Genomic DNA, 141,395 nt, shown 5'->3' on the forward strand with positions numbered 1-141,395 from the left:
TTTTTTTTTTTAAATCAAACACAAAATACATTTATCTTTTTGAACCATAATACATAGATTTCTTAAACACAAAATACATTTAAGCCATACGTTCTAAAATAAACAAACAATGCATTTGTCTTTTAAATAACACAATGCATTCACCTGTGCTTAAACAAACACATTTATTTATTTAAGATTTTGTGACTGGCTACACAAAAGTTATTCCGGTAATATGAAGCCAGCGTAGGGGTGGGGTCTGGGTAAAATAGTTTTCAGGTTTGTGACTCTGAAGTGAAACACATTTTTGCCAGCGGACAATCAGGTTCCCCAACAGTGGGTTGTTCTATACTATATGTAACGCCTGTTGTAAAATGATAACCAGAAAGTGTAGATTAATCAAACCAGAATGACAACATGGATTGTACATTGCAAAAATAAAAATAGTAAATTATTTGCTTGCAGAACTGTGATATTAAATGGCATAAACACGCTGACGAATCAAATGTTAACAACTGTTTTGTTATTACTGACTATGAATGTATCAAATATAATAATAATAATAATAATAATAATAATAATAATAATAATAATAATAATAATAATAATAATAATTCTGGATACTTTGAATTCAGTGCTTAACATGTACATATTTTAAGTGTGTTTTATAATTCAAAATTATCATTATCCACATTCCTCTAGACGCTAAGAAAGCACATCCCCTAACCTTTGTTTTGCTTCAAGAGCATCCAACTATCATGCAACTGACTAAGGATTAAGTATAGGTAATTAAACTCATTTTGCCTTAAATGAACAAAACAAGAGGTCCCACTAATGCATCCTCCGAGATTAAGGGCTTTTACAAATTTATGCCCCAAAGAGATGTTTAATATCACATTTAATTTGTTTTTCCGGTATGTCATTTTTACAAAGTAAATGGTATTTTTCAGTATTTGAAGCATGTGTTTTAATTGTTGATGAGGTGATTGGTTGCTTCTTGATTGTGAAGTATATGGTGTTGTAAATGGGTGAGTGGCCAAATTCAAGGTATTAACAATGTTAGCTGCGTGGGTTTCTATCTTTTTGAGTATCAGTATGGAGGAATGCAACATGTATTTTTTCAGTGGCACTGAAGCTGGAATATATTTAGATTTCCAGAAAGCTTTTGACAAAGTTCCGCGTAAAAGATTAGTTCTCAAACTGAACGCAGTAGGGATTCAAGGAAATGCATGCACATGGATTAGGGAGTGGTTAACATGTATAAAACAGAAAGTACTGATTAGAGGAGAAACCTCAAAATGGAGCGACGTAACCAGTAGTGTACCACAGGGATCAGTATTAGGTCCTCTGCTCTACATAATCTACATTAATGATTTAGATTCTGGTATAGTAAGCAAACTTGTTAAATTTGCAGACGACACAAAAATAGGAGGAGTGGCAAACACTGTTGCAGCAGCAAAGGTCATTCAAACTGATGACATTTAATAGAGAAAAGTGTCAGGTACTGCATGCAGGCAATAAAAATGTGCATCATAAATATCACATGGGATATACTGAAATTGAAGAAGGAATCTATGAATAAGACCTAGGGGTTTATGTTGACTCAGAAATGTCTTCATCTGGACAATGTGGGGAAGCTATAAAAAAGGCAAACAAGATGCTCGGAAATATTGTGAGAAGTGTTGAATTTAAATCAAGGGAAGTAATGTTAAAACTTTACAATGCATTAGTAAGACCTCACCTAGAATATTGTGTTCAGTTCTGGTCACCTCATTACAAAAAGGATATTGCTGCTCTAGAAAGAGTGCAAAGAAGAGCAACCAGAATTATGCCGGGTTTAAAAGGCATGTCGTATGCAGACAGGCTAAAGGAATTGAATCTATTCAGTCTTGAAAAAAGAAGACTACGCGGTGATCTGATTCAAACATTCAAACTCCTAAAAAGTATAGACAATGTCGACCCAGGGGACTTTTTTGACCTGAAAAAAGAAACAAGGACCAGCGGTCACAAATGGAGATTAGATAAAGGGGCATTCAGAACAGAAAATAGGAGGCACTTTTTCACACAGAGAATTGTGAGCGTCTGGAACCAACTCCCCAGTAATGTTGTTGAAGCTGACACCCTGGGATCCTTCAAGAAGCTGCTTGATGAGATTCTGGGATCAATAAGCTACTAAAAACCAAACGAGCAAGATGGGCTGAATGGCCTCCTCTCGTTTGTAAACTTTCTTATGTTCTTATGATCTTATACGTTAATGGTTTGTCGGACATTCACTCCAATTGTTGGCCACGGTAGGACACTAATATAGAACGGCATCAGATCCGTTTCAGTAACCCTGGAACAGCAAATTCACTTTATCGGTTGCAACAAAGTAGCAGACCTGCCATCAGCCCACTCCCAAAAAAACCATACGCAAAGTTCTTGTTTAGTTTGCTGGTTTATTGTAGCCCGTTACTGCAATACATAGGAATCTATGGATAAGATCCTTACACTTGAATTTGATCAATGTACCGACAAGCAGCAACAAGTAACAAAGAACTACAGTACATGCATAGTAAATTAAACTACCTTGCTTAATAACAAACAAACTGATGTGCTCACAGAAGCATCTAGTAATTTAAAGCCGCTTCCAGATATTTCCACTCGGCTCTATGCAACACACCCCTTTGAATCCAGGTGCTTATTTTTCTAATTATGGACCCGGGTATTAAGCACGGTCTTCCTCAAATTACTATCAAGTTGCTCCATGCCTGCAGCCTCCCTTTCACTTGTTTTGCAGCTTCATCCACTTCACTGCTTTTTCCAGTTTCACTCTTGTTCAGGACCTCAACTGACACTTAATTGTCTTTCAATACTTTTGCATTTGGCTGTTTTGGTCAGTTTAGCATTGTGACAGGGTAGCCGAAGGTTGACGATCCCAGACCAGAAAGTTGACAGAGACAACACAGGCAGGTACTCGGGTGAAAAGCGCACTGCGGCACCGTTTTTATTAGACAAAAATAAAATAAATATTAAAAAAAACACTGCTCACAGAGCAAAATAAAAGTTTGAACACAAAACACAGAACACAAAACACCAAACAAATACTGAGCTGGTCTGCTCAGCACGAGTAGCAATTTCTTTCTTTCTTTCTTTCTTTCTTTCTTTCTTTCTTCTGTACCTCTGTCCATCTCTGAATTAACACTAAATTAATTAATTTCAGAGATGGTCATATTCTACACAGGGTTTTAGTTTGCATGGCCCACAGTCAATAATCACAGACTGCCGACCATGCATTCGCACGAGCTGTCTGTCAGAGACGAGCTGCTAACACTGCCTCTGCCAGACCACATTCAAACCAAAGAATAACAAACAAGCGGCGTTTTTTTTTTTTTTTTTAAATCAAACACAAAATACATTTATCTTTTTGAACCATAATACATAGATTTCTTAAACACAAAATACATTTAAGCCATGCGTTCTAAAATAAACAAACAATGCATTTGTCTTTTAAATAACACAATGCATTCAACTGTGCTTAAACAAACACATTTATTTATTTAAGATTTTGTGACTGGCTACACAAAAGTTACTCCGGTAATATGAAGCCAGCGTAGGGGTGGGGTCTGGGTAAAATAGTTTTCAGGTTTGTGACTCTGAAGTGAAACACATTTTTGCCAGCGGACAATCAGGTTCCCCAACAGTGGGATGTTCTATACTATATGTAACGCCTGTTGTAAAATGATAACCAGGAAGTGTAGATTAATCAAACCAGAATGACAACATAGATTGTACATTGCAAAAATAAAAATAGTAAATTATTTGCTTGCAGAACTGTGATATTAAATGGCATAAACACGCTGACGAATCAAATGTTAACAACTGTTTTGTTATTACTGACTATGAATGTATCAAATATAATAATAATAATAATAATAATAATAATAATAATAATAATAATAATAATAATAATAATTCTGGATACTTTGAATTCAGTGCTTAACATGTACATATTTTAAGTGTGTTTTATAATTCAAAATTATCATTATCCACATTCCTCTAGCCGCTAAGAAAGCACATCCCCTAACCTTTGTTTTGCTTCAAGAGCATCCAACTATCATGCAACTGACTAAGGATTAAGTATAGGTAATTAAACTCATTTTGCCTTAAATGAACAAAACAAGAGGTCCCACTAATGCATCCTCCGAGATTAAGGGCTTTTACAAATTTATGCCCCAAAGAGATGTTTAATATCACATTTAATTTGTTTTTCCGGTATGTCATTTTTACAAAGTAAATGGTATTTTTCAGTATTTGAAGCATGTGTTTTAATTGTTGATGAGGTGATTGGTTGCTTCTTGATTGTGAAGTATATGGTGTTGTAAATGGGTGAGTGGCCAAATTCAAGGTATTAACAATGTTAGCTGCGTGGGTTTCTATCTTTTTGAGTATCAGTAAGGAGGAATGCAACATGTATTTTTTCAGTGGCACTGAAGTTGGAATATATTTAGATTTCCAGAAAGCTTTTGACAAAGTTCCGCGTAAAAGATTAGTTCTCAAACTGAACGCAGTAGGGATTCAAGGAAATGCATGCACATGGATTAGGGAGTGGTTAACATGTATAAAACAGAAAGTACTGATTAGAGGAGAAACCTCAAAATGGAGCGACGTAACCAGTAGTGTACCACAGGGATCAGTATTAGGTCCTCTGCTCTACATAATCTACATTAATGATTTAGATTCTGGTATAGTAAGCAAACTTGTTAAATTTGCAGACGACACAAAAATAGGAGGAGTGGCAAACACTGTTGCAGCAGCAAAGGTCATTCAAACTGATGACATTTAATAGAGAAAAGTGTCAGGTACTGCATGCAGGCAATAAAAATGTGCATCATAAATATCACATGGGATATACTGAAATTGAAGAAGGAATCTATGAATAAGACCTAGGGGTTTATGTTGACTCAGAAATGTCTTCATCTGGACAATGTGGGGAAGCTATAAAAAAGGCAAACAAGATGCTCGGAAATATTGTGAGAAGTGTTGAATTTAAATCAAGGGAAGTAATGTTAAAACTTTACAATGCATTAGTAAGACCTCACCTAGAATATTGTGTTCAGTTCTGGTCACCTCATTACAAAAAGGATATTGCTGCTCTAGAAAGAGTGCAAAGAAGAGCAACCAGAATTATGCCGGGTTTAAAAGGCATGTCGTATGCAGACAGGCTAAAGGAATTGAATCTATTCAGTCTTGAAAAAAGAAGACTACGCGGTGATCTGATTCAAACATTCAAACTCCTAAAAAGTATAGACAATGTCGACCCAGGGGACTTTTTTGACCTGAAAAAAGAAACAAGGACCAGGGGTCACAAATGGAGATTAGATAAAGGGGCATTCAGAACAGAAAATAGGAGGCACTTTTTCACACAGAGAATTGTGAGCGTCTGGAACCAACTCCCCAGTAATGTTGTTGAAGCTGACACCCTGGGATCCTTCAAGAAGCTGCTTGATGAGATTCTGGGATCAATAAGCTACTAAAAACCAAACGAGCAAGATGGGCTGAATGGCCTCCTCTCGTTTGTAAACTTTCTTATGTTCTTATGATCTTATACGTTAATGGTTTGTCGGACATTCACTCCAATTGTTGGCCACGGTAGGACACTAATATAGAACGGCATCAGATCCGTTTCAGTAACCCTGGAACAGCAAATTCACTTTATCGGTTGCAACAAAGTAGCAGACCTGCCATCAGCCCACTCCCAAAAAAACCATACGCAAAGTTCTTGTTTAGTTTTCTGGTTTATTGTAGCCCGTTACTGCAATACATAGGAATCTATGGATAAGATCCTTACACTTGAATTTGATCAATGTACCGACAAGCAGCAACAAGTAACAAAGAACTACAGTACATGCATAGTAAATTAAACTACCTTGCTTGATAACAAACAAACTGATGTGCTCACAGAAGCATCTAGTAATTTAAAGCCGCTTCCAGATATTTCCACTCGGCTCTATGCAACACACCCCTTTGAATCCAGGTGCTTATTTTTCTAATTATGGACCCGGGTATTAAGCACGGTCTTCCTCAAATTACTATCAAGTTGCTCCATGCCTGCAGCCTCCCTTTCACTTGTTTTGCAGCTTCATCCACTTCACTGCTTTTTCCAGTTTCACTCTTGTTCAGGACCTCAACTGACACTTAATTGTCTTTCAATACTTTTGCATTTGGCTGTTTTGGTCAGTTTAGCATTGTGACAGGGTAGCCGAAGGTTGACGATCCCAGACCAGAAAGTTGACAGAGACAACACAGGCAGGTACTCGGGTGAAAAGCGCACTGCGGCACCGTTTTTATTAGACAAAAATAAAATAAATATTAAAAAAAACACTGCTCACAGAGCAAAATAAAAGTTTGAACACAAAACACAGAACACAAAACACCAAACAAATACTGAGCTGGTCTGCCCAGCACGAGTAGCAATTTCTTTCTTTCTTTCTTTCTTTCTTTCTTTCTTTCTTTCTTTCTTTCTTTCTTCTGTACCTCTGTCCATCTCTGAATTAACACTAAATTAATTAATTTCAGAGATGGTCATATTCTACACAGGGTTTTAGTTTGCATGGCCCACAGTCAATAATCACAGACTGCCGACCATGCATTCGCACGAGCTGTCTGTCAGAGACGAGCTGCTAACACTGCCTCTGCCAGACCACATTCAAACCAAAGAATAACAAACAAGCGGCGTTTTTTTTTTTTTTTTTAAATCAAACACAAAATACATTTATCTTTTTGAACCATAATACATAGATTTCTTAAACACAAAATACATTTAAGCCATACGTTCTAAAATAAACAAACAATGCATTTGTCTTTTAAATAACACAATGCATTCACCTGTGCTTAAACAAACACATTTATTTATTTAAGATTTTGTGACTGGCTACACAAAAGTTATTCCGGTAATATGAAGCCAGCGTAGGGGTGGGGTCTGGGTAAAATAGTTTTCAGGTTAGTGACTCTGAAGTGAAACACATTTTTGCCAGCGGACAATCGGGTTCCCCAACAGTGGGTTGTTCTATACTATATGTAACGCCTGTTGTAAAATGATAACCAGGAAGTGTAGATTTATCAAACCAGAATGACAACATGGATTGTACATTGCAAAAATAAAAATAGTAATTTATTTGCTTGCAGAACTGTGATATTAAATGGCATAAACACGCTGACGAATTAAATGTTAACAACTGTTTTGTTATTACTGACTATGAATGTATCAAATATAATAATAATAATAATAATAATAATAATAATAATAATAATAATAATAATAATAATAATAATAATAATTCTGGATACTTTGAATTCAGTGCTTAACATGTACATATTTTAAGTGTGTTTTATAATTCAAAATTATCATTATCCACATTCCTCTAGACGCTAAGAAAGCACATCCCCTAACCTTTGTTTTGCTTCAAGAGCATCCAACTATCATGCAACTGACTAAGGATTAAGTATAGGTAATTAAACTCATTTTGCCTTAAATGAACAAAACAAGAGGTCCCACTAATGCATCCTCCGAGATTAAGGGCTTTTACAAATTTATGCCCCAAAGAGATGTTTAATATCACATTTAATTTGTTTTTCCGGTATGTCATTTTTACAAAGTAAATGGTATTTTTCAGTATTTGAAGCATGTGTTTTAATTGTTGATGAGGTGATTGGTTGCTTCTTGATTGTGAAGTATATGGTGTTGTAAATGGGTGAGTGGCCAAATTCAAGGTATTAACAATGTTAGCTGCGTGGGTTTCTATCTTTTTGAGTATCAGTATGGAGGAATGCAACATGTATTTTTTCAGTGGCACTGAAGCTGGAATATATTTAGATTTCCAGAAAGCTTTTGACAAAGTTCCGCGTAAAAGATTAGTTCTCAAACTGAACGCAGTAGGGATTCAAGGAAATGCATGCACATGGATTAGGGAGTGGTTAACATGTATAAAACAGAAAGTACTGATTAGAGGAGAAACCTCAAAATGGAGCGACGTAACCAGTAGTGTACCACAGGGATCAGTATTTGGTCCTCTGCTCTACATAATCTACATTAATGATTTAGATTCTGGTATAGTAAGCAAACTTGTTAAATTTGCAGACGACACAAAAATAGGAGGAGTGGCAAACACTGTTGCAGCAGCAAAGGTCATTCAAACTGATGACATTTAATAGAGAAAAGTGTCAGGTACTGCATGCAGGCAATAAAAATGTGCATCATAAATATCACATGGGATATACTGAAATTGAAGAAGGAATCTATGAATAAGACCTAGGGGTTTATGTTGACTCAGAAATGTCTTCATCTGGACAATGTGGGGAAGCTATAAAAAAGGCAAACAAGATGCTCGGAAATATTGTGAGAAGTGTTGAATTTAAATCAAGGGAAGTAATGTTAAAACTTTACAATGCATTAGTAAGACCTCACCTAGAATATTGTGTTCAGTTCTGGTCACCTCATTACAAAAAGGATATTGCTGCTCTAGAAAGAGTGCAAAGAAGAGCAACCAGAATTATGCCGGGTTTAAAAGGCATGTCGTATGCAGACAGGCTAAAGGAATTGAATCTATTCAGTCTTGAAAAAAGAAGACTACGCGGTGATCTGATTCAAACATTCAAACTCCTAAAAAGTATAGACAATGTCGACCCAGGGGACTTTTTTGACCTGAAAAAAGAAACAAGGACCAGGGGTCACAAATGGAGATTAGATAAAGGGGCATTCAGAACAGAAAATAGGAGGCACTTTTTCACACAGAGAATTGTGAGCGTCTGGAACCAACTCCCCAGTAATGTTGTTGAAGCTGACACCCTGGGATCCTTCAAGAAGCTGCTTGATGAGATTCTGGGATCAATAAGCTACTAAAAACCAAACGAGCAAGATGGGCTGAATGGCCTCCTCTCGTTTGTAAACTTTCTTATGTTCTTATGATCTTATACGTTAATGGTTTGTCGGACATTCACTCCAATTGTTGGCCACGGTAGGACACTAATATAGAACGGCATCAGATCCGTTTCAGTAACCCTGGAACAGCAAATTCACTTTATCGGTTGCAACAAAGTAGCAGACCTGCCATCAGCCCACTCCCAAAAAAACCATACGCAAAGTTCTTGTTTAGTTTGCTGGTTTATTGTAGCCCGTTACTGCAATACATAGGAATCTATGGATAAGATCCTTACACTTGAATTTGATCAATGTACCGACAAGCAGCAACAAGTAACAAAGAACTACAGTACATGCATAGTAAATTAAACTACCTTGCTTAATAACAAACAAACTGATGTGCTCACAGAAGCATCTAGTAATTTAAAGCCGCTTCCAGATATTTCCACTCGGCTCTATGCAACACACCCCTTTGAATCCAGGTGCTTATTTTTCTAATTATGGACCCGGGTATTAAGCACGGTCTTCCTCAAATTACTATCAAGTTGCTCCATGCCTGCAGCCTCCCTTTCACTTGTTTTGCAGCTTCATCCACTTCACTGCTTTTTCCAGTTTCACTCTTGTTCAGGACCTCAACTGACACTTAATTGTCTTTCAATACTTTTGCATTTGGCTGTTTTGGTCAGTTTAGCATTGTGACAGGGTAGCCGAAGGTTGACGATCCCAGACCAGAAAGTTGACAGAGACAACACAGGCAGGTACTCGGGTGAAAAGCGCACTGCGGCACCGTTTTTATTAGACAAAAATAAAATAAATATTAAAAAAAACACTGCTCACAGAGCAAAATAAAAGTTTGAACACAAAACACAGAACACAAAACACCAAACAAATACTGAGCTGGTCTGCTCAGCACGAGTAGCAATTTCTTTCTTTCTTTCTTTCTTTCTTTCTTTCTTTCTTTCTTTCTTTCTTTCTTCTGTACCTCTGTCCATCTCTGAATTAACACTAAATTAATTAATTTCAGAGATGGTCATATTCTACACAGGGTTTTAGTTTGCATGGCCCACAGTCAATAATCACAGACTGCCGACCATGCATTCGCACGAGCTGTCTGTCAGAGACGAGCTGCTAAAACTGCCTCTGCCAGACCACATTCAAACCAAAGAATAACAAACAAGCGGCGTTTTTTTTTTTTTTTTTTAAATCAAACACAAAATACATTTATCTTTTTGAACCATAATACATAGATTTCTTAAACACAAAATACATTTAAGCCATGCGTTCTAAAATAAACAAACAATGCATTTGTCTTTTAAATAACACAATGCATTCACCTGTGCTTAAACAAACACATTTATTTATTTAAGATTTTGTGACTGGCTACACAAAAGTTATTCCGGTAATATGAAGCCAGCGTAGGGGTGGGGTCTGGGTAAAATAGTTTTCAGGTTTGTGACTCTGAAGTGAAACACATTTTTGCCAGCGGACAATCAGGTTCCCCAACAGTGGGTTGTTCTATACTATATGTAACGCCTGTTGTAAAATGATAACCAGGAAGTGTAGATTAATCAAACCAGAATGACAACATAGATTGTACATTGCAAAAATAAAAATAGTAAATTATTTGCTTGCAGAACTGTGATATTAAATGGCATAAACACGCTGACGAATCAAATGTTAACAACTGTTTTGTTATTACTGACTATGAATGTATCAAATATAATAATAATAATAATAATAATAATAATAATAATAATAATAATAATAATAATAATAATTCTGGATACTTTGAATTCAGTGCTTAACATGTACATATTTTAAGTGTGTTTTATAATTCAAAATTATCATTATCCACATTCCTCTAGACGCTAAGAAAGCACATCCCCTAACCTTTGTTTTGCTTCAAGAGCATCCAACTATCATGCAACTGACTAAGGATTAAGTATAGGTAATTAAACTCATTTTGCCTTAAATGAACAAAACAAGAGGTCCCACTAATGCATCCTCCGAGATTAAGGGCTTTTACAAATTTATGCCCCAAAGAGATGTTTAATATCACATTTAATTTGTTTTTCCGGTATGTCATTTTTACAAAGTAAATGGTATTTTTCAGTATTTGAAGCATGTGTTTTAATTGTTGATGAGGTGATTGGTTGCTTCTTGATTGTGAAGTATATGGTGTTGTAAATGGGTGAGTGGCCAAATTCAAGGTATTAACAATGTTAGCTGCGTGGGTTTCTATCTTTTTGAGTATCAGTAAGGAGGAATGCAACATGTATTTTTTCAGTGGCACTGAAGCTGGAATATATTTAGATTTCCAGAAAGCTTTTGACAAAGTTCCGCGTAAAAGATTAGTTCTCAAACTGAACGCAGTAGGGATTCAAGGAAATGCATGCACATGGATTAGGGAGTGGTTAACATGTATAAAACAGAAAGTACTGATTAGAGGAGAAACCTCAAAATGGAGCGACGTAACCAGTAGTGTACCACAGGGATCAGTATTAGGTCCTCTGCTCTACATAATCTACATTAATGATTTAGATTCTGGTATAGTAAGCAAACTTGTTAAATTTGCAGACGACACAAAAATAGGAGGAGTGGCAAACACTGTTGCAGCAGCAAAGGTCATTCAAACTGATGACATTTAATAGAGAAAAGTGTCAGGTACTGCATGCAGGCAATAAAAATGTGCATCATAAATATCACATGGGATATACTGAAATTGAAGAAGGAATCTATGAATAAGACCTAGGGGTTTATGTTGACTCAGAAATGTCTTCATCTGGACAATGTGGGGAAGCTATAAAAAAGGCAAACAAGATGCTCGGAAATATTGTGAGAAGTGTTGAATTTAAATCAAGGGAAGTAATGTTAAAACTTTACAATGCATTAGTAAGACCTCACCTAGAATATTGTGTTCAGTTCTGGTCACCTCATTACAAAAAGGATATTGCTGCTCTAGAAAGAGTGCAAAGAAGAGCAACCAGAATTATGCCGGGTTTAAAAGGCATGTCGTATGCAGACAGGCTAAAGGAATTGAATCTATTCAGTCTTGAAAAAAGAAGACTACGCGGTGATCTGATTCAAACATTCAAACTCCTAAAAAGTATAGACAATGTCGACCCAGGGGACTTTTTTGACCTGAAAAAAGAAACAAGGACCAGGGGTCACAAATGGAGATTAGATAAAGGGGCATTCAGAACAGAAAATAGGAGGCACTTTTTCACACAGAGAATTGTGAGCGTCTGGAACCAACTCCCCAGTAATGTTGTTGAAGCTGACACCCTGGGATCCTTCAAGAAGCTGCTTGATGAGATTCTGGGATCAATAAGCTACTAAAAACCAAACGAGCAAGATGGGCTGAATGGCCTCCTCTCGTTTGTAAACTTTCTTATGTTCTTATGATCTTATACGTTAATGGTTTGTCGGACATTCACTCCAATTGTTGGCCACGGTAGGACACTAATATAGAACGGCATCAGATCCGTTTCAGTAACCCTGGAACAGCAAATTCACTTTATCGGTTGCAACAAAGTAGCAGACCTGCCATCAGCCCACTCCCAAAAAAACCATACGCAAAGTTCTTGTTTAGTTTGCTGGTTTATTGTAGCCCGTTACTGCAATACATAGGAATCTATGGATAAGATCCTTACACTTGAATTTGATCAATGTACCGACAAGCAGCAACAAGTAACAAAGAACTACAGTACATGCATAGTAAATTAAACTACCTTGCTTAATAACAAACAAACTGATGTGCTCACAGAAGCATCTAGTAATTTAAAGCCGCTTCCAGATATTTCCACTCGGCTCTATGCAACACACCCCTTTGAATCCAGGTGCTTATTTTTCTAATTATGGACCCGGGTATTAAGCACGGTCTTCCTCAAATTACTATCAAGTTGCTCCATGCCTGCAGCCTCCCTTTCACTTGTTTTGCAGCTTCATCCACTTCACTGCTTTTTCCTGTTTCACTCTTGTTCAGGACCTCAACTGACACTTAATTGTCTTTCAATACTTTTGCATTTGGCTGTTTTGGTCAGTTTAGCATTGTGACAGGGTAGCCGAAGGTTGACGATCCCAGACCAGAAAGTTGACAGAGACAACACAGGCAGGTACTCGGGTGAAAAGCGCACTGCGGCACCGTTTTTATTAGACAAAAATAAAATAAATATTAAAAAAAACACTGCTCACAGAGCAAAATAAAAGTTTGAACACAAAACACAGAACACAAAACACCAAACAAATACTGAGCTGGTCTGCTCAGCACGAGTAGCAATTTCTTTCTTTCTTTCTTTCTTTCTTTCTTTCTTTCTTTCTTTCTTTCTTCTGTACCTCTGTCCATCTCTGAATTAACACTAAATTAATTAATTTCAGAGATGGTCATATTCTACACAGGGTTTTAGTTTGCATGGCCCACAGTCAATAATCACAGACTGCCGACCATGCATTCGCACGAGCTGTCTGTCAGAGACGAGCTGCTAAAACTGCCTCTGCCAGACCACATTCAAACCAAAGAATAACAAACAAGCGGCGTTTTTTTTTTTTTTTTTTAAATCAAACACAAAATACATTTATCTTTTTGAACCATAATACATAGATTTCTTAAACACAAAATACATTTAAGCCATGCGTTCTAAAATAAACAAACAATGCATTTGTCTTTTAAATAACACAATGCATTCACCTGTGCTTAAACAAACACATTTATTTATTTAAGATTTTGTGACTGGCTACACAAAAGTTATTCCGGTAATATGAAGCCAGCGTAGGGGTGGGGTCTGGGTAAAATAGTTTTCAGGTTTGTGACTCTGAAGTGAAACACATTTTTGCCAGCGGACAATCAGGTTCCCCAACAGTGGGTTGTTCTATACTATATGTAACGCCTGTTGTAAAATGATAACCAGGAAGTGTAGATTAATCAAACCAGAATGACAACATAGATTGTACATTGCAAAAATAAAAATAGTAAATTATTTGCTTGCAGAACTGTGATATTAAATGGCATAAACACGCTGACAAATCAAATGTTAACAACTGTTTTGTTATTACTGACTATGAATGTATCAAATATAATAATAATAATAATAATAATAATAATAATAATAATAATAATAATAATAATAATAATTCTGGATACTTTGAATTCAGTGCTTAACATGTACATATTTTAAGTGTGTTTTATAATTCAAAATTATCATTATCCACATTCCTCTAGACGCTAAGAAAGCACATCCCCTAACCTTTGTTTTGCTTCAAGAGCATCCAACTATCATGCAACTGACTAAGGATTAAGTATAGGTAATTAAACTCATTTTGCCTTAAATGAACAAAACAAGAGGTCCCACTAATGCATCCTCCGAGATTAAGGGCTTTTACAAATTTATGCCCCAAAGAGATGTTTAATATCACATTTAATTTGTTTTTCCGGTATGTCATTTTTACAAAGTAAATGGTATTTTTCAGTATTTGAAGCATGTGTTTTAATTGTTGATGAGGTGATTGGTTGCTTCTTGATTGTGAAGTATATGGTGTTGTAAATGGGTGAGTGGCCAAATTCAAGGTATTAACAATGTTAGCTGCGTGGGTTTCTATCTTTTTGAGTATCAGTAAGGAGGAATGCAACATGTATTTTTTCAGTGGCACTGAAGCTGGAATATATTTAGATTTCCAGAAAGCTTTTGACAAAGTTCCGCGTAAAAGATTAGTTCTCAAACTGAACGCAGTAGGGATTCAAGGAAATGCATGCACATGGATTAGGGAGTGGTTAACATGTATAAAACAGAAAGTACTGATTAGAGGAGAAACCTCAAAATGGAGCGACGTAACCAGTAGTGTACCACAGGGATCAGTATTAGGTCCTCTGCTCTACATAATCTACATTAATGATTTAGATTCTGGTATAGTAAGCAAACTTGTTAAATTTGCAGACGACACAAAAATAGGAGGAGTGGCAAACACTGTTGCAGCAGCAAAGGTCATTCAAACTGATGACATTTAATAGAGAAAAGTGTCAGGTACTGCATGCAGGCAATAAAAATGTGCATCATAAATATCACATGGGATATACTGAAATTGAAGAAGGAATCTATGAATAAGACCTAGGGGTTTATGTTGACTCAGAAATGTCTTCATCTGGACAATGTGGGGAAGCTATAAAAAAGGCAAACAAGATGCTCGGAAATATTGTGAGAAGTGTTGAATTTAAATCAAGGGAAGTAATGTTAAAACTTTACAATGCATTAGTAAGACCTCACCTAGAATATTGTGTTCAGTTCTGGTCACCTCATTACAAAAAGGATATTGCTGCTCTAGAAAGAGTGCAAAGAAGAGCAACCAGAATTATGCCGGGTTTAAAAGGCATGTCGTATGCAGACAGGCTAAAGGAATTGAATCTATTCAGTCTTGAAAAAAGAAGACTACGCGGTGATCTGATTCAAACATTCAAACTCCTAAAAAGTATAGACAATGTCGACCCAGGGGACTTTTTTGACCTGAAAAAAGAAACAAGGACCAGGGGTCACAAATGGAGATTAGATAAAGGGGCATTCAGAACAGAAAATAGGAGGCACTTTTTCACACAGAGAATTGTGAGCGTCTGGAACCAACTCCCCAGTAATGTTGTTGAAGCTGACACCCTGGGATCCTTCAAGAAGCTGCTTGATGAGATTCTGGGATCAATAAGCTACTAAAAACCAAACGAGCAAGATGGGCTGAATGGCCTCCTCTCGTTTGTAAACTTTCTTATGTTCTTATGATCTTATACGTTAATGGTTTGTCGGACATTCACTCCAATTGTTGGCCACGGTAGGACACTAATATAGAACGGCATCAGATCCGTTTCAGTAACCCTGGAACAGCAAATTCACTTTATCGGTTGCAACAAAGTAGCAGACCTGCCATCAGCCCACTCCCAAAAAAACCATACGCAAAGTTCTTGTTTAGTTTGCTGGTTTATTGTAGCCCGTTACTGCAATACATAGGAATCTATGGATAAGATCCTTACACTTGAATTTGATCAATGTACCGACAAGCAGCAACAAGTAACAAAGAACTACAGTACATGCATAGTAAATTAAACTACCTTGCTTAATAACAAACAAACTGATGTGCTCACAGAAGCATCTAGTAATTTAAAGCCGCTTCCAGATATTTGCACTCGGCTCTATGCAACACACCCCTTTGAATCCAGGTGCTTATTTTTCTAATTATGGACCCGGGTATTAAGCACGGTCTTCCTCAAATTACTATCAAGTTGCTCCATGCCTGCAGCCTCCCTTTCACTTGTTTTGCAGCTTCACCCACTTCACTGCTTTTTCCAGTTTCACTCTTGTTCAGGACCTCAACTGACACTTAATTGTCTTTCAATACTTTTGCATTTGGCTGTTTTGGTCAGTTTAGCATTGTGACAGGGTAGCCGAAGGTTGACGATCCCAGACCAGAAAGTTGACAGAGACAACACAGGCAGGTACTCGGGTGAAAAGCGCACTGCGGCACCGTTTTTATTAGACAAAAATAAAATAAATATTAAAAAAAACACTGCTCACAGAGCAAAATAAAAGTTTGAACACAAAACACAGAACACAAAACACCAAACAAATACTGAGCTGGTCTGCCCAGCACGAGTAGCAATTTCTTTCTTTCTTTCTTTCTTTCTTTCTTTCTTTCTTTCTTTCTTTCTTCTGTACCTCTGTCCATCTCTGAATTAACACTAAATTAATTAATTTCAGAGATGGTCATATTCTACACAGGGTTTTAGTTTGCATGGCCCACAGTCAATAATCACAGACTGCCGACCATGCATTCGCACGAGCTGTCTGTCAGAGATGAGCTGCTAAAACTGCCTCTGCCAGACCACATTCAAACCAAAGAATAACAAACAAGCGGCGTTTTTTTTTTTTTTTTTTAAATCAAACACAAAATACATTTATCTTTTTGAACCATAATACATAGATTTCTTAAACACAAAATACATTTAAGCCATACGTTCTAAAATAAACAAACAATGCATTTGTCTTTTAAATAACACAATGCATTCACCTGTGCTTAAACAAACACATTTATTTATTTAAGATTTTGTGACTGGATACACAAAAGTTACTCCGGTAATATGAAGCCAGCGTAGGGGTGGGGTCTGGGTAAAATAGTTTTCAGGTTTGTGACTCTGAAGTGAAACACATTTTTGCCAGCGGACAATCAGGTTCCCCAACAGTGGGTTGTTCTATACTATATGTAACGCCTGTTGTAAAATGATAACCAGGAAGTGTAGATTTATCAAACCAGAATGACAACATAGATTGTACATTGCAAAAATAAAAATAGTAATTTATTTGCTTGCAGAACTGTGATATTAAATGGCATAAACACGCTGACGAATTAAATGTTAACAACTGTTTTGTTATTACTGACTATGAATGTATCAAATATAATAATAATAATAATAATAATAATAATAATAATAATAATAATAATAATAATAATTCTGGATACTTTGAATTCAGTGCTTAACATGTACATATTTTAAGTGTGTTTTATAATTCAAAATTATCATTATCCACATTCCTCTAGACGCTAAGAAAGCACATCCCCTAACCTTTGTTTTGCTTCAAGAGCATCCAACTATCATGCAACTGACTAAGGATTAATTATAGGTAATTAAACTCATTTTGCCTTAAATGAACAAAACAAGAGGTCCCACTAATGCATCCTCCGAGATTAAGGGCTTTTACAAATTTATGCCCCAAAGAGATGTTTAATATCACATTTAATTTGTTTTTCCGGTATGTCATTTTTACAAAGTAAATGGTATTTTTCAGTATTTGAAGCATGTGTTTTAATTGTTGATGAGGTGATTGGTTGCTTCTTGATTGTGAAGTATTTGGTGTTGTAAATGGGTGAGTGGCCAAATTCAAGGTATTAACAATGTTAGCTGCGTGGGTTTCTATCTTTTTGAGTATCAGTAAGGAGGAATGCAACATGTATTTTTTCAGTGGCACTGAAGCTGGAATATATTTAGATTTCCAGAAAGCTTTTGACAAAGTCCCGCATAAAAGATTAATTCTCAAACTGAACGCAGTAGGGATTCAAGGAAATGCATGCACATGGATTAGGGAGTGGTTAACATGTATAAAACAGAAAGTACTGATTAGAGGAGAAACCTCAAAATGGAGCGACGTAACCAGTAGTGTACCACAGGGATCAGTATTAGGTCCTCTGCTCTACATAATCTACATTAATGATTTAGATTCTGGTATAGTAAGCAAACTTGTTAAATTTGCAGACGACACAAAAATAGGAGGAGTGGCAAACACTGTTGCAGCAGCAAAGGTCATTCAAACTGATGACATTTAATAGAGAAAAGTGTCAGGTACTGCATGCAGGCAATAAAAATGTGCATCATAAATATCACATGGGATATACTGAAATTGAAAAAGGAATCTATGAAAAAGATCTAGGGGTTTATGTTGACTCAGAAATGTCTTCATCTAGACAATGTGGGGAAGCTATAAAAAAGGCAAACAAGATGCTCGGAAATATTGTGAGAAGTGTTGAATTTAAATCAAGGGAAGTAATGTTAAAACTTTACAATGCATTAGTAAGACCTCACCTAGAATATTGTGTTCAGTTCTGGTCACCTCATTACAAAAAGGATATTGCTGCTCTAGAAAGAGTGCAAAGAAGAGCAACCAGAATTATGCCGGGTTTAAAAGGCATGTCGTATGCAGACAGGCTAAAGGAATTGAATCTATTCAGTCTTGAAAAAAGAAGACTACGCGGTGATCTGATTCAAACATTCAAACTCCTAAAAAGTATAGACAATGTCGACCCAGGGGACTTTTTTGACCTGAAAAAAGAAACAAGGACCAGGGGTCACAAATGGAGATTAGATAAAGGGGCATTCAGAACAGAAAATAGGAGGCACTTTTTCACACAGAGAATTGTGAGCGTCTGGAACCAACTCCCCAGTAATGTTGTTGAAGCTGACACCCTGGGATCCTTCAAGAAGCTGCTTGATGAGATTCTGGGATCAATAAGCTACTAAAAACCAAACGAGCAAGATGGGCTGAATGGCCTCCTCTCGTTTGTAAACTTTCTTATGTTCTTATGATCTTATACGTTAATGGTTTGTCGGACATTCACTCCAATTGTTGGCCACGGTAGGACACTAATATAGAACGGCATCAGATCCGTTTCAGTAACCCTGGAACAGCAAATTCACTTTATCGGTTGCAACAAAGTAGCAGACCTGCCATCAGCCCACTCCCAAAAAAACCATACGCAAAGTTCTTGTTTAGTTTGCTGGTTTATTGTAGCCCGTTACTGCAATACATAGGAATCTATGGATAAGATCCTTACACTTGAATTTGATCAATGTACCGACAAGCAGCAACAAGTAACAAAGAACTACAGTACATGCATAGTAAATTAAACTACCTTGCTTAATAACAAACAAACTGATGTGCTCACAGAAGCATCTAGTAATTTAAAGCCGCTTCCAGATATTTGCACTCGGCTCTATGCAACACACCCCTTTGAATCCAGGTGCTTATTTTTCTAATTATGGACCCGGGTATTAAGCACGGTCTTCCTCAAATTACTATCAAGTTGCTCCATGCCTGCAGCCTCCCTTTCACTTGTTTTGCAGCTTCACCCACTTCACTGCTTTTTCCAGTTTCACTCTTGTTCAGGACCTCAACTGACACTTAATTGTCTTTCAATACTTTTGCATTTGGCTGTTTTGGTCAGTTTAGCATTGTGACAGGGTAGCCGAAGGTTGACGATCCCAGACCAGAAAGTTGACAGAGACAACACAGGCAGGTACTCGGGTGAAAAGCGCACTGCGGCACCGTTTTTATTAGACAAAAATAAAATAAATATTAAAAAAAACACTGCTCACAGAGCAAAATAAAAGTTTGAACACAAAACACAGAACACAAAACACCAAACAAATACTGAGCTGGTCTGCCCAGCACGAGTAGCAATTTCTTTCTTTCTTTCTTTCTTTCTTTCTTTCTTTCTTTCTTTCTTTCTTCTGTACCTCTGTCCATCTCTGAATTAACACTAAATTAATTAATTTCAGAGATGGTCATATTCTACACAGGGTTTTAGTTTGCATGGCCCACAGTCAATAATCACAGACTGCCGACCATGCATTCGCACGAGCTGTCTGTCAGAGATGAGCTGCTAAAACTGCCTCTGCCAGACCACATTCAAACCAAAGAATAACAAACAAGCGGCGTTTTTTTTTTTTTTTTTTAAATCAAACACAAAATACATTTATCTTTTTGAACCATAATACATAGATTTCTTAAACACAAAATACATTTAAGCCATACGTTCTAAAATAAACAAACAATGCATTTGTCTTTTAAATAACACAATGCATTCACCTGTGCTTAAACAAACACATTTATTTATTTAAGATTTTGTGACTGGATACACAAAAGTTACTCCGGTAATATGAAGCCAGCGTAGGGGTGGGGTCTGGGTAAAATAGTTTTCAGGTTTGTGACTCTGAAGTGAAACACATTTTTGCCAGCGGACAATCAGGTTCCCCAACAGTGGGTTGTTCTATACTATATGTAACGCCTGTTGTAAAATGATAACCAGGAAGTGTAGATTTATCAAACCAGAATGACAACATAGATTGTACATTGCAAAAATAAAAATAGTAATTTATTTGCTTGCAGAACTGTGATATTAAATGGCATAAACACGCTGACGAATTAAATGTTAACAACTGTTTTGTTATTACTGACTATGAATGTATCAAATATAATAATAATAATAATAATAATAATAATAATAATAATAATAATAATAATAATAATTCTGGATACTTTGAATTCAGTGCTTAACATGTACATATTTTAAGTGTGTTTTATAATTCAAAATTATCATTATCCACATTCCTCTAGACGCTAAGAAAGCACATCCCCTAACCTTTGTTTTGCTTCAAGAGCATCCAACTATCATGCAACTGACTAAGGATTAATTATAGGTAATTAAACTCATTTTGCCTTAAATGAACAAAACAAGAGGTCCCACTAATGCATCCTCCGAGATTAAGGGCTTTTACAAATTTATGCCCCAAAGAGATGTTTAATATCACATTTAATTTGTTTTTCCGGTATGTCATTTTTACAAAGTAAATGGTATTTTTCAGTATTTGAAGCATGTGTTTTAATTGTTGATGAGGTGATTGGTTGCTTCTTGATTGTGAAGTATTTGGTGTTGTAAATGGGTGAGTGGCCAAATTCAAGGTATTAACAATGTTAGCTGCGTGGGTTTCTATCTTTTTGAGTATCAGTAAGGAGGAATGCAACATGTATTTTTTCAGTGGCACTGAAGCTGGAATATATTTAGATTTCCAGAAAGCTTTTGACAAAGTCCCGCATAAAAGATTAATTCTCAAACTGAACGCAGTAGGGATTCAAGGAAATGCATGCACATGGATTAGGGAGTGGTTAACATGTATAAAACAGAAAGTACTGATTAGAGGAGAAACCTCAAAATGGAGCGACGTAACCAGTAGTGTACCACAGGGATCAGTATTAGGTCCTCTGCTCTACATAATCTACATTAATGATTTAGATTCTGGTATAGTAAGCAAACTTGTTAAATTTGCAGACGACACAAAAATAGGAGGAGTGGCAAACACTGTTGCAGCAGCAAAGGTCATTCAAACTGATGACATTTAATAGAGAAAAGTGTCAGGTACTGCATGCAGGCAATAAAAATGTGCATCATAAATATCACATGGGATATACTGAAATTGAAAAAGGAATCTATGAAAAAGATCTAGGGGTTTATGTTGACTCAGAAATGTCTTCATCTAGACAATGTGGGGAAGCTATAAAAAAGGCAAACAAGATGCTCGGAAATATTGTGAGAAGTGTTGAATTTAAATCAAGGGAAGTAATGTTAAAACTTTACAATGCATTAGTAAGACCTCACCTAGAATATTGTGTTCAGTTCTGGTCACCTCATTACAAAAAGGATATTGCTGCTCTAGAAAGAGTGCAAAGAAGAGCAACCAGAATTATGCCGGGTTTAAAAGGCATGTCGTATGCAGACAGGCTAAAGGAATTGAATCTATTCAGTCTTGAAAAAAGAAGACTACGCGGTGATCTGATTCAAACATTCAAACTCCTAAAAAGTATAGACAATGTCGACCCAGGGGACTTTTTTGACCTGAAAAAAGAAACAAGGACCAGGGGTCACAAATGGAGATTAGATAAAGGGGCATTCAGAACAGAAAATAGGAGGCACTTTTTCACACAGAGAATTGTGAGCGTCTGGAACCAACTCCCCAGTAATGTTGTTGAAGCTGACACCCTGGGATCCTTCAAGAAGCTGCTTGATGAGATTCTGGGATCAATAAGCTACTAAAAACCAAACGAGCAAGATGGGCTGAATGGCCTCCTCTCGTTTGTAAACTTTCTTATGTTCTTATGATCTTATACGTTAATGGTTTGTCGGACATTCACTCCGATTGTTGGCCACGGTAGGACACTAATATAGAACGGCATCAGATCCGTTTCAGTAACCCTGGAACAGCAAATTCACTTTATCGGTTGCAACAAAGTAGCAGACCTGCCATCAGCCCACTCCCAAAAAAACCATACGCAAAGTTCTTGTTTAGTTTTCTGGTTTATTGTAGCCCGTTACTGCAATACATAGGAATCTATGGATAAGATCCTTACACTTGAATTTGATCAATGTACCGACAAGCAGCAACAAGTAACAAAGAACTACAGTACATGCATAGTAAATTAAACTACCTTGCTTAATAACAAACAAACTGATGTGCTCACAGAAGCATCTAGTAATTTAAAGCCGCTTCCAGATATTTGCACTCGGCTCTATGCAACACACCCCTTTGAATCCAGGTGCTTATTTTTCTAATTATGGACCCGGGTATTAAGCACGGTCTTCCTCAAATTACTATCAAGTTGCTCCATGCCTGCAGCCTCCCTTTCACTTGTTTTGCAGCTTCACCCACTTCACTGCTTTTTCCAGTTTCACTCTTGTTCAGGACCTCAACTGACACTTAATTGTCTTTCAATACTTTTGCATTTGGCTGTTTTGGTCAGTTTAGCATTGTGACAGGGTAGCCGAAGGTTGACGATCCCAGACCAGAAAGTTGACAGAGACAACACAGGCAGGTACTCGGGTGAAAAGCGCACTGCGGCACCGTTTTTATTAGACAAAAATAAAATAAATATTAAAAAAAACACTGCTCACAGAGCAAAATAAAAGTTTGAACACAAAACACAGAACACAAAACACCAAACAAATACTGAGCTGGTCTGCTCAGCACGAGTAGCAATTTCTTTCTTTCTTTCTTTCTTTCTTTCTTTCTTTCTTTCTTTCTTTCTTTCTTCTGTACCTCTGTCCATCTCTGAATTAACACTAAATTAATTAATTTCAGAGATGGTCATATTCTACACAGGGTTTTAGTTTGCATGGCCCACAGTCAATAATCACAGACTGCCGACCATGCATTCGCACGAGCTGTCTGTCAGAGACGAGCTGCTAAAACTGCCTCTGCCAGACCACATTCAAACCAAAGAATAACAAACAAGCGGCGTTTTTTTTTTTTTTTTTTTTAAATCAAACACAAAATACATTTATATTTTTGAACCATAATACATAGATTTCTTAAACACAAAATACATTTAAGCCATACGTTCTAAAATAAACAAACAATGCATTTGTCTTTTAAATAACACAATGCATTCACCTGTGCTTAAACAAACACATTTATTTATTTAAGATTTTGTGACTGGCTACACAAAAGTTACTCCGGTAATATGAAGACAGCGTAGGGGTGGGGTCTGGGTAAAATAGTTTTCAGGTTTGTGACTCTGAAGTGAAACACATTTTTGCCAGCGGACAATCAGGTTCCCCAACAGTGGGTTGTTCTATACTATATGTAACGCCTGTTGTAAAATGATAACCAGGAAGTGTAGATTTATCAAACCAGAATGACAACATAGATTGTACATTGCAAAAATAAAAATAGTAATTTATTTGCTTGCAGAACTGTGATATTAAATGGCATAAACACGCTGACGAATTAAATGTTAACAACTGTTTTGTTATTACTGACTATGAATGTATCAAATATAATAATAATAATAATAATAATAATAATAATAATAATAATAATAATAATAATAATAATTCTGGATACTTTGAATTCAGTGCTTAACATGTACATATTTTAAGTGTGTTTTATAATTCAAAATTATCATTATCCACATTCCTCTAGACGCTAAGAAAGCACATCCCCTAACCTTTGTTTTGCTTCAAGAGCATCCAACTATCATGCAACTGACTAAGGATTAATTATAGGTAATTAAACTCATTTTGCCTTAAATGAACAAAACAAGAGGTCCCACTAATGCATCCTCCGAGATTAAGGGCTTTTACAAATTTATGCCCCAAAGAGATGTTTAATATCACATTTAATTTGTTTTTCCGGTATGTCATTTTTACAAAGTAAATGGTATTTTTCAGTATTTGAAGCATGTGTTTTAATTGTTGATGAGGTGATTGGTTGCTTCTTGATTGTGAAGTATTTGGTGTTGTAAATGGGTGTATGGCCAAATTCAAGGTATTAACAATGTTAGCTGCGTGGGTTTCTATCTTTTTGAGTATCAGTAAGGAGGAATGCAACATGTATTTTTTCAGTGGCACTGAAGCTGGAATATATTTAGATTTCCAGAAAGCTTTTGACAAAGTCCCGCATAAAAGATTAATTCTCAAACTGAACGCAGTAGGGATTCAAGGAAATGCATGCACATGGATTAGGGAGTGGTTAACATGTATAAAACAGAAAGTACTGATTAGAGGAGAAACCTCAAAATGGAGCGACGTAACCAGTAGTGTACCACAGGGATCAGTATTAGGTCCTCTGCTCTACATAATCTACATTAATGATTTAGATTCTGGTATAGTAAGCAAACTTGTTAAATTTGCAGACAACACAAAAATAGGAGGAGTGGCAAACACTGTTGCAGCAGCAAAGGTCATTCAAACTGATGACATTTAATAGAGAAAAGTGTCAGGTACTGCATGCAGGCAATAAAAATGTGCATCATAAATATCACATGGGATATACTGAAATTGAAGAAGGAATCTATGAAAAAGACCTAGGGGTTTATGTTGACTCAGAAATGTCTTCATCTAGACAATGTGGGGAAGCTATAAAAAAGGCAAACAAGATGCTCGGAAATATTGTGAGAAGTGTTGAATTTAAATCAAGGGAAGTAATGTTAAAACTTTACAATGCATTAGTAAGACCTCACCTAGAATATTGTGTTCAGTTCTGGTCACCTCATTACAAAAAGGATATTGCTGCTCTAGAAAGAGTGCAAAGAAGAGCAACCAGAATTATGCCGGGTTTAAAAGGCATGTCGTATGCAGACAGGCTAAAGGAATTGAATCTATTCAGTCTTGAAAAAAGAAGACTACGCGGTGATCTGATTCAAACATTCAAACTCCTAAAAAGTATAGACAATGTCGACCCAGGGGACTTTTTTGACCTGAAAAAAGAAACAAGGACCAGGGGTCACAAATGGAGATTAGATAAAGGGGCATTCAGAACAGAAAATAGGAGGCACTTTTTTACACAGAGAATTGTGAGCGTCTGGAACCAACTCCCCAGTAATGTTGTTGAAGCTGACACCCTGGGATCCTTCAAGAAGCTGCTTGATGAGATTCTGGGATCAATAAGCTACTAAAAACCAAATGAGCAAGATGGGCTGAATGGCCTCCTCTCGTTTGTAAACTTTCTTATGTTCTTATACGTTAATGGTTTGTAGGACATTCACTCCAATTGTTGGCCACGGTAGGACAGTAATATAGAACGGCATCAGATCCGTTTCAGTAACCCTGGAACAGCAAATTCACTTTATCGGTTGCAACAAAGTAGCAGACCTGCCATCAGCCCACTCCCAAAAAAACCATACGCAAAGTTCTTGTTTAGTTTGCTGGTTTATTGTAGCCCGTTACTGCAATACATAGGAATCTATGGATAAGATCCTTACACTTGAATTTGATCAATGTACCGACAAGCAGCAACAAGTAACAAAGAACTACAGTACATGCATAGTAAATTAAACTACCTTGCTTAATAACAAACAAACTGATGTGCTCACAGAAGCATCTAGTAACTTAAAGCCGCTTCCAGATATTTGCACTCGGCTCTATGCAACACACCCCTTTGAATCCAGGTGCTTATTTGCAACACACCCCTTTGAATCCAGGTGCTTATTTTTCTAATTATGGACCCGGGTATTAAGCACGGTCTTCCTCAGATTACTATCAAGTTGCTCCATGCCTGCAGCCTCCCTTTCACTTGTTTTGCAGCTTCACCCACTTCACTGCTTTTTCCAGTTTCACTCTTGTTCAGGACCTCAACTGACACTTAATTGTCTTTCAGTACTTTTGCATTTGGCTGTTTTGGTCAGTTTAGCATTGTGACAGTGTAGCCGAAGGTTGACGATCCCAGACCAAAAAGTTGACAGAGACAACACAGGCAGGTACTCGGGTGAAAAGCGCACTGCAGCACCGTTTTTATTAGACAAAAATAAAATAAATATAAAAAAAAAACACTGCTCACAGAGCAAAATAAAAGTTTGAACACAAAACACAGAACACAAAACACCAAACAAATACTGAGCTGGTCTGCTCAGCACGTGTAGCAATTTCCTTCTTTCTTTCTTTCTTTCTTTCTTTCTTTCTTTCTTTCTTTCTTTCTTCTGTACCTCTGTCCATCTCTAAATTAACACTAAATTAATTAATTTCAGACATGGTCATATTCTACACAGGGTTTTAGTTTGCATGGCCCACAGTCAATAATCACAGACTGCCGACCATGCATTCGCACGAGCTGTCTGTCAGAGACGAGCTGCTAACACTGCCTCTGCCAGACCACATTCAAACCAAAGAATAACAAACAAGCGGCGTTTTTTTTTTTTTTTTTTTAATCAAACACAAAATACATTTATCTTTTTGAACCATAATACATAGATTTCTTAAACACAAAATACATTTAAGCCATACGTTCTAAAATAAACAAACAATGCATTTGTCTTTTAAATAACACAATGCATTCACCTGTGCTTAAACAAACACATTTATTTATTTAAGATTTTGTGACTGGCTACACAAAAGTTATTCCGGTAATATGAAGCCAGCGTAGGGGTGGGGTCTGGGTAAAATAGTTTTCAGGTTTGTGACTCTGAAGTGAAACACATTTTTGCCAGCGGACAATCAGGTTCCCCAACAGTGGGTTGTTCTATACTATATGTAACGCCTGTTGTAAAATGATAACCAGGAAGTGTAGATTTATCAAACCAGAATGACAACATGGATTGTACATTGCAAAAATAAAAATAGTAATTTATTTGCTTGCAGAACTGTGATATTAAATGGCATAAACACACTGACGAATTAAATGTTAACAACTGTTTTGTTATTACTGACTATGAATGTATCAAATATAATAATAATAATAATAATAATAATAATAATAATAATAATAATAATAATAATTCTGGATACTTTGAATTCAGTGCTTAACATGTACATATTTTAAGTGTGTTTTATAATTCAAAATTATCATTATCCACATTCCTCTAGCCGCTAAGAAAGCACATCCCCTAACCTTTGTTTTGCTTCAAGAGCATCCAACTATCATGCAACTGACTAAGGATTAAGTATAGGTAATTAAACTCATTTTGCCTTAAATGAACAAAACAAGAGGTCCCACTAATGCATCCTCCGAGATTAAGGGCTTTTACAAATTTATGCCCCAAAGAGATGTTTAATATCACATTTAATTTGTTTTTCCGGTATGTCATTTTTACAAAGTAAATGGTATTTTTCAGTATTTGAAGCATGTGTTTTAATTGTTGATGAGGTGATTGGTTGCTTCTTGATTGTGAAGTATATGGTGTTGTAAATGGGTGAGTGGCCAAATTCAAGGTATTAACAATGTTAGCTGCGTGGGTTTCTATCTTTTTGAGTATCAGTAAGGAGGAATGCAACATGTATTTTTTCAGTGGCACTGAAGCTGGAATATATTTAGATTTCCAGAAAGCTTTTGACAAAGTTCCGCGTAAAAGATTAATTCTCAAACTGAACGCAGTAGGGATTCAAGGAAATGCATGCACATGGATTAGGGAGTGGTTAACATGTATAAAACAGAAAGTACTGATTAGAGGAGAAACCTCAAAATGGAGCGACGTAACCAGTAGTGTACCACAGGGATCAGTATTTGGTCCTCTGCTCTACATAATCTACATTAATGATTTAGATTCTGGTATAGTAAGCAAACTTGTTAAATTTGCAGACAACACAAAAATAGGAGGAGTGGCAAACACTGTTGCAGCAGCAAAGGTCATTCAAACTGATGACATTTAATAGAGAAAAGTGTCAGGTACTGCATGCAGGCAATAAAAATGTGCATCATAAATATCACATGGGATATACTGAAATTGAAGAAGGAATCTATGAAAAAGACCTAGGGGTTTATGTTGACTCAGAAATGTCTTCATCTAGACAATGTGGGGAAGCTATAAAAAAGGCAAACAAGATGCTCGGAAATATTGTGAGAAGTGTTGAATTTAAATCAAGGGAAGTAATGTTAAAACTTTACAATGCATTAGTAAGACCTCACCTAGAATATTGTGTTCAGTTCTGGTCACCTCATTACAAAAAGGATATTGCTGCTCTAGAAAGAGTGCAGAGAAGAGCAACCAGAATTATGCCGGGTTTAAAAGGCATGTCGTATGCAGACAGGCTAAAGGAATTGAATCTATTCAGTCTTGAAAAAAGAAGACTACGCGGTGATCTGATTCAAACATTCAAACTCCTAAAAAGTATAGACAATGTCGACCCAGGGGACTTTTTTGACCTGAAAAAAGAAACAAGGACCAGCGGTCACAAATGGAGATTAGATAAAGGGGCATTCAGAACAGAAAATAGGAGGCACTTTTTCACACAGAGAATTGTGAGCGTCTGGAACCAACTCCCCAGTAATGTTGTTGAAGCTGACACCCTGGGATCCTTCAAGAAGCTGCTTGATGAGATTCTGGGATCAATAAGCTACTAAAAACCAAATGAGCAAGATGGGCTGAATGGCCTCCTCTCGTTTGTAAACTTTCTTATGTTCTTATGATCTTATACGTTAATGGTTTGTCGGACATTCACTCCAATTGTTGGCCACGGTAGGACAGTAATATAGAACGGCATCAGATCCGTTTCAGTAACCCTGGAACAGCAAATTCACTGCCATCAGCCCACTCCCAAAAAAACCATACGCAAAGTTCTTGTTTAGTTTTCTGGTTTATTGTAGCTCGTTACTGCAGTACATAGGAATCTATGGATAAGATCCTTACACTTGAATTTGATCAATGTACCGACAAGCAGCAACAAGTAACAAAGAACTACAGTACATGCATAGTAAATTAAACTACCTTGCTTAATAACAAACAAACTGATGTGCTCACAGAAGCATCTAGTAATTTAAAGCCGCTTCCAGATATTTGCACTCGGCTCTATGCAACACACCCCTTTGAATCCAGGTGCTTATTTTTCTAATTATGGACCCGGGTATTAAGCACGGTCTTCCTCAAATTGCTATCAAGTTGCTCCATGCCTGCAGCTTCCCTTTCACTTGTTTTGCAGCTTCACCCACTTCACTGCTTTTTCCAGTTTCACTCTTGTTCAGGACCTCAACTGACACTTAATTGTCTTTCAGTACTTTTGCATTTGGCTGTTTTGGTCAGTTTAGCATTGTGACAGGGTAGCCGAAGGTTGACGATCCCAGACCAGAAAGTTGACAGAGACAACACAGGCAGGTACTCGGGTGAAAAGCGCACTGCGGCACCGTTTTTATTAGACAAAAATAAAATAAATATTTTAAAAAAACACTGCTCACAGAGCAAAATAAAAGTTTGAACACAAAACACAGAACACAAAACACCAAACAAATACTGAGCTGGTCTGCTCAGCACGAGTAGCAATTTTCTTCTTTCTTTCTTTCTTTCTTTCTTTCTTTCTTTCTTTCTTTCTTCTGTACCTCTGTCCATCTCTGAATTAACACTAAATTAATTTATTTCAGAGATGGTCATATTCTACACAGGGTTTTAGTTTGCATGGCCCACAGTCAATAATCACAGACTGCCGACCATGCATTCGCACGAGCTGTCTGTCAGAGACGAGCTGCTAACACTGCCTCTGCCAGACCACATTCAAACCAAACAATAACAAACAAAGAGGCGTTTTTTTTTTTGTTTTTTTTTAAATCAAACACAAAATACATTTATCTTTTTGAACCATAATACATAGATTTCTTAAACACAAAATACATTTAAGCCATACGTTCTAAAATAAACAAACAATGCATTTGTCTTTTAAATAACACAATGCATTCACCTGTGCTTAAACAAACACATTTATTTATTTAAGATTTTGTGACTGGCTACACAAAAGTTATTCCGGTAATATGAAGCCAGCGTAGGGGTGGGGTCTGGGTAAAATAGTTTTCAGGTTTGTGACTCTGAAGTGAAACACATTTTTGCCAGCGGACAATCAGGTTCCCCAACAGTGGGTTGTTCTATACTATATGTAACGCCTGTTGTAAAATGATAACCAGGAAGTGTAGATTTATCAAACCAGAATGACAACATGGATTGTACATTGCAAAAATAAAAATAGTAATTTATTTGCTTGCAGAACTGTGATATTAAATGGCATAAACACGCTGACGAATTAAATGTTAACAACTGTTTTGTTATTACTGACTATGAATGTATCAAATATAATAATAATAATAATAATAATAATAATAATAATAATAATAATAATAATAATAATAATAATAATTCTGGATACTTTGAATTCAGTGCTTAACATGTACATATTTTAAGTGTGTTTTATAATTCAAAATTATCATTATCCACATTCCTCTAGCCTCTAAGAAAGCACATCCCCTAACCTTTGTTTTGCTTCAAGAGCATCCAACTATCATGCAACTGACTAAGGATTAAGTATAGGTAATTAAACTCATTTTGCCTTAAATGAACAAAACAAGAGGTCCCACTAATGCATCCTCCGAGATTAAGGGCTTTTACAAATTTATGCCCCAAAGAGATGTTTAATATCACATTTAATTTGTTTTTCCGGTATGTCATTTTTACAAAGTAAATGATATTTTTCAGTATTTGAAGCATGTGTTTTAATTGTTGATGAGGTGATTGGTTGCTTCTTGATTGTGAAGTATATGGTGTTGTAAATGGGTGAGTGGCCAAATTCAAGGTATTAACAATGTTAGCTGCGTGGGTTTCTATCTTTTTGAGTATCAGTAAGGAGGAATGCAACATGTATTTTTTCAGTGGCACTGAAGCTGGAATATATTTAGATTTCCAGAAAGCTTTTGACAAAGTTCCGCGTAAAAGATTAATTCTCAAACTGAACGCAGTAGGGATTCAAGGAAATGCATGCACATGGATTAGGGAGTGGTTAACATGTATAAAACAGAAAGTACTGATTAGAGGAGAAACCTCAAAATGGAGCGACGTAACCAGTAGTGTACCACAGGGATCAGTATTTGGTCCTCTGCTCTACATAATCTACATTAATGATTTAGATTCTGGTATAGTAAGCAAACTTGTTAAATTTGCAGACAACACAAAAATAGGAGGAGTGGCAAACACTGTTGCAGCAGCAAAGGTCATTCAAACTGATGACATTTAATAGAGAAAAGTGTCAGGTACTGCATGCAGGCAATAAAAATGTGCATCATAAATATCACATGGGATATACTGAAATTGAAGAAGGAATCTATGAAAAAGACCTAGGGGTTTATGTTGACTCAGAAATGTCTTCATCTAGACAATGTGGGGAAGCTATAAAAAAGGCAAACAAGATGCTCGGAAATATTGTGAGAAGTGTTGAATTTAAATCAAGGGAAGTAATGTTAAAACTTTACAATGCATTAGTAAGACCTCACCTAGAATATTGTGTTCAGTTCTGGTCACCTCATTACAAAAAGGATATTGCTGCTCTAGAAAGAGTGCAGAGAAGAGCAACCAGAATTATGCCGGGTTTAAAAGGCATGTCGTATGCAGACAGGCTAAAGGAATTGAATCTATTCAGTCTTGAAAAAAGAAGACTACGCGGTGATCTGATTCAAACATTCAAACTCCTAAAAAGTATAGACAATGTCGACCCAGGGGACTTTTTTGACCTGAAAAAAGAAACAAGGACCAGCGGTCACAAATGGAGATTAGATAAAGGGGCATTCAGAACAGAAAATAGGAGGCACTTTTTCACACAGAGAATTGTGAGCGTCTGGAACCAACTCCCCAGTAATGTTGTTGAAGCTGACACCCTGGGATCCTTCAAGAAGCTGCTTGATGAGATTCTGGGATCAATAAGCTACTAAAAACCAAATGAGCAAGATGGGCTGAATGGCCTCCTCTCGTTTGTAAACTTTCTTATGTTCTTATGATCTTATACGTTAATGGTTTGTCGGACATTCACTCCAATTGTTGGCCACGGTAGGACAGTAATATAGAACGGCATCAGATCCGTTTCAGTAACCCTGTAACAGCAAATTCACTGCCATCAGCCCACTCCCAAAAAAACCATACGCAAAGTTCTTGTTTAGTTTTCTGGTTTATTGTAGCTCGTTACTGCAGTACATAGGAATCTATGGATAAGATCCTTACACTTGAATTTGATCAATGTACCGACAAGCAGCAACAAGTAACAAAGAACTACAGTACATGCATAGTAAATTAAACTACCTTGCTTAATAACAAACAAACTGATGTGCTCACAGAAGCATCTAGTAATTTAAAGCCGCTTCCAGATATTTGCACTCGGCTCTATGCAACACACCCCTTTGAATCCAGGTGCTTATTTTTCTAATTATGGACCCGGGTATTAAGCACGGTCTTCCTCAAATTACTATCAAGTTGCTCCATGCCTGCAGCTTCCCTTTCACTTGTTTTGCAGCTTCACCCACTTCACTGCTTTTTCCAGTTTCACTCTTGTTCAGGACCTCAACTGACACTTAATTGTCTTTCAGTACTTTTGCATTTGGCTGTTTTGGTCAGTTTAGCATTGTGACAGGGTAGCCGAAGGTTGACGATCCCAGACCAGAAAGTTGACAGAGACAACACAGGCAGGTACTCGGGTGAAAAGCGCACTGCGGCACCGTTTTTATTAGACAAAAATAAAATAAATATTTTAAAAAAACACTGCTCACAGAGCAAAATAAAAGTTTGAACACAAAACACAGAACACAAAACACCAAACAAATACTGAGCTGGTCTGCTCAGCACGAGTAGCAATTTTCTTCTTTCTTTCTTTCTTTCTTTCTTTCTTTCTTTCTTTCTTTCTTTCTTTCTTTCTTCTGTACCTCTGTCCATCTCTGAATTAACACTAAATTAATTTATTTCAGAGATGGTCATATTCTACACAGGGTTTTAGTTTGCATGGCCCACAGTCAATAATCACAGACTGCCGACCATGCATTCGCACGAGCTGTCTGTCAGAGACGAGCTGCTAACACTGCCTCTGCCAGACCACATTCAAACCAAACAATAACAAACAAAGAGGCGTTTTTTTTTTTGTTTTTTTTTAAATCAAACACAAAATACATTTATCTTTTTGAACCATAATACATAGATTTCTTAAACACAAAATACATTTAAGCCATACGTTCTAAAATAAACAAACAATGCATTTGTCTTTTAAATAACACAATGCATTCACCTGTGCTTAAACAAACACATTTATTTATTTAAGATTTTGTGACTGGCTACACAAAAGTTATTCCGGTAATATGAAGCCAGCGTAGGGGTGGGGTCTGGGTAAAATAGTTTTCAGGTTTGTGACTCTGAAGTGAAACACATTTTTGCCAGCGGACAATCAGGTTCCCCAACAGTGGGTTGTTCTATACTATATGTAACGCCTGTTGTAAAATGATAACCAGGAAGTGTAGATTTATCAAACCAGAATGACAACATGGATTGTACATTGCAAAAATAAAAATAGTAATTTATTTGCTTGCAGAACTGTGATATTAAATGGCATAAACACGCTGACGAATTAAATGTTAACAACTGTTTTGTTATTACTGACTATGAATGTATCAAATATAATAATAATAATAATAATAATAATAATAATAATAATAATAATAATAATTCTGGATACTTTGAATTCAGTGCTTAACATGTACATATTTTAAGTGTGTTTTATAATTCAAAATTATCATTATCCACATTCCTCTAGACGCTAAGAAAGCACATCCCCTAACCTTTGTTTTGCTTCAAGAGCATCCAACTATCATGCAACTGACTAAGGATTAAGTATAGGTAATTAAACTCATTTTGCCTTAAATGAACAAAACAAGAGGTCCCACTAATGCATCCTCCGAGATTAAGGGCTTTTACAAATTTATGCCCCAAAGAGATGTTTAATATCACATTTAATTTGTTTTTCCGGTATGTCATTTTTACAAAGTAAATGGTATTTTTCAGTATTTGAAGCATGTGTTTTAATTGTTGATGAGGTGATTGGTTGCTTCTTGATTGTGAAGTATATGGTGTTGTAAATGGGTGAGTGGCCAAATTCAAGGTATTAACAATGTTAGCTGCGTGGGTTTCTATCTTTTTGAGTATCAGTAAGGAGGAATGCAACATGTATTTTTTCAGTGGCACTGAAGCTGGAATATATTTAGATTTCCAGAAAGCTTTTGACAAAGTTCCGCGTAAAAGATTAATTCTCAAACTGAACGCAGTAGGGATTCAAGGAAATGCATGCACATGGATTAGGGAGTGGTTAACATGTATAAAACAGAAAGTACTGATTAGAGGAGAAACCTCAAAATGGAGCGACATAACCAGTAGTGTACCACAGGGATCAGTATTAGGTCCTCTGCTCTACATAATCTACATTAATGATTTAGATTCTGGTATAGTAAGCAAACTTGTTAAATTTGCAGACGACACAAAAATAGGAGGAGTGGCAAACACTGTTGCAGCACCAAAGGTCATTCAAACTGATGACATTTAATAGAGAAAAGTGTCAGGTACTGCATGCAGGCAATAAAAATGTGCATCATAAATATCACATGGGATATACTGAAATTGAAGAAGGAATCTATGAATAAGACCTAGGGGTTTATGTTGACTCAGAAATGTCTTCATCTGGACAATGTGGGGAAGCTATAAAAAAGGCAAACAAGATGCTCGGAAATATTGTGAGAAGTGTTGAATTTAAATCAAGGGAAGTAATGTTAAAACTTTACAATGCATTAGTAAGACCTCACCTAGAATATTGTGTTCAGTTCTGGTCACCTCATTACAAAAAGGATATTGCTGCTCTAGAAAGAGTGCAAAGAAGAGCAACCAGAATTATGCCGGGTTTAAAAGGCATGTTGTATGCAGACAGGCTAAAGGAATTGAATCTATTCAGTCTTGAAAAAAGAAGACTACGCGGTGATCTGATTCAAACATTCAAACTCCTAAAAAGTATAGACAATGTCGTCCCAGGGGACTTTTTTGACCTGAAAAAAGAAACAAGGACCAGGGGTCACAAATGGAGATTAGATAAAGGGGCATTCAGAACAGAAAATAGGAGGCACTTTTTCACACAGAGAATTGTGAGCGTCTGGAACCAACTCCCCAGTAATGTTGTTGAAGCTGACACCCTGGGATCCTTCAAGAAGCTGCTTGATGAGATTCTGGGATCAATAAGCTACTAAAAACCAAACGAGCAAGATGGGCTGAATGGCCTCCTCTCGTTTGTAAACTTTCTTATGTTCTTATGATCTTATACGTTAATGGTTTGTCGGACATTCACTCCAATTGTTGGCCACGGTAGGACACTAATATAGAACGGCATCAGATCCGTTTCAGTAACCCTGGAACAGCAAATTCACTTTATCGGTTGCAACAAAGTAGCAGACCTGCCATCAGCCCACTCCCAAAAAAACCATACGCAAAGTTCTTGTTTAGTTTGCTGGTTTATTGTAGCCCGTTACTGCAATACATAGGAATCTATGGATAAGATCCTTACACTTGAATTTGATCAATGTACCGACAAGCAGCAACAAGTAACAAAGAACTACAGTACATGCATAGTAAATTAAACTACCTTGCTTAATAACAAACAAACTGATGTGCTCACAGAAGCATCTAGTAATTTAAAGCCACTTCCAGATATTTGCACTCGGCTCTATGCAACACACCCCTTTGAATCCAGGTGCTTATTTTTCTAATTATGGACCCGGGTATTAAGCACGGTCTTCCTCAAATTACTATCAAGTTGCTCCATGCCTGCAGCCTCCCTTTCACTTGTTTTGCAGCTTCACCCACTTCACTGCTTTTTCCAGTTTCACTCTTGTTCAGGACCTCAACTGACACTTAATTGTCTTTCAATACTTTTGCATTTGGCTGTTTTGGTCAGTTTAGCATTGTGACAGGGTAGCCGAAGGTTGACGATCCCAGACCAGAAAGTTGACAGAGACAACACAGGCAGGTACTCGGGTGAAAAGCGCACTGCGGCACCGTTTTTATTAGACAAAAATAAAATAAATATTAAAAAAAACACTGCTCACAGAGCAAAATAAAAGTTTGAACACAAAACACAGAACACAAAACACCAAACAAATACTGAGCTGGTCTGCCCAGCACGAGTAGCAATTTTCTTCTTTCTTTCTTTCTTTCTTTCTTTCTTTCTTTCTTTCTTTCTTTCTTTTTCTTTCTTTCTTTCTTCTGTACCTCTGTCCATCTCTGAATTAACACTAAATTAATTTATTTCAGAGATGGTCATATTCTACACAGGGTTTTAGTTTGCATGGCCCACAGTCAATAATCACAGACTGCCGACCATGCATTCGCACGAGCTGTCTGTCAGAGACGAGCTGCTAACACTGCCTCTGCCAGACCACATTCAAACCAAACAATAACAAACAAAGAGGCGTTTTTTTTTGTTTGTTTTTTTAAATCAAACACAAAATACATTTATCTTTTTGAACCATAATACATAGATTTCTTAAACACAAAATACATTTAAGCCATACGTTCTAAAATAAACAAACAATGCATTTGTCTTTTAAATAACACAATGCATTCACCTGTGCTTAAACAAACACATTTATTTATTTAAGATTTTGTGACTGGCTACACAAAAGTTATTCCGGTAATATGAAGCCAGCGTAGGGGTGGGGTCTGGGTAAAATAGTTTTCAGGTTTGTGACTCTGAAGTGAAACACATTTTTGCCAGCGGACAATCAGGTTCCCCAACAGTGGGTTGTTCTATACTATATGTAACGCCTGTTGTAAAATGATAACCAGGAAGTGTAGATTTATCAAACCAGAATGACAACATGGATTGTACATTGCAAAAATAAAAATAGTAATTTATTTGCTTGCAGAACTGTGATATTAAATGGCATAAACACGCTGACGAATTAAATGTTAACAACTGTTTTGTTATTACTGACTATGAATGTATCAAATATAATAATAATAATAATAATAATAATAATAATAATAATAATAATAATAATAATAATAATTCTGGATACTTTGAATTCAGTGCTTAACATGTACATATTTTAAGTGTGTTTTATAATTCAAAATTATCATTATCCACATTCCTCTAGACGCTAAGAAAGCACATCCCCTAACCTTTGTTTTGCTTCAAGAGCATCCAACTATCATGCAACTGACTAAGGATTAAGTATAGGTAATTAAACTCATTTTGCCTTAAATGAACAAAACAAGAGGTCCCACTAATGCATCCTCCGAGATTAAGGGCTTTTACAAATTTATGCCCCAAAGAGATGTTTAATATCACATTTAATTTGTTTTTCCGGTATGTCATTTTTACAAAGTAAATGGTATTTTTCAGTATTTGAAGCATGTGTTTTAATTGTTGATGAGGTGATTGGTTGCTTCTTGATTGTGAAGTATATGGTGTTGTAAATGGGTGAGTGGCCAAATTCAAGGTATTAACAATGTTAGCTGCGTGGGTTTCTATCTTTTTGAGTATCAGTAAGGAGGAATGCAACATGTATTTTTTCAGTGGCACTGAAGCTGGAATATATTTAGATTTCCAGAAAGCTTTTGACAAAGTTCCGCGTAAAAGATTAATTCTCAAACTGAACGCAGTAGGGATTCAAGGAAATGCATGCACATGGATTAGGGAGTGGTTAACATGTATAAAACAGAAAGTACTGATTAGAGGAGAAACCTCAAAATGGAGCGACATAACCAGTAGTGTACCACAGGGATCAGTATTAGGTCCTCTGCTCTACATAATCTACATTAATGATTTAGATTCTGGTATAGTAAGCAAACTTGTTAAATTTGCAGACGACACAAAAATAGGAGGAGTGGCAAACACTGTTGCAGCAGCAAAGGTCATTCAAACTGATGACATTTAATAGAGAAAAGTGTCAGGTACTGCATGCAGGCAATAAAAATGTGCATCATAAATATCACATGGGATATACTGAAATTGAAGAAGGAATCTATGAAAAAGACCTAGGGGTTTATGTTGACTCAGAAATGTCTTCATCTGGACAATGTGGGGAAGCTATAAAAAAGCCAAACAAGATGCTCGGAAATATTGTGAGAAGTGTTGAATTTAAATCAAGGGAAGTAATGTTAAAACTTTACAATGCATTAGTAAGACCTCACCTAGAATATTGTGTTCAGTTCTGGTCACCTCATTACAAAAAGGATATTGCTGCTCTAGAAAGAGTGCAAAGAAGAGCAACCAGAATTATGCCGGGTTTAAAAGGCATGTCGTATGCAGACAGGCTAAAGGAATTGAATCTATTCAGTCTTGAAAAAAGAAGACTACGCGGTGATCTGATTCAAACATTCAAACTCCTAAAAAGTATAGACAATGTCGACCCAGGGGACTTTTTTGACCTGAAAAAAGAAACAAGGACCAGGGGTCACAAATGGAGATTAGATAAAGGGGCATTCAGAACAGAAAATAGGAGGCACTTTTTCACACAGAGAATTGTGAGCGTCTGGAACCAACTCCCCAGTAATGTTGTTGAAGCTGACACCCTGGGATCCTTCAAGAAGCTGCTTGATGAGATTCTGGGATCAATAAGCTACTAAAAACCAAACAAGCAAGATGGGCTGAATGGCCTCCTCTCGTTTGTAAACTTTCTTATGTTCTTATGATCTTATACGTTAATGGTTTGTCGGACATTCACTCCAATTGTTGGCCACGGTAGGACAGTAATATAGAACGGCATCAGATCCGTTTCAGTAACCCTGGAACAGCAAATTCACTTTATCGGTTGCAACAAAGTAGCAGACCTGCCATCAGCCCACTCCCAAAAAAACCATACGCAAAGTTCTTGTTTAGTTTGCTGGTTTATTGTAGCCCGTTACTGCAATACATAGGAATCTATGGATAAGATCCTTACACTTGAATTTGATCAATGTACCGACAAGCAGCAACAAGTAACAAAGAACTACAGTACATGCATAGTAAATTAAACTACCTTGCTTAATAACAAACAAACTGATGTGCTCACAGAAGCATCTAGTAATTTAAAGCCGCTTCCAGATATTTGCACTCGGCTCTATGCAACACACCCCTTTGAATCCAGGTGCTTATTTTTCTAATTATGGACCCGGGTATTAAGCACGGTCTTCCTCAAATTACTATCAAGTTGCTCCATGCCTGCAGCCTCCCTTTCACTTGTTTTGCAGCTTCACCCACTTCACTGCTTTTTCCAGTTTCACTCTTGTCCAGGACCTCAACTGACACTTAATTGTCTTTCAATACTTTTGCATTTGGCTGTTTTGGTCAGTTTAGCATTGTGACAGGGTAGCCGAAGGTTGACGATCCCAGACCAGAAAGTTGACAGAGACAACACAGGCAGGTACTCGGGTGAAAAGCGCACTGCGGCACCGTTTTTATTAGACAAAAATAAAATAAATATTTTAAAAAAACACTGCTCACAGAGCAAAATAAAAGTTTGAACACAAAACACAGAACACAAAACACCAAACAAATACTGAGCTGGTCTGCTCAGCACGTGTAGCAATTTCTTTCTTTCTTTCTTTCTTTCTTTCTTTCTTTTTCTTTCTTTCTTTCTTCTGTACCTCTGTCCATCTCTGAATTAACACTAAATTAATTTATTTCAGAGATGGTCATATTCTACACAGGGTTTTAGTTTGCATGGCCCACAGTCAATAATCACAGACTGCCGACCATGCATTCGCACGAGCTGTCTGTCAGAGACGAGCTGCTAACACTGCCTCTGCCAGACCACATTCAAACCAAACAATAACAAACAAAGAGGCGTTTTGTTTTTGTTTTTTTTTAAATCAAACACAAAATACATTTATCTTTTTTAACCATAATACATAGATTTCTTAAACACAAAATACATTTAAGCCATACGTTCTAAAATAAACAAACAATGCATTTGTCTTTTAAATAACACAATGCATTCACATGTGCTTAAACAAACACATTTATTTATTTAAGATTTTGTGACTGGTTACACAAAAGTTATTCCGGTAATATGAAGCCAGCGTAGGGGTGGGGTCTGGGTAAAATAGTTTTCAGGTTTGTGACTCTGAAGTGAAACACATTTTTGCCAGCGGACAATCAGGTTCCCCAACAGTGGGTTGTTCTATACTATATGTAACGCCTGTTGTAAAATGATAACCAGGAAGTGTAGATTTATCAAACCAGAATGACAACATGGATTGTACATTGCAAAAATAAAAATAGTAATTTATTTGCTTGCAGAACTGTGATATTAAATGGCATAAACACGCTGACGAATTAAATGTTAACAACTGTTTTGTTATTACTGACTATGAATGTATCAAATATAATAATAATAATAATAATAATAATAATAATAATAATAATAATAATAATAATAATAATAATAATAATTCTGGATACTTTGAATTCAGTGCTTAACATGTACATATTTTAAGTGTGTTTTATAATTCAAAATTATCATTATCCACATTCCTCTAGACGCTAAGAAAGCACATCCCCTAACCTTTGTTTTGCTTCAAGAGCATCCAACTATCATGCAACTGTCTAAGGATTAAGTATAGGCAATTAAACTTGTTTTGCCTTAAATGAACAAAACAAGAGGTCCTACTAATTCATCCTCCAGGATTAAGGGCTTTTACAAATTTATGCCCCAAAGAGATGTTTAATATCACATTTAATTTGTTTTTCCGTTATGTCATTTTTACTAAGTAAATGGTATTTTTCAGTATTTGAAGCATGTGTTTTAATTGTTGATGAGGTGATTGGTTGCTTCTTGATTGTGAAGTATTTGGTGTTGTAAATGGGTGACTGGCCAAATTCAAGGTATTAACAATGTTAACTGCGTGGGTTTCTATCTTTTTGAGTATCAGTATGGAGGAATGCAACATGTATTTTTTCAGTGGCACTGAAGCTGGAATATATTTAGATTTCCAGAAAGCTTTTGACAAAGTCCCGCATAAAAGATTAATTCTCAAACTGAACGCAGTAGGGATTCAAGGAAATGCATGCACATGGATTAGGGAGTGGTTAACATGTATAAAACAGAAAGTACTGATTAGAGGAGAAACCTCAAAATGGAGCGACGTAACCAGTAGTGTACCACAGGGATCAGTATTTGGTACTCTGCTCTACATAATCTACATTAATGATTTAGATTCTGGTATAGTAAGCAAACTTGTTAAATTTGCAGACGACACAAAAATAGGAGGAGTGGCAAACACTGTTGCAGCAGCAAAGGTCATTCAAAATGATGACTTTTGATAGAGAAAAGTGTCAGGTACTGCATGCAGGCAATAAAAATGTGCATCATAAATATCACATGGGATATACTGAAATTGAAGAAGGAATCTATGAAAAAGACCTAGGGGTTTATGTTGCCTCAGAAATGTCTTCATCTAGACAATGTGGGGAAGCTGTAAAAAAGGCAAACAAGATGCTCGGAAATATTGTGAGAAGTGTTGAATTTAAATCAAGGGAAGTAATGTTAAAACTTTACAATGCATTAGTAAGACCTCACCTAGAATATTGTGTTCAGTTCTGGTGACCTCATTATAAAAAGGATATTGCTGCTCTAGAAAGAGTGCAAAGAAGAGCAACCAGAATTATGCCAGGTTTAAAAGGCATGTTGTATGCAGACAGGCTAAAAGAATTGAATCTATTCAGTCTTGAAAAAAGAAGACTACGCGGTGATCTGATTCAAACATTCAAACTCCTAAAAAGTATAGACAATGTCGACCCAGGGGACTTTTTTGACCTGAAAAAAGAAACAAGGACCAGGGGTCACAAATGGAGATTAGATAAAGGGGCATTCAGAACAGAAAATAGGAGGCACTTTTTCACACAGAGAATTGTGAGGGTCTGGAACCAACTCCCCAGTAATGTTGTTGAAGCTGACACCCTGGGATCCTTCAAGAAGCTGCTTGATGAGATTCTGGGATCAATAAGCTACTAAAAACCAAATGAGCAAGATGGGCTGAATGGCCTCCTCTCGTTTGTAAACTTTCTTATGTTCTAATGTTCTTATACATTAATGGTTTGTCGGACATTCACTCCAATTGTTGGCCACGGTAGGACACTAATATAGAACGGCATCAGATCCGTTTCAGTAACCCTGGAACAGCAAATTCACTTTATCGGTTGCAACAAAGTAGCAGACCTGACATCAGCCCACTCCCAAAAAAACCATACGCAAAGTTCTTGTTTAGTTTGCTGGTTTATTGTAGCCCGTTACTGCAATACATAGGAATCTATGGATAAGATCCTTACACTTGAATTTGATCAATGTACCGACAAGCAGCAACAAGTAACAAAGAACTACAGTTCATGCATAGTAAATTAAACTACCTTGAAGTCGCATGGTGGTATGTGCATGCAGGGTTTGCATGGTGGTATGTGCATGCAGGTTTTGCATGGTAGTGTGTGCGTGCAGGGTTTGCTTGGTGGTTTGTGTGTTCAGGGGTCGCATGATGGTTTGTGCGTGCAGGGGTCGCATGGTGGTGTGTGCGTGCAGGGATTGCATGGTGGTTTGTGCGTGCAGGGATTGCATGGTGGTGTGTGCGTGCAGGGGTCGCATGGTGGGTGTGTGCGTGCAGGGGTCGCATGGTGGGTGTGTGCGTGCAGGGGTCGCATGGTGGGTGTGTGCGTGCAGGGGTCGCATGGTGGTTTGTGCGTGCAGGGGTCGCATGGTGGTTTGTGCGTGCAGGGGTCGCATGGTGGTGTGTGCGTGCAGGGGTCGCATGATGGTGTGTGCGTGCAGGGGTCGCATGATGGTTTGTGCGTGCTGGGGTCGCATGGTGGTGTGTGCGTGCAGGGGTCTCATGATGGTTTGTGCGTGCAGGGGTCGCGTGGTGGTTTGTGCGTGCAGGGGTCTCATGATGGTTTGTGCGTGCAGGGGTCGCATGGTGGTGTGTGCGTGCAGGGGTCGCATGGTGGTGTGTGCTTGCAGGGGTCGCATGGTGGTGTGTGCGTGCAGGGGTCACATGGTGGTTTGTGCGTGCAGGGGTCTCATGATGGTTTGTGCGTGCAGGGGTCGCATGGTGGTTTGTGCGTGCAGGGGTCGCATGGAGGTGTGTGCGTGCAGGGATTGCATGGTGGTTTGTGCGTGCAGGGATTGCATGGTGGTGTGTGCGTGCAGGGGTCGCATGGTGGGTGTGTGCGTGCAGGGGTCGCATGGTGGTTTGTGCGTGCAGGGGTTGCATGGTGGTTTGTGCATGCAGGGGTCGCATGGTGGTGTGTGCGTGCAGGGGTCGCATGGTGGTGTGTGCGTGCAGGGGTCGCATGGTGGTTTGTGCGTGTAGGGGTCGCATGGTGGTGTTTGCGTGCAGGGGTCGCATGGTGGTGTGTGCTTGCAGGGGTCGCATGGTGGTGTGTGCGTGCAGGGGTCACATGGTGGTTTGTGCGTGCAGGGGTCGCATGGTGGTTTGTGCGTGCAGGGGTCGCATGGTGGTGTGTGCGTGCAGGGGTCGCATGGTGGTGTGTGCGTGCAGGGGTCGCATGGTGGTTTTTGCGTTCAGGGGTCGCATGGTGGTGTGTGCGTGCAGGGGTCGCATGGTGGTTTGTGCGTGCAGGGGTCGCATGGTGGTTTGTGCGTGCAGGGGTCGCATGGTGGTGTTTGCGTGCAGGGGTCGCATGGTGGTTTTTGCGTGCAGGGGTCGCATGGTGGTGTGTGCGTGCAGGGGTCGCATGGTGGTGTGTGCTTGCAGGGGTCGCATGGTGGTGTGTGCGTGCAGGGGTCACATGGTGGTTTGTGCGTGCAGGGGTTGCATCGTGGTGTGTGCGTGCAGGGGTCGCATGGTGGTTTGTGCGTGCAGGGGTTGCATGGTGGTGTGTGCGTGCAGGGGTCGCATGGTGGTTTGTGCGTGCAGGGGTTGCATGGTGGTGTGTGCGTGCAGGGTTCGCATGGTGGTTTGTGCGTGCAGGGGTTGCATGGTGGTGTGTGCGTGCAGGGTTCGCATGGTGGTTTTTGCGTGCAGGGGTCGCATGGTGGTGTGTGCGTGCAGGGGTCGCATGGTGGTGTGTGCTTGCAGGGGTCGCATGGTGGTGTGTGCGTGCAGGGGTCACATGGTGGTTTGTGCGTGCAGGGGTTGCATCGTGGTGTGTGCGTGCAGGGGTCGCATGGTGGTTTGTGCGTGCAGGGGTTGCATGGTGGTGTGTGCGTGCAGGGGTCGCATGGTGGTTTGTGCGTGCAGGGGTTGCATGGTGGTGTGTGCGTGCAGGGTTCGCATGGTGGTTTGTGCGTGCAGGGGTTGCATGGTGGTGTGTGCGTGCAGGGTTCGCATGGTGGTTTGTGCGTGCAGGGGTTGCATGGTGGTGTGTGCGTGCAGGGGTCGCATGGTGGTTTGTGCGTGCAGGGGTTGCATGGTGGTGTGTGCGTGCAGGGTTCGCATGGTGGTTTGTGCGTGCAGGGGTTGCATGGTGGTGTGTGCGTGCAGGGTTCGCATGGTGGTTTGTGCGTGCAGGGGTTGCATGGTGGTGTGTGCGTGCAGGGTTCGCATGGTGGTTTGTGCGTGCAGGGGTTGCATCGTGGTGTGTGCGTGCAGGGGTCGCATGGTGGTTTGTGCGTGCAGGGGTTGCATGGTGGTGTGTGCGTGCAGGGGTCGCATGGTGGTTTGTGCGTGCAGGGGTTGCATGGTGGTGTGTGCGTGCAGGGTTCGCATGGTGGTTTGTGCGTGCAGGGGTTGCATGGTGGTGTGTGCGTGCAGGGTTCGCATGGTGGTTTGTGCGTGCAGGGGTTGCATGGTGGTGTGTGCGTGCAGGGGTCGCATGGTGGTTTGTGCGTGCAGGGGTTGCATGGTGGTGTGTGCGTGCAGGGTTCGCATGGTGGTTTGTGCGTGCAGGGGTTGCATCGTGGTGTGTGCGTGCAGGGGTCGCATGGTGGTTTGTGCGTGCAGGGGTTGCATGGTGGTGTGTGCGTGCAGGGTTCGCATGGTGGTTTGTGCGTGCAGGGGTTGCATCGTGGTGTGTGCGTGCAGGGGTCGCATGGTGGTTTGTGCGTGCAGGGGTTGCATGGTGGTGTGTGCGTGCAGGGGTCGCATGGTGGTTTGTGCGTGCAGGGGTTGCATGGTGGTGTGTGCGTGCAGGGTTCGCATGGTGGTTTGTGCGTGCAGGGGTTGCATGGTGGTGTGTGCGTGCAGGGGTCGCATGGTGGTTTGTGCGTGCAGGGGTTGCATGGTGGTGTGTGCGTGCAGGGTTCGCATGGTGGTTTGTGCGTGCAGGGGTTGCATGGTGGTGTGTGCGTGCAGGGGTCGCATGGTGGTTTGTGTGTGCAGGGGTTGCATGGTGGTGTGTGCGTGCAGGGTTCGCATGGTGGTTTGTGCGTGCAGGGGTTGCATGGTGGTGTGTGCATGCAGTGGTTGTATGTGTATGTGTATGGAGGGGAATTGGAGTGCAGGTTTGGCGCAAAAGAGGGGGCGAGGGCATATAAGGGGGTGCAGGGGAAAGACTGGGAAGGGTAGGGTAAAAGAAAACCTACTACAATCATTTATTTTCACTTTCTACTCCCAGTCCCCTTTCTTTTCACTTAATTTTCATTATTATTATTATTATTATTATTATTATTTATTTCTTAGCAGACGCCCTTATCCAGGGCGACTTACAATCGTAAGCAAAAACATTTCAAGCGTTACATGTATCTATTTCAGTGCAATGTAGTTTCTTCATGTAATAAAGAAATAAGTTTTCGTTTTTACATTTCTATTTTATTTCTGTTTCTTCATAAAAAATAATGTTTTCTGGGGATAGTAAAAAATACATTAACTTTGATTCATGTACTAAGGGTAACTCACGATCCAGTTTATGGTAAATTGTGCCTGGGCTGAATTCGAAAATGCAAAGTGGCACAGAATTTGGGACATTATCAGAGCGGCCCAGAGTTTGTGACGTTATCTGAAAAGCAAAGCAGCCCATTTGGGACGTAGTCACGTAAATGAAAACAGGGGCAGTGTATATGTAAAACTGTGATTACATTAGAGATAAACTAATGTATCCTGTAACAAAACCATAATAGTGCGGAAGATATATTTAAAAATGCCTGCAAGCTTCCCCACTTGTGTGACAACATGTTCCTGTGACAGACATGGACCAATCAAAACACGAGACTGTTATGCGGTTCCAGCCCAAAAACCAGGCCTGTGTCATACCTCGAGAAATCTCTTCGGAGTGCTCCAGAGCGTGAATTTTCTCTTTAGTTTTCAAACAACCTAAAATGGTTTAATATTGATAGTACTATTATTAACTATGATCATTATACAGTTGTGCCTTTTAATGGCTTTTTCTTAGACCGATATAACCATTTATTTATTTCTGTATTTTTATGAATCTAATACTACTGTAATTATTACTGCTGCTATTCAGTTTGAATTTTTGTTTTGTTTTGTGCAGTGGTACTGTTTAAAAAAAGAAAGAAAGAAAAACTGGTCAGTGCTAATTGGTGCTGAACAAGGCTAGCGTGTAGACGACCCCTCCCCCCTCTCCCCTTCACTCGCTTCAAAATGTAAAACCCAATCTTTAAATATGTGGCATATGTTTTTTTTTCTCAAAAAAACTTAAAATGTCAAATATAGAAATAAATAATAAAAAAATAGGTTTAGAATATACCCGCATCCACCACAGAGAGCCGTTAGCCATTCTGAAAGTGAACGCTCAGAGAATCCAGCTCTGAAGCTGGAGTGGCCAACGTGTGCTACGAGCACTCCGAAATTCAATCTCCTGTGAGTTTACAAACGACACCACAGAGCACTCCAGGAGTTTACGAATGGTCAGAGTGCTCTCTGACACTCTGAGATTGAGTTTACCAACGCACCTTAAAAATTAAGAAAAGTGTGTCAGTATTCATATGCATATCTATACACAGACAGAGATTGTTGAAACTATGATATAGCAGAGCGTTTAATCGTTCATAACAATGTACCAAAATGCACATCCCTGGAGTTTATTAGCCTTTGTGATATCGTTTAGTATCTGAAATTTTGGGCATGTACGTTTCAGGAACGCATGAACAGAAAAGCCAGCGCGACCTCTGACCATTGCACAAAATCCTGTGAAAATGTGCTATATAGTAGTACCCTATGGGAAGTAATGCCCACAATTGAATGAAGATGATTTGTCACATGGATGATGACCAATCGAGACGCATAACTTTCATAATAAAAACTAGGAAGCCGTAAAGTTGCTTGCAACTCTAGTTATTATTAGGCTTCCTAGCCAGAAATGTAAAATCATCAAAAAACAAACATCTTCTTGGAAAGCGCTTATTCAATTGAAGCGAAAATTGCTATACATGATCTAAATATGGTTGGCTTTTACGCTTGTTCAAGGGAAGTTGCTACAATAAAAAAACTTGGTGGCCATGTTGGCTGTCATCATCATCTTAGAAAACTGGCTAATAAGTCCTTGTAGTCCAGATAAGGGACACAGTAACCCATGTATGCGCTATAAAAAATTTATTTGTCTGTGAACTCTGACCTCTCCTAAAGGTCAAATGTAAAACTGAAGAATAACTCCTTAGCGAATGCAGATAGCGTTATGGTTACTATGGAACACATATAGTAACCTATATATGCTGTATCAAAAAATTGCCTTGGCCCTGACCTTTGACCTCTCCTTAGGTCAAATGCAAAACTAGCTTATAACTCCTACAGAGTGTAGATATGGAATTGTTACTATGGAACTTATATACGAAACCATAAGGGTGCCATCCAACTGCATTGGTGGCTATATTGGATTTGTCAAATATTGAAACATCTTCTCTGAAACCGTTTTTGTCAATTGAAGTGCAACTTTATATACTTAACCTCAGGGAGGTTGTCTGTGAAGTTTGTTAAAAGTAAAGTTGCTGCATCAAAAAACATGGAGACCACAAGCAAATCAAATTTCAGCATATATTGTACTATTAAACTATGGTACAAAATAATACAAAGACGAGTAGAGGACAATGGGGTACTATGCTAGATGTGAAATATGGTCATAGGTCACATGGTCTACTGCATGCAGCTATATCTATTATTGTTGTTAAAACATTTTTCTTCTCCGAACCGGTTTACAGCAGAGGTCTGAAACTTGGTGTATATACTCCCCTTATGACCTAGATTTACGGTTGTGCAAGAGAAGTCGATCGGTCACATTGTTTGGCAGCCATATTGGATTTTATTATTATTTATTATTTGTTTATTTAGCAGACGCCTTTATCCAAGGTGACTTACATAGACTAGGTGTGTGAACTATGCATCAGCTGCAGAGTCACTTACAACTACGTCTCACCCGAAAGACGGAGCACAAGGAGGTTAAGTGACTTACTCTGGGTCACACAATGAGTCAGTGGTTGAGGTGGGATTTGAACCGGGGACCTTCTGGTTACAAGCCCTTTTCTTTAACCACTGGACCATACAGCCTCCCCGAAATTTGTCGAAAATATTCAAATGACTACTTCTCTGAAATGATTAGCCGATTGAATCAAAACTTTGTATACATGGCCTTGGCAAGGTTGTCTATCAAGTTTGTTCAAAGCAAGTCACTACATAAAAAAACATGGCCGCCGCGAGCCAATCAAATTTCAGCTATGGTCAACTTGCATGTATTGCAGTGTTTCTCTATGGTACAATGTGGTAGAGTGATAAAACTTCATACAATAGTAGAGGCCTATGGGAAATTACTGTCAATGAAAGAAGGGAGTTGATTGGTCAAATAATTTGGCAGCCATATTGGATTTTCCAAGCTAAATTTTTGTATGTCCATAAAATCCACACCATTGCACAAAAACTCGCAAAACTTAGTAAGGTGGTAGTGTCAGAGCGAAAATGAAGATCATAGGTCACATGGAGTGTCGGCCATATTGGATTTCTCAAGAATTTTGGACAATTTTAAAAAATCATCTTTTCTGAAACCACTTATTACAGAGATGTGAAACTTGGTGCAATAGACTACCCTCATGGCCTAGATTTATGGTTATTCAAAGAAGTCAATTGGTCACATGGTCTTGTGGCCATATTGGATTTGTCAAAAATATTCAAACGTCTTCTTCTCTGAAACGGTTATGCCGATTGAAGCTAAACTTTGCATACATAGCTTTGGCAGTTGTGTCAGAGCAAAAAGAAAGTCATAGGTCACACAGTTTGGTAGCCATATTGGATTTTTCACGAATATTGGCCAATTTAACAAAATCTTCTTCTCCAAAACCTCTTATGGTACAGATGTGAAACCCGGGGCACATACTACCCTTATGACATATATTTATGGCAGCAGTGTGGAGTAGTGGTTAGGGCTCTGGACTCTTGACCAGAGGGTTGTGTGTTCAATCCCCAGTGGGGGACACTGCTGCTGTACCCTTGAGCAAGGTACTTTACCTAGTTTGCTCCTGTAAAAACCCAACTGTATAAATGGGTAATTGTATGTAAAAACTAATGTGATATCTTGTAACAATTGTAAGTCGCCCTGGATAAGGGTGTCTGCTAAGAAATAAATAATAATTGTGAACTGGTATAGTCCACGTAAGTATGAGATGTGCAAGTGGTGCCTGTTTTGGTGCAGAAGAACGTGACAGAGACCCAGGTCCAAAGAGATTTCTGTTTTAATGATTTTCCTTTTCTCTTATATTCCAAAAATTGAACACACAGAAGTTCCAGTTATCAAGACAAATAATAAACAAAGTCAAATAAACACAGTCCAGGACTTTCTTTGTGGAGCGAGACCCTCAGGTAAGTAGTTGCTTGTTGTATCCAAGTTCCTTTGGTGTTGGCTTGGTATTGTGGTTTCTTTCTCTTTTCCAGGTTGTCGCGGACATCCACCAGATGGCGCTGTGGAGTCGTGATCGTCCCCGTCCTACTCACAGGTTTGTACTCCCGACTGCCCCGGAGGTCTGTTTGCTGTAGAGTGCGGACCCAACACCCAGCCAACCTTTCGTAAAGGTAAGTAATAACACTGCTGTGTAGAATAGAATTAATACAGGTGATCAAACAGTGAGCAATGAGCGTTCTCTAACTCTCGCCTCTCTTTTGTTGCAGGTTCCACTGTTCCCCGGACATAAAATAAAGTTGTGTTTCGTTTAAATCACCCTTTTTTGTGTCCCTGCGTATTTTTACACCGTTGAACACTTCCAGATGGACACAGTTCTCCTGGGTTAATCACTTGCCCTGTTCTTGGGCTTTTGATACAGTCTTTAAGCACTCAGTTTGAATACACACAAGTCCCGTACTTCAGTAGCTCCCAGCATATCAAAGGTAAAACACAGCGTACTCACTCTACAGCAATCCGTGTTCTCTGCATTGCTCCGATGCAGGGAAGCTTGTAGTCCGCCGTGTTGTTTCAAGGTAGAGCCACCGTGCACTGTCCCGCTGTAGAAACAATTGTTGTCTCCGACTGGTGACAATGGTAGTCCGCAAGGTTGCTTCAATGCAATGCCCCAATACACTGCACCGTTTTTAGAAACAAGTGCTAAAATTGTATTACTTGGTTTACCACTGGTTAATATCCCAATCTCGCTTCCAATGCAGCTGCCCACTTTCGTCTTGGTTAGGTACTCTCCCGTCCCACGGCTCGTGTGTGCACCTGTTCTCACTCTCCCCTCTATCTGATTCCAGCAGCTTTTTAAAGCTACCGCTGTTACCCGTCATGCAATGTGCGTTTTCCCCGTTGTTGGGAAATGTAGTTCCTGGTCGTTTTGTGTCTCTAACCCCTTCGAAACTCTTTATCTTACATAATATTTAAATTTGTTCAACATAAGTCGATTGGTCACATGGTTTGGCAGCCACATTGGATTTGTTAAAAATATTCAAACGTCTTCTTTTCTCAAACCGTTATGCCGATTGAAGCCAAACTCTGCATACATAGCATTAGCAACTCGCTACATAAAAAAAAAAACATGGCCACCGTGAGCCAATCAAATTTCAGCTATAGTGAATTTGCACATATTTGCCCATATTACCGTGCTAATATATATATATATATATATATATATATATATATATATATATATATATATATATATACACACACACACACACACACACACACACACACACACACACACACACACACATATATACATATACAGGTAGTGGGCAAAATAATGGAAACACCTGGGTAAATGAGGGACACCAAGTATATTGAAAGCAAGGGCTTCCACACAGGTGTGGCTCATGCGTTAATTAAGCAAATAACATCCCAGCATGCTTAGGGTCATGTATAAAAATGCTGGACAGGCCTGGTTGCCTATAATTATGGCTAGCATGGCTGCAAGAGGAGACCTCAGTGACTTTGAAAGAGGGGTGATTGTCGGGGCGCGTTTGGCAGGAGTTTCAGTGACTAAGACAGCTCAACTTGCTGATGTTTCACGAGCAGCATTGTCTAAGGTGATGTCGGCATGGAACTCCGAGGGAAAGACATCATCAGCAAAGGGCAACAGCGGGCGGAAGCGCATACTCCAGGATCGTGATATCCGTGCATTAATTCGAAGTGCAAGGCGAGCCACTGCAGATCAATTGACTGCAAATTTCAACCTGGGGTGTGAGCAGCCAGTTTCATCAAAAACGGCCTGCCGAGAAGTCCACACAGTGGCCCAACACCATGTATATATATATATATATATATATATATATATATATATATATACATACATATATAGTTAAACAAAAGAAAGTCTGACGAAGACATGTTGTGTTGAAACATGTAGTTTGCTCGGTTTAGTAAAAAATATGTTTTAACTAATAAAATGAAGAAAATCGTTTTTTTAAAAAAACTACAGTAAATCTTGTCCTGATTTTGAGTGTGGGACCAATTAGAAAAAAAAGTCTGTTTGGGCTTACTCTCACTTCTCAAATCGATCCAGCAACCTTGATTTATAGATTTTCAAGTCCAGAAGACCAATTGATCACCACTCAAAATCAGGACAAGATTTACTGTAGTCTTTAAAAAAAAAAGATTTTCTTCATTTTATTAGATAAAACATGTGTATATGTGTGTTTGTGTGTGTGTGTGTGTGTATATATATATATATATATATATATATATATATATATATATATATATATATATATATATATATATATATATACAGTGCCTTGCATAAGTATTCACCCCCCCGTGGACTTTTCTACATTTTGTAGTGTTACAACCTGGAATTAAAATGGATTTAATTGGGATTTTTACCATTTGATTTACACAACATACTTAACAGTTTGAAGGTGCAAAATATTTTTTTATTGTGACGCAAGAGTTAATTAAACAAAAAAAAAGACATTTGTTGGTTACATAAGTATTCACCCCCCTAAGTCAATACTTGGTAGAAGCACCTTTGGCAGCAATTACAGCTGTGAGTCTTTTTGGGTAAGTCTCTACCAGATTTGTACATCTGGATCATGCCATTTTTGCCCATTCTTCTTGGCAAAATTGCTCAAGCTCTGTCAAGTTGGATGGGGAACGTTGGTGAACAGCAATTTTCAAGTCTTGCCACAGATTCTCAATCGGATTGAGGTCTGGGCTTTGACTGGGCCATTCTAAGAGTTCTTGTTTTTAAACCACTCCAGTGTAGCTTTGGCTGTGTGTTTAGGGTCATTGTCCTACTGGAAGGTGAACCTCTGCCCCAGTCCCAGGTCTCTTGCAGACTGAAACAGGTTTTCCTCTAAAATGTCCCTGTATTTGGCTCTATCCATGTTGCCCTCAATCCTGACCAGTTTCCCAGTCCCTGCCGATGAAAAGCATCCCCATAACATGATGCTGCCACCACCATGCTTCACCGTGGGGATGGTGTTCTCAGGGTGATGAGCAGTGTTGGCTTTGCGACACACATAGCGTTTTGTGCTAAGGCCAAAAAGTTCAATTTTGGTCTCATCAGACCAGAGAACCTTTTTCCACATGTTTGCTGTGTCTCCCATATGCCTTTTGGCAAAATCCAAACGGGATTTGATATGTTTTTTTTTCAGCAATGGCTTTCTTCTCGCCACTCTTTCATAAAGCCCAGCTTTGTGGAGCGTCTGGGTTACAGTTGTCCCATTGACGTTTTCTCCCATCTCAGCTGTGGATCTCTCCAGCTCCTTCAGAGTTACCATTGGCCTCTTGGTTGCTTCTCTGACTAATGCCCTCCTTACCTGGTCACTGAGTTTTGGTGGACGGTCTTCTCTAGGCAGAGTCGTGATTGTGCCATATTCTTTCCATTTTTTAATAATGGATTTAACGGTGCTCCAGGGGATGTTCAAAGTTTGGGATATTTTTTTATAACCCAACCCTGATTGTTGCTTCTCCAGAAATTTATCCCGGACTTGTTTTGATAGCTCCTTGGTCTTCATGATGCTGTTTGTTTAGATATGCTCTCTAACAAACTCTGGGGCCTTCCAGAAACAGGTGTATTTAATCTGAGATCATGCAACACTTTAATTGAACACAGGCAGACTCCATTCAACTAATTATGTGACTTCTGAAGGCAATTGGTTGCACCAGAGCTTATTTAGGGGTGTCACAGCAAAGGGGGTGAATACTTATGCAATCAAGACTTTTCAGTTTTTTATTTGTAAATAATTTTGAAAAATATGTAGATTTTTTTCCCCACTTCGACATTATGGACTATTTTGTGTAGATCATTGACAAAAAATCCTAATTAAATCCATTTTAATTCTAGGTTGTAACACTACAAAATGTGGAAAAGTCCAAGGGGGGTGAATACTTATGCAAGGCACTGTACATATACTACTAGTATACCTAAAGTGCACTTGAACACATTACATAGTAATACTTCAAACAAACCAAAAGTAAACCATATACATTATAAAATACTGTTAGTTTTGTAACATTTTTGCTGCTGTGGGTGTACCCAGAAATTACGAGATTGCAACAGGCATTGGATCAATCAAGCTCTTTATTCTTCCACTCTGTAACTGCAATGCATAATACAGATGAGGAACCAACATAGTAGAGAGAGACACGAACATGTCAATATCAAACTGATTTAAAACAAGGATTATTATTATTAAAAATAAAATGGATTATGGGAAGCTATATTACAGTACATGGGAAATGTATGAGATGGGATTTTCAAATACAGTGGTTAGTAATGTGGACATCCTGAAGTTAATACATCTGAAAGGTGTTTGAATGAGCCCCCTTATTAGACAGACTGGACAATACAGTACAGTACAATACAATACAATACAATACAATACAATACAATACAATACAATACAATACAGTACAATACAATACAATAGCAACAGCAAACATGAGTGCTGCGTAAATAGGAAACAAAGGCATATTTTATTTATTATTTTCAAAAAACATCATTCACATTTCATTCATGATTTTCCCCAGTCTTTTACATTATCGCAGCACATTTGTTAGTTTTAGCTTTTTTAGCTGTTATTAATAAGGAACCGGTCAAAGGAACTTCCAAAATCGAATGCAAAGGTTATTGCTGATTAATTCAAAGATCATTAATTGATGTTTTTAGAACTAGATTTAAACGAGAGTACTCAATAGAGTATTATTAATATTTTTTCATAAAATGATAGATTAAGCAGTAGATTAAATGATGAATAATTCAAAGCCGCTTATTGACAGTTTTTCTCTGTTTATGCAATGCTGACGGCAGGAGTGCCCTATAACCTGGTTCGAATACAGGCTATGCCACCGCCTGTCTTCCTCCTGCTCTCTCCAAATAAAGGAATTGGCTTCTCTTACACACACAGTGGCCATTCTCCAATTGGAAATCAATTAAAGTTGTGAATGGGCTCAGCGTGCTTCAGGTGTGACAGGTGATACTCTACATTCTCTCTTGAAAGGGTTTTGCAGCCGTCAGCATTTGAGCAACTGCCTCCAACAGCAGAGTTCCTTTTATTTGGTTAATTTTCAACTCCTCAAAGTAGTTTGAAACAACAATAACGTTGCACATTGAAATTCTCATCTCCTTTGCTAACTTTTCAATCTGAAAGAGAATGAATAAAGTATTAGTTTATAAAGAACAGCACATTTCAATGCCTGCTGCATGTGTCGTGTGAAACATGTTGTACTTGATTTCCTCCAGAAATACTGCACAGTGATTTTCATTTAGATTTTACAGCTTTTCTTTCTCTATATTTCTTTGTTTTATTGCCACACAAATAATCCTTGTTGTATTAAAAATAAACACTTGAATATTTGGGTTGACCCTTGACCCATCCAAAAAGGATGACCGTTTTCTGGACGTTTGGGTTTTACTGCATTTCACCAAAATCAGTTGATGTTTATAAGAAATAATTTTAACTTGTGACAGAGACAGAATGATTCTTGGTGATAAATCTCCCTCCCGACCTGTGAGGGCGCTGTGTAAAGGAAACAGAGTGCCCTCGACTGGATGGCCAGACAATTCATTCCAGGGTTGGAAATCGGCCAACTTAGAAAGGGGACGGTGCCACAATACTGCAAGTCATTGCCCCAAAATGGTCGCCGATATGTCAATCGTGGATTGGAGGAAAAGCGATTGCACTCGCCACCAAAGGGGGCGTGACTGATGGTATAAAAGGGGATGTGGCCAAGCGATCTGTTCCTTTTGTATGGTTACAGCTGAACCGGAAGGAGACCGTGTATTGTAATCGTGAGTGTTTTGTTTGTTTAGTTCTGTCGTATCTAAAGAACCATTGTTTGTTATTATTAGACAGCTGAACACTGTATTGTCTACGAGCACTAGAGCACACACTGTGGACTTGTTCTTGTGTTTGTGTCTGTGTTACGTATGGGTGAATAAGAACAGGACTGTATATTATTTGGGAACCAACAATGGATTATACACAAAGAAATACACGCCGCTGTATTGCCTGTTAACATTGTTATTATTTACTGCTGTTTCGCCATCAGGCAATTGGATTACAAAATAAAACACCCTTGCACCTGGATTATCATTGTCTGTTTGATTATTGATCACCTGCACCTGCACACTGTTAACCACTTTGCCACATAACTTCATACAGTTCTTCATTCCTGTATCTAGTGTTTACTTGAAAAAAAATCACCCATTTATCAGTTCAGGTCTAGTGCTATTTGAACTCTGGGAAACTAAATCTTCTTGAAGAGCCCTGGATTTTATTTGCGTATGGTACAATCCATGTTTATATTGTTTTAACTCACCTTTTGTTTTATATCTCTTCTCTTGTACAGATCTTTCAAATCCTCAGTCTTCTCGACAAGTTTATCAACGAATGTAACAAGCAGCTTGCATGGTACTCCTGAAAAGTGATACATTTGAAGTGTTGTGTTATATAGAGTATAGTGTGATAGTGGATAGAAAAAAAGATCATGTTTCAGGTCAATCATCTCATTTAACAGACTTGATTAACAGTAATCATCAACAACCTAATGTTCCTGTACCCCTGTAGGATGGGGGGGGGGGGGGGGGTTACCCAAGAAAAATGCTAATCAGGATCATTGAAAACAGATTTTTTTTTTTTAATTTAGACTGCCCAATTATTTAACCCCCAATTTGGAAACTCCAACTATCATCGTTTCTCATCCCTGAACAGCGATCTCCACACAGCACAGCAGATCTGAAGGTTCAGTGGGTATCCTCCTATCCCACAACCAAGCCAACTTCCTTTTTACACCCAACAAACCGAGAGCGGATATCAGCGAGGTACCGACCTCTGGAGGACAAAGGCCTGCCCTGCAGATCTCTGCCCAGGCTTACCAGCTGTCTGGCCTGTAGAGTTCACTGTGGCTAGATGAGGACAGACAGTCCCTGCTGGCTTTTCCCTCCCTAACCCGCTGGGAGCATCAGAGCCAATGCAATGCCCTCTTGGAGTCCTCAGCGCAGACCAGCTAACTGCACACAGGCAAGATTTGAACCTGCTCTGTAGCACTCATCCTGCACACCGCACGGTACTGCTTTTGCCAGATGAGCCACTCAGGGACTCTCCACCAGACCATTTTAAGCAGTAATGTTCAACGCAGCAGTCATTACCAGCTAGATAATCTACCACAGTGAGCTGAAGGAAGCACTTAACCAAACACAAGACACAAATTAGAACATAAGAAAGTTTACAAACGTGAGGAGGCCATTCGGCCCATCTTGCTCATTTGGTTTTTAGTAGCTTATTGATCCCAGAATCTCATCAAGCAGCTTCTTGAAGGATCCCAGGGTGTTGGCTTCAACAACATTACTGGGGAGTTGGTTCCAGACCCTCACAATTCTCTGTGTAAAAAAGTGCCTCCTATTTTCTAATGCCTCTTTATCTAATCTCCATTTGTGACCTCTTTCTTTTTTCAGGTCGAAAAAGTCCCCTGGGTCGACATTGTTAATACCTTTGAGGATTTTGAATGCTTGAATCAGATCACTGCGTAGTCTTCTTTGTTCAAGACTGAATAGATTCAATTCTTTTAGCCTGTCTGCATACGACGTGCCTTTTAAACCCAGGATAATTCTGGTTGCTCTTCTTTGCACTCTTTCTAGAGCAGCAATATCCTTTTTGTAACGAGGTGACCAGAACTGAACACAATATTCTAGGTGAAGTCTTACTAATGCATTGTAAAATTTTAACATTATTTCCCTTGATTTAAATTCAACACTTTTCACAATATATCCGAGCATTTTGTTTGTTTTTTATAGCTTCCCCAGATTGTCTAGATGAAGACATTTATGAGTCAACATAAACTCCTAGGTCTTTTTCATAGATTATTTCTTCAATTTCAGTATCTAAATGTTCTTATTTCCAATCTGTAATCCAAGCCTCCACTAACAACCCACGTAAACTATTCTCTACCTTCTCCTCCCTCCTAAACCCTCATCCTCCCTCCTCTATCTCCCCTGATGACTTTGCCTTCTTCTTCTCTTCTAAAATCTCCGATATCCGCAAACTCTTTAACACCTCTCCCTCCCCCGCACCCCCTCCTGCTCCAACCCCTACACCCACTACATCCCCTGCTTACTTGCCCTCCTTCTCCACCTTCTTGCCCCTCTCAGACTCTGACCTCTCCTCCCTGCTCCAGGGTCACAAACCCACCACGTGTGCCTTGGACCCCCTCCCCACTCACCTCTTTCAAGCTGCTGCTCCTGCTCTACTCCCCTTCATCTCCTCCCTCCTCAACACCTCTCTACTTTCTGGTATCTTTCCCTCTGCCTTCAAAAAAGCCTCTATCACTCCCCTCCTCAAAAAACCTACCCTCGACCCCACCTCCCTCCAGAGCTACCGTCCTGTCTCCCTCCTACCCTTCCTCTCCAAAATCCTCGAGCGGACTGTACACCGCCAGCTCTCTGCTTTCCTGTCCAACCACTCTCTGCTTGACCCTCTCCAATCTGGCTTCCGCTCTGCTCACTCCACTGAAACCGCCCTCCTGTCTGTCACCAACTCACTTAAGTGTGCCCGAGCTGCCTCTCTCTCCTCTGTCCTAATTCTCCTCGACCTCTCTGCTGCCTTTGACACTGTTGATCACTCTATTCTACTATCATCTCTTGCTGACCTGGGGATCTCTGGCACTGCTCTGGCCTGGTTCAACCTCTCCAACCGCACTTACCAGGTAACCTGGCGTGGAGCAACCTCCACACCTCACCCTCTCTTAACTGGAGTCCCACAAGGGTCAGTCTTGGGTCCTCTCCTGTTCTCTCTCTACACCCGCTCCCTGGGCCCCCTCATCGCATCCTATGGTTTCTCATACCATTTCTATGCTGATGATGCTCAGATTTTCCTCTCCTTCCCCACCTCTGACTCCACCATCTCCTCCCGTATCTCTACCTGTCTGTCTGCTATTTCCTCCTGGATGCACTCTCATCACCTCAAACTCAACCTCTCTAAATCTGACCTCCTTTTCTTTCCCTCCTCCTCCCCCTCCTCTGATCTCACTATCTCTGTTCCTCTGGAATCTACCACACTCTCTCCCTCTTCCTCAGCTAAGAACCTTAGAGTCACCCTGGACCCCTGCCTCTCTTATTCCCAGCACATCTCCACTCTGGCACGCACTTGCCGATTCTTCCTGAGCAACATCCGAAGAATCCGACCCTCCCTCACCAACTATGCTACCCAGCTCCTGGTCCAGGCCCTGGTACTCTCCCGCCTAGACTACTGCAACTCCCTCCTGGCTGGCCTCCCTGCGTCCGCCACCCGTCCGCTCCAGCTCATCCAGAACTCTGCTGCCCGCCTGGTGTTCTCTCTGCCTCGCTTCGCCCACGCTACACTACTCCGCTCGCTCCACTGGCTCCCGATCACCGCTCGCATCCAGTTCAAGACTCTTGTACTAGCCTACAGATGCCTTGACCAGACTGCACCCAGCTACCTCCAGACCCTCATCTCTCCCTACACCCCCACTCGACCTCTCCGCTCCGCCTGCACTAGAAGACTAGCTCTACCTCCGCTACGCTCCCCTGCCTCCAGAGCCCGCTCCTTCTCCACCCTTGCTCCGCAGTGGTGGAATGACCTTCCTACAGATGTCAGGACTGCCCAGTCCCTGACCACATTCCGGCGCCTCCTTAAGACTCACCTCTTCAAAGAGCACCTGTAGAACACCTCTGTTTGTATCCTGGGACACTATCACCCTTCATGTAAGTGTGCTTTATTTTGCTCTTATCTGCCCCTATTTTACTGCATTTAATCCTGTACTTCAGAATACTGTAATCTGCCAAGTGTTTAACCTGTAGTACTTTGTATTTAATCACATCCTGATGCAACTATCACTATTTAATCATATCCTGATGTAACTATCACTATTATCTGCTGTATTATTGAATTGTGGTTTGTCACACTTGAACAAAAGTTATTGTATTTCTTGCTCTCATTGTATTACTTGTATTGTAACACTTGAAATGTATTTGCTTACGATTGTAAGTCGCCCTGGATATGGGCGTCTGCTAAGAAATAAATAATAATAATAATAAGTATCTCCCATGTGATATTTATAATGCATATTTTTACTGCCTGCGTGCAGTACCTTACACTTTTCTCAATTAAATGTCATTTGCCATGTGTCTGCCCAGTTCTGAATGCTGTCTAGATCATTTTGAATGACAATTGGTGCTGCAACAGTGTTTGCCACTTCTCCTATTTTTGTGTCGTCTGCAAATTTAACAAGTTTGCTTACTATACCAGAATCTAAATCATTAATGTAGATTAGGAATAGGAGAGGACTTGGTACTCCGCTGGTTACCTCGCTCCATTTTGAGGTTTCTCCTCTAATCAGTACTTTCTGTTTTCTACATGTTAACCACTCCCTAAACCATGTGCATGATAACAGTCTGAAGCTAGCGCACAGTATTTATTCTATTCTCAAGAGGTGAAGGTGCTTACCTGGTGGTGGCGGCAGGGATATATAATATACAGTACTGTTTTAGGCAGGTGTGAAAAAATGTTGTAAAGTAAGAATTCTTTCAAAAATAGACATGTTAATAGATTATATTTATCAATTAACTAAATGCAAAGTGAGTGAACAGAAGAAAAATCTAAATCAAATCCATATTTGGTGTGACCACCCTTTGCCTTCAAAACAGCATCAATTCTTCTAGGTACACTTGCACAAAGTCAGGGATTTTGTAGGCATATAGTCAGGTGTATGATTAAACAATTATACCAAACAGGTGCTAATGATCATCAATTCAATATGTAGGTTGAAACACAATCATTAACTGAAACAGAAACAGCTATGTAGGAGGAATAAAACTGGGTGAGGAACAGCCAAACTCAGCTAACAAGGTGAGGTTGCTGAAGACAGTTTACTGTCAAAAGTCATACACCATGGCAAGACTGAGCACAGCAACAAGACACAAGGTAGTTATACTGCATCAGCAAGGTCTCTCTCAGGCAGAAATTTCAAGGCAGACAGGGGTTTCCAGATGTGCTGCCCAAGCTCTTTTGAAGAAGCACAAAGAAACGGGTAACGTTGAGGACCGTAGACGCAGTGGTCAGCCAAGGAAACTTACTGCAGCACATCATGCTTACTTCCCTTCGCAATCGGAAGATGTCCAACAGTGCCATCAGCTCAGAATTGGCAGAAAACAGTGGGACCCTGGTACAACCATCTACTGTCCGGAGAAGTCTGGTCAGAAGTGGCCTTCATGGATGACTTGCAGCCAAAAAGCCATACCTCCGACGTGGAAACAAGGCCAAGCGACTCAACTATGCACAAAAACACAGGAACTGGGATGCAGAAAAATGGCAGCAGGTGCTCTGGACTGATGAGTCAAAATTTGAAATATTTGGCTGTAGCAGAAGGCAGTTTGTTCGCCGAAGGGCTGGAGAGTGGTACACGAATGAGTGTCTGCAGGCAACAGTGAAGCATGGTGGAGGTTCCTTGCAAGTTTGGGGCTGCATTTCTGCAAATGGAGTTGGGGATTTGGTCAGAATTAATGGTCTCCTCAATGCTGAGAAGTACAGGCAGATACTTATCCATCATGCAATACCATCAGGGAGGCATCTGATTGGCCCCAAATTTATTCTGCAGCATGACAACGACCCCAAACATACAGCGAAAGTCATTAAGAACTATCTTCAGCATAAAGAAGAACAAGGAGTCCTGGAAGTGATAGTATGGTCCCCACAGAGCCCTGATCTCAACATCATCGAGTCTGTCTGGGATTACATGAAGAGAGAGAAGCAACTGAGGCTGCCTAAATCCACAGAAGAACTGTGGTTAGTTCTCCAAGGTGTTTGGGCCAACCTACCTGCTGAGTTCCTTCAAAAACTGTGCAAGTGTACCTAAAAGAATTGATGCTGTTTTGAAGGCAAAGGGTGGTCACACCAAATATTGATTTGATGTAGATTTTTCTTCTGTTCACTCACTTTGTATTTTGTTAATTGATAAATATAAACTATTAACATGTCTATTTTTGAAATAATTCTTACTTTACAGCATTTTTTCACATCTGCCTAAAACTTTTGCACAGTACTGTATATATGAGAGAGAGAAAGCAAGAGAAGGAGAAAAAGAAACTAAACAAAATAAAAAGAAAACAATATTGTATATCGAGCACATAAAGTATATAAATATATAGACACACACACACACAGAAATTGGCACACACAATGCTAATGATATATTACCAGTCTTTGTTAGCATTCCAATTAATCCTTCATAAAACTGAATCAAGGCTGGGTCCAGATTTTCAGCGTTATGAAGTGATAGAACCAACACAACACAGTGGATTTGGTCTCCTTCCATTTTGATTTTTGTTTCCAGAATATCATCAAACTGAAAGATAAAAACCAAAATAAGTTTTATAAAACAGTTACCGTTTGTCAAGACACTTAAAATATTACCAAGAAAAGTCCCCTTTTCTGAGATTATTGCAATTTTCTTTTTAATGCCTCCAGTTAGTCATCTATATGCATTGAGAAGCAGAGTAGCTATTCAGAGACTGGGGTCTATTAAAATGACCTGCTAGATAATGAATTGCATGTTTGTGATTTATAATTTTTACCAAGGGGGAATACCTTAACTGACATATTAAATATGGTTAATTGCTGTGGTTTTAACTCACACAGTTTTAGTCCAATTGAAATAAGATGTGTTTTATTTTAGATGTAATAATGGGGAGAATCCCCCCCCCCCCCAAAAAAAAAAAGCATGATGCAAAGATATGTGTAAAAAAATCAAGTCCAACATGCTACACCTGACATTACAAAGTTAAGGCTGTTTGAAAGTTGTATCTACTTCTGGCATGAATTTGAATTTTAAAGGAGCTGAAAGCATTAGTTGTAAATGCATGGTGTGTTTGTTTTTTGTATGCCAGTGTAAATGATGGAAGAGAGAACTGTATTCACTTGTATTGCATCACGCTGTGTGAAAATAGTATTCAATGATGTTACAGCTGCTGAGCCACTCAATGGAGCCAATGGGGCAGCAGTGTGGAGTAGTGGTTAGGGCTCTGGACTCTTGACCGGAGGGTCATGGGTTCAATCCCAGGTGGGGGACAGTGCTGCTGTACCCTTGAGCAAGGTACTTTACCCAGATTCCTCCAGTAAAAACCCAGCTGTATAAATGGGTAATTGTATGTAAAAATAATGTGTAAAAAATAATGTAATTGAATGTAAAAAATAATTTGATATCTTGTAACAATTGTAAGTCGCCCTGGATAAGGGTGTCTGCTAAGAAATAAATAATAATAATAATAATAAAAATGCTTTCTACAAGTCTTTTACACATCACTGCATTAACATTACTTACATACCTTTGAGCCTTCAGCCACTTCACCATCTATGATCTTCTTTAATATTATCGTGGCATTTACTGTTTTCTCCAATTCAAATCCTGCTGTATCAAAGATTTTGATCTTGTCATTGAATTTGTGGCATTTTAGCTGCAAAGAAATTATACAATGATCATATTTATTATGTGTATGCATTGATGTTATGTGTAACATGCTATAGGTATAGGAACATTAACACTCAAGCCCAGAAAACCCAATTAACATAAAGTGCTACAAAACTTGCTCGACTGCGCCACCCCCAGGTTAAATATAGAGCAGAAGGAACTCAATCTGGTCTTTTAAGATGTCCTTAACCACATTCCGACAATTGCAAACACTTTCAATTAAATGAAAACTACTGAGACATAAATTACAAAAGTCCACTTTTTTTACAAGTAACAAAATAATGCATTTAGCATAAACAGTTTATTTTTTCTTTTCTTTAAAAAAAAGCACATAAATGGTGGATTATGAGTTACAAACTTCAAAAAAATCAGAACACATGGAAAACTGTTATGCAGACTCGTTTCAGAACCGTAGACAAAAATGAAAGGAGTGGGTTAGAGACACGTCAGGCACAGATCTCCTATCACCAAAGCAGGGGCGGATCCAGACTGTCATGAAGGGGGATACCTGATACGAAAAATACCATTAAACAATATATTGACATTTTTAACGAAAAGGGGGGCGGACCCCCGCCCCGCCCCGCACATGCAAAGGTGCCTAATGGTACAATGTTGTAGAGTGATGAAACTTCATAGAGTAGTAGAGGCCTATGGGAATTAATGTCAACTGAAGAATGAAGGTGATTAGTTACATGGTTCGGTAACCATATTGGATTTTTCGAGCCAAATTTTCGAATGTCCGTAAAATGCAAAACTGGGTTTATAACTCCTTAGAGACTGCAGATAGAGTCATGGTTACTATGGAACACATGTAGGAACCCACATATACGCTATCAAAAAATGTCCTTGCCCGTGACCTCTGACCTCTTCTAAAGGTCAAATGAAAACCTAGCTTATAACTCCTTAGAAAGTGCAGATACGGCCATGGTTACTATGGAACACATATAGGAACCCACATATACTCTATCAAAAAATGTCCACTCATATGTTGCACTTGGCCCCCGGGCATTGCTGCTTGCAGCTATATTTCTAAATGTTATTGTTAATGTTTCTGTAGTTTTAATAATTCTCTTAAAATGTGTTTTATGAAACACTGCTAGGCATCTTTAATTTCCTAGCCGCTGCCTCATTGGTTTTACATGTTGTGTTTCGAAAAGCGTATGATTTAAATTACTAATGGTTTATTTTACTAAAATAAACCCCCTTTCACACGAATTTCCAAATTTAAAAGCACGCTGATGGATTGCCACTTACTAAAATACTTTTATCTAAATGAATATATTAAAAAAGAGTTTAGAGCCACTCCACGTATTTACTACATGGGAGGTAGTAAAAAAATAACCACTTAAAAACATTCTTAGATTGGGTTTCAGTCTTTTCTTTGTGCAAAGAAACGCAAACAATTGCCTTTCTTGTAGGTTGCTCACAAAATAATGGTTTTATATTAAAAGGACAACACATGTTTAAATTGGAGAAAGCTTTGTGTGGAGTGTATATTGTGAGTGTTACCATGAGTGTATGTTATTCTGTAAAAAAAAATAGTTTTAAAGTAATTCTGAATAGCGTTGTGTACTAGCTGCCTTTTATGAAAATAAATGCATTTATTGTTTTTAGATAGATCTTGAGAAGTTGCAGCCAACAGGGAGATGTAGGGCTCTACAGCTCATGTCAAGTTCCAGAAAAAAATAGTTAGTTAGCACTGCCCCCATTAACCTACAATGAAAGGTAGGCCTACATAGTATCTAAATATAGACCTCATGGGAACTTATGTTTCTGGTGCAATAAAATCATTTAAAAAAAACGTTTTTGTAGTTCATTATTTTTATTGTGAAGTTGAAAAAAAATGGTCATATCTTGTCCTGTCATTTGACGTCATAATTTTTCAACTAAGTTGAAAAAGTCAGTCATATTACTTTACATATTTATATGTGGTATCATATATCTTCTTTTTAATGTTTGTCATTAGTATTTTTAGTGGGTTTTGGCTTTCTTGAAACCCAAATTAACTCTACTTGTCTTGCAATAATTAAGAACGGTTAACCAATTAAAATGGAGAACGCAGTTTACGAAATGTAAAAATGCCAATCTAGCACAAGTAGCTCATATCAAAGAGGATGTGTTTTCTTAGAACATCATCTCCCAATTTGAAATGTCCAATTGTATTTTAGGCTCAGTTCACCGCTACCACCCCTGCACTGACTCAGAAGCGGCGAAGACGAACACACGCTGTCCTCTGAAACATGTGCCGTCAGCCGACCACTTCTTTTCACTCTACAGGCCCACCATGCAGCCAACCCAGAGCTACAGCATCGGAGGACAACGCAGTTCTGGGCAGCTTACAGGCAAGCCCGCAGGCGCAATTGTGCACCGCCCCCTGGGAAGTCCCATCCACTGTCGGCAGTGGAATAGCCTGGACTCAAACCGGCAACCTACAGGCAAAAAGGTGCATTCTGCACTCCACACGGAGTGCCTTTACCAGATGTGCCACTGGGGAGCCCCACGTATCATTTTAAACCTTGAGCATTTCTTTTCAACATAAAAGTAGATTGCAAAGTGGCACAAGTAGGCATTCAGAGACTATGCAGTGAAATATACACACACACCCTTCTTTTCCTGCATATTAGCACACATTGTGAGGGCTTTGCCACCTCAAGCTGGGTGTGATTTGAAGGTTAAGCAATTGTCTTGCGAATAGAGTATGGTGCATAGTGGCATGTACAGTACTATTAAGTGCTATTTAGTATGAAAATTAGAGAATTTATGATGAATTATTTTGCTCAAATTGCGAAATGGAAAATATCAAACAAGCAAAGAACAAAACAGTAAAGAAAATTTAGCAGCATCTTCAAAATCTGTTCAGGAACTGTGCATTTGCTCAAAGCACATTTCGCAATTCGATTATATCGCTTTACTCAAAGACCGAAGAAGCTGTCTCTTTACTGTTTCGTTCTTTGCTTGTTTGATATTTTCCGTTTCACCAAAATAATTTGCTCAAGACCGAAATAACCTTTCATTTCATTCTTTGATCATTTGTAAATGCTAAAGTCACGAAATTGTTATTTTTGTTGGTGACTGACTGAATCCTGACATTATATATATATATATATATATATATATATATATATATATATATATATATACAACTATACAACTGTTTATGTAAGATGTGTGTATTGTTTTAATTTTTTTTTTTTTACATTTTGACCACTTTTTTCAACTTTTAAATTGCATTCCCTGCCTCAAAATGGTTTGATATGTACCTGCAAGGACCTCCCAGAACTACATTTCCCATCATCCTCCTGCTCACATAACTGTAACTGAGATGGATTAACCAGTGAGCAGGAGGATGATGGGAAATGTAGTTCTGAGAGGTCCATGCAGGTACATGTGAAGCCACCTTGAAGCAGGGAATGCAATTTTAAAAGTTAAAAAAGTGGTCAAAATGTTAAAAAAATAAATAAATAAATTATAACACCACACACACCTTTTGTAAACAGTTGTAGCAACACATGGGAACATGTAACACAATCAAATAAAAAGGTCCTTATGTACCCTTTAAGGTCAGTATAGACTAATGTGGACATTTCAGGCTCATATCAGAGGTTGTTTGGGCAGTACATATTTAATAAATACAAAAATACACTAAACTGTGTATGTGTTTTTATTTATGTGTTTTTTTTCTGTGCTAGGATCAATATCAGTAATACTTTGAAACAAAATTAAATTAAAAAAGACTGAAGATCCTTGAAACATGGATTTATGAATAGACTCTGCTATCTGAACTTTCATTTATGATTTGGTATTTATTTATTTATTTTCACTAGTTTTGTTTTTAATCTGTACAAATGTTTGTTTCATTTCTTCTACTCTCCATTAATGTGGATTAAAGTCCACAACAGAATATATATTTTTAATGTACTTAACACACATACAAACAATGTGTTTTATTTTAGGTACACACTTTTTGGAGCAACAGTCCAAAGACCACTTTTTGGAGCAACAGTGAACAGTGGAAACCACTTTATATCTGTGATATGAAGAAAGAGTAATTTGATTTTATATGATGGCCTAAAGGAAGACCTCCAGATAATATAAAAAAATCACAAAATAAAAGCTGTAATGTGTAATGTAATTTACATACGGGTGTGAGTACTGATGTAAACACCACACTTTATAGTAACATTAGAAACATTTAATTTCAAGAAATGTGGTGCATTGCACATACCAGGCTACTGCTTGATAACATACTGTATGTGTTGTTGCGTCATATAAAATTTCATTCAAAGAAGAACACAAGACATATTTTTGTAAGTCAAATGATTTTGTACCTTTAAATGTTTATTATAAATGAGTATATTTCACATACTGTATTTGTTCCTTAAATTCAAAACATGTGACTTTTTAATTAAATATCTGCTATTAACAAGACCCTTTTTTTCTTACAATTCATAATAAATGCTTTAATTTTCATACGATATAGTTAATAGTACTGTACAAGCCACTATGCATCATGCTCTATTCGAAAGACAACTGCTTAACCTTCAACATCACACCCAGCTTGAGGTGGCAAAGCCCTCACAATGTGTGTTAATATGCAGAAAAAGAAGGGTGTGTGTGTATATTTCACAGCATAGCCTGTGAATGCCTACTTGTGCCACTCTGCAATCTACTTTATGTTGAAAAGAAATGCTCAAGCTTTAAAATGATACCCTACTTGAGGTGGCACATCCAGACTATCTATGTGATTCCCCCCTTAGAATGTGACCTTAATATTCAATATGTAACTGTGTGAATAAGTAACTAACTTCAGCCTTTGAATCGGTAATAAGTAACTAACTTCAGCCCGTTTCTGTAAAGCTCGGAGACCCCATCCAGAACTCGTCTGTTGAGTGTCAGTTTTGGGTATTTTTTTCCTTAAATAGTCGGAATGTGGGAAGGAGTGTTTTGAGTATCGCAAATATTCTTTAAACATGCCTTAAAAGTTCCTTATTAATACATTTTGGTCAGAAACTTTTGAGTATAGAGGTCACTGTACCTAACTGCAGTTACAGTCCTTATTGGCAGGATATGTGTATACAAGAAAAAAAAAAATCTCCCTTTCTACATTTTTCTAGCAACATGTAGACTAGTGTCCCCTCGGCTTAAAGCACCTGAACCTCATGTGCACTTGCTGTTTTTTTTCTCTGCTGTTACTGCCAGTGAGATGACAGGACACAGTAATTAAGCACACTGGATGAGAAGTGTAGGATGTGTTGGAATTTAAACACTTACACGTTGTGTGACGCTTGTTTGTGCAGGTGGTCTCACGCCTTGAAAGCTTTGTATTCTGCCGTTGAAATCTTCTCTCCTGAGTTCTGAGAACATAGAATTTAGAAAGCTTGACTTTCCGGAACCCACATTGCCCAAAATAAGAATATTTGTTGTTGAAGCCTTAGGGTGTGGTTGGTAGTTTTTTATTTCATCTTGAAGTTTCATGTAAGCTCTGTAAAACAAGTAAAAAATGAAAAGAAATGTCAAACTTTAAAAAGCTCAGTCTTACAAATATTTCAGAAAATACCAAAATAAAAAAACTGATCACTTACTCATGACGAAATTCAACTTCACGCCATGGAATAGGGAGAAGTGGCTCTGGTTTCGGCGGTTCTGCAAAACAGGGGAGAGATACATAAAAACTCCAGCATGTTTTTTTTTCTGTGGTAAAGATGAGGCTTTTAATATGATTTACCCTTTGATAACAATCCTCCCATTGCAGCAGACGTTGAGATGAGGATATGTATTGTGGAAGGTGCTCTGAGGTTACAGAAGTAATGATGAAATTAAAGAAAAACAAACTATATATATGGTAGATGAGGTGACACCCCCTGACAAAAGGAAATCTAAATCCAGTCTATATTTGGTTAAATGGGAGGGGCATGGTAAGATTCTTCTAGTAAATGACTGTGTCTGAACAGACTGTTTGCTATATGTAGGATCTGATGCTGTGAACACACAATACATTGTCACCAGAATACAGTATTTCCAGTTGCAGAGAGGAGCAAGAGAAGAAGGTAGGGCACACTTTATCTACTTATACTTATTGGGTGCTTTGGGTTGGTTGAAATTTGACAGATTGCATTAAAAAAAAAAATGCTGATAAATTCAGACAAACTACTATTTTGGGATCATCTGATAGCATTTCCACACAGGTTATAAGATTTCACAACTTCTAGGGCTTAGTTGGACAGAAACGGCTTTGTTTTTGAAATGTTAAAGTATTAAGGAAATATTTAGCCTCTGTCAATTCTAGATTCTAGAGAACTTTTCTGGTATATTTCTTGTTTTTACTAATGACAGAAACCCGCTGGTCAGGTCTTTTTCTGCATGTGTCTGGCTGCTGCTGATTATTATTATTATTATTATTATTATTATTATTATTATTAGTTTAGCATTCGAATGCGTGTGCAATAGAATTCTTCATTGTTATTTTCACAGCTGTGCAGTTGTTTTAAATTAATTATTTAGATCTCTTTCCTCAGCCAATCTGATCAGTCGATTAAATGGCACGTTATCAATCAAAATCATCCCATATCAATCGGCCAGTAGGTACCTACTAGCCTACTACCCTCTACTCCTAAACCTAATATCTACAACTAACCTAACCTCAACCCCTAATCCTAACTGTGTTACTATTAAAGCCATTTGTACTATTATTTCAATACTCTAGCGGCTGCTATATCCCACGTCCATTAAAGCACTTCATCCGTACCTTCTCTACCTGTTGGGAGGCTAGTAGGTACCTACTGGCCCATTCCTATGGGATGATGTTTGCTTGATAAAGTCCCATTCAATCGACTCATCTCAATCACATCGCGTGCTTTCCTTGACGCGTTTGCGACTGTTCCTTAAAACATTTACCGAGTCAGCAACGCAATCTAATCAGCTATAGGCCTACATTAATCGCTTTTTGCACTTAACGTTTTCTCCATAATGAATACAAATATTATTTAAATCTGTCGTGTGTCCAAACTGGAGCATGTTTAAGACTTCAGAATTTACATTGTTTTGGATTGTATTAAATAAATTTAAAATGAAAAACGAGGTTGACGTTTTAGTTCTGCAAATTATATACATACATGTGTTTAATAAAACCTGGCTAAACAGTACAGACAATCACATATGGGAGATAATGCCATCAGTTGTGAAAAAAAAAAAAAAAACGCTTCTTCATGTCAATACCATATTGCTTAATTAAAAAACAATATTGATGTATTCCGTTTATCATAACGTTATAGGGTAATGGTAATAGAAATATGCTATATCAAAAACTGGCTCGCACATGCCACCTTGTGATCTTTTTTGGTATCGCACAAGTAAATTCTACTGTTTTGTTGTACCCGTGCCCCACACAGGCACGTCTTTCACACGGAAACGCGAATGCTAAAGAAAGATGCTTGATTTTACTGTTGGATTGTCTGCAGTTCATTTACTTAAAGAGCAGAAATATGTAGGTGGCAGAATGGCGAAAAAAGTCCCACTACACCCCTTTTTATTCCATACACTGGAGATATACAGTACACTGAATATAGACAGCAGAAAAAAGGGGGTGGGTTTGCCGAATTGAGGGCGGTGTCATGGCAAATTTCGCCCCCCTGACAAATTTGTCCCCCCCTGAGTCATGTGACATATTAGCGTACGAGTCACGTGACGATTAAGTTTCGCGATGCGAAGAGAGGATCGGGTAAAATATCTCGGCATTTTACTGACTGAAAGTTACGTTTGCTTTTTTTTTGCCATTTATTCGTATTATATTTATTTTTTTATATTTATCAATGTTTTTTGTATCATAAATGGTTGTATTTAATTTGATTGCTTTTGTTTTACTTACTGAAAATTACGTTTGCGTGTTTTTTTACATTTATTCGTATTATTATTAGATTTATTTTTAATATTTAACAATGTTTTTTGTATCATAAATGGTTGTATTGCATTTGATTGCTCTTCACGTGATTACATAATAGCTTTTACAGTAAATATAAAATACATTAAATATTGTTTAATTACATATATATGCTAATAAATAATAATAATAAAGTAGAACAGCTTAAATGATCACAACTGTAACGCAAACGTTATATTAAAATTGTAACTTTTCAAATAAACAAAATGTTTATAACAAACAATAAGTTAGAAGTATAGTCTGGTAATAATTTCTACACATTTGTGGGTAGTCATGTTGATGTTTAGTCTTGCTATACTTATGGATCACAATCAGGGAGTTGTCATGATTACATACAGTTGCAGACAACATTTTTGACACCCTTAATTAAAGATCATTCAAGACGCTTTTTATTTTTTTATTTTTTTTATTTGAATTGTTGTCAAATCTGGTTACCATTAAGGTCGCGTATAAGCCTTTTGTGTGTAGATGACTTTGTATAGTTATTTCATACACTGCAATACCAGATGTTTCTTTAAATCCTTGGCTGTTAATGGTGGATTTTTGCGAGCTGCTCGAACAATTCTTTATGCTATAGTCGTAATTTTCCTGGGACGTCCACTTCTTTCCATCGTTTCAGTTGAATTAGTCTTCAAATACTTCTTGATTATTGTGGATTTTTGTATTACGATTTTTTTTATCCACAACGCTCTTTATCGATTCCCCTTCTGCTGTAGTAGTTACTGTAACAAGTGGGTTTCTCACATCTAGATCCAACTCCTTTGTTTTGACCATGCTGTGCTAAGTGCACAAACTATTTTGCTTCAGTTTCTGTGCATGTTTTACAGCTAATGTTTTTTTTTTTTAATAATATTGCTAAATTGATAAGTAGCGGTTTCTAATTGATTAATAGTGACTAACTCAATTAAGACTAACCTTAACTTACAGACTTTAATTGAAAATGTGCCAATAAGTTTGTGATCAACAAATATTGTTATTTACTCCAATAAGGCAGTATGATTAATATAGGTTATACTGTAGCTTCAGTGTATATTGTGAGAAATATTTAGGGAATGTTAAAAATTAAAGGAATTAACAGGTCAAAAGGTTTAATATTTAGCATTATTCATGCATGGTCTTGCACTAAATCTGCAAACAAATTTCTCTTAGTTTAACCATATAACTTGTCATAAAAAAATGAAGTAATACACCCTCATTGTATGTGTTGCCTCTTCCTACAGTGTTTGTCAGATCATTGGCATCATCCTGGAATGGAGCCTATCATTTCTCAAAGCAGGTCTGCAGATTGGTTGTTGTTCCTTTGTTATCAGTAATACTGTATATGCATTTGTTGATTTCCATTACACGAGAGTAGATGTTAAAACTTCATGCTGATTTGAACTCGGCTCTCGCCAAGATAAGCACCAACTAAGACGTAGCTTTACAGTAAACTAATGTGATCCATATGTGTCTCCATCCATTTACGTTTCCTTCCATATGATGATGTAGATATCCTTCTGTCTGGTGTTAATGGCTGAAGTGCAATGCTGGCTCCAGGGATCAGCTTATTTTGCCTCCCTGGCGCATCAGCACACACAACGGCTGCGATGCTGGCTCCGGGGATCAACCAAAGTGCGGCCTCCCCAGCGCATCAGCATGACAACCGTCTGGATTGAGCTAAGTAGGGTACATCTCTGGGGTTTTCAAGTGGGCACCTTCCATCCTCAGTGTTTCGTCGACTAGCCCACGACACCTCAAGAGGGCTCGACGGTGATTCTGGCGTCCCAGCATCATCCCCCTCCGTCCCCCACTCAACTCAGCCCAGCTTACTTACCTGTCCCCAGCCAGAATCTTTCCGTCTCAACCACAGCCAGTTGCTGCTCCTCTCTGCTGCTTCAGATAAGTTCTTCACTGTGCGACGCAGATCTTGGCCACTGAATCTGACGTCTCTGAGAAACCGGGTTGTAGAGTGTGCCACAAATCCTCGACAACCCACTTTCACTGGGTAAACCCGAAACTCTCCATCCTCGCTGTTCCGCTTCTGTGGCTAGTTGAGCATACCGCAGTTTCTTCCTCTCATCCGCCTCATCCACAGCATCCTCCCATGGCACTGTTAACTCTACCAGGTGAACAAGGCGTGCTGATCCAGACCACAAGACAATATCTGGTCGAAGGTTAGTGGTGGCAATCTCAGGTGGAAAAATAAGCCGTTGACCAACATCTGCCAGCATATTCCAGTCTCTAGCAGCTTCCAGTTGTCCTGGGCGAGGATTGGTTTTAACACCTTTTCTTGGTGGTTGCTCTCCTGGGCGGAGGAATGTTGTCTTTTGTGTGTAATGTTTTGATGGAACAGGTGGCAACTTATTGGTCATGTTACGCTTGTCTTCCAATGCTAAGGCCAAACATCGCAGCACCTGGTCATGGCGCCAAGTAAACCGTCCTTGGCTAAGAGCCACCTTACATCCTGTCAAAATGTGCCTTAATGTTGCAGGTGATGAACACAAAGGACATGAGGGATCCTCTCCTACCCAGAGGTTTAGGTTCTGTGGTGATGGGAGAACATCATATGTTGACCTGATGAGGAAACTGATCCTGCTCTGTTCCATTGACCATAGGTCTTGCCAGCCAATCTTGCGTTGTTCCACACTCTCCCATCTCATCCATTCTCCCTGTTTGGCCTGGGAAATGGCCTTTATACACCTCATCCTCTCCTCCTGCTTTTGCACCTCGTTGACTACCAGCTTCCTCCTTTGAGCTGGGGCCGCCTTGTGCCATGTAGGAGGAGTTGAACTGAAACCAAGACCCCCTCTTCCATGCTGAACTTGCCCCATGATATCACCAATTCGAAGGGCAGCCTTTGCATCTTTCACAGCTTTCTTTGCCGCCCACTTTCTTCCAGTTTTAAATATGTATGAAGCCAAATTATATCATATGCTATAAAATAAGAATGTTTCTTCCATAACTTCGAACACTCAAAAGTACAAATTTGGAACTAGAAGCAATGTGATTGTTAACCACTACATATTGTCCCTGACTTTAGTGTCTATAATTCAGGCTCTTAACTAATGAAGCATAGAGGATGTCAGATTTGTGTAAATGCTAGTTTAGAAGTCAATGTAGATCCGAGTTGTCCAGTCTTAGTGCTGGTGAACCCTTAACAGAGCACTGCATGGCGAGCAGAAATCTGAACTCAATCATTTAGTGAGTTGTGTATCAGTTGTAGTAGTCAGAACCAGAAAGACATTCACAAAAAAGGCACAACATGTTGAAAAATGTAACAAACTTTATTTTCTGTATTCTTCACAATAAAACATGATCAGTACATGATCAGATTGCATATTTCCATTGTAAAGTGCTATCCAGGACTTAATGCGTAAGCAGTGGTGAAAAAAAAAAAAAAAAAAAAAAAAAAAGCTATACTGTAGGTCAGCTTTGGTAAAAAGCCCACTCACCACGTCAAGGTCCTGACCTATGGAGTGGGGTGTTAGGAGCAGGTTTAACAGAACTTTAAAATGCCTTCTCACATAACCCACAAAAAAGAAAGACTTTAAAGAGGCTGTCTGTCTAAAAATGACATTTCATACTGTTAACTTGTATAGTATGTAATTGTCTAATATCATTTAATAGGAATGGAAATCGAATTTGAAATTGAAGCATTACATGTACTGTCTGAAACATGTACATGTAAAATGTGAAGTTGTTTATTACTTCAGAATTACATTTACTGTACTTTTATATCATGTTACACCCACCTTATTTGGCACAATTTCACTTCAATACAGTGAATAAACCCCTCCCCCAGCTGGTTCACAATAACTACATTAAACAAGGTGGGTGTTAGAACTGACATCCAGTTTACTTTGGATATCTCTGCCCTGGAAATACTCAAGTCAGGCAATAATTCAGTAGCTCAGAAACTAAGACTACCATACCAATTAAAAATGAAAGTGCAAAAGCATCTGCAATATTTCTCCAAATAAAAACGTCTCAATACAGAATCAAGGTCTCCTGAAAAAAAAAGTCTTCAAAATAAGTAGTTGTGTGCTCATGAAAAATAAACACTGAAGACAATGAGCCTTATTAACAATGCCCTACTGTACATATGTAAATAGCTATAAATTATGGTAAAGTTGTTTGACAGGCATTACCAAATTTTAGTGTTAGTATAATATACTAAGCTGGAATGCTTAGTATAAAATGTTCAGAAAAACACACAGTAAAAAACAAAATAATAAATCTGTTTCACCTTTACTTACCATGCTTACCCATGTGTGTAACTCTGCAAATGGAGCACATATACTCCTCCATACTTATGAGGTCATCTGGCTGTAGATCTTCACACTGGCCATGGAACCATTCGCCACACCTCCCGCATTCCACCATCAGCTCCAGTGCAATCCTGTATGGTCTCCTGCATGTGCAGTAGACCTCCACATCACAGAAATGTACCTCTGGGAGGGGAGTTCTCTCACAGCTCGGGAAAGGAGTAAGAGATCCAGCTACAAAACAAGAAAAAAGATGATCACGCATTTGCTTTTGATCATAACTTACCTGAGGCTGTTTGCGATGGTAAACAGTCCACAGTCACTACATCCCTGCTGCTGCTGTACATGTGGCCACCCAATCCAAAATGTCTTTCCACTGTACTGCAGCAGTGATACGACCTGGGAACGGAAATCATGGTTATTATTAATTCCCAAAGAGTCAAACACATTTAAATGTGGCACCCTTTTTTTTGGGGGGGGGCAGTCATTGTTGTCAATGGGTGTTGCATCTTTTTGTACTAGAAATTGTCCTGATGCACCTATCTGTACAAAACATAGCAGATTTCCACCCCCTGTGGATGACACATTAATCACATTACAGATGGATGTCATGTGACAATGTGACACTTGCTCTAATTAGTCTGTAAACTGCAACCTGTTGTCAAATGATGTTTTGTGAGCACATGCTTACAATCTGTTTAACTGGCTATCAAGAAAGTTTGTTACCAGACTAAGCTCTTAGTTTTCTACATATTACAGACTACATTTAAATTCTGTATGTTCTTCCATTTTTTGTGTGACCTCACTATAAAAGTTTAATGATGTAATACTCACCGATCATGTACCATGGAGAAACAACTTTGATTGGCTTCAGTTCTGGGGTAACAGTCTTCACCCTCTCAAATCTCTGGCATGCTTCACAATTCAGGATCTTAAGGGAAACAGTAATGATGAAACAAGTAATACTTAAATCATGAATGGAAAAGCGACAAGAAGCAAAAAAATTAGGTTTTTAAAAAATAAAAAAGTACCCATTGCTCCACGTCCTTTACAATCCCTTTCCAGTAAAATCGTTGAATGATTTTCCCCATCATTCTCTTGATCCCAAAGTGTCCTGCGTGAACTTCATTGAGAATGGCAGTCTTCTCCTCTTCATCGGTCACAACCCTACAGAGACACTCTCCATTCTTCTCAGGGACATACAGGTACTTACCTGACAGATAAAACAAAAGGAAAGATAATACTACAGTAAATACTTCAATGAGTGGAGGTTTTTAAATGAATGTTTTTAAAAAGAATGAGCTAAAACCTATTCAAAAGAATCAGAACCACTGACAATACTGACATGTGGAAAACTGTCTCTGCCCTTTATAATGGTCATTTCTTAGACTCAAGTTACATCATTTATATATATATATATATATATATATATATATATATATATATATATATATATATATATATATATATATATATATATTCTTTAATACAAATTCTGTTTTCTGGTACTCACATTTCTGCTATTAGTTATATATAGAGAGATGTTTTAATCTTTTAAACCTTTTCTTACACACACACGTTTATCATTTATTTAAATGTCTATGTTCATCTTCAAAAATACAGGACGGCTTCAATAACTTATAATGTATTAATATTAATTTTCGATATTTTTTATTTTTTTTACCTTTCAAAACGAATGTACTGGCTTTCTTTCTGATACCCCTCTTCTTTGGTGGCTTGTTCAGGATACTCACCTGTGCTGAGGTAGCGATATACCGCTCTCAAGTGATCCATATCGATTGATAAATGTAGTTTTCTGAGGGGGAAAAAACACAGTATTACAAATTTGTACTGTAAAAAGAAAAATGATTTGATTACAATTGTATGACGGCACCAACGAACTCCAACTGTCAGTGTCAAGATCTGTGGAGCAAAAGCAGTGACGCGCATAGCAACAGAACGTTGACATGTCACATGACTCAGGGGGGGACAAATTTGGCAGGGGGGCAAAATTTGCCATGACAGCGGCAGTTTCTTTATTAAATACACAGTGCCGTTCCTAATGTCCGGTTTCGAGAAAGTGGAAAGTTGGCAAACCCACAGCTCAACAATTCATTAATGCAAAAATATATCAATGTAGGGAAATCCAAAAAAATTTTTTTTAAAAAGATTATATATCATACAATATAATTCTTTCAAACCCGTTCAAAGTTTTCTGCCCCCGTTCCTAAGAAGATTCTGACGCTGGTACACTCCGGACCAAGTTCAAAATACATTATTATTATTATTATTATTATTATTATTATTATTATTATTATTATTATTATTATTATTATTATTAATTAGCTTAGCAGACTTACAGTGGTTGCAAAATATTAAAATACAGTTAAGTGTTAGTACACATGAGAGGTGGCCCTGGTCTCTATAACCAGACAGCTATTTACAGATTTAAAGAGAGAGTGTACATTTACAGCTCCCCACAACTCTACTTTGGTTAGGTGTTTAGATAAAAGGGTAATTGGAAAGGGGCTCAGGAGGCTGAGAAATAAAGAATATATAAGTCTGTAGTATGCTTTTGCAGAATTCAGCATGCAGGGTTTCTACTGGATGTTTATCCCATCTTGTGTAGTCTTGTTGACTGACTGGACCCCACACCTCGCTTCCACATAGTACAATGGGCTGGATAACACTGTCAAATATTTGTATCCTAGATTCTAACAGGTGTATTTATTTTATAAAGCCTAATTTTGATGGCATAAAAAGCTCTGCAGGCTTTTTCTTTTAATGCATTCACTGCCAGGTTAAAGCTCCCTGATGCATTGGTGGTCAGGCCTAGGTATGTGTATTGTGTGGTGTTCTAGGGGGGACTGGTGTAGAGTGAAGAGGTACCTGCTTCCTTGAGATCTGGCCTTTTTTTGGAAGATCATCATTTTGGTATTTTTCATGTTTACTGTCAGGGCCCAGGTCTGACAGTACTGCTCTAGCAGTGACAGGCTCTGCTGCAGCCCCTGTTCAGTGGGCGACAGCAGGACCAGGTCATCTGCGTAGAGCAGGAATTTCATTTCTGTGTCGTGTAGAGTGAGGCAAGGGGCTGCAGACTGCTCCAACACCGTTGCTAATTCATTGATGTAAATACTGAACAGTGTTGGACTCCAGCCCTGTCTCACTCCACGACCCTGTTTGAAGAATTCTGTTCTTTTGTTGCACATTTTTATTCCGCACTTGTTTTCTGAGTACATTGACTTTATTATGTCGTAAACTTTACCCCCTTCACCACTTTGTATAATTTTATAATTTAAACCTTCATGCCAAATGGAATCAAATGCTTTTTTAAAGTCTATAAAACAAGAGAAATGTTCCTTTATATTTTTGTTGTACATGTTTGTTGATTAGGGTGTGTAGGGTGTAAATATGATAAGTGCAGTAATTTGGTAGGAATCCAATCTGACTCTTACTCAAGACACTGTGTTCGGTAAGGAAGGCCAGTATTCGGGTATTGAAGATACTGCAGAATACCTTCTCCAGAGTACTGCTTGCACAGATGCCTCGGTAGTTGTTGGGGTCGAATTTGTCTCCACTTTTGTAGATTGGGGATATAAGCCCTTGGTTCCAGATGTCAGGGAAGCAGCCTACCTTTAGTACCAGGTTGAATAAATTCAGCAGGGTCTCCTGCAGTTTGGGGCTGTCGTATGTGTGTGTGTATTATATATATATATATATATATATATATATATATATATATATATAACATTTTTCTCAGTTTTTTAAATACAAAATTTTTAAATACAAAACAGTAAATAATGCCAGATGGGACTGGTTTAAATTTGTGTGTTTTTTAAGCCTTTTCTTATATATATATATATATATATATATATATATATATATATATATATATACACTACCGGTCAAAAGTTTTAGAACACCCCCATTTTTCCAGTTTTTATTGAAATTTAAGCAGTTCAAGTCCAGTGAATAACCTGAAATGGTACAAAGGTAAGCGTTAAACTGCCAGAGGTGAAAAAAAAAAGTTTAGGTTACCAAAAACTGAAAAATAATGTACATTTCAGAGTTATACAAAAAAGCCTTTTTCAGGGAACAAGTAATGGGTTAACAACTTACAGCTGTTCTGCAGCAATGGAAGTAAATTAAGCCTTGAAAGTTGATGCTAACAATTCCTACAGGTGTCCCAACTTTTGTTGATTACTTACAAACCCTCTGTCTGTATAAAAGCAGTGTTGGAACAGACTGTGTTACTACACCCTCTTAAGCATTATTTGGACAGTATTGTACTGCAGGAAGTAGTATATTGCTCTCATAATGGCGAGAAAAAGGCAATTAACAAAGGAAGACAGACAGACCATTATAACCCTTAAAAGTGTAGGTCTTTCCTTTAGAGAAATTGCAAAGAAAGCCAAGGTGTCAGTGAGTACAGTTTCCTACACCATCAAAAGGCACTTGGAAACTGGAGGAAACTCTGACAGGAAGAGGTCTGGCAGACCCAAAGCCACAACAGAATCAGAAGACAAGTTTCTGAGAGTCAACAGCTTGCGTGATAGGCGGCTCACAGGACAACAGCTTCAAGCACAGCTTAACACTGGTCGAAGTAAGCAAGTCTCAGTTTCAACTGTGAAGAGAAGACTTCGAGCTGCAGGTTTGACAGGTCGAGTGGCAGTAAGAAAGCCATTGCTAAGATGGCAAAATAAGAAAAAGAGGCTTGCCTGGGCCATGAAGCACCGCCAGTGAACTACTGAAGACTGGAAGAAGGTCTTATGGACCGATGAATCAAAATTTGAAATCTTCGGTTCATCACGCAGGGTTTTTGTACGCCGTCGAGTAGGCGAAAGGATGGTTCCTCGGTGTGTGACACCAACTGTCAAACATGGAGGAGGAAGCGTGATGGTCTGGGGCTCTTTTGCTGGATCCAGAGTTGGCGACTTGCACAGAGTGAGTGGCACCCTGAACCAAAACTGCTACCACAGCATTTTGCAGCGCCATGCAATACCCTCTGGTATACGCCTAGTTGGTCAGGGGTTCATCCTACAGCAAGATAATGACCCAAAACATACCTCCAGGCTATGTCAGAACTACCTTAGAAGAAAAGAACAAGACGGTAGGCTTCAAATCATGGAATGGCCAGCACAGTCTCCAGACTTAAACCCCATCAAGCTGGTTTGGGATGAACTGGACAGAAGGGTGAAAGCAAAGCAACCTACAAGTGCAACACATTTGTGGGAACTTCTGCAACAGTGTTGGGAAGAACTTTCCGAACAATATTTGATTTCCATTGTAGAAAGAATGTCACGAGTGTGTTCGGCTGTTATATCTGCAAAAGGTGGCTACTTTGATGAGTCAAAAATTTAGATTAAATTTTGTTAAACAAAACGATTCCATGATTTCTTTTTTATCTCCAATTGTTTATTTGTTCTATGCTTTAATTTCAGAGTACATTGAGACATTAAACTGCGTAAATTTCAATAAAAACTGGAAAAATTGAGGTGTTCTAAAACTTTTGACCGGTAGTGTATATATATGATTTTCTTTATATATGTATTCTCTATATGCAGTGCGTTGATAGGCTTGTTGTACATTATCAGTACAGAACAGGTGTCCTTAGTTCATCAGCCTTGTGCAGATTAGGTTTAGGAGCTGCTCTTGATCTCCCTTAGCTCAGTGGGGGCAGGGTGGGCTGGCTGGGTGAGGGCTACAGCATATCTGTGCTGGTTGCTGTGCCAGGCTGGGCTGAGCTGAGCTGGGCTGGGCTGGGCTGGCCTGGGGGGTTGCAGTGTGGGCTGATGATGTCCAGCCTGTGTGTGGGGGTTTCCACTGGGGGGTCACCCTGGCTCCTGCCTGTGCTGTGCTCTGCGCCTGTCCTTGCGGGGCAGGACTGGCTGGGTCTCGGCTCAGGGCGTAGTCTTTCAGGGTCTTGGCAAAGATCTTGACGCCCTGCTGATTCAGGTGCAACCTGTCGTAGAGGTGCTCTCTGGGTGGGTTGGTGGGCCAGGTGGACTCTGGGGAGCTCTGTGCAGCCTCTGGAGATCTCTGCATTGATGCCATTAATGATGTGCTGGGGGTGTCGTGTCTGGGCAGCAGGGTGGAGACGATGATTTTGGCGTCGGAAGTGCTGTATGGCTCTCTCTGCCACCCTTCTCACTGACCTGGCCACCCCTCCCACTGTGAGGCCAGGTCGATGAGGATGGTGCGGGGGCTCCCCAGGGTGGGCCTGGTCAGCAGCTGCAGGGCTCTCTCTGTGTTTGCACACCTGATCTTCATCACACCCTGGCCTGGGAGCAGCCGCCGCTCGTCTAGGTATTTCCTATTTGAATCAAAGAGAATGGCGGCACTGGGCTCTTTTGTATCCTGTGTGTTTGGGCGGGGTCTGTGCTTCAGGGCCATGTCACTAACAATGTGAGTGAACTCCGTGTGTGGGGTGGGGGGAGGTTGTGTGGGCAGTGTGTGTGTCAGTGTCAGTGTTTGTTTGTTCTGTGTCTGTCTGTTTGTTAGTCTGTTTATTTTGGCCATAGCACCTTTTTGTTTCTGTCAAGTATTTTTGTTTTGTTTAGCTTATTTTATTTTGCAACAGCGCATTCCCTTCATTTCACTCGCAGTGCTGTGTGTTTCCTCCATGTACTGTTTTATTCTTTTTAGTTGTTTGTAAGCCAGGGTTTGTAGCATATGTTGTTTTGGCCTTGTTTCTTTTTGGCTCTGGGTTTCACTATAACATTGTTGTTGTTGTTGTTTTAGCTTTGGCTTGTCATGGTAATGCAGGATTCTCCCCAGGAATTCTATACAGCCGGAGGGCAGAACATTATAGCCGGGAGCACTTTTAACGGAAAAATAAACTTGCCTTGCCTTTGCATATATAATACAACAAATAATGTGTTGTCTTTCGTTGACTATATCTGGTTGCTCGTTTTTATGTTCTAAATTTTATTTTCCATTACTGTTTTTATTATGGTAAATTACCATAGACACTCTACGATTTGACTGGGGAAAGATAACGTAGGTTTATTGGAGTTCACAAAAAAAAAAACAGTAACCTTTTCACTTCCTTTTTAGCTTAATTATTGAGCTGTTGCTTCATTTAAATTGTTTTCTTTATGTTAAGTCTTCAGGGCGTTTTGTTAATACACATCTATTTTTGTTTTTCACTGTTCTACATTTTTTTAATGTAACTGTTAATTTTAACCATTTTTTAACACAACAGTGCTCACACACATTTGATCACCATCATAAATGTTGCATGAAACCGGTGTGTAATAATCCAGCACCTCTGCACTTAAGCATTCGTATGTCAGCTGACAAGTGTTCAGCTGATACCCCATCACGCCTTTCTTCTTAAAGACGTACAGTCTCTATATATGAACCTCCAATATCTCTCACAAGCACCTGGGTACATATTGTTGCCATATCACAACAAAAGGAATATGCTTTTTTTTGTGCATATGTATAGCTATTATGTACAATATATCACCTTATAATACGACAAGAATGGACTGAATGATAATACCTGAAAATAATTGTAATATTTTTTTAATAAAGTATCCGGCCCAAATACAGTATTAGGCGGTGGATTGCGTCGATCGCTGGTTTATTTTGACCTCCTGCATTCATTGTCACTATTTTTGCTTTGAAAATAATTGGTTATTTTTTTAGCAGTAATTTTTTAACGTTTTTAAAAAACCCGCCCCTTCAACTCTTAGATTTGTTAAATGTTCTTTTTTCACCCAGCAACTGATCTAGTCTGCCAAAACAGAAGCGCAGTCAATCCTTATTGTTAAAAGCACGGGCGGATTGGTTGTTAAAAGCACATTAGCATCTGCAAGACGGGCGGATCCGTTGTTAAAAGCACATTAGCATCTGCAAGACGGGCGGATCCGTTGTTAAAAGCACATTAGCATCTGCAAGACGGGCGGATCGGTTGTTAAAAGCTCATTAGCATATCCAGGACGGGCGGATCGGTTGTTAAAAGCTCATTAGCATCTGCAAGACGGGCGGATCGGTTGTTAAAAGCTCATTAGCATATGCAAGACGGACGGATCGGTTGTTAAAAGCTCATTAGCATCTGCAAGACGGGCGGATCGGTTGTTAAAAGCTCATTAGCATCTGCAAGACGGGCGGGTCGGTTGTTAAAAGCTCATTAGCATCTGCAAGACGGGCGGATCGGTTGTTAAAAGCTCATTAGCATATCCAGGACGGGCGGATCGGTTGTTAAAAGCTCATTAGCATCTGCAAGACGGGCGGATCGGTTGTTAAAAGCACATTAGCATCTGCAAGACGGGTGGATCGGTTGTTAAAAGCACATTAGCATCTGCAAGACGGGCGGATCGGTTGTTAAAAGCTCATTAGCATCTGCAAGACGGGCGGATCGGTTGTTAAAAGCACATTAGCATCTGCAAGACGGGCGGATCGGTTGTTAAAAGCACATTAGCATCTGCAAGACGGGCGGATCTGTTGTTAAAAGCTCATTAGCATCTGCAAGACGGGCGGATCTGTTGTTAAAAGCTCATTAGCATCTGCAAGACGGGCGGATCGGTTGTTAAAAGCTCATTAGCATATCCAGGACGGGCGGATCGGTTGTTAAAAGCTCATTAGCATATGCAAGACGGGCGGATCGGTTGTTAAAAGCACATTAGCATATGCAGGACGGGCGGGTCGGTTGTTAAAAGCTCATTAGCATCTGCAAGACGGGCGGATCTGTTGTTAAAAGCACATTAGCATCTGCAGGACGGGCGGATCGGTTGTTAAAAGCTCATTAGCATATGCAAGACGGGTGGAGCAGTTGTTAAAAGCTCATTAGCATATCCAGGACGGGCGGATCGGTTGTTAAAAAGCTCATTAGCATCTGCAAGACGGGCGGATCGGTTGTTAAAAAGCTCATTAGCATATCCAGGACGGGCGGATCGGTTGTTAAAAGCACATTAGCATATCCAGGACGGGTGGAGCAGTTGTTAAAAGCTCATTAGCATATCCAGGACGGGTGGAGCAGTTGTTAAAAGCTCATTAGCATATCCAGGACGGGCGGATCGGTTGTTAAAAGCACATTAGCATATCCAGGACGGGCGGATCGGTTGTTAAAAGCACATTAGCATATCCAGGACGGGCGGATCGGTTGTTAAAAGCACATTAGCATATCCAGGACGGGTGGAGCAGTTGTTAAAAGCTCATTAGCATATCCAGGACGGGTGGAGCAGTTGTTAAAAGCACATTAGCATATCCAGGACGGGCGGATCGGTTGTTAAAAGCACATTAGCATATGCAAGACGGGCGGATCGGTTGTTAAAAGCTCATTAGCATATGCAGGACGGGCGGATCGGTTGTTAAAAGCACATTAGCATATCCAGGACGGGCGGATCGGTTGTTAAAAGCTCATTAGCATCTGCAAGACGGGCGGATCGGTTGTTAAAAAGCTCATTAGCATATCCAGGACGGGCGGATCGGTTGTTAAAAGCTCATTAGCATCTGCAAGACGGGCGGATCGGTTGTTAAAAGCTCATTAGCATCTGCAAGACGGGCGGATCGGTTGTTAAAAGCTCATTAGCATCTGCAAGACGGGCGGATCGGTTGTTAAAAGCTCATTAGCATATCCAGGACGGGCGGATCGGTTGTTAAAAAGCTCATTAGCATCTGCAAGACGGGCGGATCGGTTGTTAAAAGCTCATTAGCATCTGCAAGACGGGCGGATCGGTTGTTAAAAGCTCATTAGCATATCCAGGACGGGCGGATCGGTTGTTAAAAAGCTCATTAGCATCTGCAAGACGGGCGGATCGGTTGTTAAAAGCACATTAGCATATCCAGGACGGGCGGATCGGTTGTTAAAAAGCTCATTAGCATCTGCAAGACGGGCGGATCGGTTGTTAAAAAGCTCATTAGCATATCCAGGACGGGCGGATCGGTTGTTAAAAGCTCATTAGCATCTGCAAGACGGGCGGATCGGTTGTTAAAAGCTCATTAGCATCTGCAAGACGGGCGGATCGGTTGTTAAAAGCACATTAGCATATCCAGGACGGGCGGATCGGTTGTTAAAAGCTCATTAGCATCTGCAAGACGGGCGGATCGGTTGTTAAAAGCTCATTAGCATATGCAAGACGGGCGGATCGGTTGTTAAAAGCTCATTAGCATATGCAAGACGGGCGGATCGGTTGTTAAAAGCTCATTAGCATCTGCAAGACGGGCGGATCGGTTGTTAAAAGCACATTAGCATATCCAGGACGGGTGGAGCAGTTGTTAAAAGCTCATTAGCATATGCAGGACGGGCGGATCGGTTGTTAAAAGCACATTAGCATATCCAGGACGGGCGGATCGGTTGTTAAAAGCACATTAGCATATCCAGGACGGGTGGAGCAGTTGTTAAAAGCTCATTAGCATATCCAGGACGGGTGGAGCAGTTGTTAAAAGCTCATTAGCATATCCAGGACGGGCGGATCGGTTGTTAAAAGCACATTAGCATATCCAGGACGGGCGGATCGGTTGTTAAAAGCACATTAGCATATCCAGGACGGGCGGATCGGTTGTTAAAAAGCTCATTAGCATATCCAGGACGGGCGGATCGGTTGTTAAAAGCACATTAGCATCTGCAAGACGGGCGGATCGGTTGTTAAAAGCACATTAGCATCTGCAAGACGGGCGGATCGGTTGTTAAAAAGCTCATTAGCATCTGCAAGACGGGCGGATCGGTTGTTAAAAAGCTCATTAGCATCTGCAAGACGGGCGGATCGGTTGTTAAAAAGCTCATTAGCATCTGCAAGACGGGCGGATCGGTTGTTAAAAGCTCATTAGCATATGCAGGACGGGCGGATCGGTTGTTAAAAAGCTCATTAGCATCTGCAAGACGGGCGGGTCGGTTGTTAAAAAGCTCATTAGCATCTGCAAGACGGGCGGATCGGTTGTTAAAAAGCTCATTAGCATCTGCAAGACGGGCGGATCGGTTGTTAAAAAGCTCATTAGCATCTGCAAGACGGGCGGATCAGTTGTTAAAAGAACATTAGCATCTGCAAGACGGGCGGATCGGTTGTTAAAAGCACATTAGCATCTGCAAGACGGGCGGATCGGTTGTTAAAAGAACATTAGCATCTGCAAGACGGGCGGATCGGTTGTTAAAAGCTCATTAGCATCTGCAAGACGGGCGGATCGGTTGTTAAAAGCTCATTAGCATATGCAAGACGGGCGGATCGGTTGTTAAAAGCTCATTAGCATATCCAGGACGGGCGGATCGGTTGTTAAAAGCACATTAGCATATCCAGGACGGGCGGATCGGTTGTTAAAAGCACATTAGCATCTGCAAGACGGGCGGATCGGTTGTTAAAAAGCTCATTAGCATATCCAGGACGGGCGGATCGGTTGTTAAAAGCACATTAGCATATCCAGGACGGGTGGAGCAGTTGTTAAAAGCTCATTAGCATATCCAGGACGGGTGGAGCAGTTGTTAAAAGCTCATTAGCATATCCAGGACGGGCGGATCGGTTGTTAAAAGCACATTAGCATATCCAGGACGGGCGGATCGGTTGTTAAAAGCACATTAGCATATCCAGGACGGGTGGAGCAGTTGTTAAAAGCACATTAGCATCTGCAAGACGGGCGGATCGGTTGTTAAAAAGCTCATTAGCATCTGCAAGACGGGCGGATCGGTTGTTAAAAGAACATTAGCATCTGCAGGACGGGCGGATCGGTTGTTAAAAAGCTCATTAGCATATCCAGGACGGGCGGATCGGTTGTTAAAAGCACATTAGCATCTGCAAGACGGGCGGATCGGTTGTTAAAAAGCTCATTAGCATCTGCAAGACGGGCGGATCGGTTGTTAAAAGAACATTAGCATCTGCAAGACGGGCGGATCGGTTGTTAAAAGAACATTAGCATCTGCAAGACGGGCGGATCGGTTGTTAAAAAGCTCATTAGCATATCCAGGACGGGCGGATCGGTTGTTAAAAGAACATTAGCATCTGCAAGACGGGCGGATCGGTTGTTAAAAGCTCATTAGCATCTGCAAGACGGGCGGATCGGTTGTTAAAAGCTCATTAGCATATGCAAGACGGGCGGATCGGTTGTTAAAAGAACATTAGCATCTGCAAGACGGGCGGATCGGTTGTTAAAAGAACATTAGCATCTGCAAGACGGGCGGATCGGTTGTTAAAAGAACATTAGCATCTGCAGGACGGGCGGATCGGTTGTTAAAAGCTCATTAGCATCTGCAAGACGGGCGGATCGGTTGTTAAAAGCTCATTAGCATCTGCAAGACGGGCGGATCGGTTGTTAAAAGCTCATTAGCATCTGCAAGACGGGCGGATCGGTTGTTAAAAGCTCATTAGCATCTGCAAGACGGGCGGATCGGTTGTTAAAAGCTCATTAGCATATGCAAGACGGGCGGATCGGTTGTTAAAAGAACATTAGCATCTGCAAGACGGGCGGATCGGTTGTTAAAAGAACATTAGCATCTGCAAGACGGGCGGATCGGTTGTTAAAAGCTCATTAGCATCTGCAAGACGGGCGGATCGGTTGTTAAAAGCTCATTAGCATATGCAAGACGGGCGGATCGGTTGTTAAAAGAACATTAGCATCTGCAAGACGGGCGGATCGGTTGTTAAAAGCTCATTAGCATCTGCAAGACGGGCGGATCGGTTGTTAAAAGCTCATTAGCATATGCAAGACGGGCGGATCGGTTGTTAAAAGCTCATTAGCATCTGCAGGACGGGCGGATCGGTTGTTAAAAGCTCATTAGCATATGCAAGACGGGCGGATCGGTTGTTAAAAGCTCATTAGCATATGCAGGACGGGCGGATCGGTTGTTAAAAGCTCATTAGCATATCCAGGACGGGCGGATCGGTTGTTAAAAGCTCATTAGCATATGCAAGACGGGCGGATCTGTTGTTAAAAGCACATTAGCATCTGCAGGACGGGCGGATCGGTTGTTAAAAGCTCATTAGCATATGCAAGACGGGCGGATCGGTTGTTAAAAGCTCATTAGCATATGCAGGACGGGCGGATCGGTTGTTAAAAGCTCATTAGCATATCCAGGACGGGCGGATCGGTTGTTAAAAGCACATTAGCATATCCAGGACGGGTGGAGCAGTTGTTAAAAGCTCATTAGCATCTGCAAGACGGGCGGATCGGTTGTTAAAAGCTCATTAGCATCTGCAAGACGGGCGGATCGGTTGTTAAAAGCTCATTAGCATCTGCAAGCCGGGCGGATCGGTTGTTAAAAGCTCATTAGCATCTGCAAGACGGGCGGATCGGTTGTTAAAAGCTCATTAGCATATGCAGGACGGGCGGATCGGTTGTTAAAAGCTCATTAGCATATCCAGGACGGGCGGATCGGTTGTTAAAAGCTCATTAGCATATGCAGGACGGGCGGAGCAGTTGTTAAAAGCTCATTAGCATCTGCAAGACGGGCGGATCGGTTGTTAAAAGCTCATTAGCATATGCAGGACGGGCGGATCGGTTGTTAAAAGCTCATTAGCATATCCAGGACGGGCGGATCGGTTGTTAAAAGCTCATTAGCATATGCAGGACGGGCGGATCGGTTGTTAAAAGCTCATTAGCATATCCAGGACGGGCGGATCGGTTGTTAAAAGCTCATTAGCATCTGCAAGACGGGCGGATCGGTTGTTAAAAGCTCATTAGCATATGCAGGACGGGCGGATCGGTTGTTAAAAGCACATTAGCATATGCAGGACGGGCGGATCGGTTGTTAAAAGCTCATTAGCATATGCAGGACGGGCGGATCGGTTGTTAAAAGCTCATTAGCATATCCAGGACGGGCGGATCGGTTGTTAAAAGCTCATTAGCATATCCAGGACGGGCGGATCGGTTGTTAAAAGCTCATTAGCATATGCAGGACGGGCGGATCGGTTGTTAAAAGCTCATTAGCATATCCAGGACGGGCGGATCGGTTGTTAAAAGCTCATTAGCATCTGCAAGACGGGCGGATCGGTTGTTAAAAGCTCATTAGCATATGCAGGACGGGCGGATCGGTTGTTAAAAGCTCATTAGCATATCCAGGACGGGCGGATCGGTTGTTAAAAGCTCATTAGCATATGCAGGACGGGCGGATCGGTTGTTAAAAGCTCATTAGCATCTGCAGGACGGGCGGATCGGTTGTTAAAAGCTCATTAGCATATGCAGGACGGGCGGATCGGTTGTTAAAAGCTCATTAGCATATCCAGGACGGGCGGATCGGTTGTTAAAAGCTCATTAGCATCTGCAAGACGGGCGGATCGGTTGTTAAAAGCTCATTAGCATATGCAGGACGGGCGGATCGGTTGTTAAAAGCTCATTAGCATATCCAGGACGGGCGGATCGGTTGTTAAAAGCTCATTAGCATATGCAGGACGGGCGGATCGGTTGTTAAAAGCTCATTAGCATCTGCAGGACGGGCGGATCGGTTGTTAAAAGCTCATTAGCATCTGCAGGACGGGCGGATCGGTTGTTAAAAGCTCATTAGCATATGCAAGACGGGCGGATCGGTTGTTAAAAGCTCATTAGCATATGCAGGACGGGCGGATCGGTTGTTAAAAGCTCATTAGCATATGCAGGACGGGCGGATCGGTTGTTAAAAGCTCATTAGCATATGCAGGACGGGCGGATCCGTTGTTAAAAGCTCATTAGCATATGCAAGACGGGCGGATCGGTTGTTAAAAGCACATTAGCATATCCAGGACGGGCGGATCGGTTGTTAAAAGCACATTAGCATATCCAGGACGGGTGGAGCAGTTGTTAAAAGCTCATTAGCATATCCAGGACGGGTGGAGCAGTTGTTAAAAGCTCATTAGCATATGCAGGACGGGCGGATTGGTTGTTAAAAGCTCATTAGCATCTGCAGGACGGGCGGATCGGTTGTTAAAAGCACATTAGCATATCCAGGACGGGCGGATCGGTTGTTAAAAGCTCATTAGCATCTGCAAGACGGGCGGATCGGTTGTTAAAAGCTCATTAGCATCTGCAAGACGGGCAGATCGGTTGTTAAAAGCTCATTAGCATCTGCAAGACGGGCGGATCGGTTGTTAAAAGCACATTAGCATATCCAGGACGGGCGGATCGGTTGTTAAAAGCACATTAGCATATCCAGGACGGGTGGAGCAGTTGTTAAAAGCTCATTAGCATATCCAGGACGGGTGGAGCAGTTGTTAAAAGCTCATTAGCATATGCAGGACGGGCGGATTGGTTGTTAAAAGCTCATTAGCATCTGCAGGACGGGCGGGTCGGTTGTTAAAAGCTCATTAGCATATCCAGGACGGGCGGATCGGTTGTTAAAAGCTCATTAGCATATCCAGGACGGGCGGATCGGTTGTTAAAAGCTCATTAGCATATGCAGGACGGGCGGATCTGTTTTTTTCAGCCGGGTGGCGACAGACGCTTTGCTGGGCGGCCAGCCCAGGTTAAAAGGCCTGGGGAGAACCCTGTAATGTTTCCACTGCTGTTCTAGCTTTAGCTGTGGGATGTGTAGCAGGGCACTGGAAAATGTGTGTATTTTGTGGGTGTTTAAACTGTGTTTTGGTGTTGTGTGTATTAATTAATTAATTAATTGTTTGAAAGCCAGGCGCTCCGTGGGGATAGCCTAGCTGTTGTGTTTGGTTGCGGGGAAAGGCAGCGTGTGATTGGCTGTGCTGATCCCTAACCAGCAGGAGGCCGTGTATTGGCGGAGTTGCGGTTAGCTTAAAAACAAGCTGCAGAGGTTCTTCTGGGCTGCTGAAAAGCCACAGGACTTGTGACAGTCTGCTGGGCTGCTCCAGAGGGATTGGAATCCCGCTGGTGAAATACAGGAACTGAAGACCGCTGACGGCTGGGTGTTTAACCAGGGTCAGGGTTGCAGTGTTTACAGAAGAAGAAACTGCAACCGCTGGTGACCGAGTGTATATCTAGGGTCGGGTAAGAGCAGGGAATAGCTCCAGGATTTAATGCCCGCCTGTGTAGTGAGATCACAGCAGGACCTCCTGTTTTAGGGAGCAGCGCTAGCCGTCTTCACGTCATCTTTTATTTGTAGTTTTTGTATTGTTTTATTTTTGCCTTCTGTACCGTGTGCTGTATGTCCTCTGTGTGCTAGCATTGTTGGTAGCGTCACATGAGTTTTCTGTTCATTCATGTATGTATGTATGTATGTATGTATGTATGTCTGAATCAACACCTGTAACAGCTCTCATGATAACATTTCCGCTGCTATTCACTCTTTGGCTGAGGGTTGTCACGGTAACGTTCCCGCTGCTCTTGTCGCTTTGTCTCCTGGTGCCGTTGATCCTGTTTTTGCTGCTTTTGTCTTTGAGAGTGTGGATCTGATGGCTGTGTTCTAGCTGTTGTCTTTGAGAGTGTGGATTCCTGATGGCTGTGTTCTAGCTGTTGTCTTTGAGAGTGTGGATTCCTGATGGCTGTATTCTAGCTGTTGTCTTTGAGAGTGTGGATCCTGATGGCTGTGTTCTAGCTGTTGTCTTTGAGACTGTGGATTCCTGATGGCTGTGTTCTAGCTGTTGTCTTTGAGAGTGTGGATTCCTGATGGCTGTGTTCTAGCTGTTGTCTTTGAGAGTGTGGATTCCTGATGGCTGTGTTCTAGCTGTTGTCTTTGAGAGTGTGGATTCCTGATGGCTGTGTTCTAGCTGTTGTCTTTGAGAGTGTGGATTCCTGATGGCTGTGTTCTAGCTGTTGTCTTTGAGAGTGTGGATTCCTGATGGCTGTGTTCTAGCTGTTGTCTTTGAGAGTGTGGATTCCTGATGGCTGTGTTCTAGCTGTTGTCTTTGAGAGTGTGGATTCCTGATGGTGTGTTCTAGCTGTTGTCTTTGAGAGTGTGGATTCCTGATGGCTGTGTTCTAGCTGTTGTCTTTGAGAGTGTGGATTCCTGATGGCTGTGTTCTAGCTGTTGTCTTTGAGAGTGTGGATTCCTGATGGCTGTGTTCTAGCTGTTGTCTTTGAGAGTGTGGATTCCTGATGGCTGTGTTCTAGCTGTTGTCTTTGAGAGTGAGGATCCTGATAGTTGTGTTCTTGCTGTTGTCTTTGAGAGTGTGGATTCCTGATGGCTGTGTTCTAGCTGTTGTCTTTGAGAGTGTGGATTCCTGATGGCTGTGTTCTAGCTGTTGTCTTTGAGAGTGTGGATTCCTGATGGCTGTGTTCTAGCTGTTGTCTTTGAGAGTGAGGATCCTGATAGCTGTGTTCTTGCTGTTGTCTTTGAGACTGTGGATTCCTGATGGCTGTGTTCTAGCTGTTGTCTTTGAGAGTGTGGATTCCTGATGGCTGTGTTCTAGCTGTTGTCTTTGAGAGTGTGGATTCCTGATGGCTGTGTTCTAGCTGTTGTCTTTGAGAGTGTGGATTCCTGATGGCTGTGTTCTAGCTGTTGTCTTTGAGAGTGTGGATTCCTGATGGCTGTGTTCTAGCTGTTGTCTTTGAGAGTGTGGATTCCTGATGGCTGTGTTCTAGCTGTTGTCTTTGAGAGTGTGGATTCCTGATGGCTGTGTTCTAGCTGTTGTCTTTGAGAGTGTGGATTCCTGATGGCTGTGTTCTAGCTGTTGTCTTTGAGAGTGTGGATTCCTGATGGCTGTGTTCTAGCTGTTGTCTTTGAGAGTGTGGATTCCTGATGGCTGTGTTCTAGCTGTTGTCTTTGAGAGTGTGGATTCCTGATGGCTGTGTTCTAGCTGTTGTCTTTGAGAGTGTGGATTCCTGATGGCTGTGTTCTAGCTGTTGTCTTTGAGAGTGTGGATTCCTGATGGCTGTGTTCTAGCTGTTGTCTTTGAGAGTGTGGATTCCTGATGGCTGTGTTCTAGCTGTTGTCTTTGAGAGTGTGGATTCCTGATGGCTGTGTTCTAGCTGTTGTCTTTGAGAGTGAGGATCCTGATAGCTGTGTTCTTGCTGTTGTCTTTGAGACTGTGGATTCCTGATGGCTGTGTTCTAGCTGTTGTCTTTGAGAGTGTGGATTCCTGATGGCTGTGTTCTAGCTGTTGTCTTTGAGAGTGTGGATTCCTGATGGCTGTGTTCTAGCTGTTGTCTTTGAGAGTGAGGATCCTGATAGCTGTGTTCTTGCTGTTGTCTTTGAGAGTGTGGATTCCTGATGGCTGTGTTCTAGCTGTTGTCTTTGAGAGTGTGGATTCCTGATGGCTGTGTTCTAGCTGTTGTCTTTGAGAGTGTGGATTCCTGATGGCTGTGTTCTAGCTGTTGTCTTTGAGAGTGTGGATTCCTGATGGCTGTGTTCTAGCTGTTGTCTTTGAGAGTGAGGATCCTGATAGCTGTGTTCTTGCTGTTGTCTTTGAGAGTGTGGATTCCTGATGGCTGTGTTCTAGCTCTTGTCTTTGAGAGTGTGGATTCCTGATGGCTGCGTTCTAGCTGTTGTCTTTGAGAGTGTGGATTCCTGATGGCTGTGTTCTAGCTGTTGTCTTTGAGAGTGTGGATTCCTGATGGCTGTGTTCTAGCTGTTGTCTTTGAGAGTGTGGATTCCTGATGGCTGTGTTCTAGCTGTTGTCTTTGAGAGTGTGGATTCCTGATGGCTGTGTTCTAGCTGTTGTTGCTTTGACTCTGGGTTCTTACAATGACGTTCCCGCTGCTGTTGTTTTTGCTTTGCCTCTGGGTTGTACTGAAACACTGAGGCATGATGGGTGTCCTGTTGTAGTTTCATTTTTTGTGGCTCTGGTTCTTGATAGAGTCGTGCTATCTCCGCTCTTTTTTGCTTTTTTGTGCATGGTAATGACAATTGGGAAGTTTGGCCTGTGACTTATGGCTGATCCTGGTGCTTTGTTTGATTGACTGGGTCATGGTAGTACTGCTGAATGGGCTTTGGTCGATCCGGCGGTGAGTTTCTTGTTTTTGGTGACTTACTGTTGGTGTTCAATTATCCTTTCCCTGTTTGTGCTTCATATAATACTCATGTCTTTTGTTTTCTTTTGAATTAAGATAAATGGCTGATAGTAGCAGTGTTTCAGACCCTTGGAAAATTAAAAGAAAATATCATAGTTAATATTATGAATATGTCCATATTGTTATTCAAAGTAGTTTAATCTGCAATTTTATTGGCAATTCCAAAAGAGCGGAGATAGCACGACTCTAATAGAGACAAATAAATTAACTGACAATGTGAGTTGCCGCTCAAAAGATAAAGACAACGAAACTTCATTTTTTACAATACTGCAGAAAGAATTGGCCAGTCTACAAAAATAAAGAGATGTAGCATTTCACATGAATGGCATCTGGTTTAATTCAGTCATATTAAGAGTTGTAATGTTCTTACATTAGGGTTGCCACCTTTGAGATACAAAAATACCGGACGCCCTATCCCCTCCTATTGTCTTCTTCTTCATTTGTCTCTGCCATTGTGACTAACGTTACAGTATGCTACTTAATAGTTTTGCGCTTAGCGTTACAGTATGCTACTTCATAGTTTCGTGCTTCTTCATTCAAAGGGCTCTCAAACGCAGCGCGCATGCTCACACCAGATAACACACAGCGGTGAGCACACAAGAAAAACATCACGGCACAGCGTTTTGGTGGCTTACGTTGTTACCTCAATTCTTTCTGGTGCATTTACACACCGCTGTGTTACAGTATTTGAATTTCACTCATACAAGCACAACATGTTATATTAAATTGTTTATTGTAACACATTTTTTAAGAACATATCCAATACATTAGAATGCTTAGAATTACCGGACATCTTCCAAAAAAACCGTACAGGGGGTCAAAGTACATAAAAATACCGGAAAGTCCGGTAAAATACCGGCGGGGTGGCAACCCTGTCTTACATATTCTTCATGATTAGCATTGAGGGGAAATGCAATGATTGTGTTTTTTTCTTTATAGGAGAAGAAGAACAAAATGGCATGGTTCAAAACCAGAGTGTTTAAAGGTAATATCATTTATATGTACTTCATAAAATAAAACTATATTGGGTTTGTTTTTGGAGTAGCTGGATTCAGCTCTGTAAATGTTCCCTTCTTGTCTGATCAGAATCAAGCCCAAATTCAAGGGCAGGTGGAGAGCTGACTCAGGAATAGAAACACCCTGGAGATATAATAATAAAACAAGAGTCAATTCTGAGGACGTAGATAATTGACCAATATACATCTCCCTGTCTGAACATAATAGTAAAAAGGAAAGTTATTACAATTAAGAGGAAAGGTGCGGACAGGAAATTGGCTGTGCTGTAAGAAACTGTTGTACATTTATATCAATCGGCTAAATTTCTTTTTGTTTCTGAATTTTAGTGTATGAACATGGAGGACGAAATACAGAGATCTGTGAACAATTTACAAGGAAGATTGAAGAAAAAGGAAATTGTGAAGTATCAGCTTGTACTGACATTAAGTCTTTTCTGTATGTTCATGAAGTTACCCGGGTTTTTCATGACATTAAGAGTGCACTGAATAGTGCTGGAAATAACAGTAAGTATATTAGCTATGTTAATTGAACATCTCATTAATAAAGCTGCAAAATGCATAACCATACCTGTCACACAGCTGAACTGGAAATGGATGAGCCTCTAATATATTATATTTTTTAAAGTTTCATATCCAAGGCTTTCAAATCTTTGTTATTGCCTTTTATTAGCAAATTATTGCTAGAAAGAGGAAGCAACTGAACACTCGTTTATACAGCCACTTTAAATACCCCAACCTCCCCCCTGCAGCGAAAGTGTAAATTCATTTAAATCTGTCTGGTGCCACTGTTGAGCTGGTACTGAGATTGACTTCAATAGAAATAAATCTATATTAAATCAAATACCCAAGTTAGATACTGCATTTATATTGGAAAGACAGCCTGGATTGATATAAAAACTACTTTATTTGCTTCATCATACACTATGCTGGTACAGAGCTTTTAAAAAATAAAATGAAATACTAGTACCTGTAATTTAAATAAACCATGCTTTACTGTAAATGTCTATGGGAGGTAAAAGTAACAAATTAAATAATGAATTAATTAAATGTTAAATTTAAGCAAGTATCGAATATTTAATTTTATCATCATATAATAAATACTAGCATTAAATATTAAATTCATGTATCAAATGTTAAAGTTTAACATCAAATAATAAATTCAACATTGAATATTAAATGCAAGCATTGAATGTTAAATACTACCATCGAATGTTAAATGCAACAGTCAAATGTTAAAAACTAGCATATGAGCTTAAATATGAGCTTTATACATTCATGTGTCTTTCATCCATTCGATGTAGGCTTTATCCAGTCAGTGTGTCTTTTATGCATTCGTTGTGCACTTTGTCATTCGATGTGTTTTTTATCCATTCGATGCTTGCACTTGCAAACTATCAATCAATCCCATCCGCCCCGCCCGTTCCCACCCCTTCCACATCGGGGAGATCGGTGTTCCTCCTTGTTACCTGTTAACCTGTTCAGCCAATGAGAGGCTTTGATTTTCAAACTGAAATACGGTAGCTGTCTTGTGCCGTCTGTAGAAATTAAAAATGGTCTTGTTGTTTAACATTCGACTGTTGCATTTAACATTCAATGGTAGTATTTAACAGTCAATGCCTGCATTTAATATTCAATGTTGAATCTATTATTTGATGTTAAAATGTAATATTTGATACATGAATTTAATATTTAATGCCAGTATTTATTATTTGAGGCTAAAATTCAATATTCGATACTTGCTTAAATTTAACATTTCAGGAATTGTCATTCATTATTTAATTTTTGTTACTTTCACCTCCCATATATGTCTACCTTTACCATCAATAAAATACAGGATTTCTGTGGGGCTCGTAATACAGTGAAACTTTCTGGCATACAATATAGATCCATGTCTGGTGGTGGCTAGCCTTCTTCTTTGATGAACTACGCTGTGTGTGCAAGTCCTTTCAAAGCAGAGCTCGCCCTTTAGTACCAAAGCTGAAAGAAGAAAAACAGAAAGATAATGCTTCCTGGGTTAGTTTAAATACTCAGTGAATGGCTAAACTTTTAACAGTAGTAAACCCAACCTGGAGCTCATACAAATTTAAACTTGACACCACAAATCAGCAAGGAGTGCATGGCAGGAAAAACTATGTCATGTTAATACAGTCAGCACTCGGATATCCGTTACCCAGATACACGTCAGTCACGTTTTACTGCCCTTGTATTAAGAATGAAATCAATCCCATTATATATATATATATATATATATATATATATATATATATATATATATATATATATATATATATATATATATATATATACACACACATACATACATACACAGTGCCTTGCAAAAGTATTCAGACCCCTGACCAATTCTCTCATATTACTGAATTACAAATGGTACATTGAAATTTTGTTCTGTTTGATATTTTATTTTAAAACACTGAAACTCAAAATCAATTGTTGTAAGGTGACATTGGTTTTATGTTGGGAAATATTTTTAAGAAAAATAAAAAACTGAAATATCTTGCTTGCATAAGTAATCAACCCCCACACATTAATATTTGGTAGAGCCACCTTTTGCTGCAATAACAGCTTTAAGTCTTTTGGGGTAAGTATGTACCAGCTTTGCACACAGTGTCGGAGTGATTTTGGCCCATTTTTCTTGGCAGATGTGCTCCAGATTGTTCAGGCTGGTTGGACAACGCTTGTGGACCTCAATTTTCAAATAGTGCCACAGATTCTCAATGGGATTGAGATCAAGACTTTGACTGGGCCACTGTAGGACATTCACCTTTTTGTTCTTGAGCCACTCCAATGTTGCTTTGGCCTTGTGCTTGGGATCATTGTCCTGCTGAAAGGTGAATTTCCTCCCAAGCTTCAGTTTTTTAGTGGACTGAAGCAGGTTCTCTTGCAGTATTTCCCTGTATTTTGCTCCATCCATTCTTCCTTCAATTTTAACAAGATGCCCAGTCCCTGCTGATGAGAAGCATCCCCACAGCATGATGCTGCCACCACCATACTTCACTGTAGGGATGGTGTGTCTTGAGGCATGGGCAGTGTTCCTTCAAAGTGATTGTTGGCCTCTCTGTGGCTTCTCTCACAAGTCTCCTTCTTGTTTGAGCGCTGAGTTTTGAGGGACAGCCTTTTCTTGGCAGTGCCTGGGTGGTGTGATGCAGCTTCCTCTTCCTGATTGATCCAACTGTGCTTACTGGGATATCCAAACACTTGGATATTATTTTGTACCCTTTCCCTAATCTATAAATTTGTATTACTTTATCTCTAACTTCTGTAGAATGCTCTTTGGTCTTCATTTTCCTTCAGATTCACAGCCTGACCAATGATCCTTCAACAGTGGGGTTTTTATCCAGAAAATGTGACAGCAACTTTAATGGTTCACAGGTGGAGGCCAATGGTGAGTAATTGTGTCCTTGTTAGGGCAATTTCTTTCATCGGTATAAACTGGGAGCTTCCATAGCACAGGGGTTGAATACTTATGCAAGCAAGATATTTCAGTGCCACTCAAAATATTTCCCAACATAAAACCAATGTCACCTTACAATAATTGATTTTGAGTTTCAGTGATTTAAAATAAAATATCAAACAGAACGAAATTTCAATGTACCATTTGTAATTCAGTAATATGAGAGAATTGGTCAGGGGTCTGAATACTTTTGCAAGGCACTGTGTATATATATATATATATATATATATATATATATATATATTGTAACACGATTCGCACTCACTCAGGTTCGTGCCCCTTTAAAAATACGACCCAGCACACAGAAATGGATTTTCTTGCGCGGTTGCGCTAATTGTTTAATAAACACCAAAATAAAACAAATTCACAAAATAAACACCTAGCTCTGTACGAGCACTAACTAACACACAGGAACACCCTTCCTAACACAGGACAGCTAAGCTGTTTTCCCGACTTTTCAAAAACCACAAACTTAAACACCCAGATTTGACACCGCACTTACTTTTCTTCTCTGGCTACTCGGAGACAGAGCACCTCTTCTGCCTCCTTCTACTCAGCAGCCTCGAGCAGACTACCTGCTCTCCTTTTAAACCCTGCACCTGGGTCTAATTCCCCCAATAAAGCCCAGGTGCAGATGATCATTAATAATAAAACAATTAACAAATCAATTAGAAAATTAAATAAACAATAAAGCAATACAAAACTGTGCATTCTCACATGTTTTTCTTTCTTTTTCCTTTGCAGGGAGGTTTTAACCCCCTCCCTGCCGTCTCTCACAACCCGCTATATTACATATCCCCCCCTTTGTCTTTACAAGACACAGGCCACGAGACGGCCACCTCCTCCCCTAAAACACAACCACCCACCCTCGAGTCCACAAAAGTCCATTTTCGCCCTCTTCCACGGGCGAACTCGAGGGTGGATCGGTCCACATCCCGGCTCAGCCAGGTAGGGACCGCACACCGGCGACGAGGGACCCCACCGGTTTGTCAGGGGCGACCGGAACGACAACCGGAGCACTGGAGGCTGCAGTAGCGGGCAGAGGTCTGCAGCTGGGACCCAGTGCAGCGACGTCCGGTCAGCAAGGGGAAGCGAAGTAGTGACCAGGGGGAGCGTATGCGACGTCTGGGAGCAGCACAGCGACGTCTTAATGTCCGGGAGGAGCGGAGCAGGGGACCAGGTGGAGAACTGTGCCCGATTCTGCCGACTCCTGGGCTCCAGGTCAAGTGAAGGGAGGTCCAGGCTAACCGACAGGGTGTCCAGGAGCAAGGGGTAAGGGACTGGACGCAGCGACGCCGGACTGGACCGTAGGGGTGGTGGTCGGGGCTGTGGTGGAGGTATGCTTTTCACCTCCTCCCTAGGCTCCGGAAGCGACAGCTCCTCCCCTCTGGGCTCCGGCAGGGCCAGCTCCTCCCCTCTGGGCTCCGGCAGCGGTGGCTCCTCCCCTCTGGGCTCCGGCAGCGGCGGCTCCTCCCCTCTGGGCTCCGGCAGCGGCGGCTCCTCCCCTCTGGGCTCCGGCAGCGGCGGCTCCTCCCCTCTGGGCTCCGGCAGCGGCGGCTCCTCCCCTCTGGGCTCTGGCAGCGGCGGCTCCTCCCCTCTGGGCTCCGGCAGCGGCGGCTCCTCCCCCTCTGGCTCGGGAGATTGCGGAGCTGCGCTAGCCTGCTCCCATCTCTGGAGCAACAGCTCCAATTCTGTTGGCTCCCTTTTCTTCAGTGGTGCCAACCCCCACTCGCTCATCTGTCTCTCCATTCTTGCAATCTGCTCTCTTTGAGCAGCAGTATTGCGATTGATTCGCGCAAATAACTCCTCGATGCTCTCCATTTCTAGGGTCGTAGGGGCGCCCACACATTCTGCCACCATATGTAACACGATTCGCACTCACTCAGGTTCGTGCCCCTTTAAAAATACGACCCAGCACACAGAAATGGATTTTTTTGCGCGGTTGCGCTAATTGTTTAATAAACACCAAAATAAAACAAATTCACAAAATAAACACCTAGCTCTGTACGAGCACTAACTAACACACAGGAACACCCTTCCTAACACAGGACAGCTAAGCTGTTTTCCCGACTTTTCAAAAACCACAAACTTAAACACCCAGATTTGACACCGCACTTACTTTTCTTCTCTGGCTACTCGGAGACAGAGCACCTCTTGTGCCTCCTTCTACTCAGCAGCCTCGAGCAGACTACCTGCTCTCCTTTTAAACCCTGCACCTGGGTCTAATTCCCCCAATAAAGCCCAGGTGCAGATGATCATTAATAATAAAACAATTAACAAATCAATTAGAAAATTAAATAAACAATAAAGCAATACAAAACTGTGCATTCTCACATGTTTTTCTTTCTTTTTCCTTTGCAGGGAGGTTTTAACCCCCTCCCTGCCGTCTCTCACAACCCGCTATATTACACATCCCCCCCCTTGTCTTTACAAGACACAGGCCACGAGACGGCCACCTCCTCCCCTAAAACACAACCACCCACCCTCGAGTCCACAAAAGTCCATTTTCGCCCTCTTCCACGGGCGAACTCGAGGGTGGATCGGTCCACATCCCGGCTCAGCCAGGTAGGGACCGCACACCGGCGACGAGGGACCCCACCGGTTTGTCAGGGGCGACCGGAACGACAACCGGAGCACTGGAGGCTGCAGTAGCGGGCAGAGGTCTGCAGCTGGGACCCAGTGCAGCGACGTCCGGTCAGCAAGGGGAAGCAAAGTAGTGACCAGGGGGAGCGTATGCGACGTCTGGGAGCAGCACAGCGACGTCTTAATGTCCGGGAGGAGCGGAGCAGGGGACCAGGTGGAGAACTGTGCCCGATTCTGCCGACTCCTGGGCTCCAGGTCAAGTGAAGGGAGGTCCAGGCTAACCGACAGGGTGTCCAGGAGCAAGGGGTAAGGGACTGGACGCAGCGACGCCGGACTGGACCGTAGGGGTGGTGGTCGGGGCTGCGGTGGAGGTATGCTTTTCACCTCCTCCCTAGGCTCCGGAAGCGACAGCTCCTCCCCTTTGGGCTCCGGCAGGGCCAGCTCCTCCCCTCTGGGCTCCGGCAGCGGTGGCTCCTCCCCTCTGGGCTCCGGCAGCGGCGGCTCCTCCCCTCTGGGCTCCGGCAGCGGCGGCTCCTCCCCTCTGGGCTCCGGAAGCGGCGGCTCCTCCCCTCTGGGCTCTGGCAGCGGCGGCTCCTCCCCTCTGGGCTCCGGCAGCGGCGGCTCCTCCCCTCTGGGCTCCGGCAGCGGCGGCTCCTCCCCTCTGGGCTCCGGCAGCGGCGGCTCCTCCCCTCTGGGCTCTGGCAGCGGCGGCTCCTCCCCTCTGGGCTCCGGCAGCGGCGGCTCCTCCCCTCTGGGCTCCGGCAGCGGCGGCTCCTCCCCCTCTGGCTCGGGAGATTGCGGAGCTGCGCTAGCCTGCTCCCATCTCTGGAGCAACAGCTCCAATTCTGTTGGCTCCCTTTTCTTCAGTGGTGCCAACCCCCACTCGCTCATCTGTCTCTCCATTCTTGCAATCTGCTCTCTTTGAGCAGCAGTATTGCGATTGATTCGCGCAAATAACTCCTCGATGCTCTCCATTTCTAGGGTCGTAGGGGCGCCCACACATTCTGCCACCATATGTAACACGATTCGCACTCACTCAGGTTCGTGCCCCTTTAAAAATACGACCCAGCACACAGAAATTGATTTTCTTGCGCGGTTGCGCTAATTGTTTAATAAACACCAAAATAAAACAAATACACAAAATAAACACCTAGCTCTGTACGAGCACTAACTAACACACAGGAACACCCTTCCTAACACGGGACAGCTAAGCTGTTTTCCCGACTTTTCAAAAACCACAAACTTAAACACCCAGATTTGACACTGCACTTACTTTTCTTCTCTGGCTACTCGGAGACAGAGCACCTCTTCTGCCTCCTTCTACTCAGCAGCCTCGAGCAGACTACCTGCTCTCCTTTTAAACCCTGCACCTGGGTATAATTCCCCCAATAAAGCCCAGGTGTGGATGATCATTGATAATAAAACAATTAACAAATCAATTAGAAAATTAAATAAACAATAAAGCAATACAAAACTGTGCATTCTCCATGTTTTTCTTAATTTTTCCTTTGCAGGGAGGTTTTAACCCCCTCCCTGCCGTCTCTCACAACCCGCTATATTACAATATATATATATATATATATATATATATATAATTGATTTCCATTACACGAGAGTAGATGTTAAAACTTCATGCTGATTTGAACTCGGCTCTCGCCAAGATAAGCACCAACTAAGACGTAGCTTTACAGTAAACTAATGTGATCCATATGTGTCTCCATCCATTTACGTTTCCTTCCATATGATGATGTAGATATCCTTCTGTCTGGTGTTAATGGCTGAAGTGTAATGCTGGCTCCAGGGATCAGCTTATTTTGCCTCCCTGGCGCATCAGCACACACAACGGCTGCGATGCTGGCTCCGGGGATCAACCAAAGTGCGGCCTCCCCAGCGCATCAGCATGACAACCGTCTGGATTGAGCTAAGTAGGGTACATCTCTGGGGTTTTCAAGTGGGCACCTTCCATCCTCAGTGTTTCGTCGACTAGCCCACGACACCTCAAGAGGGCTCGACGGTGATTCTGGCGTCCCAGCATCACCCCCCTACGTCCCCCACTCAACTCAGCCCAGCTTACTTACCTGTCCCCAGCCAGAATCTTTCCGTCTCAACCACAGCCAGTTGCTGCTCCTCTCTGCTGCTTCAGATAAGTTCTTCACTGTGCGACGCAACTCTTGGCCACTGAATCCGACGTCTCTGAGAAACCGGGTTGTAGAGTGTGCCACAAATCCTCGACAACCCACTTCCACTGGGTAAACCCGAACTCTCCATCCTCGCTGTTCCGCTTCAGTGGCTAGTTGAGCATACCGCAGTTTCTTCCTCTCATACGCCTCATCTACAGCATCCTCCCATGGCACTGTTAACTCTACCAGGTGAACAAGGCGTGCTGATCTAGACCACAAGACAATATCTGGTCGAAGGTTAGTGGTGGCAATCTCAGGTGGAAAAATAAGCCGTTGACCAACATCTGCCAGCATTTTCCAGTCTCTAGCAGCTTCCAGTTGTCCTGGGCGAGAATTGGTTTTAACACCTTTTCTTGGTGGTTGCTCTCCTGGGCGGAGGAATGTTGTCTTTTGTGTGTAATGTTTTGATGGAACAGGTGACAACTCATTGGTCATGTTACGCTTGTCTTCCAATGCTAAGGCCAAACATCGCAGCACCTGGTCATGGCGCCAAGTAAACCGTCCTTGGCTAAGAGCCACCTTACATCCTGTCAAAATGTGCCTTAATGTTGCAGGTGATGAACACAAAGGACATGAGGGATCCTCTCCTACCCAGAGGTTTAGGTTCTGTGGTGATGGGAGAACATCATATGTTGACCTGATGAGGAAACTGATCCTGCTCTGTTCCATTGACCATAGGTCTTTCCAGCCAATCTTGCGTTGTTCCACACTCTCCCATCTCATCCATTCTCCCTGCTTGGCCTGGGAAATGGCCTTTATACACCTCATCCTCTCCTCCTGCTTTTGCACCTCGTTGACTACCAGCTTCCTCCTTTGAGCTGGGGCCGCCTTGTGCCATGTAGGAGGAGTTGAACTGAAACCAAGACCCCCTCTTCCATGCTGAACTTGCCCCATGATATCACCAATTCGAAGGGCAGCCTTTGCATCTTCCACAGCTTTCTTTGCCGCCCACTTTCTTCCAGTTTTCAACACAGGTGCTGCCTCCCTTACGCATTTATCGCGTGACTCTACTAAAGTCATTTCCAGTCTGACCTTGGCGCACTTAAACTCCTCGGTTAGAGCAGAGACTGGTAGCTGCAGTATTCCTTTACCATAAAGCCCCACTCTGCTGAGGCAGCGTGGAACTCCCAACCATTTCCTGATGTATGAACTGATTAAAGCTTCCAGCTTCTCTACTGTTGTCAAAGAAACCTCGTACACAGTCAGTGGCCACAGCAACCTCGGCAGTAGACCAAACTGAAAGCACCAGAGTTTTAGTTTACCTGGTAGAGCGCAGCTGTCTATGCTCTTCAACCCTTCCACTGCTTGTTGTCTAACTTCTCCCACACGAACTGTGTCCTTTAGATCGTACCATCTCCCAAGACTCTTCACTGGCTTCTCAGACACTGTTGGTATTGCCTCACCATTAATGAAGAATGTTTTATCTACTACTTTGCCTTTAATTATAGAGATGCTCCTTGATTTAGTGGGCTTGAATTGCATTCGTGCCCATTCAATGTTATTGGTTAATTTGCCCAATAATCGATTAGTGCAGGCTACTGTTGTAGTCATGGTTGTCATGTCATCCATGTATGCTCGAATTGGTGGTAGTCGCATTCCAGAAGCCAAGCGCTCTCCTCCTACTACCCATTTTGATGCCCTAATGATTACTTGCATTGCCATGGTAAAAGCCAGTGGAGAAATGGTGCATCCTGCCATTATTCCAACCTCTAGGCATTGCCATGTAGTGCTGAATTCTGAAGTTGAAAAACTGAATTGCAAATCTCCAAAATAGGCTTTCACTAAATTTGTTATTGTCATCGGTACACTGAAAAAATCAAATGCTGCCCAAAGTAGTTCATGTGGCACTGAACCATATGCATTAGCCAAATCCAGGAATGTCACATGGAGCTCCTTCCTCTCCTTTTTAGCTGATTGAATTTGTTGCCAGATCACATTGATGTGTTCTAAGCAACCTGGGAAACCTGGAATGCCCGCTTTTTGTATTGAAGTGTCAATGAAGCAGTTCTTTAATAGGTAAGCTGACAATCTCTGAGCAATAATGCTGAAGCAAATCTTGCCTTCTACGTTTAATAGGGAAATGGGACGAAACTGACTGATGCTTGTAGAATCTTTTTCTTTAGGTATAAAGACTCCACCTGCTCGGCGCCATGCTCTTGGTACAACCTGTTTTTCCCATGCCACTTTCATCAATTTCCACAGAATTCGTAGAACTCCTGAAGCACTCTTGTACACTCTGTACGGAACTCCATTAGGCCCTGGAGATGATGAAGCCCTTGCTTTTTTCATAGCTTGCTCTATTTCTTTCCACTTAGGTGCACAGTCCTCCATTTGGTATTCTGGTGGATTGATAGGTGGGATGTCTGACGGAATTGACATAGGCTCCTGCCTTTTTGAATCTGTATGTGTTTCCTCCAAATATCTCTCCAGCTCAACCTTAGATGCTTTTAGTGTGCCATTCTTCTCACTGGTGAATAACTTCTTTACAAATTTGAATGGGTCTTTATAAAAGTTAGCTCTCGCACGCTCCTTCTTTTTGTAGCGTTTCCGTAGGCGCTCAGCTCTGCGCAATGTTGCAAGCTTATCTTTTATGACCCTTTGTAAGAGATTGAGTCCCTCCTTCTGACTTTGTTCTGCTCTTCTCCATTGGTTCCTCAGCTGTCTCCTTTCTCTAACTAAGCGTTCAATCTCTTGCTGCCGTCTAGACTTTCCAGGAATAGTTTGTACTTTTTCCTTCCTTTTTTCAACTCCAAACCTCTCACTTCCATATGCGTAGATGATGTCCCCAAATTTATCCAGCTTCTTTTCAACTGTTCCACTTAATCTTTCCAATGCAACGCAGAGATCTGTGTTTACTGTGTCCCATGCAGTTTTCTCACAAGCTCTTGGCCATTTAACTCCAGGCTTGTGCCCGTTGAGGTTCTTTTCTCTCTTATGCTGGTTTGTCTGACCGGGTTCACAAGGATCATTAGGTTCATCACTAACTGTGTCCATGCAAGTCCTCCTCACATCTATGACAGGGGTGCTGATATCCTGCGAACTGTGGTTTGCTTCCTGTCGCTGGATTTCATTCGACTGACTTGACTGACTTCGTAAGAAGTACTGATCAATGCGAGGCCCTTGTCCCTTCTCCCTCAAGCATTTCATTCTCCCTTGATGAATCTTCATATATCTTCATATATATATATATATAACCAATGAATGCTCTTACCCGTCACACGCGATTTCCAACTCCGTCACAAGTTTTATGATACAAAGCCCATCTCTTCAATGTCACAATTAATTTCATTATCCGTCACAACCCACGTTTTTTTTTGGTCTTTATTATTGTGCAGTTACACAGCGCTTCCTCCAGTTTCACCTGATGAAAATGCAGCCAAAACAAAGCGAATGAGACCAGCGACTGTAATGTAAAAGTTACTCATTAAACAGTTTTAGATACTGTGATGCATTTTCTTTTTTTAAATCTGTGATCTTTAGTTGTTTTTGTGCATTTTCATTTGCAAGTGAACTGTGACATTAGGACCTTATCGAGCACTATATTCTGCAATTTTGAATACTGACTTTGGATACTGTTTTAGTTCTGGAAACTGGTGTTTCTTTTAATCTTTTGCTAAATTGCATTGCCTTTTATGTTTTACGCAGTTATGGTATGGGTAACATTTTAATTTAATTTTGCTGTTGGGTTGCTAATTGGGGAATTTTATATACTGCTACAATATGTACTGGATTTAAAAGTATGTACTGTATTACAGTCCACATGTCGTCTCTTTTGGCAAGTGATATTTTCAGAATCATATCGTTCTGAATTAAAATACTTCTGTTTAAAATATAGTATTGTACCAACAAAACTAACTACAGTACATCAAAATACTTACTGTATTTTAAAACACAGTCCTTTCAGTTATGTATTTGACGTTGTATCTTTTTTATGTTCCCTGAAAAAACTGACAAGTCTTTGTCTTTTACTGCTGTGTTATTCCCCCAACTCATGTGCGAACAAATTTCAATGACAAAATCAATGAAAGACCCCTCCTGATGAAAAATAAAACTAACAGGAGAACCGTCTTCAAATACTTAAACATTCGAGATAGATTGCTGTAAATATCCTGCCTTGACCCTGCTGAATCAAATCTTCCATGAATGATCTACCATCCTCACGAGCCATCTCTTGTGATATGTCAGATAAAAGAAAAAAATAAGAAAGAAAACGGCAACAGTGCCAAGAAAAGAAGAAACCGCACTTCAATATACATCTCCCTGTACAGTCCTCAAACCCAAGACATATTTTTTCTTTCCATATGAAATGTGTTTGTGTATTTGTGTAGGGCAGGGGGTTGTGGTTACAACGTGCTCACCTACATACATGTCAAATCAGATGAAATAATCAGATATGCGTCACACTCGTTTATCCGTCACTGAAGTCAAAATGTTTTAGGGTCGGATATGTGAGTGCTGACTGTAGAAAACGTGGATGGATTGTACATTTTTAAAATTAAAAACAAGTTCTGTTTTGTTTTGTTTTTAAGATTCCTATGCTGCAGTGGTTATATTTAGGAAATTAACACCATATGAAAAACCAGACTCCAGTGATCTCTACCCCAGACCCTGGCCCTTGGGGATCCCTAATGAGTTACCCATCGTTGCATGCTACTGGTTTGAAAATGACTGTAAGCAACAACTGTGTGACTGTGAGGAAAACAAGAAGTCTGTGAAGAAGCTTGTTCGCGTAATAAAAGGAGAGCAGCAAACAGTAAGAAGCTTTAAATATAATTGTCATTCTTTATTGTTTGATAGATCTGTGTTTAGGAGCTGCTCTGCTGTTCTAGCTGCCTGCAACAGACATTACATTGTCTGATCTGCTTACTCTGTCTTTGGCTAGATGAGTTTAGATAAAAGGGTAATTGGAAAGGGGCTCAGGAGGCTGAGAAATAAAGAATATATAATATATCCTGTTTAACACCAGACAGAAAGCAGAGTGACATTTCTTTCATTAACTGCTTTCATGCAATCTGGCTGGCTGTTGTACAAGGTAATGTGCACAGATTCGGGCTGCTTTTCTGTAACATGCTAATCAGACACTAGTGCTACAGTATGTAGATCTTCTCTGAAACTGAGCTGCAGTGACTCACTCAATCAAGGTGATAAATACTGCACTGGAAATAGATCTACTGTAGAATATCAAGTAATATAATTGTTATTCTCAAGATGAAATGTACAATATGTTTCTGTGAAAACTTCTTCTGTAAATTAGTGGGTGTTATCCTGTATAGTTAAGAATCAGCAGGCTAAAGGAAGGGTCCTGATGGTGCTGAAGACTGAAGAGTTCTCACACAACAGAAGTCCAAAAATTGTTTTTATTTATTTGAAAAAAAAATCTTTACAAAACAGAGAGAGCTCCTCAGGACCACAGCTGGTGTGGTTTAAAAGCAAGGGACAGTCAAACTATTTACAGGCAAAACAAGAACAAAACAAAAAAATAAAATTAATAAATGCATAGAGCATGCATTCAAACTGGCCTGTAAGAGAAAAAAACCTCTAGTAGTCACAGCACCCTTACAGCAGCAGTAGTTCCCAGTCCTATTCCTATTCATCAATGGACACACACCCCTGCAGGTCTAAATACCAGGGTGGACACACGCGTGCACACGTTCTTTCTCATGAAGCCATGCAGCCAACAATACGAGAAGCTGCCACTCAAAAGAAAATTAAACTTAACTTTTAAAATACTGCAGAAAACATTGGGCACTCTTTACAAAAATAAAGAGATATAACATTTCATATCAATGCTACCCTTTTCCCATGCTATATCCCATGGTCTTCAATTTTGTTAAAACACTCAACTTTTCCCCTTTTTTTGTTTCCTATACAAGGACACGGACAGCGGGTCCCCTAGCAGCAAGTCAAGGTAAGTACTATTAGGTTTTACTTACGCTTTACTAACACTGCTCCACAGTACCCTAGAGCAGCAAGTTCCCAGTCCTTTACGGTAACAATATTATACCCAACACACCAAATAATATAGTTTTATAATTTTGTAAGTGAACATCAACAAGTGGCAGCATTTACATTCCAATGATTAGTTTTTGTAGGATATTTATAAGTCAGTATAATGCCAATTTGTTGCATGTGGTAAGTGCAGACTGGTTTGGGAAAGATGCTCTTCCGAGGATTCCTCAGGGAAGTATGAAGTAGAGGTGTTTGATGTACTGGAGTTTAATGACGCATTTGAGGGAGTATGTGCCAAGATCTAGGTACAATCCATCTGCAACATGTCATACAGAAGCTGATGAATTCAGAACCTTGCCAGGGACCTACCTCACTCAGAGTTTGCTGAGAGAAACAGAGATTAATTTTGCAAAAGATTCATCCTCCTTTTTTTCTTTTGATGTATCTATTTTTTAGCCTGTCTAGCAAAGCTTCTTCCACAGGATCTAAACTTTCTCTTCTTCCTAGCTTGTGGTCCTACCAGGGACTCAATGACTGCTTCAACAGGTGCGTAATCCAGCTGACCTACAGATGCACTTTCTGTGTTGCTGCAAATACTTTCACTCTCTTCAGCATTGTCTGGTGGTGCTGGGTTTTAAAATTATAATCATAACTTCTTCACAGCACAGGCTACTTGTAATAAAATAATAATCATAAGAAAAAACATTGGAAACAAAGGTTTCAAACTTCATTGTTATGTCAAAGTATATTACTTTTAACTAAAAATGAATAAGACATTAACATGATTGTATCTATCAAACACATATAACAATAAGATATCTTCAAGTTCATCTGTGAATACGTAATTATATCTAGCCTATATATACAAACTTACATAATATGGCAATATGTCATGAAATAAATATGTCTGTTTTTATTTTGTGACAAAAAAATGAAAGCTAGATGGGATAAAGATTCTCTCAAGCTAGAATTATTTTCTGTTCATGAATATTTAACGTACTTGTTTATTTCTTATTACTCCTACTCCTTAATTCCTTATGGCAAGCCTGCATATACTGTACTTGTTTGATTTATTTATTTATTTCAATACATACCTCGTCGTCTTGCTCTGGCACATTTAAATCTGTGCCCGTGTTTGATAAATTCAGATAGCAGCTCAAAGGTGTTTTCTTACTTCCACCTGCGTCCCCACTCTTTCCCCTCATTTTTTTCTTATTTAACATATCTGTCCTGTATATACATCCATGTCTCCTTACAGAAATGGAAGTAAAAAGTTACAAAGTTTCAACTTAACGATTCGATGCTCGTGTCTACATCTTGCGCCTCACACATCTCAAGACGCGCACCAATTATTTTTCGATTGTACCGTGAGTAGGTTGCGCGTCCTGGACCCTGAATAGCCCTTAATGCTGCTGCTGCTCTGCTGACCTGTGAGTGCAGACTGTTCCCGCACGCTGCAGACCTGGATGAAACACGAAACCTCTCTGGTTGTCTTTTTAGAGTTTTATAAAGAAGAAACAGCATACAAAAGTTTACAAACACAAAGTCTAGTTTCAGAGTTGTGAGGCTCTGAACATAACAGTTCACGTGGATTACAGACAGCGTGTCTGGGTTCAAGATGGATGGTAGATTCTGAACAAACTACAGACAAAGAAACCCCCCATGCACATGAGACTCTGGAGACTGACCAGTCATTCTAGAACATCTGGTTCACCTTAACAGGGTACTTGTTTTTCTCCTGCTTTGTCCTGTTAATCCTCTCACCTTAGCTGCTCCCAGCTAAGTATGTCCAATCTTATCTGTTAAACACATCTACCCCATCCGATACTGATGTTCCAGGGGACCCCAACCATACAGATCCCTATTCTACATGTGCACCACTGGAGATTTGTGCTCCAGGGGACCATAAGCTTAGCGAGTTGCCCTATCCTTGTAGGAAAGCAGACTGTCCTGTATCTGTAGCCCCTACAACTTGCACCAGGAAAACACACAAAAGAAGAAGCTGCTTCCAACCTTAAACCCCTGTCTTCTCCTGGCCCCTCCCTCTGGCTAGCCCATTTTTACAGGTATTCTTTTTCACATAATTAAACAAATAACATAGCAAAATCATTATTTATTCACTGGATGCCTACGAGGGCTTGAAACGAGGCGAAATTGGGAGTGAGATATTAAGAATGAGACAAGATGAAAGGATTTCTCTGGTTGGTTAGGAGGCTTGAGAGGGGCGAGAGATTTGAGAGTTTAAGAGTGAAACGAGTTTGAGAGGGATGGCGAGATTGGGGATGGAGTTTGGGAATGGTGCTTAGTAACATTGAGGTTAGATACTGATAGTGGGACGAAATAGGGGGACGAAGAGTTTTCCCTTCTCGTCGGGTCAGGCAGCATCCTCTGGCTGCTGGGCGACGTAGAGAGGGAGACATGAGAAGAGCAAAGGATTAGATATAAACACTTTCCGCCAGGTCAGGCAGCATCCTCCGCCTGCTGGGTGACGTAAAAGTGAGAGAGAGAGAGCAAAGTTTAGACACATAACATACAACAAATCTGACTCTCGCTCCTGACGGGTCAGGCAGCATCCTCTGGCTGCTGGGCGTTTAGTGGAGCAAGAGACAGGAAGGGGACGAACAGGACAAAAGGACAGATCCTTCGCAACTCAGTGCAGCATCCTCAGGCAGCTAAGCTGGCAGCTGGGTGGCGTGGAGAGTTTAGGAAAATTGTCTCGGTCCATTTAGGAGAGGCAAAATCAGAGAACCCCCCTCCTTGGTCGGGGCCCGCTCGGCAGGTGGAGGCACGGCCTACTGCATGAGGGGGCTGAAATGGTCCTGGACCTGAAATGGAAGAGAGGAGATGGGACAACAAGGCTGAGGCCTGGAAGGCTTAGCGCATAAGGAGCAGAAGAATAGGATGTGGCAGGAGGCAGCCTCAGGCCGGCGAGGAACAGCCGGACGGCAGTGGTTGAGACGAGGGAGGAGTGAGGGAGGAAACCTCGGGTGGGCCTGGCGGAGAGGGCGCCCCCCACTCCGGGCAAGCTAACGAGTGCTTGGTGAGCTGTGGCGATGTCTGCAGAGGATGATCTAATATAAAGTTCAACAGCTAAAGAGATCCAGCACCCCATAGACTTAATCAAGTGTTGATTGATTCCTGCCCTGGCCGTGGAGGTAGCTGCTCCGATCCGGATTGAATGGGGGGAGAAATAGTTTGAAGCCCGATCCGTGACAAGAGGGTGCATAAACGGGATGAGAACCAGTGTCTCGTAAGTATTGATCTGGAGCTGTCGATGAAGAGGGGATCTGATTGAAGACACAGAATCCTTGGCTTAAATGGACCATTTTTTGAAGATCTGATGTGGAGGATAAAGTGGTTTCCGGGGATTTGAGAGAGATCAGAGCGCTTAAGGCCTAGAGCTGGGAAGCTGGAAGTTGATGGAGTTGAGAATTCTGCACATTGGAGAAATCCAAAGGCGGCGGTCAGGCACTGGGTTTCCATGACGATGTCGTTGAATAGGTTGAAGCATCCTTGCTGGAGAGCAGTGATGAGATATAGGAGAAGGTCTGTAGAGATTGGTTTTGATGGAGAGGAGGGGAGCAGGCTTTTCTTCATGCTTCTGAGCATTCTCTCTAGAGATCCGCCATCTCTAGAACCGACGACAGGAGATAGATTGAAGGCGAAATTGATACTGAATGCCCGCTAGGTAGCATCTAAATAGAGGAGAGGGCTAAATGTAGAGACAGCCTGAGGTGAGTGATGAAGGCAAGGAGGTGCTGTAGGTTGAAAGAAGTATGAGAGATCTGTTTTTGCTCGCAAATGTGAGTAAATGAAGACCAGGCAGTTGAGTAGGAGGAACGGGTAGATGGGGCGAGAGCGTACTCCATGAATCCACGTGCTGATTGAAGGAGGCCGGAGAGAGAGTTGTTCAGTTGAATATTGTTTTGCTGAAGGGTGGTACGAGACGAGGGATGGGGTCTGCTCCTGGGACCAGGTAGCGGAACTTCTGGATCTTGATGTAGCTGTCTGTTTTTTAAGTCCTGATGAATAGGAGGAAGTTATTTCCGGGGACTTGAGTGAGGTCAAAGTGCCGCAGGCTGATGGCTGGGAAACTGGAGATTCCGAGGAGGTTGGTTGTCTTGATGGAGAGGAGGATGCAAGACTCTCAGACGGACCTCCGGGATTGAAAGGAGCAGGGGGGGGACGGGGAACTGTTACTGGATACCTGAGAGAATTCCTGATGGAGGAAGGGGCCAGGTTAAGGGATAGCCTGAGGTCTGTCATAAAGGCAAGGAGGTGCTGAAGGTTATAGGTGGTGAGAGAGATATGAATCTGGGCACAGAATGTGGTGAAGGAAGACCAGGCAGTAGAATAAGAAGAGCGAGTGGAAGGGGCGAAGGCAATTCTCCCTGAAGCTGCAGGCTGACTGGAGGAGGCTGGAGAGTGTGGAGTTTAGTGGAACACCAGCTGATTGAAAGGAGGAACTTGCCACGGGTTGGGGTCTGCTTCTGGGACCAGGCTGTGAAACTTGTGGACCATCACACAACCTCCACCATGTTTAACACTGGGCATGGTTAACTTTTTTTTTTTACTGCAAGGGGTAGTATTCTGTAGTAAAATTACTACAGCTGGCCAAAGTCCAGTATCTGGGTGCACGGAATGGTTCACAAAACCTCATAGTTCAAATGGCTTAATGCTTGATGTTCTGGTAACTCTTGCTTTTTATTTATTTATTTTTTTTAAACCGTTAAATCACTGGTGTTGTCACAGTAAATTCACAGGGTGCACTCTGTTCCTTCAGGAGTCTTGCAGAGGAAGTGCTTCACAAGAGCAGTTAGACATAATACTTCCATGGTCAGGACATTGCATAGACAGAGCAGCTTTTTCTGGGGGTAGAGATTAAAGAGTGAAGGATGTCTATTGATATAGGGAGCCAGGAGGGAGCAGCGGGGGGGGGGGGGCTCTTGAGGATCTCTCTTAATGTCAAGCAAACTGATGGGATGGATAGGAGTGTTGGAGAAGGGACGGAGACGAGGCGGCAGAAATACTGAATTCCGGAGATGTAGGCTTTAACGGTAGTAGGGGCTAAGTGAAGAGAATCCCTTGCATGGGCGATGGAAGCTAGAATCCGTTGCTCATTAAATCGGAATGGGATGTATTTTGTTTTGAGTGCAGAAAGTTGTAAATGTTTTCCATCCAGTGGTAAATGAAGATTTGGTCACTGGGGCTAAGTGTGGCCATGTAGTGATGAGCAGATTGCAGAAGGTTGGAGAGTGTTGTATTTAGTTGAACAGCAGATGTTGGTGTTGCAGAGTTTGAGGGCTGAGGTGGCAGCTGGACCTGAAAAAATATATGAAATCGACTGCCGAGTTGTTTCTAAAAACGAAGGCAGAGAGATGAAATGCCGACCGTCCTGTGTTAGTTAATACGGGATTGATCAGCGGTTTGCTACCATCATGTCTGTTTGGAATGGAAAAGGTGAACTCATAAATCAGAGATTTGGGTTTCACAACTCCAATCATTCTCCTTAATTCATAAATCGATTTCCGGTCTTGTACCATGTATTAAAGCTTGTAGTATCTGAGAGGATGAGCGGACATATGACTAAATTGCTGAGGAAGTCAAGCTCTCTGTGTATATATATATATATTTGTGATCCAAGTATTGGTGGAAAGCTGGAGCGTTGGAAGCTCTAGAGGAGAGCAGTTGCAGATTTAAACAGTAAACTAAAGCCACTTTTGTATGCTGCAATAGTGAGCAGATCTGAAGAGGGAGCCGAGATTTGCTGTAATGAGAAGATATTAACAGTAGAGGCAAGATCTGCTGAACGGGCAGAGATCTGAGGGGTAAACGATGGAATGCTGTCAGTAGTGTGCAGTGGCTTGCTGTAGAGAGCAGAGAGCTGCTGAATGCGGTGAAAATTGGTATTTGAGAGTTAAGGCGTTTTTAGATGATGTTGGAGATGGGGGTGCCTTTGGGCAGAGATGAAGAATGCATAGATCTAAGGCCGCTGCAAAACCTGAGAGGATGGGAATGCGTTGCTCGGAGGCTGCTGCAAAACCTATTGATTTGATCAGGAGCAGTCTAAGAGTGTATTGTCTATTGCGGGGTAGGAGGACGCTTGACTGAAATGTTGATAATCATAGCACATAGTTTCCGTATGTGACTGGTAGCTCAAATTGAATGAAATGGACTTTGAAAGTTATATTAAGTGCCTTGATGAAGTTGGGGGCAAATGAGGAAGTGCAAATCCAGGAACAAGAAGGTTGCAGGAATGGCCTGATGCAGGGAAGCTGGAAATTAATGTGACGGTGGATTCTTAACATCTCAGAAAGCTGATAAGCTTGGCTTCATGACGAGGTCCTCGAGGGGATGGGGTTTGGATTTGAAAAATTCAGGAGGGTACTGAGAATCCCTTGGAATGACAACGAACTGCAGGAATTGATAGAAAGTTTGGAGTGTGCAAGATTCGCAGCAATAGCAAACCAGCTTAAATTATATAGAGCTTGTGGTGTTATGCTGCCATCTAGAGGTTGTGATTGGAATTGAAACTATTGGCTTCAGTGAAGCAGGGTAGCATATATTTGGTTATTGCGATTAAAATCCTTGTCTATGTATAAAACATTAGCTTTAGAACAGTTAGTGATGATATAAGTAAGTTAACGTAGGTATAGAAGAGGAGCCTGCAGTATTTGCTTACGATTGTAAGTCGCCCTGGATAAGGGCGTCTGCTAAGAAATAAATAATAATAATAATAATAATAATAATAATAATAATTTAGATGTCACAATTCGGTGAGTTGAAGCTCTCATGTTGCAAAAGCGCAGCAGCAGGAGCCAGAAGATTGCAGTAGTGAGGCACAGGCTCGCATTGCCTGTTAAAGCTGCCTGGTCGCCATGTCAACTTACCACTCCCAGTAGTCACTCGATGAGGCGTTGCCGTGGTAACTGTGGTGTGCGAGGCGCCAGTGGGAAAGAGTTGCAGTACAGCGGTGACGTTGAAACAGTCTTTCTGATGAAAACGAGGACCAAGTTGAGAATGACGCTGTGCTTTGAACGGCGCAGACTGAGCAGGTAGGAAAATAGCTGATACTATCTTGCGAGCGCTGAGCAGAGAAATGGCCTGCAGTGAAAGGAGCGAACAACAAAAAACAAACACCAAAAAACAAACACAGACAAGGAAGCGGAAATAGTGCTGGGTTAAAGTAGAAAAAGAGAGCGAGATAGACAGGAGGGGCAGCAAATAACATACGTGGAGCAGCGCTGGCCATGCCCTAATAATTGACAAGGCGAGCGCTGCATTGTGTGGTTGGCTGGAAATACTAAATGAGGCTGAACTGGGATCAGCTTCCACCCGGAAGAGATCGGCGGACGTTACCGGGAAGGACGCCATGGAGGGAAGGTAAGACAGGCTAAAGAAAAGGATATAGGATAAGAAAAAGCAGCGCAAAGCGGGAGAGAGCCCTCTACGTCATCCCCCAAATTACGCCTAAAGGCTAACATTAAAAAGCACACCAGGCAAAAAAAAAAGTTTGGGTTTTCAAATAGATTGCAAATAAAATAGGTCTGGTCATGTAAGAAAAGCTCAATTTGGCTACCAATACAAAAAGGATGAATTGCATTCACAAGGTGAAATAAAGTCTTGCACATAATTAAACCCATTCCATCAGAGTGAGAGAGAAAGAGAGCAAACAGTGAACATAAAACAGTAAATCAAATCAACAAAACAGCATCAACAAAAATATAGTGTAAACAAATAGTGTTGTAACCACTGTATTATAGCAGTTCACCATTTTTCTTCTAGATTCAAAAATAGACTGGCGGAATACTATAGTTTTAATTATTACTAACTCAATTGCAACACACAAGTGGGATTCGTTCTGGTAACAATTTATTACCTTAAACAAAAAATGGCAGTTGTCAAAAACTAGAATCTATATTCTCATGTGCAGTGTGACGGACTGCTCGGGTAGTGAGGTCAGACCAGGAACTAGACAGACAACTGAATGGTGATTGAATGCACCAGTGCGTGGATTTAATTATAAATGAACAAATAAAACGGTTGAACAAAACAAAAACACTCAAAATAAACGGCACAATGGCCAAACAAACAGACAAACAAAACACTGACCTCCAACAAGTAGCGGGCTGGTGTAGACCCAAAACACGTAGCATTTGTTAGTAATTTATTTATATTTCTCCTGACTCTCTCCTGTTCTCTCCAACCTCAAGAGTGATTTGTGCATCTATATATATATATACACACACACACACATCTGTGCCGGGATTCAATTACTAATTAATCACTCACTTGAATCTCAGCACATGAACTAATGTGTGCACTTCCTGTGCTTCCATACAGTTACCCATTTTAATCAGCATAGCCCCATTATATCCCGTGCAAAAATACATATACACCAACAATAAACACACTACATACAACATATAACACAAATTACACACAGGGGCGGGGCACTCTGCCACATATCCCCCCCCTCCCCCTTTGTGTGCAGCACACATGGCCGCCCACTTCCCCCTTAAAAGCCCAAAAGTCCCATAGTCCTGAGCCAGAGACACAGAGACCTTAAGGGCCCCATGGGCGGCAATGTTCCCCATACCAATGCTGTCAGCGGAAAGGCTGACAGCTTCCAGGCTGGCTCCACCAGCTGCGTTAATTCCTGCAGCAGAAAAGCTGCTAAGGGCACTGCTGTCAGCGAAAATGCTGACGGTTGGGAGAGTTCCTCCTCCCGTGGCACCACTAGCAGTGGAAATGCTGTCAGTGGCAGTGCCGTCAGTGGAAAAGCCAACGGCTCCCCGGCTGGCTCCTTTAGCTGGGGCAATTCCTGCAGCGGAAATGCTGCTAATGGCAATGCCATCGGCAGAAATGCTGACAGCTCCAATACTGGCTCCTCCAGTTGGGGCAATTCCGGCAGTGGAAATGCTGCCATTGACAATGTTGGCTGCGTTACTGCTGGCAACGGTACTGCTGGCAACGGCATTCCTGTCAGCAGATGTGCTGACGGAGGCAGACTCCAGCAAATGCCACAGCAAATCCAGAACTTCCTGAGGTGCAAATGCTGCTGCTGGTTATAGCAGATATACAATTTACACAGTACACAGCGTTGTAATCATTCCACAGAACAAATAAGACTCAACCAGATTCCCAGTTTTGCTTGATATATCCTAGGATATTTGAATTCAATAGTACTACTCGGGTTGAGTCTAGACCATAGCACGCAGAAACAAAAAAACGTAGATCTCCACTTCAAACGTCCTTTCGGGTTCTCTGATTGAAATTCTAAACCAACGCAGCCAGATTCCTGGCTCGCCATCTCAAATTTCAATTGTAAAAAAATACAACTGGAGTTCCAAATAAGATGAGAAAAAACTCAAAATGTCAGCAAAAAATCTGCCCCTTCTTTTAAATGGAGATTATCATTGTCTTTTTCTATTTAGTTTTTCTTTTGGCAGTCTTGGAGGACAGTCATCTGCTCCGGCAAGAGGTAAGTCATATTAAAAGCCTCATCTTTACCACAGAAAGAAACAGAGCTGTGCGTATTTATGTATCTCTCCCCATTTTGCAGATGAGCCGAAACCAGAGCCGTGGCGTGAAGATGAATTTAGTGATGAGTAAATGATCAGTTTTTTTTTTATTATTTTTGTATGTTTTGAAATATTTGTAAAACTGAGCTTTTTAAAGTTTGACATTTCTTTTCGTTTTCACTTGTTTTACAGAGCTTACATGAAACTTCAAGAAGAAATACAAAACCACCAACCACACCCTAAGGCTTCCACAACTAATATTCTTATTACGGGCAATGTGGGTTCCGGAAAGTCAAGCTTTCTAAATTCTGTGCTCTCAGAACTCAGGAGAGAAGAACTCAACGGCAGAATGCAAAACATTGAAGCCGTGAGACCAGGTGCACAAACAAGCGTCACACAACATGTAAGTGTTTAAATTCCAACACCTCCTACACTTCTCATCTAGTGTGCTTAATTACTGTGTCCTGTCATCTCACTGGCAGTAACAGCAGAGAAAAAACAGCAAGTTGAGGTTTAGGCGCTTGAGGTTTAGGTGCTTTAAGCCGAGTGGGCACTAGTCTACATGTTGCTAGGAAAATGTAGAAAGGGAGATATTCTTTGTAGAAAGTGATGTGGAAGCTACAATTTCGAGCAACTTTGTTGCAAGCAACTTCAAAGGACTTTTGATTTTGTAGAAGCAACATTACATCATAAAATTATTCAACCAATGAAAGTTGTGGGAAAGTCATGTGACTACCTGCTTCACTGCCAAATAAAAACAAATGGCAGAGAAAATGAATGTGAAACCGAACAAAAACGACAGTTAGGGGGGACTCCTTATCTTTTTTTTTCAGGGTGGTATATATTAGAGGTCGACACGGGTACCCGTAAACTAAATTACCCGACGCTACCCGGGTCTCGTTCTACTATCCAGGTTTAGGTTTACTGATTTGAAAATTTAAAGAAAATGTAGAAAATTGACAAAACAGTTGTAAGCGCTAGTCTCTGGTCAGCATAATAAAGACAACGTTAAAACAAGCTTTTAACGTCGGCAGGGAGGGGTTAACTGACAGGATATCAATGTTTTACAGAAAACAATAACACCTACACAGCGAGCGGCAAGTACACCTCAGTAATAATAATAATAATAACTGCGGCAACTATTCCTGTCAGGAACTAAATTGGAAACAAAACATCCTAACAGAGCTCTACAGTGCGACTAATTTGTTCGCATATGCAGGCGCGTAGGCAGTTCTTCATTGTGAAAACAACAAAAAAAAAAGTACCCACTTTATGTTTTTAAGAGTGTAAAATTGAGATATATAAAATATTATTTTTAATTTCTTCACATTACTGTGATCTCGGGCTGTACAGACACTGGGGTATGTCAAATTTGCGCCACAAAGACGTTTCTCATTAGTCAGTTTCCCAAGTTACTCTGTACTCTGGTTTACAGTGCAGCGCTAACATGAAACAGAGAAAAAACCAACCAATTACACATTTCTTTCTAAAGAAGCCAACTCTTGGTAAGAATCAATGTTCAGTGAATTTATCATTTATATTTGTTGTTTTTTCCCCCATACACAATGATGTTTAGCTGCTATACATTTTGATAAATCTTTTTTTTTTTTTTTTTCATGTAGAATGCTTTAACGTCAGCACAGCAAAAATCCAAGAACCTGTTTTTATGATGACATTAAATGTGTAGGTAAACCGGGATAGCTGGCTGTATGTTTTTTTTTTTTTCTCATCACTTTAACTGGACAGTCAGCTTGTGCAAGTATCAGCCTACCTGCTATAGCATAGCGTTTTATTACAGCATAGTGGCTGTGTATTTGCATGTATAGCGACCCGGCCTGTGCGCTAGGCAGCACCGGGACCTCTGCGACTGGTTTCCCCTGCCTGAAGTACTGTACTGCTTCTTATCGTCGATTTATATTGACAAAAGAATATTAGAATTGAGTGAGAAACTGTGTATTATTATTATTATTTATTTCTTAGCAGACACCCTTATCCAGGGCGACTTACAGTCGTAAACAAAAATACATTTCAAGAATCACAGTGCAAGTAATAATACAATTAAGAGCAAGATAAATACAATGATGAATACAATGACTTTGGTTCAAACAAGTACAAGTCTGACAAAATACAATTCAATAATACAGCAGATAACAGTGTCAGTGATAGTTACATCAGGATATAATTAAATACAAAATACTACAGATTAAACACTTGGCAGATTACAGTACTCTGAAGTACAGGATTAAATGCAGTAAAATAGGGGGCAGATAAGAGCAAGTAAAGCGCATTTAAGGAAGGGTGATATGTGTCCCAGGGGAAAAACAGAGGAGTTTGAACAGGTGCTTTCTGAAGAGGTTAGTCTTGAGGAGGTGCCTGAAGGTGGTCAGGGACTGGGCAGTCCTGACATCTGTAGGAAGGTCATTCCACCACTGCGGGGCGAGGGTGGAGAAGGAACGGGCTCTGGAGGCAGGGGAGCGTAGAGGAGGTAGAGCCAGTCTTCTAGTGCAGGCGGAGCGGAGAGATCGAGTGGGGGTGTAGGGAGGGATGAGGGTCTGGAGGTAGCTGGGTGCAGTCTGGTCAAGGCATCTGTAGGCTAGTACAAGAGTCTTGAACTGGATGCGAGCGGTGATCAGGAGCCAGCGGAGTAGTGGAGTTCCGTGGGAGAAGCGAGGCAGAGAGAACACCTGGCGAGCAGCGGAGTTCTGGATGAGCTGAAGCAGATGGGTGGCGGAAGCAGGGAGGCCAGCCAGGAGGGAGTTGCAGTAGTCTAGGCGGGACAGTACCAAGGCCTGGATCAGGAGCTGGGTGGCGTAGTTGGTGAGGAAGGGTTGGATTCTTCGGATGTTGCTCAGGAAGAAATCGGCAAGTGCGTGCCAGAGTGGAGATGTGCTGGGAATAAGAGAGGCAGGAGTCCAGGGTGACTCCGAGGTTCTTAGCTGAGGAGGAGGGAGAGAGTGTGGTAGACTCCAGAGGAACAGAGATAGAGAGATCAGAGGAGGGGGAGGAGGAGGAGAGAAAGAAAAGGAGGTCAGATTTAGAGAGGTTGAGTTTGAGGTGATGCGAGTGCATCCAGGAGGAAATAGCAGACAGACAGGTAGAGATACAGGAGGGGATGGTGAAGTCAGAGGTGGGGAAGGAGAGGAAAATCTGAGCATCATCAGCATAGAAATGGTATGAGAAACCATAGGATGCGATGAGGGGACCCAGGGAGCGGGTGTAGAGAGAGAACAGGACAGGACCCAAGACTGACCCTTGGGGGACTCCTGTTGAGAGAGGCCGTGGTGTGGAGGTTGCTCCACGCCAGGTTACCTGGTAAGTGCAGTTGGAGAGGTAGGAGGAGAACCAGGCCAGAGCAGTGCCAGAGATTCCCAGGTCAGCGAGAGAGGATAGTAGAATAGAGTGATCGACATGTCAAAGGCAGCAGAGAGGTCGAGGAGAATTAGGACAGAGGAGAGCGAGGCAGCTCGGGCAGAGTTTAGTGAGTTGGTGACAGACAGGAGGGCGGTTTCAGTGGAGTGAGCAGAGCGGAAGCCAGATTGGAGAGGGTCGAGCAGAGTGGTTGGACAGGAAAGCAGAGAGCTGGCGGTGTACAGTCCGCTCGAGGGTTTTGGAGAGGAAGGGTAGGAGGGGAGACAGGGCTGTAGCTCTGGAGGGAGGTGGGGTCGAGGGTAGGTTTTTTGAGGAGGGGAGTGATAGAGGCTTTTTTGAAGGCAGAGGGAAAGAGACCAGAAAGGAGAGAGGTGTTGAGAAGGGAGGAGATGAAGGGAAGTAGAGCAGGAGCAGCAGCTTGAAAGAGGTGAGTGGGGAGGGGGTCCAGGGCACACGTGGTGGGTTTGTGACCCTGGAGCAAGGAGGTGAGGTCAGAGTCTGAGAGGGGCGAGAAGTTGGAGAAGGAGGGTGAGTTAGTAGGGGATGCAGTGGGTGTAGGGGTTGGAGCAGGAGGGGGTGCGGGGGAGGGAGGGAGAGGCAACGTCATCAGAGGAGATAGAGGAAGGAGGAGGAGGGGGGGAGGGTTTAGGAGAGAGGAGAAGGTAGAGAATAGTTTACGTGGGTTGTTAGTGGAGGCTTGGATTACAGATTGGAAATAAGTACATTTAGCAGAGGAGAGAGTAGAGGAGAAGGAGGAGAGGAGAGTGCGGTAAAGGTCTAAGGCAGCAGGGAGTTTGGTTCTCTTCCATTTCTTTTCAGCAGATCTCAGTGTGATTCTTGCGGAGCGCAGAGGAGAGCCAGGGTTGGGGATGGGAGGGGCGGGAAGGTCGGGAGGTGAGGGGACAGAGGGAGTCGAGGGAGGAGAAGAGGGTGGAGGTAGCAGAGTCTATGGAGAGTTGTGAGGAGTCGATAGGAGGGAGGTGAAAGAGAGCAGTGGAGGCAAGGACAGAGGGGGAGAGACAGAAAAAGAGATGAAATAGTGATCAGAGAGGTCCAGGGGGGTGACAGAGGGTGGAGGGGCAGCAGGCCCTGGAGAAGGTGAGGTCCAGTTGATGGCCAGCTTTGTGGGTAGGAGGGGATGGAGAGAGACAGAAGTCAAAGGAGTGAAGGAGAGGGAGGAATCCGGCAGAGTGGCTGGGGTTGGAGAGATGGATGTTGAAGTCACCTAACAGGACAGTTGGGGTAGACAGAGAGGGGAGGGAGGAGAGTAGATAGTTGAGTTCATCTAGAAAGTGAGCGAGAGGCCCAGGGGGACGGTACAGTACAATTAGCAGGAGTTGACAGGGAGAGGTTAGTTGGACTGCATGAAATTCAAAGGTATTAACAGAGTGAGGAGAGATCGGAGGGGACAGAAAAGAGTAAGGAGGGAGAGAGGAGAAGACCAGTCCCACCTCCCCGTCCAGTGAGACGCGGGGTATGGGACAGGACGTAGAGAGAGGACAGGGCGGCAGGAGTTGCAGTGTTATCGGGACAGCCAGGTTTCAGTGAGAGCAAGGAAATCGAGAGAGAGGTGGGAGGCAAAGGCTGAGATGAAATCAGCTTTGTTAGCAGAAGAGTGACAGTTCCAGAGTGCACCAGAGAGTGTGCGGGAGGGGGGGAGAGGCAGAGGGATGAGGTTAGAGGGGTTGGAGGAGCAGCAGCGGAGAGAGGGCAGAGGACGAGGACGAGGACGAGAGGACAGAACAGGGATGTGAGAGACAGTCATAGCAGGACAGGCAAGACAAATAGGCACAGTGGGAGCAGTGGGGTGGAGGGTACAGACCTGACTAGTAGATGGCATCTTCCAGAGCGCTGTTAGGTTTGAACAGTGTCTCGGCGCAGGCCTCCCCTCGCTGGACTCCCACAGCTAGACTCCTGGCTCTTTTGCTGAGACGCTTCGGTTTGCTGGCGCTTCTTGCTGGCGCGGAAATAAGCTGCCAAATATATATATATATATATATATAACAACTGCGTGGCAAAAGAACCAACTAAACTGTGTGGAAACCAATCAAATAGCAAATCAACTTCTATTCAATTTAACCACTCACCTGGTACTAATCACACACCACCTTAAAGTTATCAAATGTAGTTAATTTAAAAATTACTTTAAGCAGGAACTTGCCTATCTGCATTATTATTATTATTTATTATTATTATTATTATTATTATTAATTTTGGTGAATACCTTGTCAAAGTACTATAGAGCTGTACACTAACAGCACCAGTCCCAGTGTCAGTACCAGTCCCTGTGTCAGCATCAGTCAGTGTCAGCACCAGTCCCAGCAGTGTCAGCATCAGTCCCAGTGTCGGCACCAGTCCCAGCAGTGTCAGCATCAGTGTCGGCACCAGTCCCAGCAGCGTCGGCACCAGTCTTACCAGCAGTGTTTGCTCCAGGACTTACAGACTGAGGGTCAATGTGGCCCCCTCTCAATTTTAGGGGGACATTTTCTTCAGTGAGAGGGTCAATATGTTTGATTCAGAACCAACCACCATTTCTTATTTTTGTTTGTTTTTAAATATGCCAGCAGTTTACTGACATTTTGTTTCTGAATAAAAAATAAAATTGTAAAGCTGTAGATACAACCAAGGTGTCTCTGCAATACTCACTGTCACTTTTGGGGACAATATTGGGAAATGTGTCACAGTGATGCTGGTGTATCACTGAGTAGAGGATATTCATTGTACCAGATCACATTAGAACAGGGGTTTTCAATCTTTTTAAGCTGCGTAACCCTTTCCAAAAAATGTAGTCCACTGAGATAGTCATAAAATGAAAACAGAAAAAAGGTCTGTACAATAGCATGATACAACAAAACACACAAGCCTTGGAGTGTGTGATGGATACAATTAGAAAAGTTACAGTATTATAAAAGAAAAAATATATATTAAATTTACTTTTGGCTAAAAATAGTCCCTCAGACAGGTTCCTAGTTGTTGGAAACATCATCATTTTATTGTAAATATTAATTAATTAAAATCAACGAAGCCTCCGCGCTAGCCTCAAATCACTCAGAAATAACATAGGACAATTCCATGATAGCAAATGGCAGTCATGTATTTTTATTGATAATAAAATTACAGAAAAGGCGGCAAAGAAAAGTTCACTATCCACGCATCTCTACAGCTGACCTCATTACCAAAACATATTATTGGCATTTTTAAATTCTTGATGATTAAAACCTACAGTACTGATGCTAATTAAAAAACAATAATAAAACGCTTACCTAGTATGTGATGGATGTCCCTGCTTGTTATCACACAAATCACTGATGAGGGCGGGGAAATTGGAGAGAGCTTCAGTCGCAAGACATTTTGGGCGTTTTTAATCTCTGACGGTATTTCGTCTTGATCGCCCTTTGCTAGTAATGTTCAAGTATTGAGCCAACAATCCATATTTTTTCACTGGATTGAAAACTAAAAACTCTTAACTCTCACACCAGACTTAACGCATGGCAATACTAGACCGCATGGCAATGCTTTGGTTTCTGATTGGCCATTCTGTATTTTGAAATGTAGTGCTTAAGTTACAATAAACTTTAAATCGGGTCATTGAAAAAAATAAATATCGATTTGCAGGCACGAACGCACACAGGAAATAAAATGAGTTAAAAACTAGTCTTTGTTTTTTAAAATATGTAAAAAAAAACTATCTCTGACAGACCAACTGTTTATATGACATTTAAACAACAGGGCTTATTTAAAACGTACATATTTAATATGTAAATTAGTCATGTGTGCACTGAAGGCTCCGTCACAGCACATCAGTCTGGTGTTAGCGATTAAACGTTGATTTCATGACAAAAGTTTGCAATAGATTGGCAAGTGGTACTAAATAAAATGCGTTATCTGCCATTTCAGAATTCTCACGTACCCCAGTTTGAAAACTGCTAGAAGAAACCACATTCCTATACCGTTTAAAAGTAGTCGTATTTGAATGCCATTGTCCTGACTGGTAAATTCTTACCTTCCAGCTTCCACTTTATTTTGACAATTTCCATATGGAAAATTGCATTTTTTTTGTTTACATTTTTCATTCTTAGACCCCAAGTAAATATTTTGGACAGTTTTCAAGGCAATTGATTTATTTTTACAACACACGTTGGTGTTGTTGATATGATAAACTCGTATCTGCTTCAGGTACTGTATTTAATTTTTTTCAAGGGTAAACGATGGCCCATGTTACACAGAAAACTAAAAATAAAATGTCAAATATACAATACATTTCGTTGGTTGTGTGGATTTTCTATATTTTTTTTTAAACGTATTTCAATACTGCACATAATGATATGTTTTTGAAAATGCTACTTACCAAAACCGTGACTGCACGTGAACTGAATTACATAATCATTTCCTTTATTCCGATTCCAGTGGTGTATATACAGTGCTGTATAAAATGGGACAGACTAAAACGAGACAAAACGGAATGCCCATTGACTACAATGGGGGAGTGGAATGCCCATTGACTACAATGAGCAAAACAGAAGGACGGTCAATATCTCCAAATCCCAGACAGGAATCTTAAAATCCCGAATACACTTTTTTAAAAATAAACTAGTACACAAAATAAAAGTGGAATGACAGGGAATGACGGCTGCTTTCTATGGAATGACAGGCCTGGAATACCGAAAACACACTCAAAACATAGCAGAAATAGGAATGACAGCCTATATCTCAAAATCTCTAACAGGAATCCTAAAATCCTGAATACTGTTTCTTCAAAATAAAGTAATACACAAAAAAAAAGCACTGAGGGTGTTTTTTCACTTAATCAGCTGAACAATAAAGGGCTGGTACCCCCTAGGTGTAAACAGTTATATCTCAGAAACTATTCGGAGTTGAATGCTGATATTTCAATTTTCCATCACTTCAATCACTTTTACTAACTTTGTGTCGATTTTCACAAAACAGAAATATTTTGATTTACATGCAGGTCTCACAAATGAAATACTTTGGAAGTTTTATGGTGTTTGTTGAAAGGCAAGCTCCATGATACCACTTGCATTGACAACAAAGAACCATGCAATCGTCAGTTGAAAAGTTGCCAGAACTCGAGCTATCTGCACAGGTATACCATCTGCTGTTATCATGGTTAGGAAGTGTAGATAAGTAGTGTATTAGTGGTTTTTCTGTTACAGGCATGCACATATCTTTTGCCACAAGGGTTTTGTGCAGTTTTGAATACGAACGTGGAGCTATCCTATCCTGCCTTCTGCACTTGCAGTGTTTGTGATCTGAAATAATCACTGCAACCCATTTACGTACAGATGTACTCTCAATATATCCATACGTTTTACCTGTGATTATTGTAAATGCATTTAAAATTGTGTACAACCCACAGTCATCTGAATTGCTTTGCTGCACAGCATCGGAACACAGGATCACATTCCACTCATCTTTATTGAAAGTTGCATCGGCTATCTGGTAGCAGGCAGCAACAATACGCAGCAACACTTCACCATGTGCTTTGGATCTTGATTTGTTTTTCATAGAATCAAGAATGACTAGTTCATGTGTAGAAAAGATTACCGCACCAAAACACCAGTGAAATCCAGTCCCCCAGACATCAGTGTTGAATGGAATTAACAAAATGTCTTTGTTGAGAGCTGCAGTGCTTTCCAGAAAAGGATAGAAAACGTCAGGTGTATCAGCTTTCACACACTGATATATGTATGTTGGGCATGCTAAAACATTGCTGTTTTGCTTTGTATTGCAAACAAGAGCAGAAATTGCATCTTCAATCACCGAAGAATTGAGCCAATTTCCAGGCTGTAATGCTTGCATGTCATTAGTTTGCGGAATTCCCTGATATTTGATTTCAGGCATGTCCCATGGAAAGCTATTCACTTTGTTGCTTGGCTTTGGTGTGGAATGTTTAACTGGATTTTCATCTTCATCACTGAAGTCAAAGTGTGATGCACATTCAGCTATTTCACTGAAATTTAGTGTTTCACATTGTACTTGCTTAATTTCCTGTGTGGGAGTTAAGCAAGCAGAATGTAGTGCATTTCCTATGCTGTGCATTTACTCAGTCCTATTCTGCTTGGGTTTAGGATTATGCATTGTGTCTTCACATTGTTTTCTCTTCATTGCACCCTTTGAAGAGTCTGGCGCTGGTTCCACATCATAATCATAGTCATCTTTCCTGGGCTTTTTTTTCCCAGACTGGTTTGCTCTTCCACGTTTACTTTTGCGCAGCACTGAGAGTGAATATGTGCGCTTATCTTCAGCTTCTCTGTAACCAATTGCCATCTGAGCAGCAAAAATGTGGTAGCATTTCCCAGTACTTGGACAAGAGCAAGTAGAAGGCTCAGGTAGAAGCTTTACTGCATGAAAATGTGTTCCATCTATGCTTTTTACTACAAAAGTGCTACTTTGTGCACAGAGTGAAACATTTCCAGAATCTACACAGTATCTGGCCATAGATGTTTGTGATATCCGGTACTGTTGTCTTTTCTCCACACATGCCACTTGTGTTGCAGTACTACCTTTAATCTGTTCAATGATTGTTTCCAGAGGATAAAACACTGGAAGTGGCATGTGAATAGGACTCTCGGCCAGGTGTTGAAACTTCTTCTTGAGTTCATAGTTTCCAAGCCCAATGTGTGCATGTCTGATCTCATGGATGTAATACATCTGCATGTAGAACATTGCCAGTACCATGCTGTCGACAGGCATGGTTTTCCAATCAGTTTGCTGCTTTATCACTTTATGCATGCTTTCACTGATATTGTTTGTCACGGTCATGTTATTCTGGAAGGCAGCAAACCTCTCTAACAAATTTTGCAGCATGCTGTGCAATAGGATCCTTGATTTGTTGGTCAAAATACTCTTGAAATGGAATGCTCCATTCCAGACAAAATGGTCATACAGCTCCTGAAAAGAATCCAATGAAGAACTATTGATGAGTTGTTTTACATGATCTTTTAAAACTTTTGTGTCATCCTTTAACCCTCCATGCTGTTTGATCCAATTGTCTACATCTGAAATGATGTGATTAGAACAGAAGATGTGTGGGAGGTTTGGGTAACCTTGCTGAATGGAATCCACAATTCCTCTTTCTCTGTCACTCACAAAAGGAATGGCATGTATTTTGTCACCATTCAGCAGGTTCAAAATATATCTCAGAAAGTTCTGATGATAGGTTTTAAACTTCCTTTCATGTAACAGGAAGGCAACTGGAAACACTGGATCCCCAATCAAAGATACATTGCGAATTACAAAGGGTGATATGTAGAAATCACCAAGATTAAATGTTGTATCACATGACATCAGCTGAGGAAGAGCAAGATCGTTGCTGCAGATGTCAATGAGGACCTGAGCATCGTTTATGAGAGTAGGGTGCCCAAATGAAACCAAAAGATCTGGGTAGAGTGTCATGTTCCACATAATCTTTCAGATGCACTGCAAGTTCAAACAAGCTGAATATTTCGTCATTGGAAATTTGTTGTTTTTTTGTTTCTTGGTAAATAACATTTTTCACTTGCTTCAAGTTACGTGGGCGATCCACAGCTATGTGCTTGTCAGAGCCTGTGTTGGACTGTGTACTGAGAACTTTTTGATATATTTTAAGAGGCTCCCCCTGTGACTTTGCTGCCTCCTTAATATGCGTCAGGGTAGACTTCATGGTAGGGATGAATGGTTTTTCAGAATGTTTTTGTAAACCGTGTGGTGATGGTTTGTACAAAGCTTCATTTCCCAAGTAATGTATGACATACATTTGTCTGTTTTGTGGCTCTCGTAAACAGTAAATATGACGGCGAAAACCAAAAATCGAATCTTTTCCTTTGCTGTCTTTTAAATAATAGTACCGTTTCAACACAGCTGGAGCATTCAGTCGTCTAGGATGATAGTTTGATCCTTTGGATACCCATCTATACTGGTCAAAACGGACATCAAATGCATTCTCAGTAGAAGAGGATACTGAACAATACACATACAGTTCTCCTCCCTTTGGTTGCACGGGAGGCAGATTTATGATTCTAGCATCATTAAAATCTGTTGTTGTAAGAATGCCATGCACCTGTTCCATAGACAGATCCCTGTCTTGGTTGAACATATATGGAGTATTAAAATACGTCATTTTGTATATTTTTCTCCAGTGCTTCAATCTTTATACCATACAAATGCACCAATAAAATACCACTAAATTGAGCAGGTTAACTTAAATGTGTTTATTTTCTTTTATCTGTGAGAAAATAATATTACAATGTTTTCTCCGCATTATATTGTATGTAAAAGTACACTATAAAATGTAAATAATTCTGTCAAGGGATTTTTTTAATGTGATGTATAACTGTATTATTTTGTGGTGGGGGGTTTTCTACTAACATTTTAAGCCAGTAATTCTTAGGCTTAAAACTTAATAAAACAAAAATATATTCACTTCTTTTTCTATGAACAAACTAATCCAAATTAACCAGGAATCTGTTATAGTTCTTAAAGACAGCTACTTGCTTTGCTGAATACAATATAAAGAATGTTCAGAAGAAATAGCTTGAAACAAAAAAGAGCTCAAACAGATCAATGTTAGCAGAAAACAAACTAGATGAGGATAAAACAAATCCTTGCATTTAAACTATTTCCCCCCAAAACAAGCCTTTTTTTTATCTAACTAAGACTGCACAATGCAAAGAAAACCAAATTAACAGTTTTATATTAAAACTAGCAACAGCATTTTTTTTAACAAAATGTGTTGATGCATCTTAGCACTTTTTTTACAGTGTACACAATAACCTGTAGATATTGTGTACAATTTGAGAATTTGAATTGTTAAAAAAAATATGTATAACAATTTATCAAAAAAACCCCAGAAAGTCTTAATGTGCCTAAGCACAGGTCCACAATAACCTGTGGGATATTAAGTAAAATAAAAAAATAGAAATAAAAAAAAAAATGTTTAATATTAATATTTTAATAACCAACTTTTTGTAAGAAAATTAGTTGTTTGAAAATGAAATCACAGCAGAATCTCTTTGAATCTCTGTCTCTGAATGCTTCCTTCACGAAGAGTAGTGTCATACACTGTAACTGTCACTAGCTGCAACTGAACATTTGGTACCTCCCCTTTCTCGTTTGATTGGTTCATTTACTTTCAAAACTAAACAAGCCTTATCTACAGCAAAAAAAAAAAAAAAGCACAATACTTGATATTTGATTTAATAAAACCAAATGCTTTATTTAATATTAAAATAGAAATTACTTAATGATAGACAATTACTGTGAAGAAATGGATTAACAATTTAGTTTTCTGTTTGCAAAGCTAATGAAAAGAGAGTTAATCAGTTAATTATTGTAATGCTGTCCATCTCTTTATTGCTGTTAATTTCTTCTTATTTTTTATTATATTTCTAAGCAGACACTTAGATTTAGACACTTTATTAAGGGTGAATTACAATTGTTTCAAGATATAGCATTATTTTACATACAATTGCCCATTTACACAGTTTATTTTTTCAGATAAGGTTGAACTGCAGTGTACATAAATGTAGATGACAGAATAAAAATAAAAAAGTTTGTTGATGTACTGAAAGTAATTAAATTATTAAAAAATAATTTATTGCTGGACATTTAAAAAAAAGAAAACAGGACCTTTGTGCCAATTTCTATGCCGATCAGCATGACGGTTTGAAACAAAAAGATCTCTGCAGATTTTTTGGCCAATCCAACATGGACCTGGTTTTAACAAATCTCACTCTATAGTGGAGCAGATAACAACATTTTTTCACAGGAATCGTTCAAATTGTGATACAAGTATGAAACTTGCAAGAGATATTCACATAGGTGTATCTTTTCAGAAACATACGTTAGCCACTTGAAAATCCAAGTTGGCAGACATTTTTCAAGATGGCCGCCAATTATCTCTATTCTTGCTAAGAAATCAACCTAGTTAGTCCAGCAGAGAAACTGAATTTTTCTCTAACATTGAAAATGTTTTTTTTTTATTATTATTATTGTTGGTTTTGTTTAAGGATATATTCTAGAACTTACATCTACAGGATGACAGGATTTCAACTTATTGCATGTTAAAGAAGGTGCGTTCTTAGTAAAGAAATCGATTTTGGTGATTTTTTTAAAAATTTTATAATATTTCTCAATAGATTTCTATAGAATGATAATACATACAAATAGTGTTGCATCTTTAAATAAAAAAGAGGTACATTCCTTCCATTTGATAGTCAAAAACTGAGGTCCAAATATTAAAACGTGTTGATAACAACTGTGGAATCAACTGTTTGATTACAGCTATGTGGTACTTTAGCCTCACCAAAGTGGCAGAATGCAACTTAAAAAATCCCAAACCCCCAGATACCAAAATGTTTTGCTTGATTCTTGTAGAGCTCATCAAAATCTATTACAGCAATACTAACATTTTATTATTAACATTACCTGCAGGGTTGAGCTAAATTTGAAATAAAAATTGTCACTTACATCTGACGACTTGCTAAAAGAGAGTTAAGTGCTTGTGGTATTTTTTTCTTTAACGCTCTATGCATTACGAGTCACTCAAGGTGCTACACATGATGGTAGCATCGAAGTTAAGCCCAGGGTGATTTTTTTGGTCTAGGACCCTTTTCCCTTTTGGTTGACCTTTGCAAGGCCACAGGTCAAAGGGGACATTTTTAAAAAAATAATGACCATCATTTCTGAACTCAGCATATCAGAAAACCTCCAAGGGAATCTGAATATAATTTAAAAAAAATAGCTGACACTTGATATTGATGAAATGCAGTTTATTCATCACCAGTTCAAAGAAAATAAAATTAGCTGGACAAAAACTGTTGCAAGAGGATATAGCGCGTTTAGTGAGAATTTTAAATAAATATTTTGTATTATTATTGTTGGTTTTGTTTAAGGATATATTCAACTCTACAGCTCAGAGACTTAGACTCAGCTCTAGTGTTTGGAATGGTGGTGTAGCTGATGTGTTATTTGGTCCAGATTTAACGTGAACAGTATGTATCTGTGGTCTACACAACACTAAGTTTCTCCACAATAGCCTGCCAAATAAACATTTTCTGACCTTTTTTTTTTTTTAAGTCTTTATTTTGTAGAACTTTTATTATTATTATTTTCCTCAGTATTAGCTCCCCCCCCTTGATTAAATAATTTTGTCAAAACTTAAATTCTTATGTATACCTGATTGAGTTGCAGCATTTCATACCCTATATCCTGTGTTAATTCATGATCATTTATTAATTTTCACATCACTGTGATATTTGCAGTTTTTCCAGTTTTTTAAGATTTCATTGACTTGCTATTTTACTTCAAACATTCAAAATGGCCATTCCTGCTAACTTTCAATTTAAATGGAAGACTGACTGGAGCAAATGTTGCCTTTGTCAACTGGACAAAACAGAAGAGCTCAAGTCACCACCAAGTTCCTACAGTGCAGAACAAAATGGTTATAGAAACAATTCAATAAATGTTCCTTTGTTTCATGCTGTCAATGCTTTACCCATCATCCTGGATCCAGCCAGATTAGATGAAGGTGCTGGTATAGAAGACACATTAATAAGGAACAAAGCAAAATATCATCAAACCTGTAGACTGATGTTCAACAACATCAAGTTACAGCGAGCTCAAAAAAGAGCATCTATTGTTGAAAAAGACACAGTTCCTAGCCGCAGCAAAATATTGAGAACTAGTACTTCTCAATTGTCCTAATGCATTTTATGTGAGAAAGAGGCTCCACTGAGACAAGCAATGACCATGAAACTCAATGATAGACTAAATTAATGTGCAAGGACTCTGAATGATGGAAAGTTCTTGGCAAAACTCAATGGTGGAGATGCTGTGGCACAGGATCTGAAGTACCATCCTGCTTGCTTGGCAGGATTGTATAATGAGACACAGCCCACCTTAATTATGAGAAGAGTGGTCAAGATTTACCTGGCAGGGAAGTCTATCCACTGGCATTTTCTGAACTAGTCACCTATATAAATGAGCTGAAATCTTGTTCTGAAGGTACCACTCCCACCATATTCAGACTAAAAGACCAGTTATTGTTGCATATGCCAGAATTGCCCCAGAAATATTCCTGTTAGATTTCAAGATAGAGGCTGTCATTCCTATTTGTGCTATGTTTTGAGTGTGTTTTTGGTATTCCAGGCCTGTCATTCCATAGAAAGCAGCTGTCATTCCCTGTCATTCGACTTTTATTTTGTGTATTAGTTTATTTTGAAGAAAATATATTCGGGATTTTAGGATTCCTGTTAGAGATTTTGAGATATAGGCTGCCATTCCTATTTCTGCTATGTTTTGAGTGTGTTTTCGGTATTCCAGGCCTGTCATTCCATAGAAAGCAGCCGTCATTCCCTGTCATTCCACTTTTATTTTGTGTACTAGTTTATTTTTAAAAAAGTGTATTCGGGATTTTAAGATTCCTGTCTGGGATTTGGAGATATTGACCGTCCTTCTGTTTTGCTCATTGTAGTCAATGGGCATTCCACTCCCCCATTGTAGTCAATGGGCATTCCGTTTTGTCATTCGTTTTAGTCTGTCCCATATAAAATCACATACACTCTGTGTGTGTGTATATATTACAAATTTCACATATTTTATAATGTTACCGTAGCTTTTTTTTTTGTCAATGATGCGGTTTTCGTTTCGCAAATCTACTGCACACAGTATTTTTAAGCACAAATATAAAAGCCTACATTTCAACAGTCAATGCCGAAGCTGATAACTTATTCTTATTCTTTTACCTTTGTAACATGAGCAGGATCTACAAGAGGTTTGTTCAACTTTTTTTTTTTTTTTTTTGCCTCAGTAAAAATCTAATCCTAGCTACGCCCCTGATATGAGACTAAACATTTGCTTGTGCAAACGTAAATTTTAAATTTAGGTGCACGTGTGCCACTAGAAATTGATAAAGGTTGACAATTAAAAAAAAAAAAAAAAAAAAATCAAAACGTGATTTCTTTTTTTTTTTTTTTGCTGAAATTATAAAACATTAAAAAAAAAAAAAAAACACACACATCGAAACTGTCATATGTTACCTTTCTGATTATCTTCTTGTAATCAGCTTTAGGGACCTGCAAAACTAACAAGCCCCAAGGGCCAGAGCAGAATAAACTCCAAGTTTATATACTTATATAGCTCTGGGGTAAACCCCTAAACAGTTTGCATAACGATAATAGCGATGCACCTTATGACAACAAACAAGGACCACTGTAGTAATTAGAACAAAATATCTGCGGTTTATTACCAGAGAATACAAGCTCAACACGTGTCTTACTCACAGCATGGCCAGGAGAGAGAGAGAGAAAAAACTCAGAGCACTTCCCTGACAACACAGACACCCCTCCCTCACTTTACCCAGAATTCCCCCATTTAAAGGCACAGTCTTATAACACTACCCCCACTCTGGGTGGTCGTCAGCCCCTGACACCAACCCAGCATATTAGAATTGGTTCAAGAACACGGTATAAACAGCAATACATAACTTTTGATCAACATGTGTAACAATCATTTCACAACATTGGCAATACATAGCACAGTCCAAAGAGGTCTTTCCCCATCAGTTTCTTGAATTAACAGTAGTAGTCGTAAATGCAAAAGTATAAGCTGGTAAAAAGCTTTGCAACAGTTCGTAGGAATGTTCCTCTATTTAGTAACAATGTCCACAGTCCATCAAAAAGGTGCCAGCATGCACATCCAGGGCATACCAGATACAAACTGATAAAGTCCTTAGAACAAGTCCAAAAGTTGGTGGCAAAATCCATATCCTTGAAATAAAACTTCTATCAGTTGCACAGTCCATGTTACAAAAATCAAAACAAATATCCAATGTTCAACAGCAGATCCGTCTGCTGTCCCGTAGTAGGATGCATCACTGGTCCATAGTGACACAGAAGGTTGTGCCTATTGAAAGCTTTTAGGCTTTTGGAAACAAGATTACATTATTATACAACACATTATGTAGTTAGTCAGTATACTTCATAACTTAGTTGTACCTAATCATTTCCATTAGTTCCAGCATTGTTTATGCAATTTCAAGATAGCAGTACTATCTTTATTAGTACAAATAACAGATTTATAATCTTTTTTTTTTTTCAGATCACACCATTAGAACACAGTATACAGAACCATGCATAAAAATGGCAAGATTGTAAACATGCATTTAAAGAAGACAACTGCAGTTACTCAGATCAATACATTTGCACTTTTTTTTTTTTTTAGATACAACACTGAAATAAAGGGGAAAACCATTATATTGAACATGCTATATGTCTGCAGTAATAACATTCATATCCTCTTTTCAGTTTTTAAAATGCTCTAGCTGAACTGCAATTTTAACAGATTACAAATGGTATCACATTGAAGCATTTTATCAAAGAAAACAAAACAAATTCAGTTTGTCATTCACACTTGACACTTTATCTCAGTTAGTTACCCAATCACCATATCTATTAGGTGGTTTTCTGCTTCTTTGGGATCTATTTTGAACATATGGTGGGCTCGCACTTGTTTTATCTTTGTTAACTGAGCCATTGGGTTTCTTTGAAGTACTATTAGGAGACACAATACTACCCCCACTAGCCTGATCTCTGTGGGGGCTAGCTGGAGTTGGCGGACTATCACGTGAGACCTCGGGTGGGTCAAACAGGTTTGAGAGATTCAGGTCAGTGTCTAATGGGTCTGGATCAAGTATTGGTGGTGGAACCTCTACTGGGCTCCACACCCCAGCCTCTCTAAACACCCAGGCATTGTCTAGCGGTGTTCGGGCCTTGTAAGGTTTGAGCTTGTCATGGTGCACAACCTTTGCTTTAGTTTTGGGAGTCTTTTTAATGCGGTACACAAGGTCGTCCAACTGACCCAGTACAAAATATGGCCCATCGTAAGCTGGCAGGAATTTGCGAACTCGATTCTTCACACGCCTTGTGCCTTTTACCAAATACCAGACAGCGTCACCAACCTGGTACTGAAACTGCTGGGCTCTCTTGTCATATTGCTTCTTTGCTCGCTCTGAAGCTTGACCAAGGACATCTCGAGCTATCCGGTGAGCTTGCTCCATTTGCTCTCGTAGCTTTATAACGTACTCAGGCTGAGTCAGGTAGGACTCGTCATCTGGTGGGGCGTCCTGCAACCAGATCAATGGGCTCTGTGATCTCACGCCCTAAGAACATCATGTTAGGTGTAATTCCCGTAGAGCTGTGCTTGGTGGCACGGTAGGCCATAAGAGCAAAAGGAATCATGATATCCCAGTCCGCAGTGGCACCGTTCAGCTGTGGTGGCCAAGATCTTCTGTAGAGTGGCATTAAATCTTTCCACTTGACCGTCAGATTGGGGTCGGAAGGGTGTGGTCCTCGTCTTTTCGATTCCCAGTAGTTCACACATTCTCTGGAAAATGTCTGACTCAAAATTGGAGCCTTGATCACTGTGCAGGGCATAAGGTGCGCCATACCTGCATACCCACTCGGAGGTCAGAGTGTCCAGCTACTGTCACCGCCTTGTCATCAGGAAGAGGATAGGCTTCCACCCACTTTGTAAAATAATCTTGCACTACCAAGTATGTAGCGATTATACCTATCAGTCTCATTAAGTGGGCCCATCAAGTCCCATGGCAATCCTTTCCATTGGAGCTCCAACACGAACAGTTCCCATCAGAGCTTGTGGAGTTTTAGGAGGCCTTGCTTTGGCTGCACAGCTAGTACAGGTCTGACACCAGAATGTGATGTCTTCACGCATCTTGTACCAGTAGTATCGGGTCTGTATGCGAGACAAGTTCGTTCCACCCCGAAATGTCCCCCTACAGGACCCTCATGCATCTGCTTCATGACACCTGCATGGAATTCTCTGGGCAAAATGATTTGCGGCTGAAATTGGGAACCATCTTGGGAGTAGAAGAGGCGAACCAAGATGCCATCTCTCAGTTGCAGTCTTTTCCATTGAGTCCAGTACGCCTTAGTGGCCGAGCTGAACGGAGATATTGTAGACCATTTGGGTTGGACCCCTCCTTGCTCTTTCAACTTTAGCACCTGTCCAATATCTGGGTCAGTTATTTGCGCTTCTCTTAAATGCTCCATGGTCCATCCAGTAAATAGGTCTGAAGGGTTCACTACTGTGTTAGAGACTTTGGCTGTGCATGTTGGTTGCATGCTTGGCTCCAAACTGTGGTCACAAGAATCCATTACTGGCCAGTTCGAAGGTTGGTCGGAGCTCACATCATCAGCAGCATCTTCATCTGGTCCTTTTACCCCCACTAGACATGGCATTGGCAACCTGGAGCTCCCACATTCTTCAGGTAGACAGTTTTCTGAGGAACCCAGGTCACACTGAACCTCTTGGTCATGGCACTGCTTGTTTTCTGGCACAGTGTTTGGCATAGCACAGGGACAGGACTTTGGGCAAGGTCTACGAGACATGCTGTCAGCATTTACATGATGCCGTCCTGGGCGGTGAACTATTTTGTAGTCGTACTCAGCAAGCTTCTCAAGCCAGCGAGCAAGCTGGCCTTCAGGTTCCTTCATGCGCATTAACCAGAGCAAGCTGCTGTGGTCGGTCCTCACTGTGAAAAACCTTCCCAGTAGGTATTGTCTAAAGTGAGATGTAAATGCCACAACTGCAAGAAGCTCTCTTCGTGTTGTACAGTAATTCTGCTCAGTGGGGGACAATCTTCTACTACCATACGCCAACACGCGTTCCTCCCCTTCCTGGACCTGGGAGAGAATGGCTCCGATTCCATAATTACTGGCATCAGTGTCCAAAATCAAACCATCACCATCTAGTGGGTATCCAAGGATAGGGGCAGAAACCAGCCGGCTCTTGAGTTCATCAAATGCCTCCTGGCAAGCATCAGTCCAGGAAAACCGGGCATATTTCTTTGTCAAGGCATGGAGTGGCTGTGCAATAGTAGCAAAATCCTTCACAAATCGTCTGTAGTATGATGCAAGACCAACAAATTGACGAACTTCTGAAACATCTTTTGGGGTAGGCCATTCTTGAACTTTCTGAACCTTCTGGGGATCAGTAGCAATTCCCATCTCGGAGACAATATGTCCTAAGTATTCCACCTGCCGGCGAAACAGACAGCATTTTGCAGGCTTGAGTTTTAAATTAGCACTGCGCAGCCGATCAAACACTTGATGCAGCCTAGTCAACATCTCCTTAACACTGCTCCCCAGCACAATGACGTCGTCTAAGTACACCAAACATGTCTCCCATTGCATGCCAGACAAAACCCGGTCCATAAGACGCTGAAACGTCGCCGGCGCGTTGCATAGGCCGAATGGCATTTCATTCCATTCGAAGAGACCTTTCCGGCTGCAGAAGGCGGCTGCTTTCCGTGCTCTCGGGGTCAGTTCCACCTGCCAGTACCCTGATGCCAAATCTAAAGTGGAGAACCACTTGGCATTAGACAGTGTATCTAAGGTGTCCTGGATACGTGGCAGTGGATATGCATCCTTAACTGTGCGCTCATTTAAGGCTCGGTAATCGACACACAGTCGAAATGTTTGATCCTTTTTACGCACCATTACTATTGGTGAGGCCCAGCTGCTATTGCTTTTGCGTGCCAGGCCAGCCTCTAGGCTTTGCTCAATCTGGGAATCTGCATCTTGCTGCTTTCCTCTGGCCATGCGACGTGGTTGTTGCTTCACAGGTGGCCCCACCCCCGTCTGAATATCATGCTGCACAAGACTGGTGCGGCCCAAGTCTCCAGGTCCTGTGGAAAAGACATCAGTATATGCTTGGAGTAACTGAGCCAGCTCTAATTGTTCTGAGTCTTCTAATTCTTTAGAGCTCTCTGTAAACAGTGCATTCAAGTGGGCAGGTACGGCATAAGGTTTGTTCTGGCATTGCCGCTGAGCAGTACAAATGCTTGGCACTTCTGTGGACGTAACAGTGGACACCAAATCTGCTGGCTGCAACAAGCCTGCTACAGCTCCCCGCTTCACAGTGACGGCCACAGTTCCCGGGTTATATACTCTCACAGGGACTTTCCCTTGTGCATACCGTGTGTCAACCAAGACTCGGGCTACCAATACCCGGTGCTTCTCAACAAACCCCCTGGTGGGGCTCAAAACAGCTTGACCTGCGAACGGGCTGCGATAATGAACACTACCAGGCACAATGTATTCTCGTCCTGACTCAAGAACTGCTGTACGTGCAATGCGAACTACATGCACCCTGGGTTTGTGGTTTGGGTCAAAATAAGACACCATTTCGCCAAACAAGATGATTCTCTGCTCGCCAAAATCCAAACGTGCCTTAGACTGCTCCAAAAATGGGTGTCCTAATATTGCTTCAGTACTCTCCGCAACATCGGCAACCAAGAAATTGACACTTACTGACTGAGTTCCAACCTGAATAGGCAGGTTTACTTCCCCCAACACTAACACCTGGGCATGACTGATGCCTTGCAGGGATTTCACTCTTGACTGTTGAAGGGGAGGCTGTAAATCACTGGGTATGGTGTGGTAGTACTGGAGAGGCAGAATGTTTCTCCGTGCACCACTGTCTAAAAGAGCACGAACTTCCATGTCGTAAATCAGAACATGAATACACATTTCTGGCCCCTGTCCCTTAACTATGAGGACATTACCACTTGGC

General features: G+C 40.6%; 2 protein-coding genes and 1 long non-coding RNA gene across 5 annotated transcripts; 1 reads left to right on the top strand and 2 right to left on the bottom strand.

The window, feature by feature from the left end:
* Positions 1-54,298: 54,298 nt before the first annotated feature.
* On the bottom strand, positions 54,299-69,554 carry LOC131706692 (interferon-induced protein 44-like). Of its 3 annotated transcripts, XM_059008277.1 has the most exons (7): positions 69,438-69,554; positions 69,295-69,355; positions 68,984-69,194; positions 63,570-63,698; positions 62,443-62,590; positions 56,552-56,649; positions 54,299-55,373 (listed from the first exon to the last, which is right to left on the bottom strand). In XM_059008277.1, the coding sequence occupies exons 1-7, from the start codon at positions 69,457-69,459 to the stop codon at positions 55,212-55,214; spliced, it is 831 nt and encodes a 276-aa protein (XP_058864260.1). In that variant the 5' UTR covers positions 69,460-69,554; the 3' UTR covers positions 54,299-55,211. The 3 variants fall into 3 exon arrangements, with proteins under 3 accessions (XP_058864260.1, XP_058864262.1, XP_058864261.1); XM_059008279.1 differs by lacking the exon at positions 63,570-63,698; XM_059008278.1 differs by lacking the exons at positions 54,299-55,373; positions 56,552-56,649 and adding an exon at positions 60,854-61,715.
* A 123-nt stretch (positions 69,555-69,677) lies between these two features.
* LOC131706694 (uncharacterized) lies at positions 69,678-120,557 on the top strand. The gene is made up of 9 exons (XM_059008280.1): positions 69,678-69,759; positions 95,651-95,696; positions 96,055-96,231; positions 108,492-108,715; positions 109,836-109,870; positions 110,419-110,457; positions 119,349-119,395; positions 119,477-119,522; positions 119,628-120,557. Exons 2-9 carry the CDS (start codon positions 95,666-95,668, stop codon positions 119,848-119,850), a joined length of 822 nt encoding a protein of 273 aa, XP_058864263.1. The 5' UTR covers positions 69,678-69,759; positions 95,651-95,665; the 3' UTR covers positions 119,851-120,557.
* Positions 76,782-77,886, bottom strand: LOC131706695 (uncharacterized). Its single transcript, XR_009310745.1, has 3 exons — positions 77,577-77,886; positions 76,924-77,105; positions 76,782-76,823 (listed from the first exon to the last, which is right to left on the bottom strand). It is a non-coding gene; the product is annotated as an uncharacterized LOC131706695 (long non-coding RNA).
* Positions 120,558-141,395: the final 20,838 nt, after the last annotated feature.

This window comes from Acipenser ruthenus, chromosome 36 (genome assembly GCF_902713425.1).
Source record: "Acipenser ruthenus chromosome 36, fAciRut3.2 maternal haplotype, whole genome shotgun sequence".
Taxonomy (NCBI): domain Eukaryota; kingdom Metazoa; phylum Chordata; class Actinopteri; order Acipenseriformes; family Acipenseridae; genus Acipenser; species Acipenser ruthenus.

What these genes read in the sequence shown, in the direction of transcription:
- LOC131706694 (XM_059008280.1), top strand. Translation starts at nt 95,666, where the DNA reads ATGGCATGGTTCAAAACCAGAGTGTTTAAAG. An exon ending in GAATAGTGCTGGAAATAACA is followed by an intron (nt 96,232 to 108,491) that starts GTAAGTATATTA and finishes TTTGTTTTTAAG; the next exon opens with ATTCCTATGCTGCAGTGGTT. An exon ending in GTCATCTGCTCCGGCAAGAG is followed by an intron (nt 119,396 to 119,476) that starts GTAAGTCATATT and finishes CCCATTTTGCAG; the next exon opens with ATGAGCCGAAACCAGAGCCG.
- LOC131706692 (XM_059008277.1), bottom strand. Translation starts at nt 69,459, where the DNA reads ATGGGAGGATTGTTATCAAAGG. An exon ending in GGGAGGATTGTTATCAAAGG is followed by an intron (nt 69,356 to 69,437) that starts GTAAATCATATT and finishes CCTGTTTTGCAG; the next exon opens with AACCGCCGAAACCAGAGCCA. An exon ending in AAACAAGCGTCACACAACGT is followed by an intron (nt 63,699 to 68,983) that starts GTAAGTGTTTAA and finishes ATTTCTTTGCAG; the next exon opens with CTAAAATGCCACAAATTCAA.